General features: G+C 42.7%; 2 protein-coding genes and 73 non-coding genes across 76 annotated transcripts; 42 read left to right on the top strand and 33 right to left on the bottom strand.

Moving 5' to 3' along the window:
* Positions 1-4954: 4954 nt before the first annotated feature.
* LOC116352977 (NLR family CARD domain-containing protein 3-like) lies at positions 4955-10174 on the top strand. The gene is made up of 5 exons (XM_031797870.1): positions 4955-5074; positions 7392-7507; positions 7737-7821; positions 7951-8179; positions 8560-10174. Exons 2-5 carry the CDS (start codon positions 7440-7442, stop codon positions 9987-9989), a joined length of 1812 nt encoding a protein of 603 aa, XP_031653730.1. The 5' UTR covers positions 4955-5074; positions 7392-7439; the 3' UTR covers positions 9990-10174.
* A 25227-nt stretch (positions 10175-35401) lies between these two features.
* On the top strand, positions 35402-35473 carry trnap-ugg (transfer RNA proline (anticodon UGG)). The gene has a single exon. It is a non-coding gene; the product is annotated as a tRNA-Pro (tRNA).
* An 862-nt stretch (positions 35474-36335) lies between these two features.
* On the top strand, positions 36336-36407 carry trnap-ugg (transfer RNA proline (anticodon UGG)). Its single transcript has one exon. It is a non-coding gene; the product is annotated as a tRNA-Pro (tRNA).
* An 862-nt stretch (positions 36408-37269) lies between these two features.
* On the top strand, positions 37270-37341 carry trnap-ugg (transfer RNA proline (anticodon UGG)). The gene has a single exon. It is a non-coding gene; the product is annotated as a tRNA-Pro (tRNA).
* Positions 37342-38203: 862 nt separating this feature from the next.
* trnap-ugg (transfer RNA proline (anticodon UGG)) lies at positions 38204-38275 on the top strand. The gene has a single exon. It is a non-coding gene; the product is annotated as a tRNA-Pro (tRNA).
* An 862-nt stretch (positions 38276-39137) lies between these two features.
* Positions 39138-39209, top strand: trnap-ugg (transfer RNA proline (anticodon UGG)). The gene has a single exon. It is a non-coding gene; the product is annotated as a tRNA-Pro (tRNA).
* An 863-nt stretch (positions 39210-40072) lies between these two features.
* On the top strand, positions 40073-40144 carry trnap-ugg (transfer RNA proline (anticodon UGG)). Its single transcript has one exon. It is a non-coding gene; the product is annotated as a tRNA-Pro (tRNA).
* Positions 40145-41006: 862 nt separating this feature from the next.
* Positions 41007-41078, top strand: trnap-ugg (transfer RNA proline (anticodon UGG)). Its single transcript has one exon. It is a non-coding gene; the product is annotated as a tRNA-Pro (tRNA).
* An 862-nt stretch (positions 41079-41940) lies between these two features.
* On the top strand, positions 41941-42012 carry trnap-ugg (transfer RNA proline (anticodon UGG)). Its single transcript has one exon. It is a non-coding gene; the product is annotated as a tRNA-Pro (tRNA).
* Positions 42013-42874: 862 nt separating this feature from the next.
* Positions 42875-42946, top strand: trnap-ugg (transfer RNA proline (anticodon UGG)). Its single transcript has one exon. It is a non-coding gene; the product is annotated as a tRNA-Pro (tRNA).
* Positions 42947-43808: 862 nt separating this feature from the next.
* Positions 43809-43880, top strand: trnap-ugg (transfer RNA proline (anticodon UGG)). Its single transcript has one exon. It is a non-coding gene; the product is annotated as a tRNA-Pro (tRNA).
* Positions 43881-44742: 862 nt separating this feature from the next.
* trnap-ugg (transfer RNA proline (anticodon UGG)) lies at positions 44743-44814 on the top strand. Its single transcript has one exon. It is a non-coding gene; the product is annotated as a tRNA-Pro (tRNA).
* An 862-nt stretch (positions 44815-45676) lies between these two features.
* Positions 45677-45748, top strand: trnap-ugg (transfer RNA proline (anticodon UGG)). Its single transcript has one exon. It is a non-coding gene; the product is annotated as a tRNA-Pro (tRNA).
* An 862-nt stretch (positions 45749-46610) lies between these two features.
* Positions 46611-46682, top strand: trnap-ugg (transfer RNA proline (anticodon UGG)). Its single transcript has one exon. It is a non-coding gene; the product is annotated as a tRNA-Pro (tRNA).
* Positions 46683-47544: 862 nt separating this feature from the next.
* trnap-ugg (transfer RNA proline (anticodon UGG)) lies at positions 47545-47616 on the top strand. Its single transcript has one exon. It is a non-coding gene; the product is annotated as a tRNA-Pro (tRNA).
* Positions 47617-48478: 862 nt separating this feature from the next.
* On the top strand, positions 48479-48550 carry trnap-ugg (transfer RNA proline (anticodon UGG)). The gene has a single exon. It is a non-coding gene; the product is annotated as a tRNA-Pro (tRNA).
* An 861-nt stretch (positions 48551-49411) lies between these two features.
* Positions 49412-49483, top strand: trnap-ugg (transfer RNA proline (anticodon UGG)). Its single transcript has one exon. It is a non-coding gene; the product is annotated as a tRNA-Pro (tRNA).
* Positions 49484-50345: 862 nt separating this feature from the next.
* On the top strand, positions 50346-50417 carry trnap-ugg (transfer RNA proline (anticodon UGG)). Its single transcript has one exon. It is a non-coding gene; the product is annotated as a tRNA-Pro (tRNA).
* Positions 50418-51279: 862 nt separating this feature from the next.
* On the top strand, positions 51280-51351 carry trnap-ugg (transfer RNA proline (anticodon UGG)). The gene has a single exon. It is a non-coding gene; the product is annotated as a tRNA-Pro (tRNA).
* An 861-nt stretch (positions 51352-52212) lies between these two features.
* Positions 52213-52284, top strand: trnap-ugg (transfer RNA proline (anticodon UGG)). The gene has a single exon. It is a non-coding gene; the product is annotated as a tRNA-Pro (tRNA).
* An 861-nt stretch (positions 52285-53145) lies between these two features.
* Positions 53146-53217, top strand: trnap-cgg (transfer RNA proline (anticodon CGG)). Its single transcript has one exon. It is a non-coding gene; the product is annotated as a tRNA-Pro (tRNA).
* Positions 53218-54143: 926 nt separating this feature from the next.
* Positions 54144-54215, bottom strand: trnap-ugg (transfer RNA proline (anticodon UGG)). The gene has a single exon. It is a non-coding gene; the product is annotated as a tRNA-Pro (tRNA).
* An 862-nt stretch (positions 54216-55077) lies between these two features.
* On the bottom strand, positions 55078-55149 carry trnap-ugg (transfer RNA proline (anticodon UGG)). The gene has a single exon. It is a non-coding gene; the product is annotated as a tRNA-Pro (tRNA).
* An 862-nt stretch (positions 55150-56011) lies between these two features.
* Positions 56012-56083, bottom strand: trnap-ugg (transfer RNA proline (anticodon UGG)). The gene has a single exon. It is a non-coding gene; the product is annotated as a tRNA-Pro (tRNA).
* An 862-nt stretch (positions 56084-56945) lies between these two features.
* trnap-ugg (transfer RNA proline (anticodon UGG)) lies at positions 56946-57017 on the bottom strand. Its single transcript has one exon. It is a non-coding gene; the product is annotated as a tRNA-Pro (tRNA).
* Positions 57018-57879: 862 nt separating this feature from the next.
* On the bottom strand, positions 57880-57951 carry trnap-ugg (transfer RNA proline (anticodon UGG)). The gene has a single exon. It is a non-coding gene; the product is annotated as a tRNA-Pro (tRNA).
* Positions 57952-58813: 862 nt separating this feature from the next.
* Positions 58814-58885, bottom strand: trnap-ugg (transfer RNA proline (anticodon UGG)). The gene has a single exon. It is a non-coding gene; the product is annotated as a tRNA-Pro (tRNA).
* Positions 58886-59748: 863 nt separating this feature from the next.
* On the bottom strand, positions 59749-59820 carry trnap-ugg (transfer RNA proline (anticodon UGG)). Its single transcript has one exon. It is a non-coding gene; the product is annotated as a tRNA-Pro (tRNA).
* An 863-nt stretch (positions 59821-60683) lies between these two features.
* Positions 60684-60755, bottom strand: trnap-ugg (transfer RNA proline (anticodon UGG)). The gene has a single exon. It is a non-coding gene; the product is annotated as a tRNA-Pro (tRNA).
* An 863-nt stretch (positions 60756-61618) lies between these two features.
* Positions 61619-61690, bottom strand: trnap-ugg (transfer RNA proline (anticodon UGG)). Its single transcript has one exon. It is a non-coding gene; the product is annotated as a tRNA-Pro (tRNA).
* An 862-nt stretch (positions 61691-62552) lies between these two features.
* On the bottom strand, positions 62553-62624 carry trnap-cgg (transfer RNA proline (anticodon CGG)). The gene has a single exon. It is a non-coding gene; the product is annotated as a tRNA-Pro (tRNA).
* An 863-nt stretch (positions 62625-63487) lies between these two features.
* Positions 63488-63559, bottom strand: trnap-cgg (transfer RNA proline (anticodon CGG)). The gene has a single exon. It is a non-coding gene; the product is annotated as a tRNA-Pro (tRNA).
* An 862-nt stretch (positions 63560-64421) lies between these two features.
* On the bottom strand, positions 64422-64493 carry trnap-cgg (transfer RNA proline (anticodon CGG)). Its single transcript has one exon. It is a non-coding gene; the product is annotated as a tRNA-Pro (tRNA).
* Positions 64494-65354: 861 nt separating this feature from the next.
* trnap-cgg (transfer RNA proline (anticodon CGG)) lies at positions 65355-65426 on the bottom strand. The gene has a single exon. It is a non-coding gene; the product is annotated as a tRNA-Pro (tRNA).
* Positions 65427-66289: 863 nt separating this feature from the next.
* trnap-cgg (transfer RNA proline (anticodon CGG)) lies at positions 66290-66361 on the bottom strand. The gene has a single exon. It is a non-coding gene; the product is annotated as a tRNA-Pro (tRNA).
* An 863-nt stretch (positions 66362-67224) lies between these two features.
* trnap-cgg (transfer RNA proline (anticodon CGG)) lies at positions 67225-67296 on the bottom strand. Its single transcript has one exon. It is a non-coding gene; the product is annotated as a tRNA-Pro (tRNA).
* Positions 67297-68158: 862 nt separating this feature from the next.
* Positions 68159-68230, bottom strand: trnap-cgg (transfer RNA proline (anticodon CGG)). Its single transcript has one exon. It is a non-coding gene; the product is annotated as a tRNA-Pro (tRNA).
* An 862-nt stretch (positions 68231-69092) lies between these two features.
* trnap-cgg (transfer RNA proline (anticodon CGG)) lies at positions 69093-69164 on the bottom strand. Its single transcript has one exon. It is a non-coding gene; the product is annotated as a tRNA-Pro (tRNA).
* Positions 69165-70028: 864 nt separating this feature from the next.
* Positions 70029-70100, bottom strand: trnap-cgg (transfer RNA proline (anticodon CGG)). Its single transcript has one exon. It is a non-coding gene; the product is annotated as a tRNA-Pro (tRNA).
* An 862-nt stretch (positions 70101-70962) lies between these two features.
* On the bottom strand, positions 70963-71034 carry trnap-cgg (transfer RNA proline (anticodon CGG)). The gene has a single exon. It is a non-coding gene; the product is annotated as a tRNA-Pro (tRNA).
* An 863-nt stretch (positions 71035-71897) lies between these two features.
* On the bottom strand, positions 71898-71969 carry trnap-cgg (transfer RNA proline (anticodon CGG)). Its single transcript has one exon. It is a non-coding gene; the product is annotated as a tRNA-Pro (tRNA).
* Positions 71970-72831: 862 nt separating this feature from the next.
* Positions 72832-72903, bottom strand: trnap-cgg (transfer RNA proline (anticodon CGG)). Its single transcript has one exon. It is a non-coding gene; the product is annotated as a tRNA-Pro (tRNA).
* Positions 72904-73764: 861 nt separating this feature from the next.
* On the bottom strand, positions 73765-73836 carry trnap-cgg (transfer RNA proline (anticodon CGG)). Its single transcript has one exon. It is a non-coding gene; the product is annotated as a tRNA-Pro (tRNA).
* An 862-nt stretch (positions 73837-74698) lies between these two features.
* Positions 74699-74770, bottom strand: trnap-cgg (transfer RNA proline (anticodon CGG)). Its single transcript has one exon. It is a non-coding gene; the product is annotated as a tRNA-Pro (tRNA).
* An 861-nt stretch (positions 74771-75631) lies between these two features.
* On the bottom strand, positions 75632-75703 carry trnap-cgg (transfer RNA proline (anticodon CGG)). Its single transcript has one exon. It is a non-coding gene; the product is annotated as a tRNA-Pro (tRNA).
* An 861-nt stretch (positions 75704-76564) lies between these two features.
* trnap-cgg (transfer RNA proline (anticodon CGG)) lies at positions 76565-76636 on the bottom strand. The gene has a single exon. It is a non-coding gene; the product is annotated as a tRNA-Pro (tRNA).
* Positions 76637-77498: 862 nt separating this feature from the next.
* trnap-cgg (transfer RNA proline (anticodon CGG)) lies at positions 77499-77570 on the bottom strand. The gene has a single exon. It is a non-coding gene; the product is annotated as a tRNA-Pro (tRNA).
* An 862-nt stretch (positions 77571-78432) lies between these two features.
* Positions 78433-78504, bottom strand: trnap-cgg (transfer RNA proline (anticodon CGG)). Its single transcript has one exon. It is a non-coding gene; the product is annotated as a tRNA-Pro (tRNA).
* Positions 78505-79365: 861 nt separating this feature from the next.
* On the bottom strand, positions 79366-79437 carry trnap-cgg (transfer RNA proline (anticodon CGG)). Its single transcript has one exon. It is a non-coding gene; the product is annotated as a tRNA-Pro (tRNA).
* An 861-nt stretch (positions 79438-80298) lies between these two features.
* Positions 80299-80370, bottom strand: trnap-cgg (transfer RNA proline (anticodon CGG)). The gene has a single exon. It is a non-coding gene; the product is annotated as a tRNA-Pro (tRNA).
* An 860-nt stretch (positions 80371-81230) lies between these two features.
* On the bottom strand, positions 81231-81302 carry trnap-cgg (transfer RNA proline (anticodon CGG)). Its single transcript has one exon. It is a non-coding gene; the product is annotated as a tRNA-Pro (tRNA).
* An 862-nt stretch (positions 81303-82164) lies between these two features.
* trnap-cgg (transfer RNA proline (anticodon CGG)) lies at positions 82165-82236 on the bottom strand. Its single transcript has one exon. It is a non-coding gene; the product is annotated as a tRNA-Pro (tRNA).
* An 859-nt stretch (positions 82237-83095) lies between these two features.
* On the bottom strand, positions 83096-83167 carry trnap-cgg (transfer RNA proline (anticodon CGG)). The gene has a single exon. It is a non-coding gene; the product is annotated as a tRNA-Pro (tRNA).
* Positions 83168-84028: 861 nt separating this feature from the next.
* On the bottom strand, positions 84029-84100 carry trnap-cgg (transfer RNA proline (anticodon CGG)). The gene has a single exon. It is a non-coding gene; the product is annotated as a tRNA-Pro (tRNA).
* Positions 84101-84810: 710 nt separating this feature from the next.
* Positions 84811-84882, top strand: trnap-cgg (transfer RNA proline (anticodon CGG)). The gene has a single exon. It is a non-coding gene; the product is annotated as a tRNA-Pro (tRNA).
* Positions 84883-85744: 862 nt separating this feature from the next.
* Positions 85745-85816, top strand: trnap-cgg (transfer RNA proline (anticodon CGG)). Its single transcript has one exon. It is a non-coding gene; the product is annotated as a tRNA-Pro (tRNA).
* An 861-nt stretch (positions 85817-86677) lies between these two features.
* trnap-cgg (transfer RNA proline (anticodon CGG)) lies at positions 86678-86749 on the top strand. Its single transcript has one exon. It is a non-coding gene; the product is annotated as a tRNA-Pro (tRNA).
* An 861-nt stretch (positions 86750-87610) lies between these two features.
* On the top strand, positions 87611-87682 carry trnap-cgg (transfer RNA proline (anticodon CGG)). Its single transcript has one exon. It is a non-coding gene; the product is annotated as a tRNA-Pro (tRNA).
* Positions 87683-88543: 861 nt separating this feature from the next.
* trnap-cgg (transfer RNA proline (anticodon CGG)) lies at positions 88544-88615 on the top strand. The gene has a single exon. It is a non-coding gene; the product is annotated as a tRNA-Pro (tRNA).
* Positions 88616-89476: 861 nt separating this feature from the next.
* Positions 89477-89548, top strand: trnap-cgg (transfer RNA proline (anticodon CGG)). Its single transcript has one exon. It is a non-coding gene; the product is annotated as a tRNA-Pro (tRNA).
* Positions 89549-90409: 861 nt separating this feature from the next.
* Positions 90410-90481, top strand: trnap-cgg (transfer RNA proline (anticodon CGG)). Its single transcript has one exon. It is a non-coding gene; the product is annotated as a tRNA-Pro (tRNA).
* An 862-nt stretch (positions 90482-91343) lies between these two features.
* On the top strand, positions 91344-91415 carry trnap-cgg (transfer RNA proline (anticodon CGG)). Its single transcript has one exon. It is a non-coding gene; the product is annotated as a tRNA-Pro (tRNA).
* An 862-nt stretch (positions 91416-92277) lies between these two features.
* Positions 92278-92349, top strand: trnap-cgg (transfer RNA proline (anticodon CGG)). The gene has a single exon. It is a non-coding gene; the product is annotated as a tRNA-Pro (tRNA).
* Positions 92350-93210: 861 nt separating this feature from the next.
* trnap-cgg (transfer RNA proline (anticodon CGG)) lies at positions 93211-93282 on the top strand. Its single transcript has one exon. It is a non-coding gene; the product is annotated as a tRNA-Pro (tRNA).
* An 862-nt stretch (positions 93283-94144) lies between these two features.
* On the top strand, positions 94145-94216 carry trnap-cgg (transfer RNA proline (anticodon CGG)). Its single transcript has one exon. It is a non-coding gene; the product is annotated as a tRNA-Pro (tRNA).
* Positions 94217-95077: 861 nt separating this feature from the next.
* Positions 95078-95149, top strand: trnap-cgg (transfer RNA proline (anticodon CGG)). Its single transcript has one exon. It is a non-coding gene; the product is annotated as a tRNA-Pro (tRNA).
* An 861-nt stretch (positions 95150-96010) lies between these two features.
* Positions 96011-96083, top strand: trnap-cgg (transfer RNA proline (anticodon CGG)). The gene has a single exon. It is a non-coding gene; the product is annotated as a tRNA-Pro (tRNA).
* Positions 96084-96933: 850 nt separating this feature from the next.
* Positions 96934-97005, top strand: trnap-cgg (transfer RNA proline (anticodon CGG)). Its single transcript has one exon. It is a non-coding gene; the product is annotated as a tRNA-Pro (tRNA).
* An 861-nt stretch (positions 97006-97866) lies between these two features.
* trnap-cgg (transfer RNA proline (anticodon CGG)) lies at positions 97867-97938 on the top strand. The gene has a single exon. It is a non-coding gene; the product is annotated as a tRNA-Pro (tRNA).
* An 862-nt stretch (positions 97939-98800) lies between these two features.
* On the top strand, positions 98801-98872 carry trnap-cgg (transfer RNA proline (anticodon CGG)). Its single transcript has one exon. It is a non-coding gene; the product is annotated as a tRNA-Pro (tRNA).
* An 862-nt stretch (positions 98873-99734) lies between these two features.
* Positions 99735-99806, top strand: trnap-cgg (transfer RNA proline (anticodon CGG)). The gene has a single exon. It is a non-coding gene; the product is annotated as a tRNA-Pro (tRNA).
* Positions 99807-100667: 861 nt separating this feature from the next.
* On the top strand, positions 100668-100739 carry trnap-cgg (transfer RNA proline (anticodon CGG)). The gene has a single exon. It is a non-coding gene; the product is annotated as a tRNA-Pro (tRNA).
* Positions 100740-101600: 861 nt separating this feature from the next.
* On the top strand, positions 101601-101672 carry trnap-cgg (transfer RNA proline (anticodon CGG)). Its single transcript has one exon. It is a non-coding gene; the product is annotated as a tRNA-Pro (tRNA).
* Positions 101673-102533: 861 nt separating this feature from the next.
* Positions 102534-102605, top strand: trnap-cgg (transfer RNA proline (anticodon CGG)). Its single transcript has one exon. It is a non-coding gene; the product is annotated as a tRNA-Pro (tRNA).
* A 23435-nt stretch (positions 102606-126040) lies between these two features.
* On the top strand, positions 126041-134819 carry clrn1 (clarin 1). 2 transcript variants are annotated; one of them, XM_020470740.2, is made up of 3 exons: positions 126041-126672; positions 132203-132286; positions 133692-134819. In XM_020470740.2, the coding sequence occupies exons 1-3, from the start codon at positions 126420-126422 to the stop codon at positions 133955-133957; spliced, it is 603 nt and encodes a 200-aa protein (XP_020326329.1). In that variant the 5' UTR covers positions 126041-126419; the 3' UTR covers positions 133958-134819. The 2 variants fall into 2 exon arrangements, with proteins under 2 accessions (XP_020326329.1, XP_020326328.1); XM_020470739.2 differs by having other exon boundaries at positions 126064-126672; positions 132107-132286.
* The last annotated feature ends 3376 nt before the right edge of the window (positions 134820-138195 follow it).

Below are 138195 nucleotides of genomic sequence, written 5' to 3'. Positions count from 1 at the left end.
ACAGGCTTAAAACACAACAAGCAACAAACAAACATTTTCTCTTTATAATCTACTGTTTATGCTTTTCACTCAGTTGTGTGAAAGAGAGACAAATAAATATTGTGGAAAGCCTAACAACTTACACTTCCTCAAAACAGGTTGCGTGTATTCATTAGTGACGACCGTAGGAAAACGTTTGGCAAAGGAAACCATTTAGATCACGTTGATCAGTGTTTGGAGTTAATTGTTTATGCAACATTTTTTAAATGTTGCCTGCGGTGTAAACAAATGAATACAACCCAGGTTGTAGCCTACGACAGCTGCTGATGCCTGATTCTGAAACCTGAACGTAGCATGAATGGTATACTATGATGCAAGCAAGATATACTGGTTCTCTAAAGTTAGCCAGCTTCAGTTAGCTTCACATTCCAGCTCAGGCCTCATCCATCAGAAAATACAGAGCTCTAGTCTCAGCAGAATTGAAAATATCTTAATGACTTGACATGTTCTGGTTTTGAGCCTTTTTAAACCTGAAATACACAACACGTTTTAAATGTCCTGCATTGCAGTGGGGTGTTATCAAATTAAGATCCTACATGTGTACATAAGATTTTACATGGTGATATGGTGCTGCTAGTGATAGACAACATTTAGAGACAGAATAAAGACAGAAGAGTTTACACAAAGTTTCCATACAACATTATACACAACTAGATAGAGTGAGCATAGAGCTATAAGAGAATGAACAGAGGATACACAGATATAGAGTACAGTGGATATACAGTTGATAAACTGTACAGTGTTTATACAGTTGATATACAGTACAGTAGCTATACAGTTGATATACAGTACAGTAGCTATACAGTTGATATACAGTACAGTTGATATACAGTATAGTGGGTTGGCAGGGTAGCCTAGTGGTTAGAGCGGTGCACTAGCAACCAGAATGTTGCAAGTTCAAATCCCCGAGCTGACAAGGTACAAATCTGTCATTCTGCCCCTGAACAGGCAGTTAACCCACTGTTCCTAGGCTGTCATTGAAAATAAGAATTTGTTCTTAACTGACTTGCCTATAAAGGTAAAATAAAAATACAGTTGATATACAGTGGCTGATTTGGACATATAAATATACATGAACTCCATGTATATTTGTGTAAATATATTAAATATACATGATGAATGATGAAATATTGATGAATATGGTACATGATGAAATATTAGGTACGTACCTGATTGAGATATATTATTTTGTTGTTAGTGTAATTCAGTCTATGTGCCAGTTGGTGAGGGCCACAGCATAGTCCTTAGTCTCTATGGGCCAAATGGCCAGTTGGTGAGGGCCACAGCATAGTCCTTTAGTCTCTATGGACCAGTTGGACAGTTGGTGAGGGCCACAGCATAGTCATTTAGTCTCTATGGGCCAGATGGGCCAGTTGGTGAGGGCCGCATCATAGTTCTTTAGTCTCTATGGGCCAGATGGCCAGTTGGTGAGGGCCACAGTATAGTCCTTTAGAGTCTATGGGCCAGGTAGCCAGTTGGTGACGGCCACAGCATGGAGAAAGAAAAATATGATCACCCTGTTGCAGGAAAACTAAAATGTGTCGTGTATTTGAGAGTATTTAAGCTTTTAAAAAGGTTTCTGAAGATGATAAATTCCACTTTTCCATTAAAAAAATGTTAATTAATTATAAATCACATAATAATTCAAATGTACTGTTTCTGCAGGATTATTTTCCTGCTGTAGCAAACTTGCTCAAATTTAGATCCAACATCTGTAGCAATATACCTCTAATGTATATGGCTTTATCAGGATATATATACCTCTCTCAATGTATATGGCTCTATAAGGATTCACTTTTGACCGTTTGACATCTTTTATTTTCTGTTGTTTAGGCTGGTTGAATGAGTTGCCTATGAAAGCTACTTCATCTGCAATAAAACAGACGGCTGCACCAGTGACTGTAAGTTATGTGATTTCCTCATATTAAATTAAAAGTATGTTTGTAGCCTACGCAGTTACCAATTGGCTGTTGAAACTGTGGCACATATTTCTCGGTAACATTAGTAGGCGGATAAAAGTGCTGATACGTAGGAAAGATGGGCAAACTCTTGTTGGTCTTGGCTTTCTACAAACGATTATAAGGTTAGGTTGACGTCAGACATTCATTATTCAGAGTAGGTTTGAGCTATGATCACTTATCATGGTGATAAACCTGATGGTCTCTGTGAACTGATCTGAACAGGTTAAGACTGGTCATCTATGATATGTAGGCTATAGCTGAGGCTTTGACCTTGATCTGCATATCACTAACAAACCACGTAATAACCTAGTCTACTTTACATAATATATCTATATATCACTAACAACCCACTACTATACATTATAACCTAGTCTACTTTACATAATATAACATCTACATATCACTAACAAGCCACTACTATACATTATAACCTAGCCTACTTTACATAATATACAATCTCTTACTTTTTGCAAATAAACTTTGAATAGATTAATGATTTCCCCCTCACATCAATCATGTCTGTTTTAGCCCTTCTGTCTATATTCTCAGATATATTTAGAAAATAACAGATTGAAAGACAATAAATAGCCTACTTTTAATTAATACAAATAATTGTGAGACATGGCCTTGTGTTGCTGTACTGTCTATAACTACCTTAACAAACAGTAACTTACTATTATTATTGACAGTTACCATGGAGATGAAATGTCACAACTACATGTTCATGTGATTGCATTAAATCACCTGACTGGTTAGATATGTCTGTGTCACGCCCTGACCTGAGATATCTCTGTTTTCTTTATTATTTTGGTTAGGTCAGGGTGTGACTAGGGTGGGCATGTTAGTTTTGTATTGTCTAGGTTTTTTGTATGCCTAGGGTTATTGTAGATCTAGATGATTTGTATGTCTATGGTGGCCGAATATGGATCCCAATCAAAGGCAGCTGTTTATCGCTGTCTCTGATTGGGGAACAACCAACATGCTGGATCTCTGTTTAGTTGTCACTGTGTTAACCACAACCAACATGTTGGATCTCTGTTTAGTTGTCACTGTGTTAACCACAACCAACATGTTGGATCTCTGTTTAGTTGTCACTTTTTTAACCACAACCAACATGTTGGATCTCTGTTTAGTTGTCACTGTGTTAACCACAACCAACATGTTGGATCTCTGTTTAGTTGTCACTGTGTTAACCACAAACAACATGTTGGATCTCTGTTTAGTTGTCACTGTGTTAACCACAACCAACATGTTGGATCTCTGTTTAGTTGTCACTGTGTTAACCACAAACAACATGTTGGATCTCTGTTTAGTTGTCACTGTGTTAACCACAACCAACATGTTGGATCTCTGTTTAGTTGTCACTGTGTTAACCACAACCAACATGTTGGATCTCTGTTTAGTTGTCACTGTGTTAACCACAACCAACATGCTGGATCTCTGTTTAGTTGTCACTGTTGTCACCACAACCAACATGTTGGATCTCTGTTTAGTTGTCACTGTTTTAACCACAACCAACATGTTGGATCTCTGTTTAGTTGTCACTGTGTTAACCACAACCAACATGTTGGATCTCTCTTTAGTTGTCACTGTGTTAACCACAACCAACATGTTCAATCTCTGTTTAGTTGTCACTGTGTTAACCACAACCAACATGTTCAATCTCTGTTTAGTTGTCACTGTGTTAACCACAACCAACATGTTGGATCTCTGTTTAGTTGTCACTGTGTTTAACCACAACCAACATGTTGGATCTCTGTTTAGTTGTCACTGTGTTAACCACAAACAACATGTTGGATCTCTGTTTAGTTGTCACTGTGTTAACCACAACCAACATGCTGGATCTCTGTTTAGTTGTCACTGTTTTAACCACAACCAACATGTTGGATCTCTGTTTAGTTGTCACTGTGTTAACCACAACCAACATGCTGGATCTCTGTTTAGTTGTCACTGTGTTTAACCACAACCAACATGTTGGATCTCTGTTTAGTTGTCACTGTGTTAACCACAAACAACATGTTGGATCTCTGTTTAGTTGTCACTGTGTTAACCACAACCAACATGCTGGATCTCTGTTTAGTTGTCACTGTTTTAACCACAACCAACATGTTGGATCTCTGTTTAGTTGTCACTGTGTTAACCACAACCAACATGCTGGATCTCTGTTTAGTTGTCACTGTTTTAACCACAACCAACATGTTGGATCTCTGTTTAGTTGTCACTGTGTTAACCACAACCAACATGTTCAATCTCTGTTTAGTTGTCACTGTGTTAACCACAACCAACATGTTGGATCTCTGTTTAGTTGTCACTGTGTTTAACCACAACCAACATGTTGGATCTCTGTTTAGTTGTCACTGTGTTAACCACAACCAACATGCTGGATCTCTGTTTAGTTGTCACTGTTTTAACCACAACAAACATGTTGGATCTCTGTTTAGTTGTCACTGTGTTAACCACAACCAACATGCTGGATCTCTGTTTAGTTGTCACTGTTTTAACCACAACAAACATGTTGGATCTCTGTTTAGTTGTCACTGTTTTAACCACAACCAACATGCTGGATCTTTGTTTAGTTGTCACTGTTTTAACCACAACAAACATGTTGGATCTCTGTTTAGTTGTCACTGTTTCAACCACAACCAACATGTTGCATCTCTGTTTAGTTGTCACTGTGTTATCCACAACCAACATGTTGGATCTCTGTTTAGTTGTCACTGTGTTAACCACAACCAACATGCTGGATCTCTGTTTAGTTGTCACTGTGTTAACCACAACCAACATGTTGGATCTCTGTTTAGTTGTCACTGTGTTAACCACAACCAACATGTTGGATCTCTGTTTCGTTGTCACTGTGTTAACCACAACCAACATGCTGGATCTCTGTTTAGTTGTCACTGTGTTAACCACAACCAACATGTTGGATCTCTGTTTAGGGGTTAGTTCACCAAAATGAGTCTCTCTGGGGAGAGAGAAGGGGGACCTGCCTCTAAAATGAGTCTCTCTGAGGAGAGAGAGGAAGGACCTGCCTCTAAAATGAGTCTCTCTGGGGAACATGACACCAAATCTAAGTGGTGAGATGACACTTTTTGATATTATTATTATGAGTGTAACGGCTGATTTCTTCCTCTTCCTCTGAAGAGGTGTAGCAAGGATCGGACCAAGATGCGGCGTCGTAAGTGTCCATGTTTAAATAAGAAAAACTCAACATGAACACAAAAATAATAAATGTGAACAAACCGAAACAGTCACGTGTAGCACAAACACTGACACAGGAAACAATCACCCACAAACCAACAGTGAAAAACAGGCTACCAATGTATGATTCTCAATCAGAGACAACTAACTGCCTCTGATCGAGAACCATACTAGGCCGAACACAGAAATAGAAAGACATAGAAACACAAAACATAGACTGCCCACCTCAACTCACGCTCCGACCATACTAAAATAAAGACAAAACAAAGGAAATAAAGGTCAGAACGTGACAATGAGTTTATTTCCAAAATGTATCACCGTTGTTTTTTAATCAGAAATGGTTGCTATGGGTACCTTCAATATTACTGTTCTCAGACTTTTAACTAATAGATTTTAGATGGGTATATATTTTTTATTATTTAATTGCAAAACGCTTTTAATCCAATGTTTAGCTGGAATGGAATGTTAGTATCCTGTATATTTGACTGTGATATGTGGTTTTCTCACAGAGCTATTTTAAGATGAATGTAATTACTGCCTACTCTTAATTATTGCCAAAAAAATTCATATTTTTTTAACCATTTCTGATCGTTGTTACAAGCAGTATTTTGACAATATTACCGTTATATCAACACACTCTTCACACCCATTTAACAACTCTAAATAGCTTTGGCATAGTAGGCATCAAGTCCCTTCCCAATAATGTTACCTACAACGTTGCATACAATGTTCATTTTCATCAAACACATGTTACGCCCTCGATACCTTCAATTGTCCAATTCATAGCCATGCGCAATTTAGGATTATTTTTTAACAATGTGATGTAGGTAATTAAATAATCAAAAGAAAACGTGTTTATTATTGTCACGACTCCTACCGAGGGTGGCTCCCCTTCCTGTTCGGGTGGCGCTCGGCGGTCGTCGTCACCGGCCTACTAGCTGCCACTGATCCTTTCCCCCCCTTGTCTGTTGATTAGTTACACCTGTGTTTAGTTAGGTTAGTTGGTTGGGTTTTATTATCCAGTCGGCCCGCCTGCTGGTTGTGCGTGGATTATTTTCAGTGTACGATTGTACACGACTGTAAGTCACAGTTGTCCGTGTGTGTGTGTGTGTGTTTTGCTGAACTGTTTAGTTCCCCGTGTTTGGGGCATTTGTCTGGGTTGGCGTCGTTTTCACCGGTGTGGTGTATCGCTACCCTGAACTCTCTGCGCCTGACTTCTTCCTCCACCACACCCCGGGCATTACAATTATACACTCTTAGAAAAGAAGGTTCCTCATAGAACTAAAAAGGCTTCTATCACTTCCTTAATAATTGGAATCACAAAAAGTTTTATTGTGGGGTTCAGTGAAGAAGAACCTCTAGAGTTCTGATCAACGAAAGGTTAATGTTTTGAGGATGTGAAGCCAACAGCCTTCCAGTGGTCAGATCAATTCCACCTGTTTTTTTCCAGCTCCTGGCCCAGGATTCGATCCAGCCACCTTTTCAGCCACAGGTCCAACTCCTGCCACAGGTCCAACTCCTTAGCCCCTGGGCAAAAACCTGATTTAATCTTCAGAAAGGAGCATGAGTTAATCTGCCAAAATGAAGACGAAATACTATGCAGACTTACAAGTTAATTATATATAAAAACAATTTATTAAGATGAGTGACATTCTGACAAAGTAACAGCCCTGTAGACAAAGATGAGCTCTCCAGTAGGTACCAAAACTTTCAAAGGACATTTTCTCAAAAGTGAGGTTATAAATTCATCAATGTTCAAAGCAGAATAACTTTCCTATTGTTCCTCAACTGTATTGTATTATATACAATTTTCTAGCTCTGAGTATCTACCTTTTTCCAATGTAAAAAACACCATTTCACATTTTGCTACATAAGACTGAATTGAGTCGGCCGGTCACATTTGACTGTGTAAAACCTAGCAGCACTACTGATTGCTCTGAGAGTGAGGCAGATATATAGCATCAAGTGAAAGATTTTTAAACAAATATATGTCTGTCATTGAACAATCGCATGCCATGATTAGACAGTGAAAAAACACTGATCACTTTCATAATTTCTTTCAACAAAAAAAGCTAATTTACGAACATTTCTGATAAGTGATATATATCGTTTTGGAATAAAAGTCTTCTTATGTTTCCCCATCTTAGCTCAGAGTAGATGAGAGATGTAATGTTTGTCTCTGTTGTGTTGAAGCCCAATCAAGTGGGAGAGACCAGCTCCCCTGTACCCAGCTGTGTGTCCATGAAGAGTGACCAGTCTATGGGTAAACCTATAAACTTTCGAGAGGGAGACCTTTCTACTGAACAAAGGTAAGAAGAACTCATGGGTCATGGTCAGTGAGTTAAACAACACTGTCTCTTGTTATTTCTCCTCTCCCATTTTCCCATTTCTTTTTGTTGTTTTCATAATCCATAGGCTAAACCTTTTGTCCATTTTCATAGTCCTAAAACAATATTAAACAAACACAACATTCCCTCCGTGTGTGTGTGTGTGTGTACTCCCTGGATGAGGAGATGTAATCTCATGTTTTGTCCACAGAAACCAACAGGAGAGATCAGAGTCAGAGATTCTCGGTGGTCAGTCTTCCCAGAGTCATCAAACAGACCTGGCCTCCATATTGAGTGTATGTGGTCGTGTTATGTACATTTATTTTTGTTTACCTCAAGTAAAGATGATCTGTCAATCATTCTTTAATGTGTTGATGAGAAAGCATTTCTTCTATTGCTTAACTTATTGACTTGATTTATTTCAGTTGCTTGAAGAGAATATTATTACATTTGTGAAGAATGAGCTGAAGATGTTCAAGAGGATTCTTAGTCCAGAACTCCCAGAAGGCTTTGAGAGTCAGAAGCAGGAAAAGGAAGTGGTGGATGCTGAAGATGAGAAACAGGAGAGCAGTGCCAGAGAGGGGGCTCTGAAGATTACACTGCACGTCCTGAGGAAAATGAACCAGAAGGAGCTTGCTGACACTCTGGAGAACTGTAAGAGCTGTCTGACTCATGTTGAATGCTGTTTTATAACATGTAAAAGATGTAGCTAAAGTACAGCTAAAGTAGCTGTGGAACTCAATGATATTGTAGCAGCCTTAACACAACACCTAGTGACCTCATCAAGTAGCAGCAGGGATGTGTTGTGTTGATTAATTTAGAGGGAGAGAGAGAGACAACATTAATAACACCATCAATAATACCAATAATAATATAATCAGTCACACCAGTCTATAATGCATTATGACAACATTTACACATTTATACAGTCAGTTAAGAGAAGAAATGATTATCATTTAAAACTTTATAACAGTCCTACAATACTGTAGGCATTAAAACAGACGTAATATTAATATCCTCTGTGTTATTTCTAGATTCGGATGATCCTGCTGTGATTTGCCAACGTGAACTCAAATCTAATCTAAAGAAGAAGTTTCAATGTGTATTTGAGGGGATCACTAAACAAGGAAACCCAACACTTCTCAATGAGATCTACACAGAGCTCTACATCACAGAGGGTGGAACAGGAGAGGTCAATAATGAACATGAGCTGAGACAGATTGAGACAACAACCAGGAAACAAGCAAGACCAGAGACTGCAATCAAATGTAACGACATCTTCACACCCTTAACTGGACAAGACAAACGTATCAGAACTGTGCTGACAAAGGGAGTTGCTGGCATTGGAAAAACAGTCTCTGTGCAGAAGTTCATTCTGGACTGGGCTGAAGGAAAAGCAAATCAGGATGTCCAATTTGTATTTTCATTCCCTTTAAGGGAGCTGAATTTGATGAAAGGGGACAAACACAGTTTCATTGAGCTTCTCAATCACTTCTCAATGGAAACCAAACAATCAAGAATCTCCAACTACGAAAAGTACAAAGTTATTTTCATCTTTGATGGTCTGGATGAGTGCCGACTGCCCCTAGACTTCCAGAAGAACAAGATATGTTGTGACGTCACAGAGTCAACCTCAGTGGATGTTCTGCTGACAAATCTCATCAAGGGAAATCTGCTTCCCTCTGCTCTCATCTGGATAACTACCCGACCTGCAGCAACCAATAAGATCCCTTCAGGGTGTGTTCACCAGGTGACAGAGGTTCGAGGTTTCAGTGACCCACAGAAGGAGGAGTACTTCAGGAAAAGATTCAGTGATGAGGACCTGGCCAGAAGAATCATCTCCCACATAAAGACATCACGGAGCCTCCACATCATGTGCCACATTCCCGTCTTCTGTTGGATTTCTGCAACAGTCCTTGAACACATGCTGAAACACAAGAGAGAAGAGATGCCCAAGACTCTGACAGAGATGTACACACACCTTGTGGAGTTTCATACCAAACAGAAGAATGAAAAGTATATTGGGAAAGAAGAGACAGGTCCACACTGGAATAAAGAGAGCATTCTGTCACTGGGAAAACTGGCTTTTCAACAGCTTGTGAATGGAAATCTGATTTTCTATGAAGAAGACCTGAAAGAGGCTGGCATTGATGTCAATGAAGCCTCAGTGTACTCAGGATTGTGCACACAGATCTTTAAAGAGGAATGTGGGCTGTACCAGGACATGGTGCACTGCTTTGTTCATCTGAGCATTCAGGAGTTTCTGGCTGCTGTATATGTGTTCCTCTCATTCATCAACAACAATGAGAATCTAATGGACAAACTGCAAACAAAAGACGAGCATGAAGTCACTGTCTACAAGAGTGCTGTGGATAAAGCCTTACAAAGTGAGACAGGAAACCTGGACCTGTTCCTCCGCTTCCTTCTGGGCCTCTCACTGGAGTCCAATCAGAAGCACTTGTGAGGTCTACTGACAGAGACAAGAAGCAGCTCACAGAGCCATGAAGAAACAGTCAAGTACATCAAGAAGATGATCAGGAAGAATCTCTCTCCAGAGAGGAGCATCAATCTGTTCCACTGTCTGAATGAACTGAATGACCATTCTCTAGTGGAGGAGATCCAAAGCTACCTGAGCTCAGGAAGTCTCTCTAGAGCCAACCTGCCACCCGCACAGTGGTCAGCTATGGTCTTTGTGTTGCTGACTTCAGAAAAGGAGCTGGCTGTGTTTGACCTGAAGAAATACTCCAGATCAGAGGAAGGTCTTCTGAGGCTGCTGCCAGTGGTCAAAGCCTCCAAGGCTGTTCTGTAAGTAAATAAAATTACATCTAAGAACTAATCATCAGGAAGAAATATTCAGTTTCTAGAAAAATATGTATTATAATATGTATATCATATTATATTGAAAAACATATTGAATAATACATGCATTGATGTATAACATTATGACCATACAATTCTAGGAGACGGAAGATGAATTTACAGTGCCTTGCGAAAGTATTCGGCCCCCTTGAACTTTGCGACATTTTGCCACATTTCAGGCTTCAAACATAAAGATATAAAACTGTATTTTTTTGTGAAGAATCAACAACAAGTGGGACACAATCATGAAGTGGAACGACATGTATTGAATATTTCAAACTTTTTTAACAAATCAAAAACTGAAAAATTGGGCGTGCAAAATTATTCAGCCCCCTTAAGTTAATACTTTGTAGCGCCACCTTTTGCTGCGATTACAGCTGTAAGTCGCTTGGGGTATGTCTCTATCAGTTTTGCACATCGAGAGACTGAAATGTTTTCCCATTCCTCCTTGCAAAACAGCTCGAGCTCAGTGAGGTTGGATGGAGAGCATTTGTGAACAGCAGTTTTCAGTTCTTTCCACAGATTCTCGATTGGATTCAGGTCTGGACTTTTACTTGGCCATTCTAACACCTGGATATGTTTATTTTTGAAACATTTCATTGTAGATTTTGCTTTATGTTTTGGATCATTGTCTTGTTGGAAGACAAATCTCCGTCCCAGTCTCAGGTCTTTTGCAGACTCCATCAGGTTTTCTTCCAGAATGGTCCTGTATTTGGCTCCATCCATCTTCCCATCAATTTTAACCATCTTCCCTGTCCCTGCTGAAGAAAAGCAGGCCCACACTATGATGCTGCCACCACCATGTTTGACAGTGGGGATGGTGTGTTCAGGGTGATGAGCTGTGTTGCTTTTACGCCAAACATAACGTTTTGCATTGTTGCCAAAAAGTTCAATTTTGGTTTCATCTGACCAGAGCACCTTCTTCCACATGTTTGGTGTGTCTCCCAGGTGGCTTGTGGCAAACTTTAAACGACACTTTTTATGGATATCTTTAAGAAATGGCTTTCTTCTTGCCACTCTTCCATAAAGGCCAGATTTGTGCAATATACGCCTGATTGTTGTCCTATGGACAGAGTCTCCCACCTCAGCTGTAGATCTCTGCAGTTCATCCAGAGTGATCATGGGCCTCTTGGCTGCATCTCTGATCAGTCTTCTCCTTGTATGAGCTGAAAGTTTAGAGGGACGGCCAGGTCTTGGTAGATTTGCAGTGGTCTGATACTCCTTCCATTTCAATATTATCGCTTGCACAGTGCTCCTTGGGATGTTTAAAGCTTGGGAAATCTTTTAGTATCCAAATCCGGCTTTAAACTTCTTCACAACAGTATCTCGGACCTGCCTGGTGTGTTCCTTGTTCTTCATGATGCTCTCTGCGCTTTTAACGGACCTCTGAGACTATCACAGTGCAGGTGCATTTATACGGAGACTTGATTACACACAGGTGGATTGTATTTATCATCATTAGTCATTTAGGTCAACATTGGATCATTCAGAGATCCTCACTGAACTTCTGGAGAGAGTTTGCTGCACTGAAAGTAAAGGGGCTGAATAATTTTGCATGCCCAATTTTTCAGTTTTTGATTTGTTAAAAAAGTTTGAAATATCCAATAAATGTCGTTCCACTTCATGATTGTGTCCCACTTGTTGTTGATTCTTCACAAAAAAATACAGTTTTATATCTTTATGTTTGAAGCCTGAAATGTGGCAAAAGGTTGCAAAGTTCAAGGGGGCCGAATACTTTCGCAAGGCACTGTATATGTTGTTTTAGAGAATAATCCAAATGCATCTGCCATTGTCCTTCTACACTACTCGTTAAATTAACCGTGTGTTTGTGAAGTCATGATGATCTCTTCGTCAGGCTGTCAGGCTGTGGAGTCACCGAGGAAGGCTGTGCTTCTCTGGTCTCAGCTCTAGAGTCAAACCCCTCACACCTGAGAGAGCTGGACCTGAGTAACAATGACCTGAAGGATTCAGGAGTGGAGCTACTCATTATGTGGGGAATCCCCACTGTAAACTGGAGACTCTGAGGTCAGTATTCCTGTAGTTGGTCAACAAGTGATAACTGTTCACCAGATCCACATATGTTTACCAGACACACATAGTCCTCACCATTTGTGTTTGGACAGTGAAGCTTACAGTTTTACATTTGGTGCTATGCTGCAGCATTTTGAACTGTGTGTTTGTGTCCTGTGTGTGTGTGTCCAGTGTTTGTGTGTGTCCCCAGTGTTTGTGTGTGTGTGTCCAGTGTGTCTGTGTGTGTCCAGTCCACTCAATGAACACACACACACACTAGGGATGGGCGATTTTGCCAAAATATTATATCACAGTATTTAAAAGAAATTGGACAATATTACTGTATTTTTGGTTTTTGACTAATAAAAGTAATACAATGAGTAGTGAGTGATCCCAGGGTGCTTTATGAGTAGTGAGTAGTGATCCCAGGGTGCTTTATGACTAGTGAGTAGTGATCCCAGGGTGCTTTATGAGTACTGAGTAGTGATCCCAGGGTGCTTTATGAGTAGTGAGTGATCCCAGGGTGCTTTATGGGTAGTGAGTGATCCCAGGGTGGCAACACATACATTATAAGTGATTGCAATGAGTCTTTCTCCATTCTGATTGGTTTATACTGTTCAATTCATCTTCAACCAAAACAAATGTCAGCACTTTCATCATTTCTGCATTTCCCCTCAATTTGCAGTGGTGGAAATAGTACCCAGTTGTCATACTTGAGTAAAAGTGAAGATATGTTAATAGAACATTTCTCAAGTAAAAGTGAAAGTCACCCAGTAAAATACTACTTGAATAAAAGTCTAAAAGTATTTGGTTTTAAATATACTTAAGTATCAAAAGTGCAGCGGCAGATAGTCTAGTGGTTAGAGCGTTGGGCCAGTAACTGAAATCAGTGAATTGGTGTTCACATTAGTATGACATTATGACCATACAGGTCTAGGAGACGGAAGATGAATCTATATGTTGTTTGAGAGAATAAACCAAATGCATCTGACATTGTCCTTCTACACTACTCGTTAAATTAACAGTGTGTTTATGAAATCATGATGATCTCTTTGTCAGGCTGTCAGGCTGTGGAGTCACAGAGGAAGGCTGTGCTTCTTTGGTCTCTGCTCTGAGGTCAAACCCCTCACACCTGAGAGAGCTGGATCTGAGTAACAATGACCTGAATGATTCAGGAGTGAAGCTGCTCTCTGCTGGACTGGGGAATCTCCACTGTAAACTGGAGTCTCTGAGGTCAGTATTCCTGTAGTTGGTCAACAAGTGATAACTGTTCACCAGATCCACATATGTTTACCAGGCACACATAGTCCACACCATATGTGTTTGGACAGTGAAGCTTACAGTTTTACATTTGGTGCTATGCTGCAGCATTTTGAACAGTGTGTTTGTGTCCTGTGTGTGTGTGTCCAGTGTTTGTGTGTGTGTGTCCAGTGTGTCTGTGTGTGTCCAGTCCACTCAATGAACACACACACACACACACTAGGGATGGGAGATTTGGCCAAAATATTATATCACAGTATTTAAAAATAATTGGACAATATTACTGTATTTTTGTTTTTTGACTAATAAAAGCTTTACATTTGGCGCTATGCTGCAGCATTTTGAACTATGTGTGTGTTCAGTGAGTGTGTGTGTTTGTGTCCAGTGTGTATGTGTGTCAAATCAAATCAAATGTATTTATATAGCCCTTCGTACATCAGCTGATATCTCAAAGTGCTGTACGGAAACCCAGCCTAAAACCCAAAACAGCAAGCAATGCAGGTGTAAAAGCACGGTGGCTAGGAAAAACTCCCTAGAAAGGCCAAACCTAGGAAGAAACCTAGAGAGGAACCAGGCTATGTGGGGTGGCCAGTCCTCTTCTGGCTGTGCCGGGTGGAGATTATAACAGAACATGGCGAAGATGTTCAAATGTTCATAAATGACCAGCATGGTCCAATAATAATAAGGCAGAACAGTTGAAACTGGAGCAGCAGCACGGCCAGGTGGACTGGGGACAGCAAGGAGTCATCATGTCAGGTAGTCCTGAGGCATAGTCCTAGGGCTCAGGTCCTCCGAGAGAGAGAAAGAAAGAGAGAAAGAGAGAATTAGAGAGAGCACACTTAAATTCACACAGGACACCGAATAGGACAGGAGAAGTACTCCAGATATAACAAACTGACCCTAGCCCCCCAACACATAAACTGCTGCAGCATAAATACTGGAGGCTGAGACAGGAGGGGTCAGGAGACACTGTGGCCCCATCCGAGGACACCCCCGGACAGGGCCAAACAGGAAGGATATAACCCCAATGTCCAATGTGTGTGTCCAGTGTGTGTGTCGTGTGGGTATGCCCTGTGTTTGTGCGTGTGTTCTCTGTGTGTGTGTGTGTGTGTCGAGTGTATGTCCAGTGTGTGTGCAAGTGTATCACTCAATGAACACACACACGCACACTAGGGTTGGGCGATATGGCCAAAATACTATATCACAGTATTTTTTAAAAAATGACATAATGGTATTTTTAGTTTTTGAATAGTTAAAGTTATATATTTGCTTGATGAGTAGTGAGTGATCCCAGGGTGGCAACACATACAGTTGAAGTTGGAAGTTTACAAACACTTAGGTTGGAGTCATTAAAAATCGTTTTTCAACCACTCCACAAATTTCTTGTTAACAAACTATAGTTTTGGCAAGTCAGTTAGGACATCTACTTTGAGCATGACACAAGTCATTTATCCAACAATTGTTTACAGACAGATTATTTCATTTTTAATTCCCTGTGTCAAAATTCCAGTGGGTCAGAAGTTTACATACAGTAAGTTGACTGTGCCTTTAAACAGCTTGGAAAATTCCAGAAATGATGTCATGGCTTTAGAAGCTTCTGATAGGCTAATTGACATAATTTGAGTCAATTGGAGGTGTACCTATGGATGCATTTCAAGGCCTACCTTCAAACTCAGTGCCTATTTGCTTTACATTATGGGAAAATAAAAATAAATCAACCAAGACCTCAGAATTTTTTTTTAGACTTCCACAAGTCTGTTTCATCCTTGGGAGCAATTTCCAAACACCTGAAGGTACCACGTTCATCTGTACAAACAATATTACAGAAGTATGAACACCATGGGATCACGCAGTCGTCATACCGCTCAGGAACAAGATGCAATCTGTCTCCTAGAGATGAACGTACTTTGGTGCGAAAAGTGCAAATCAATTACAGAGCAAAAGCAAAGGACCTTGTGAAGATGCTGGAAGAAACAGGTACAAAAGTATCTATATCCACAGAAAAACGAGTCCTATATCGACATAACCTGAAAGGCCGCTCAGCAATGAAGAAGCCACTGCTCCACAACTGCCATAAAAACTCCAGATTATGGTTTGCACTGAACATGGGGACAAAGATCGTACTTTTTGGAGAAATATCCTCTGGTCTGATAGAACTGTTTGGCCATAATGCCCATAGTTAAATGGACAATGACCCAAAGCATACTTCCAAAGTTGTGGCAAAATGGCTTAAGGACAACAAAGTCAAGGTATTGGAGTGGCCATCACAAAGCCCTGTCCTCAATCCTATAGAAAAATTGTGGGCAGAACTGAAAAAGCGTGTGCGAGCAAGGACACCTACAAACCTGACTCAGTTACACCAGCTCTGTCCGGAGGAATGGGCCAAAATTCACAACTGCCATAAAAACGCCAGATTACGGTTTGCACTGCACATGGGGACAAAGATCATACTTTTTGGAGAAATATCCTCTGGTCTGAAAGAACTGTTTGACCATAATGCCCATAGTTATGTTTGGAAGAGAAAGTGGGAGGCTTGCAAGCCGAAGAACAGCATCTAAACCATGAAGCACAGGGGTGACAGCGTCATGTTTTGGGGGTGCTTTGCTGCAAGAGGGACTGGTGCACTTCACAATATAGATGGCATGATGAGGCAGGAAAATTATTGGGATATATTGAAGCAACATCTCAAGACATCAGTCAGGAAGGTAAAACTAAGTCGCAAATGGGTCTTCCAAATGGACAATGACCCAAAGCATACTTCCAAAGTTGTGGCAAAATGGCTTAAGGACAACAAAGTCAAGGTATTGGAGTGGCCGTCACAAAGCCCTGTCCTCCATCCTATAGAAAAATTGTGGGCAGAACTGAAAAAGCGTGTGCGAGCAAGGACACCTACAAACCTGACTCAGTTACACCAGCTCTGTCCGGAGGAAGGGGCCAAAATTCACCCTTATTGTGGGAAGCTTGTGGAAGGCTACTTGAGATGTTTGACCCAAGTTAAACAATTTAAAGGCAATGCTACCAAAAACTAATTGAGTGTATGTAAACTTCTGACCCACTGGGAATTAAATAAAAGCTGATATACATCTTTCTCTCTAGTATTAATCATTACATTTCACATTCTTAAATTAAAGTGCTGATCCTAACTGACCTAAGACAGGGAATGTTTACTCTGATTAAATGTCAACAATTGTGAAAAACATATAAATGTATTTGGCTAAGGTGCAAGTAAACTTCTGACTTCAACTCTACATTCTAATTGATTTCAATGACTCTTTCTCTATTCTGATTGGTTCATACTTTTCAATTCAACTTCAACCAATACAAATGTCAGCACTTTTATCATTTCTGTGGAAAAAGTACCCAGTTGTCATACTTGAGTAAAAGTAAAGATACGTTAATAGAAAATTACTCAAGTAAAAGTGGAAATCACCCAGTAAAATACTACTTGAGTAAAAGTATTTGGTTTTAAATATACTTAAGTATAAAAAGTGTGGCGGTAGATAGTCTGGTGGTTAGACCCTTGGGCCAGTCACTGAAAGGTTGCTGGATCGAATCCCCTAGCTAAGAAGGTAGAAATCTGTAGTTCTGCCCCTGAACAAGGCAGTCAACCCACTGTTCCCAGTAGGATGTCATTGTAAATAAGAATTTGTTCCTGACTTGCCAAGTTAAATAACATTTACATTTTTAAAAAAGTAATTGAAAAAATGTACTTAATTAAGTATCAAAAGTAAAAGTATAAATAATGTCTAATTCCTTATATTAAGCAAACCAGATGGCCAGGGGCACACTCCAACACTCCAACACTCAGACATAATTTACAAACAAAGCATTTGTGTTTAGTGAGTCCTCCTGGTCAGAGGTAGTAGAGATGACCAGGGATGTTCTCTTGGTAAGTGTGAATTGGACCATTTTCCTGTCATGCTAAGCATTCAAATGAGTACTTTATGGATGAGTAATTCATGGAGCAAAAAGTATAGTATTTTCTTTCGGAATGTACTTAAAGTAAATTTTGTCAAAAATAAAAACAGTAAAGTAAAGTAATCAGTACTTGAAAGTATTTTTACTTAAGTACTTTACACCACTGCTCAATTGAAATCATTTCCACACTGCCACATAGGGCTGCAATATATGGGCAAATAATCAAGCACTTATTTTTAACCAAATGTTGCAATTGTGATTTGACTTCCCGAATTAGAGCAAAACTGTTGGAATCATGGAAATAGAATGACTCTTCTAATTCTCTAGTTAGAATATAATAGTGGGCACTTTGAATACAGTCTTTGAGATGATAATGAATTAAAATGCCAGGGAAGAGTTATTGTGACAGGGTAGGAACTAAAGTGTTGATAAGTGTTTCCTATAGGACCCTATAAGCTTTGGCTACATTGCATGTTTTCTCTTAGCTACTTCATGTAGCTAACATGTTCTTGCTCTGCATATTCCTCTTTGGTTAAGAAGATACTGTTGCACAAACAACATGCTGATTTAGGTCTACACCATCACTGGTATTATCAGGCTGTATTAGCTAGCTATGTTTGCTCTTACTCAGTACATTTATTAGCTAGCTTGCTAGATATTAGCATTAGTGGTGACCAATTAGCTTCTCACAACATTTAGGGCAACTTGCTAAGAAAAGACAAACTAGTTGTTTTGCTGATGTAAGAAACACAAACTAATAGTGTCATTATAGAACGCTAGTGGATTTATATTAAGAAGCAAAGTGAAAACAGCATCGTTGTCATCAACATTGTTGCATGTGCTGCATTGACCAGGCAGAGTGAACGCAAGTGTCTCGTGGTTGATGAGCATCTAATGTGCTCCTTGAATGACAGGGGGCGTGGCTAGGTCACTGTGGAAAGTGGCACGGAGAAAGATGACTCAGGAAGAGTAGTAAATTAGAAATATTGATATTACACATGGCATGTCACATTTAACAAACCAAACATTCAAATACTGGTATAGAAGGTAAAGTAAAAACCCAAACCGGTGTCTGCATCAATACCGGTATATCATAAGGTATGGTATACCACCCAGCCATAAAACACACACATACACACACACACACTGGAAACACACACACTGCACACACAAACACACTGGACACAGACACTGGACACACACACACACACACAATATCCTCAAATAATGTCACCTCGTATAAAACATTTGATCTCAAATACAAAATGTTGGTGAATAAAGCCACATTTAAAATATTTGCTTCAATGTCAAAATAGATATGGTGTGGATTGTATACAATCTAAATCTGATACCTCACTGTCTGTCTTTTGACTGATGAAGAATTTTAAACTGGTCTGGTCAGTATACTCAAATATTTGTACTATACATTTCTCTCAACAAGCAATACTTTGATAATTTGTCATTTATAATTATGCAACATTAATTGATGAATAGATAAGGTAGGTTTCAGAACACTGATGTATCTTAATACGTTGAAAAGATATACTGCCACTATTTTCACCACCAAAGAATAACAGTGTGATGATTTTACTCTTTGCAGGCTGTCACACTGTCAAGTGACAGAGGAAGGCTTTGCTTCGCTGGCCTCAGCTCTGAGGTCAAACCCCTCACACCTGAGAGAGCTGGACCTGAGCTACAATGACTCAGGAGTCAGACTGCTCTCTGCTGGACTGGAGGATCCACACTGCAGAAGCTCAAGTATGGAGAGAGAGAGAGTGAGTGAGTGAGTGTGAGTGTGAGTGTGAGTGTGAGTGTGAGTGTGAGTGTGAGTGTGTGTGTGTGTGTGTGTGTGAGAGAGAGAGTTCATGTGTATCCTTCAATTACTGTCTGTTTTTCTGCTTACCGCTACAGTGTGGAACATGGTGGAGTGAACACTATGAAACCTGGGCTTAGAAAATGTGAGTGTTGACTGCTATGAAGAATATGGCTAAGAATAAGTCTTAATTCAAGTTAAGTCAAAGTCAAAGACCACCATCATTACTTACTTGGTCATATTAAATATCAGCTGTAGTTCTACAGAAGCATAAATCAGGGTCACCAAAGTTTACAAAGAGTTGCTTTGTGTGTGTGTGTGTGTGTGTGTGTGTGTGTGTGTGTGTGTGTGTGTGTGTGTGTGTGTGTGTGTGTGTGTGTGTGTGTGTGTGTGTGTGTGTGTGTGTGTGTGTGTGTGTGATTAATGGGATTAAGTGTGTTAAATATTACCATACAGTATAACATGATCATTCAACAAGTCTCAAGTTACCTTAACTTCTCCTTTTGATACCTTGAAACATCTACATTAAATGAATTAGTGAAAAGTGAGTTAACATTCTGATGTGAATGATGATGATTTCTAATATTGTGTCTGGTTTCATCCATCAGATGTCTGTGATCTCACACTGGACCCAAACACAGTACACAGACTCCTCTCTCTGTCTGAGGAGAACAGAAAGGTGACATGTAGGACAGAGAAGCAGCCGTATCCTGATCACCCAGAGAGATTTGAGGCCTGGGGACAGGTGCTGTGTAGAGAGGGTCTGACTGGACGCTGTTACTGGGAGGCAGAGTGGAGTGGAGAAGGGGTTGTTATAGGATTGACATATAAAGGAATCAACAGGAGAATAAGGGATGATAACTGTTGTCTTGGATTTAATGACATGTCCTGGAGTCTGTTCTGTTCAGACTACGGTTACAGAGCCTGTCACATTAATATGTTAACTCCCATAGACGTCCCCTCATCCAGGTCCCACAGAGTAGGAGTCTATCTGGACTGGCCAGCCGGCACTCTATCCTTCTATAGAGCCTCCTCTGACACACTGACGCACCTGTACACGTTCACCTCCACATTCACTGAGCCCCTCTATCCAGGGTTTTGGGTTTGGGGTAAAGAAGCCTCAGTGTCACTGTAAATAATAACCATGGTTACCACACACAGACACACACACACACACACACACACACACACACACACACACACACACACACACACACACACACACACACACACACACACACACACACACACACACACATAGGAAACACACAGACACAGGACACATGCAGTACACACACACAGTGGACAAACACACACACAGCGGACAAACACACACACAGAACACACACACAGGACACACACACACTGGTCACACGCAGGACACACACACACACACACACACGCGCAGGACACACATGCACGCACACGCAGGACACACATGCACGCACACACACACACACACACACACACTGAACACACACACACACACACACACACACACACTGAACACACACACACACACACACACACACACACACACACTGAACACACACACACACACACACACACACACACACACACACACACACACACACACAGGACACACACACACTGGACACACACACAAGGGATACACACACAGAGACAGACACTGGACACACACACTGGACACACACAGACTAACAGAACACACACACTGGACACAGGCACACAGGACACATACTGGACACACACACACATTGGAGACACACACACACACACTGGACAAACACACTGGACACAGACACACAGGACAAACCTACCTGGTTAGCTGGGTCCCTGTGTTTAATTTTTTATTTATTTCACCTTTATTTAACCAGGTAGGCAAGTTGAGAACAAGTTCTCATTTACAGCCGCGATCTGGCCAAGATAAAGCAAAGCAGTGCGACAAAAACAATCGAGTTACACATGGGATAAACAAACATACAGTCAATAACACAATAGACACATCTATATACAGTATGTGCAAATGGAGTGAGGAGGTAAAGCAATAAATAGGCCAATAGTAGCAAAGTAATTACAATTTAGCAAATTTACACTGGAGTGATAGATGTGCAGATGATGATTGCAAGTAGAAATACTGGTGTGCAAAAGAGCAATAAAAAAAAACAATATGGGGATGAGGTAGGTAGATTGGGTGGGCTATTTACAGATGGACTATGTTCAGCTGCAGCGGTCGGTTAGCTGCTCGGATAGCTGATGCTTAAAGTTAGTGAGGGGAATATAAGTCTCCAACTTCAGCGATTTATGCAATTCGTTCCACTCATTGGCAGCAGAGAACTGGAAGGAAAGGCAGCCAAAGGAGGTGTTGGCTTTGGGGATGACCAGTGAGATATACCTGCTGGAGCGCGTGCTACTGGTGGGTGTTGTTATGGTGACCAGTGAGCTGAGATCAGGCAGAGCTTAACCTAGCAAAGACTTATAGATGACCTGGAGCCAGTGGGTCTGGCGAGGAATATGTAGCGAGGGCCAGCCTATTTCAGCATACAGGTCGCAGTGGTGGGTGATATATGGGACATTGTTGACAAAACGGATGGCACTGTGATAGACTGTCAGGTGGTCCCTGTGTCAGGTGGTCCCAGTGTCAGGTGGTCACTGTGTCAGGTGGTCCCTGTGTCAGGTGGCCAGGTGGTCCCTGTGTCAGGAGGTCAAACACTACATTTCCTAATAAACCAAAACCCACTTATAGCCTGGTTCCTCTCTAGGTTTCTTACTAGGTTCTGGCCTTTCTAGGGAGTTTTTCTCTAGCCACCGTGCTTCTACACCTGCATTGCTTGCTGTTTGGGGTTTTAGGCTGGGTTTCTGTACAGCACTTTGTGACATCAGCTAATGTAAGAAGGGCTATATAAATACATTTGATTGATTGATTTTCTATTTGCCATATCTTTCAAACTGTGCTCTTTTAAAAAGTTATTAATATGAACCTATATGCGTTTTACAGACACAGTATGTTTTACATTAGTTATCTTGTTATTAGTTGTTATTATAAGGACACAGTATGTTTTACATTAGGTATCTTGTTGTTATTAGTTGTTATTAGTCCCAACCTTCAGCTCCATTCAACCCCTCTGTCACGCCCTGACCTTCGTTATTTCTGCTTTCTTTATGATTTTGGTCAGGTCAGGGCGTGACTAGGGTGGGTATGCTTGTTTTGTATTGTCTAGGGTTTTTTGTATGTCTAGGGTGTTGGTATGTCTAGGCATATGTATGTCTATGGTGGCCTGAATTGGTTCCCAATCAGATGCAGCTGTTTATCGTGGTCTCTGATTGGGGATCATATTTAGGTTGCCATTTTCCCTTTTGGTTTTGTGGGTTCTTGATCTATGTTTAGTTGCCTGTCTGCACTATCCATATTAGCTTCACGGTTCATTTTGTTAGTTTTGTTCAGTGTTCGTTCTTTTAAATAAAGAAGAATGTACGCTTACCATGCTGCACCTTGGTCTCCTCTTTACGACGGCCGTGACACCCTCCCATCTATCTCTTAACAATGTCCATATTGAATTTCTATTTGCCATAGTTTCTATGGATTGTCATAGTTTCTATGGATTGTAAATTGAAAATACATTTTTTTCTGAAAGTATTATTATATTATTGATCGATTGACTATGACTTTTCTGATCACCCAGTATTACTATCTGCAGGGTTAGCTCCAGGAAAATATTTAAATTCTTAAGCCATTCCTGGGCCTGTGACCAAAAACAAACTACATATGGACAGTAACAAAACAAATTATCGAATGCTTCTGCCTCTTCACAGAGCTGAGAAGGTTGTATCCCCCATGTAAATAACATTCTATTGGTTGCAAGAATTATGTAGAGCAATTTAAATTGAAAGATTTTAAGTTCTATGGCTTGTTTTAAAAATAGCGATATTTGGGAGATAATTTAATTTGAAAGGTGAGACATTTAAAGTGAGAGGTTGTAATCTGAGGGGTGGGGAGAATGGGGTGAGACATTCTTACTAATCTGCTAGAAAACAAGTTGGATTTAATTATAACTTTTGTATGACTGAAGCCTTTAGTGAGAGGTCTAATGCTTTAATATTGAATAATTTCTGCCCTCCGAATTCATTTTCATTATATAAATAGACCCGTTTAATTTTGTCTGGCTTGCCATTTCAAATAAAATAGAATTTTCTCATATCATTTTCAAAAAACTGATCACTAGGTGTAGCTAAGACCCTAAGCAAATAGGTAATCTGGGATATGACTAAAGAGTTAATCAGGGTAAACTGGGATATGACTAAAGAGTTAATCAGGGTGATTTTTAAAAACCATATTGTAACAGATTCTCCAGATTTTAAATGTTCCAGGCATTTATATATAAACTCCAGTCGTACATTATCAAAAGCCTTTTTTTCAAAGACAGCTATGAAAACCAGGCCTTCTTTCCCAGATGTTTCATAGTGTTCTATTGTTTTTATTGTTTCCAGTACTTATATTATTGCCAATGTAAAAAACCTGTCTGATAAGAATGAATAATGCCGACAATACCTTTTTAATTCTGTGCGCTATGCATTTTGCTAGAATTTTTGCATCACAACACTGAAGTGTAAGGGGCCTCCAATTGTTTAAATGGACTGGCTCTTTATATTCCCCACTTGTATCCTGTTTCAGTAATAATGAAATCAGACCTTCTAGTTGAGTGTCTGATAAACTACCATTTACATAGGAGTGGTTATAACATGCTAATAATGGTCCTCTGAGTGTATATATATATATATATATATATATATATATATATATATATATATATATATATATATATATAAGAAGAAAATGTTTGGTATACCTCAACTGCTATGCCATCCAGCCCAGGAGTTTTCCCAGACTTAAAGGCTTTAATTGTATCAAGAAGTTTCACCTTCACATGAGTCTTTCTGTACGGCTGTTAATTTTACATTAATAATAGAGAAAAAATCAACACTTAGCTTTGGTTAGAGGAGATGGAAGAGACTGAAACAAAAACATATTCTTAAAGTACTTTACTTCATCTTTTAAAATATAATTTGGTGAATCGTGGGTGACTCCGTCATTTGTAAACAGTTTCAGTAAATTATTTTTGGTATAATTTCTATGTTGTAGATAAAAAAATAATAATTTGGTGCATTTTCCCCCATATTCCATCCAGTTTGCTTTATTATTATAATATATTACACTTGATCTTCGAATAAGTTCATCCATTTTTTTTCCCACTAACTTATTCTGAGCCTCTATGGTACAGTTTTAATTTATCTGTTCTGTTAGACCTTTTCCTTTGTTAATATGGACTCTTTTGAACTAAATTGCTTTGTTTTAGAGATGAATACTGAGTTGCTTGGCCTCTTTAAAAGAAAAGTGTCCCATACAATAAGTGGACCTACAATATGTTATGTCGGAAAAATTATGTTATCCTATTTCCTATTTAAAAAAACATCCAATAGGCTTTGATTAAATTTCCAATATCTTCGCCCACGTGGAAATTCAGTAAGAGAAATCTTTATGCCAATTATCAGATGGTCCGACCGCATTCTATCCCCTATCAACACTTTGTAAACTGTTGGTGCCAATGAGAATGACATAAGAAATAAGTCAAGATGACTAGCTTGATTAAACCTCCGCCATGTAAATCTCACTAGGTAAGAATGTTAAACCTCCATGTATATCTCACTAGGTAAGAATATTAAACCTCCATATATATCTCACTAGGTCAGGATATTAAACCTCCATGTATATCTCACTAGGTAAGAATATTAAACCTCCATGTATATCTCACTAGGTAAGAATATTAAACCTCCTCCATGTATATCTCACTAGGTCAGGATATTCAACCTACGCCATGTATATCTCACTAGGTAAGAATATTAAAACTTCTTGTGACTCCCCATCCCGGGTCCGGGAGCGTAATCATCGTCTGACACTAATTAGCATAACGCAACGGACATACATATCCCTAGAAAATATACCTATTCATGAAAATCACAAATGAAATATATTGAGACACAGCTTAGCCTTTTGTTAATCACCCTGTCATCTCAGATTTTCTAAATATGCTTTACAGCTAAAGCTAGACAACCATTTGTGTAAGTTTATCGATAGCCTAGCATAGCATTATGCCCTGCTAGCAGCAGGCAACCTTGTCACGAAAATCAGAAAAGCAATCAAATTTAATCGTTTACCTTTGATGAACTTCGGATGTTTTCACTCACGAGACTCCCAGGTAGATAGCCAAAGTAAATTTTTTCCCCAAATATTAATTTTGTAGGCGAAATAGCTCCGTTTGTTCTTCACGTTTGGCTGAGAAATCGCCCGGAAATTGCGGTCACGACAACACCGAAAAATATTCCAAATTAGCTCCATAATATCGACAGAAACATGGCAAACGTTGTTTATAATCAATCCTCAAGGTGTTTTTCAAATATCTATTCGATAATATATCCGTCGGGACAATTAGTTTTTCAGTAGGACTGATTGGAGTAATGTCTACCTCTGTATTTTACGCGAGAGTCACCCTGGGAGCCATCAGGTGACCACTTACGCAATGTAGCCGCCTACGGCTATTCTTCAACAGAAATGCGTAAAACTACGTCACAATGCTGTAGACACCTTGGGGAATACGTAGAAAGCGTAAGCTGGTTGATACGGCATTCACAGCTCAATAGGGACTCATTGGAATGCAGCACTTTCAAAACATGGGGCACTTCCGGATTGGATTTTTCTCAGGCTTTCGCCTGCAACATCAGTTCTGTTATACTCACAGACAATATCTTTACAGTTTTGGAAACGTTAGAGTGTTTTCTATCCTAAGCTGTCAATTATATGCATATTCTAGCATCTTGTCCTGACAAAATATCCCATTTAAAACGGGAACGTTTTTTTTCAAAAAATTAAAAAACTGCCCCTAGAGTCGCAACCTCCATGTATATCTCACCAGGTAAGAATTGTCACGCCCTGGTCTTAGTATTTTGTGTTTTCTTTATTATTTTGGTCAGGCCAGGGTGTGACATGGGTTAATTATGTGGTGTGTTTTGTCTTGGGGTTTTTGTAGGTATTGAGATTGTGGTATAGTGGGGTTGTCTAGAAAAGTCTATGGTTGCCTGAAGTGGTTCTCAATCAGAGGCAGGTGTTTATCGTTGTCTCTGATTGGGAACCATATTTAGGCAGCCATATTCTTTGAGGGTTTCGTGGGTGATTGTTCCTGTCTCAGTGTTTGTTTGCACCAGATAAGGCTGTTTAGGTTTTTATGTTTGTTTGTATTGTTCGTGTTTATCTTTTTATTAAACATGAATTGAAATAACCACGCTGCATTTTGGTCCTCATCTCCTTCACATGAAGAAAAACTTAAGACTATTAAACCTCCTCCATGTATATCTCACTAGGTCAGGATATTAAACCTCCGCCATGTATATCTCACTAGGTAAGAATATTAAACCTCCATGTATATCTCACTAGGTCAGGATGTTAAACCTCCGCCATGTATATCTCACTAGAGCCTCTTGAGGCTAAGCGAGACGTTAACGTCTCATCTAGCCTCTAGCCCAGGGAAATGCGTAGCGCCAAAATCATATAGTACTCGTTAAAACTTAAACTTTCATTAAATCACACATGCAGGGTACTCAATTAAAGCTACACTCGTTGTGAATCGAGCCAACATGTCAGATTTAAAAAATGCTTTTCGGTGAAAGGATGAGAAGCTATTATCTGATAGCATGCAACCCCCCGAAATACCTGAAGGGGACGTAAACAAAATAATTAGCGTAGCCGGCGCTACACAAAACGCAGAAATAAAATATAAAACATTCATTACCTTTGACGAGCTTCTTTGTTGGCACTCCTATATGTCCCATAAACATCACAATTGGGTCTTTTCTTCGATTAAATCCGTCCATGTATACCCAAAATGTCCATTTATGAAGCCCGTCTGATCCAGGAAAAAACTGCTTTCCAAAACGCAACGTCATTTTTTAAATAAAAAATATTGCCTATAAACTTTGACAAAACACTTCAAACTACTTTTGTAAACCAACTTTAGGTATTAGTAAACGTTAATAATCGATCAAATTGATCACGGGGCGATCTGTATTCAATAGCAGCAGGTCTTGAAATCTTGGTCGATATTCTCTCTTTCAAAACTTCCTCCTGTGTACTCGTTGACAGGAAGTGCCTATTTCTCATTTCACCAAGGATTAACTTCAACCCAATTGCCAAGACTGGCGACATCGTGTGGAAGCTGTAGGCATTGTAAACTGGACGCTATCTATTTTCCCTTGCCATAGACAAAACAGAGACTGGCGGAGGGATACTTTTTTTTGTGAACAGGTTTTTCTTGGGGTTTTGCCTGCAAAACACGTTCTGTTATAGTCACAGACATGATTTAACCCGTTTTAGAAACTTCAGTGTTTTCTATCCACACATACTAATCATATGCATATACTATATTCCTGGCATGAGTAGCAGGACGTTGAAATTTTGCGCGATTTTTAACAAAATGTTGAAAAAATTCACCTGATCTTTAAGAGGTTTTAAGTAAGAATATATCTCACTAGGTCAGGATATTAAACCTCCGCCATGTATATCTCACTAGGTAAGAATATTAAACCTCCATGTATATCTCACTAGGTCAGGATATTAACCTCCTCCATGTAGATCTCACTAGGTCAGGGTAGCCTTGTGGTTAGAGCATTGGAGGTTGCAAGTTCAAACCCCCAAAAGGTTGCAAGTTCAAACCCCCGAGCTGATAAGGTACAAATCTGTTGTTCTGCCCCTGAATAGGCAGTTAACCCACTGTTCCTAGGCTGTCATTGAAAATAAGAATTTGTTCTTATTAACTGATTTGCCTATTTAAATGAAGGTAAAATAAATTTAAAAAACTAGGTCAGGGTATTAAACCTCCATGTATATCGCACTAGGTCAGTGTATTAAAGCTCCTCCATGTATATCTCACTAGGTCAGGGAATTAAACCTCCTCCATGTATATCTCACTAGGTCAGGGTATTAAACCTCCTCCATGTATATCTCTGTTACGAATCCCTTTTGGCCCGACAGTCTAGGGGAGATGGTAACGAGACCCGTAACATAACTCATGCAAATTATAATAGTGAAAAAGTGAGAACGAAATAACCACAGACAACTAAATTACCGTCAAACACATGATTTATTAGAAAACACACGGTAAAGGGGGGGAGCAGGAAAAGGGGCTGAGCTGGACCCAAGGAAAGAAACAATAAGCATCCTAAACACCCCTAAGCTAGACTAGCCTATTTCAACAACAGCTAACTAACTAACCAAAAATACAGTGGGTGGTCCGCCCAGTTCTAACTAGTGTTTTTAACTAAGTTTACCTACGGGTAGTGTATGACCATGGGAGACTTGTCTTGGTTCCCCCTTTTCCCACCAGCAAACAAACAAACACCATAACCAAAAACAATACTCACAGGTTAGGACAAAGTGATATGGAGGAGCTCAATACATAAAGGGAGATAGAGACATAGTAGGAGAGGGTGAAAAAGAGCGCTCTACAGACATATGGTATTTACAGAGAGACTGAGCTCTAGAGCAAACAACTGACAGGGTTTTTAAACCAAGGGAAAGGAACTGTGATTGGGTAGGAAAAAGGAGGAGGTGTGTCTTCTGATTGATGATTGATTGGTGACAGATTTTCACCTGTGAGGGAAGAAGGAGAGAAAAGAACACAGGATACATACACACACACACACACACAGGATACCTGTATCCGTAACAATCTCACTAGGTCAGGATATTAAACCTCATCCATGTGTATCTCACTAGGTCAGGATATTAAACCTTCACCATGTATATGTCACGGTCGTCAAATGGAGGAGACCAAGGCGCTGCGTGGTAAGCGTACATACTTCTTCATTAAAGAAAGAACACTGAACAAAACAACAAAACGAACCGTGAAGCTAATATGGCTAGTGCCGACAGGCAACTAACCATAGAATAAGAACCCACAAAATACCCAAGGACTATGGCTACCTAAATATGGTCCACAATCAGAGACAATGATAAACAGCTCCCTCTGATTGAGAACCAATTCAGGCAACCATAGACATATAAACACCTAGACTTACAAAAACTCCTAGACAATACAAAAACTAACAAACCACCCTCGTCACACCCTGACCTAACCAAAATAATAAAGAAAACAAAGATAACTAAGGTCAGGGCGTGACAGTATATCTCACTAGGTCAGGATATTAAACTTCCTCTGTGTATATCTCACTAGGTCAGGATATTACATCCTCCGTGTATATATCACTAGGTCAGGACACTTAAGCCTCCATATATACACTAGTTCCAATATATCCATGACATTCATGATTTCCTTTAACACCTTGAGGATCTGTTTGGATGATTTGCACATTTGGATCAAAATTACTGTTAATTGATATCATCACCCCTTTTGAGTGTCTTTGCCCATGGGAGAAGTATATTTCACCCTTCACCTTCCCCCCAATCCATTTCCCACACAACTTCATCTAAAATTGTTGAATGAGTTTCCAATAAACAATAGATATTATATTTGTTCTCTTTGAGCCAAGTAAATATGGTTATTTTCTTATTATCTGCTAAGCCATTACAATTATAACTGATCATTCTTATTGAACCATTTACCATAATGAGACACAAGTTTCAAATCTATTCATCATTATATATGTTGGTAAACTCACCATTAAAAAGTACCATAGTGATTGAGAGTCCAATTATAAGTGAAATAATCTGTCTGTAAACAATTGTTGGAAAAATGACTTGTGTCTTGCACAAAGTACATGTCCTAACCGACTTGCCAAAACTATGGGTTGTTAACAAGAAAGGTATGGAGTGGTTGTAAAACGAGTCTTAATGGGTCCCCCGAGAGACCGGGACCCATCCTTGGAGAAGAGCACACAGTGCCACCTACAGAACAGAAGCAGATGAGCCGCCAAAGCATTTCCATCACCTCACCTCCATTTGTATTATATATCGCTATCAAAAATTATATATTTAAAGAATCCTGCATTTCTTCATTTCCATAATTAACAATTCATATTTGTAATAATGTAGGTAGTTCATGCAAAGGATTGTTACTTCTTACCAGTATTTCCATTACAAAAATTACATTTAGGCAAGCAATTATTATTTTAGCAAACAATTATTATGAGTCATCCTATATATGTCCCTAACATCTTTACTCCCTAGCAACTGTTGTGGGACACACACACACACACTCAACCACTTTCCCCCACAAACAACCATAAACTCAGATGCTAAACAGTTGCTCCATATGGACTGATATGATTAGCTGAGATTTATAATGTTATATGTAGATTCTGTGAAGAGATGAAAACATGATAAATTGTATGTGCTATTCAGTACTATAACGGTGAGTCTGTATAATGGATTTGATGAAGTAATAAAAATATAAAACTATAGCTGTGTTTGAATACTGACACTAACCATACTAACCACACTAACCGCACTAACCCCACTAACCACGCTAACCACACTAACCGTACTAACCACACTAACCGCACTAACCGTACTAACCGCTCTAACCGCACTAACCACACTAACCCCACTAACCGCACTAACCGCACTAACCGCACTAAACGCACAGACCGCACAAACCGTACTAACTGTACTAACCTCTCTAACCGCACTAACCACACTAACCCCACTAACCGCACTAACCGTACTAACCGCACTAGCCGCACTAGCCGCACTAACCAAACTAACCGCCCTAACAGCACCTAGCGCACTAACCACATTAACCGCACTAACCATACTAACCAAACTAACCGCACTAACCGTACTAACCACACTAACAGCACTAACCATACTAACCGCACTAACCGCACTAACCAAACTAACCGCACTAACCACTCTAACCGCACTAACCGCACTAACCATACTAACCAAACTAACCGTATTAACCACCCCCAACTGCACTAACCGCACTAACTGCACTAACCAATCTAACCAATCTAACCGCCCTAACTGCACTAACCGCACTAGCCCCACTAGCCGCACTAACCAAACGAACCGCCCTAACAGCACTAACCGCACTAACCGCTCTAACCGCACTAACCGCACAAACCGTACTGACCTCACTGACCCCATACTGACCTCACTGACCGCACTAACCGTACTACCGCACTAACCGCACTAACCGTACTAACCACACTAACCACAATAACTGGAGCAGAGGTATAAACAGCTGAATGGGATGTAATGTCATCTATAACGATAATCTGTTTCCATTATGTGGAACTGTGTTTAAAATCAAAGTAGGTCCAAGTAGTGTTTTATTATTGAATATTAAGCTGAGAAGACAACACAACTTGTTGAAGGTTCTAATAGATGTGTTAAACAACAGGGTTTATATTTAGGCTAAATCAATGATAAGACAACAGGGTTTATATTTAGACTAAATCAATGATAAGACAGAACCAACTTGTTGAAGGTTCTAATAGATGTGTTAAACAACAGGGTTTATATTTAGACTAAATCAATGACAAGACAGCACCAACTTGTTGAAGGATCTAATAGATGTGTTAAACAACAGGGTTTATATTTAGACTAAATCAATGCAAAATGTTGAAAATGGGGCTCTGCGATTGTTTTATTTTCAGAAGTGTTTATTTTCTGAGTTTTAAATGATCACGTGAATTATTTTGAAAAGAAATGTACTGAAAAAAAATATGTAAACATGCTTTCCAAAATGTATGAATTGTTTGAAATGTGTTTAAATAATTAGTCTGAGGTCAGGGGAAAGGGAAAGAAACAGTAATTTAAAGGGGTTGAATGACCTTTGACCTGACTATATAGTGTAGTTTGATTCAATTATTGTTATTAAAGGTAATAATTCTAATTCAGTTTCATTCTATTTGTATTTTTTTACACATTAATCACGATGTAAGTAAGGAGTCAAATTGATTTTGTTCACATGCCTGCTTGTAAAAGGATGAAGGGTACCAAACAGTGGCAACCCGTCATTCAGGGCAGGTATGAGCCCCACATTTTTTGCCAAAAAATTTATGTTTTTTTGGGGTGGCTTGCCTGTTTTGCATGTTTTTTTGGCATTAATATGTGTCATATCAGTTGGCAAACAATGTAATATATATATATATATCATTAAGCTAATCAAGCCAGATACAAACATTGTCTCCTTTTTGTTTTCTTGAGTAAGGCAGCTCCAAAATGCAGATGTTTCAGCCAGCTAAGTGCTTTCTGTGGTGGTGGGGCAAGCCAGCAGAAAATACAGAGCGTTGTGCCGTGATTGGCTCAGTGTTCTGTCACTCATGGGGAAACTACATCACCTCCAAGTCTAAGGGGAGACCTCGAGAATTTGAGCCCTTTGGGTGCTGCCATAGAGATACATTAGAGGTGCCCATCCAAGAAGGCTCAAGGTCATTGGCCACAGACAAAATTACGTCAAATCACGTTATATGTGCAGTAGCTTTGATTGGACTGATCATATCAACATCATAAAATCTTAGCTAGCAAGCTAGACAGTCATCATCATAAATCAAGGCAACAATCTACTGGCAAATCATATGAAGAGAAGTAATAGATAAAACATATCGGTGCTCAGCGACCATTGGACATAAACATTACGCAACAAGTTGGAAATGGCAAATTCTACAAATCAAATCAAATCAAATCAAATTGATTTATATAGCCCTTCGTACATCAGCTGATATCTCAAAGTGCTGTACAGAAACCCAGCCTAAAACCCCAAACAGCAAGCAATGCAGGTGTAGAAGCACGGTGGCTAGGAAAAACTCCCTAGAAAGGCCAATACCTAGGAAGAAACCTAGAGAGGAACCAGGCTATGTGGGGTGGCCAGTCCTCTTCTGGCTGTGCCGGGTGGAGATTATAACAGAACATGGCCAAGATGTTCAAATGTTCATAAATGACCAGCATGGTCGAATAATAATAAGGCAGAACAGTTGAAACTGGAGCAGCAGCACAGTCAGGTGGAAGTTGAAACTGGAGCAGCAGCATGGCCAGGTGGACTGGGGACAGCAAGGAGTCATCATGTCAGGTAGTCCTGGGGCATGGTCCTAGGGCTCAGGTCAGTTGAAACTGGAACAGCAGCATGGCCAGGTGGACTGGGGACAGCAAGGAGTCATCATGTCAGGTAGTCCTGGGGCATGGTCCTAGGGCTCAGGTCCTCCGAGAGAGAGAAAGAAAGAGAGAAGGAGAGAATTAGAGAACGCACACTTAGATTCACACAGGACACCGAATAGGACAGGAGAAGTACTCCAGATATAACAAACTGACCCCAGCCCCCCGACACAGAAACTACTGCAGCATAAATACTGGAGGCTGAGACAGGAGGGGTCAGGAGACACAATGAGTGGTTTGGAAGGAATCAGTGACAGTGGCTAACTACACACATTGCAAAACAACCACTAGCCTGCTATTCATTGAAGTGGCTGTGTGGTCCCAAATCTGGGATTAAGGGTCTCTTTTCCAAGTTTAAAATGATAAACATTCAACATTGGCCATGCTGTCAATGAAGCATGATTTGTGGCGCACTGAACCGCACTGCGAAAACTTGACTTCAGTGAGTTCATGACAACTGGGAATAAACAAACTCTGACTGGAAAATTAGGTTTTGAACAGTCTTCCAACTCGGAATTGTAAATCCGGCATCTTTCTAGGAGCACGACCTGAAGCTCAATGACGTCGTCATGATTTAACCTTGTTTTTTTCAGAGTTCCCAGTTGTTTTGAAAGTACCATAAATCCAGAGAATGACAGACTTTGATGAAAATTTACCCACGAAGGACCACCATGCCACCTTCCTGTTCAAGTGAGCACAGCACAGCACAGCACAACAAGGTGAGTCCAAAAATGTCTTCTATGGTGCTGTATAAATTATGTAATATGCCAGGGAGATATGTTTACTGTAGCTAAGAAAGTAATACTAGTGTATGTTGTGTAGTAAGATGTTAGTAGCCCATGTGCCTCACCCTAAGAATTTGGTCTATTTACCCCTCTTTTTATTTCACCTACTGTTCAGACTTGGTGGTGCACATGTAGCCTATAACCTGTTTTAGAGAAATGTAATCATTGAATATTGTAAGAGCTTTCATTGTTTGCTTATATGCCCCCTTTATTCATCCTACAGTTCTGAGTTGGTGTACAGGGAGAACGCTGTAAGAACGTCCCACGTTATGAATTCTGTTGCTGTACATTTCAAAAGTGCTGAACAAATAGTTATATTGACTACGTCCGTCCTAGCTCGCTCATTAATGTCTTAATCGAAATTGCAGATTGCCTCTTATCCGCTTGTCGTCCCCTTATACCATAGTTTGTCAAATCTGTCATTTTACCGGGACATAGGTTACCTTCAGACGAGTCCCGTGACACTTGTGGGGGTCGTAGAGCAAAACTGAGAACATCATTGTGTTTGTGAGAGTCTCCCCTTCCCGAACGGTTTGACCTATGTTGTAGGTCAAACCGTTCGGAGCTACAGACATTTGTATGAGAAGACCGATTTTAGGGATGTGTCATGTTTTGACAAATATTGCTCTCGCTCTGCCACATTTCACCAAAGATGCAGAGGTGTGACATCAGCAGTTATGGTAGGATTGAGAAGCATCCAGTGCAAAATACGTGACATTTCTAGTTTAAAACTGACAGATTCCAATGGTTTTTTATTTTTTATTCACATACCGATGCGTCAATCGGATCAAATGAAATGAGATCCAATTGATTTTGATGTCTACTTTTCATTGTTAAAATCTACATTTAGCTCTTTCTTAATTTGTTTCTTGCTGTTACAGCTAATGACGATTGAATCTGAAAGACTCAGCAGATGAATTACAGAGTATTTGAACTGAAACCTGGTCAACTGCTTGGAAGATAGCTATGCTCACAAGTATACCACCAACACTCACGTGATTCACTGTGGCCTGGCAACATCGACCCGTCAATCCATGTCCTCACCGTCATTTCTGGTGACTGCAAAACAATGTGTTGAAATAAATGGCTCGTTGGTCTAGGGGTATGATTCTCGCTTTGGGTGCGAGAGGTCCCGGGTTCAAATCCCGGACGAGCCCTTTTAAAGAGCCGTTAACAATCTGAGACAGGCGGAGCTTGGGCAAATGTTTGGAGGGGCGACTGCCACCACTGGAGTGCAGGACCAGGTGGATGAGTGATTAAGGCATTGGACTGCTAATCCATTGTGCTCTGCACTAGTGGCTTCAGCATCGCACAACATTTATTAATTTCTTCCTTGGTTAAAAAATCCATCATTTTACCGGGACATAGGTTACCTTCAGACGAGTCCCGTGACACTTGTAGGGGTCGTAGAGCAAAACTGAGAACAGCATTGTGTTTGTGAGAGTCTCCCCTTTCCATAGAATGGTCAAACCATGTTGTAGGTCAAACCGTTCAGAAGCTAGAGACATTTGTATGTGAAGACAGATTTTAGGGATGTGTCATGTTTTGACAAATATTGCTCTCGCTCTGCCACATTTCACCAAAGATGCAGAGGTGTGACATCAGCAGTTATGGTAGGATTGAGAAGCATCCAGTGCAAAATACGTGACATTTCTAGTTTAAAACTGACAGATTCCAATGGTTTTTTATTTTTTATTCACATACCGATGCGTCAATCGGATCAAATGAAATGAGATCCAATTGATTTTGATGTCTACCTTTTCATTGTTAAAATCTACATTTAGCTCTTTCTTAATTTGTTTCTTGCTGTTACAGCTAATGACGATTGAATCTGAAAGACTCAGCAGATGAATTACAGAGTATTTGAACTGAAACCTGGTCAACTGCTTGGAAGATAGCTATGCTCACAAGTATACCACCAACACTCACGTGATTCACTGTGGCCTGGCAACATCGACCCGTCAATCCATGTCCTCACCGTCATTTCTGGTGACTGCAAAACAATGTGTTGAAATAAATGGCTCGTTGGTCTAGGGGTATGATTCTCGCTTTGGGTGCGAGAGGTCCCGGGTTCAAATCCCGGACGAGCCCTTTTAAAGAGCCGTTAACAATCTGAGACAGGCGGAGCTTGGGCAAATGTTTGGAGGGGCGACTGCCACCACTGCAGTGCAGGACCAGGTGGATGAGTGATTAAGGCATTGGACTGCTAATCCATTGTGCTCTGCACTAGTGGCTTCAGCATCGCACAACATTTATTAATTTCTTCCTTGGTTAAAAAATCCATCATTTTACCGGGACATAGGTTACCTTCAGACGAGTCCCGTGACACTTGTAGGGGTCGTAGAGCAAAACTGAGAACAGCATTGTGTTTGTGAGAGTCTCCCCTTTCCATAGAATGGTCAAACCATGTTGTAGGTCAAACCGTTCAGAAGCTAGAGACATTTGTATGTGAAGACAGATTTTAGGGATGTGTCATGTTTTGACAAATATTGCTCTCGCTCTGCCACATTTCACCAAAGATGCAGAGGTGTGACATCAGCAGTTATGGTAGGATTGAGAAGCATCCAGTGCAAAATACGTGACATTTCTAGTTTAAAACTGACAGATTCCAATGGTTTTTTATTTTTTATTCACATACCGATGCGTCAATCGGATCAAATGAAATGAGATCCAATTGATTTTGATGTCTACCTTTTCATTGTTAAAATCTACATTTAGCTCTTTCTTAATTTGTTTCTTGCTGTTACAGCTAATGACGATTGAATCTGAAAGACTCAGCAGATGAATTACAGAGTATTTGAACTGAAACCTGGTCAACTGCTTGGAAGATAGCTATGCTCACAAGTATACCACCAACACTCACGTGATTCACTGTGGCCTGGCAACATCGACCCGTCAATCCATGTCCTCACCGTCATTTCTGGTGACTGCAAAACAATGTGTTGAAATAAATGGCTCGTTGGTCTAGGGGTATGATTCTCGCTTTGGGTGCGAGAGGTCCCGGGTTCAAATCCCGGACGAGCCCTTTTAAAGAGCCGTTAACAATCTGAGACAGGCGGAGCTTGGGCAAATGTTTGGAGGGGCGACTGCCACCACTGCAGTGCAGGACCAGGTGGATGAGTGATTAAGGCATTGGACTGCTAATCCATTGTGCTCTGCACTAGTGGCTTCAGCATCGCACAACATTTATTAATTTCTTCCTTGGTTAAAAAATCCATCATTTTACCGGGACATAGGTTACCTTCAGACGAGTCCCGTGACACTTGTAGGGGTCGTAGAGCAAAACTGAGAACAGCATTGTGTTTGTGAGAGTCTCCCCTTTCCATAGAATGGTCAAACCATGTTGTAGGTCAAACCGTTCAGAAGCTAGAGACATTTGTATGTGAAGACAGATTTTAGGGATGTGTCATGTTTTGACAAATATTGCTCTCGCTCTGCCACATTTCACCAAAGATGCAGAGGTGTGACATCAGCAGTTATGGTAGGATTGAGAAGCATCCAGTGCAAAATACGTGACATTTCTAGTTTAAAACTGACAGATTCCAATGGTTTTTTATTTTTTATTCACATACCGATGCGTCAATCGGATCAAATGAAATGAGATCCAATTGATTTTGATGTCTACCTTTTCATTGTTAAAATCTACATTTAGCTCTTTCTTAATTTGTTTCTTGCTGTTACAGCTAATGACGATTGAATCTGAAAGACTCAGCAGATGAATTACAGAGTATTTGAACTGAAACCTGGTCAACTGCTTGGAAGATAGCTATGCTCACAAGTATACCACCAACACTCACGTGATTCACTGTGGCCTGGCAACATCGACCCGTCAATCCATGTCCTCACCGTCATTTCTGGTGACTGCAAAACAATGTGTTGAAATAAATGGCTCGTTGGTCTAGGGGTATGATTCTCGCTTTGGGTGCGAGAGGTCCCGGGTTCAAATCCCGGACGAGCCCTTTTAAAGAGCCGTTAACAATCTGAGACAGGCGGAGCTTGGGCAAATGTTTGGAGGGGCGACTGCCACCACTGCAGTGCAGGACCAGGTGGATGAGTGATTAAGGCATTGGACTGCTAATCCATTGTGCTCTGCACTAGTGGCTTCAGCATCGCACAACATTTATTAATTTCTTCCTTGGTTAAAAAATCCATCATTTTACCGGGACATAGGTTACCTTCAGACGAGTCCCGTGACACTTGTAGGGGTCGTAGAGCAAAACTGAGAACAGCATTGTGTTTGTGAGAGTCTCCCCTTTCCATAGAATGGTCAAACCATGTTGTAGGTCAAACCGTTCAGAAGCTAGAGACATTTGTATGTGAAGACAGATTTTAGGGATGTGTCATGTTTTGACAAATATTGCTCTCGCTCTGCCACATTTCACCAAAGATGCAGAGGTGTGACATCAGCAGTTATGGTAGGATTGAGAAGCATCCAGTGCAAAATACGTGACATTTCTAGTTTAAAACTGACAGATTCCAATGGTTTTTTATTTTTTATTCACATACCGATGCGTCAATCGGATCAAATGAAATGAGATCCAATTGATTTTGATGTCTACCTTTTCATTGTTAAAATCTACATTTAGCTCTTTCTTAATTTGTTTCTTGCTGTTACAGCTAATGACGATTGAATCTGAAAGACTCAGCAGATGAATTACAGAGTATTTGAACTGAAACCTGGTCAACTGCTTGGAAGATAGCTATGCTCACAAGTATACCACCAACACTCACGTGATTCACTGTGGCCTGGCAACATCGACCCGTCAATCCATGTCCTCACCGTCATTTCTGGTGACTGCAAAACAATGTGTTGAAATAAATGGCTCGTTGGTCTAGGGGTATGATTCTCGCTTTGGGTGCGAGAGGTCCCGGGTTCAAATCCCGGACGAGCCCTTTTAAAGAGCCGTTAACAATCTGAGACAGGCGGAGCTTGGGCAAATGTTTGGAGGGGCGACTGCCACCACTGCAGTGCAGGACCAGGTGGATGAGTGATTAAGGCATTGGACTGCTAATCCATTGTGCTCTGCACTAGTGGCTTCAGCATCGCACAACATTTATTAATTTCTTCCTTGGTTAAAAAATCCATCATTTTACCGGGACATAGGTTACCTTCAGACGAGTCCCGTGACACTTGTAGGGAGTCGTAGAGCAAAACTGAGAACAGCATTGTGTTTGTGAGAGTCTCCCCTTTCCATAGAATGGTCAAACCATGTTGTAGGTCAAACCGTTCAGAAGCTAGAGACATTTGTATGTGAAGACAGATTTTAGGGATGTGTCATGTTTTGACAAATATTGCTCTCGCTCTGCCACATTTCACCAAAGATGCAGAGGTGTGACATCAGCAGTTATGGTAGGATTGAGAAGCATCCAGTGCAAAATACGTGACATTTCTAGTTTAAAACTGACAGATTCCAATGGTTTTTTATTTTTTATTCACATACCGATGCGTCAATCGGATCAAATGAAATGAGATCCAATTGATTTTGATGTCTACCTTTTCATTGTTAAAATCTACATTTAGCTCTTTCTTAATTTGTTTCTTGCTGTTACAGCTAATGACGATTGAATCTGAAAGACTCAGCAGATGAATTACAGAGTATTTGAACTGAAACCTGGTCAACTGCTTGGAAGATAGCTATGCTCACAAGTATACCACCAACACTCACGTGATTCACTGTGGCCTGGCAACATCGACCCGTCAATCCATGTCCTCACCGTCATTTCTGGTGACTGCAAAACAATGTGTTGAAATAAATGGCTCGTTGGTCTAGGGGTATGATTCTCGCTTTGGGTGCGAGAGGTCCCGGGTTCAAATCCCGGACGAGCCCTTTTAAAGAGCCGTTAACAATCTGAGACAGGCGGAGCTTGGGCAAATGTTTGGAGGGGCGACTGCCACCACTGCAGTGCAGGACCAGGTGGATGAGTGATTAAGGCATTGGACTGCTAATCCATTGTGCTCTGCACTAGTGGCTTCAGCATCGCACAACATTTATTAATTTCTTCCTTGGTTAAAAAATCCATCATTTTACCGGGACATAGGTTACCTTCAGACGAGTCCCGTGACACTTGTAGGGGTCGTAGAGCAAAACTGAGAACAGCATTGTGTTTGTGAGAGTCTCCCCTTTCCATAGAATGGTCAAACCATGTTGTAGGTCAAACCGTTCAGAAGCTAGAGACATTTGTATGTGAAGACAGATTTTAGGGATGTGTCATGTTTTGACAAATATTGCTCTCGCTCTGCCACATTTCACCAAAGATGCAGAGGTGTGACATCAGCAGTTATGGTAGGATTGAGAAGCATCCAGTGCAAAATACGTGACATTTCTAGTTTAAAACTGACAGATTCCAATGGTTTTTTATTTTTTATTCACATACCGATGCGTCAATCGGATCAAATGAAATGAGATCCAATTGATTTTGATGTCTACCTTTTCATTGTTAAAATCTACATTTAGCTCTTTCTTAATTTGTTTCTTGCTGTTACAGCTAATGACGATTGAATCTGAAAGACTCAGCAGATGAATTACAGAGTATTTGAACTGAAACCTGGTCAACTGCTTGGAAGATAGCTATGCTCACAAGTATACCACCAACACTCACGTGATTCACTGTGGCCTGGCAACATCGACCCGTCAATCCATGTCCTCACCGTCATTTCTGGTGACTGCAAAACAATGTGTTGAAATAAATGGCTCGTTGGTCTAGGGGTATGATTCTCGCTTTGGGTGCGAGAGGTCCCGGGTTCAAATCCCGGACGAGCCCTTTTAAAGAGCCGTTAACAATCTGAGACAGGCGGAGCTTGGGCAAATGTTTGGAGGGGCGACTGCCACCACTGCAGTGCAGGACCAGGTGGATGAGTGATTAAGGCATTGGACTGCTAATCCATTGTGCTCTGCACTAGTGGCTTCAGCATCGCACAACATTTATTAATTTCTTCCTTGGTTAAAAAATCCATCATTTTACCGGGACATAGGTTACCTTCAGACGAGTCCCGTGACACTTGTAGGGGTCGTAGAGCAAAACTGAGAACAGCATTGTGTTTGTGAGAGTCTCCCCTTTCCATAGAATGGTCAAACCATGTTGTAGGTCAAACCGTTCAGAAGCTAGAGACATTTGTATGTGAAGACAGATTTTAGGGATGTGTCATGTTTTGACAAATATTGCTCTCGCTCTGCCACATTTCACCAAAGATGCAGAGGTGTGACATCAGCAGTTATGGTAGGATTGAGAAGCATCCAGTGCAAAATACGTGACATTTCTAGTTTAAAACTGACAGATTCCAATGGTTTTTTATTTTTTATTCACATACCGATGCGTCAATCGGATCAAATGAAATGAGATCCAATTGATTTTGATGTCTACCTTTTCATTGTTAAAATCTACATTTAGCTCTTTCTTAATTTGTTTCTTGCTGTTACAGCTAATGACGATTGAATCTGAAAGACTCAGCAGATGAATTACAGAGTATTTGAACTGAAACCTGGTCAACTGCTTGGAAGATAGCTATGCTCACAAGTATACCACCAACACTCACGTGATTCACTGTGGCCTGGCAACATCGACCCGTCAATCCATGTCCTCACCGTCATTTCTGGTGACTGCAAAACAATGTGTTGAAATAAATGGCTCGTTGGTCTAGGGGTATGATTCTCGCTTTGGGTGCGAGAGGTCCCGGGTTCAAATCCCGGACGAGCCCTTTTAAAGAGCCGTTAACAATCTGAGACAGGCGGAGCTTGGGCAAATGTTTGGAGGGGCGACTGCCACCACTGCAGTGCAGGACCAGGTGGATGAGTGATTAAGGCATTGGACTGCTAATCCATTGTGCTCTGCACTAGTGGCTTCAGCATCGCACAACATTTATTAATTTCTTCCTTGGTTAAAAAATCCATCATTTTACCGGGACATAGGTTACCTTCAGACGAGTCCCGTGACACTTGTAGGGGTCGTAGAGCAAAACTGAGAACAGCATTGTGTTTGTGAGAGTCTCCCCTTTCCATAGAATGGTCAAACCATGTTGTAGGTCAAACCGTTCAGAAGCTAGAGACATTTGTATGTGAAGACAGATTTTAGGGATGTGTCATGTTTTGACAAATATTGCTCTCGCTCTGCCACATTTCACCAAAGATGCAGAGGTGTGACATCAGCAGTTATGGTAGGATTGAGAAGCATCCAGTGCAAAATACGTGACATTTCTAGTTTAAAACTGACAGATTCCAATGGTTTTTTATTTTTTATTCACATACCGATGCGTCAATCGGATCAAATGAAATGAGATCCAATTGATTTTGATGTCTACCTTTTCATTGTTAAAATCTACATTTAGCTCTTTCTTAATTTGTTTCTTGCTGTTACAGCTAATGACGATTGAATCTGAAAGACTCAGCAGATGAATTACAGAGTATTTGAACTGAAACCTGGTCAACTGCTTGGAAGATAGCTATGCTCACAAGTATACCACCAACACTCACGTGATTCACTGTGGCCTGGCAACATCGACCCGTCAATCCATGTCCTCACCGTCATTTCTGGTGACTGCAAAACAATGTGTTGAAATAAATGGCTCGTTGGTCTAGGGGTATGATTCTCGCTTTGGGTGCGAGAGGTCCCGGGTTCAAATCCCGGACGAGCCCTTTTAAAGAGCCGTTAACAATCTGAGACAGGCGGAGCTTGGGCAAATGTTTGGAGGGGCGACTGCCACCACTGCAGTGCAGGACCAGGTGGATGAGTGATTAAGGCATTGGACTGCTAATCCATTGTGCTCTGCACTAGTGGCTTCAGCATCGCACAACATTTATTAATTTCTTCCTTGGTTAAAAAATCCATCATTTTACCGGGACATAGGTTACCTTCAGACGAGTCCCGTGACACTTGTAGGGGTCGTAGAGCAAAACTGAGAACAGCATTGTGTTTGTGAGAGTCTCCCCTTTCCATAGAATGGTCAAACCATGTTGTAGGTCAAACCGTTCAGAAGCTAGAGACATTTGTATGTGAAGACAGATTTTAGGGATGTGTCATGTTTTGACAAATATTGCTCTCGCTCTGCCACATTTCACCAAAGATGCAGAGGTGTGACATCAGCAGTTATGGTAGGATTGAGAAGCATCCAGTGCAAAATACGTGACATTTCTAGTTTAAAACTGACAGATTCCAATGGTTTTTTATTTTTTATTCACATACCGATGCGTCAATCGGATCAAATGAAATGAGATCCAATTGATTTTGATGTCTACCTTTTCATTGTTAAAATCTACATTTAGCTCTTTCTTAATTTGTTTCTTGCTGTTACAGCTAATGACGATTGAATCTGAAAGACTCAGCAGATGAATTACAGAGTATTTGAACTGAAACCTGGTCAACTGCTTGGAAGATAGCTATGCTCACAAGTATACCACCAACACTCACGTGATTCACTGTGGCCTGGCAACATCGACCCGTCAATCCATGTCCTCACCGTCATTTCTGGTGACTGCAAAACAATGTGTTGAAATAAATGGCTCGTTGGTCTAGGGGTATGATTCTCGCTTTGGGTGCGAGAGGTCCCGGGTTCAAATCCCGGACGAGCCCTTTTAAAGAGCCGTTAACAATCTGAGACAGGCGGAGCTTGGGCAAATGTTTGGAGGGGCGACTGCCACCACTGCAGTGCAGGACCAGGTGGATGAGTGATTAAGGCATTGGACTGCTAATCCATTGTGCTCTGCACTAGTGGCTTCAGCATCGCACAACATTTATTAATTTCTTCCTTGGTTAAAAAATCCATCATTTTACCGGGACATAGGTTACCTTCAGACGAGTCCCGTGACACTTGTAGGGGTCGTAGAGCAAAACTGAGAACAGCATTGTGTTTGTGAGAGTCTCCCCTTTCCATAGAATGGTCAAACCATGTTGTAGGTCAAACCGTTCAGAAGCTAGAGACATTTGTATGTGAAGACAGATTTTAGGGATGTGTCATGTTTTGACAAATATTGCTCTCGCTCTGCCACATTTCACCAAAGATGCAGAGGTGTGACATCAGCAGTTATGGTAGGATTGAGAAGCATCCAGTGCAAAATACGTGACATTTCTAGTTTAAAACTGACAGATTCCAATGGTTTTTTATTTTTTATTCACATACCGATGCGTCAATCGGATCAAATGAAATGAGATCCAATTGATTTTGATGTCTACCTTTTCATTGTTAAAATCTACATTTAGCTCTTTCTTAATTTGTTTCTTGCTGTTACAGCTAATGACGATTGAATCTGAAAGACTCAGCAGATGAATTACAGAGTATTTGAACTGAAACCTGGTCAACTGCTTGGAAGATAGCTATGCTCACAAGTATACCACCAACACTCACGTGATTCACTGTGGCCTGGCAACATCGACCCGTCAATCCATGTCCTCACCGTCATTTCTGGTGACTGCAAAACAATGTGTTGAAATAAATGGCTCGTTGGTCTAGGGGTATGATTCTCGCTTTGGGTGCGAGAGGTCCCGGGTTCAAATCCCGGACGAGCCCTTTTAAAGAGCCGTTAACAATCTGAGACAGGCGGAGCTTGGGCAAATGTTTGGAGGGGCGACTGCCACCACTGCAGTGCAGGACCAGGTGGATGAGTGATTAAGGCATTGGACTGCTAATCCATTGTGCTCTGCACTAGTGGCTTCAGCATCGCACAACATTTATTAATTTCTTCCTTGGTTAAAAAATCCATCATTTTACCGGGACATAGGTTACCTTCAGACGAGTCCCGTGACACTTGTAGGGGTCGTAGAGCAAAACTGAGAACAGCATTGTGTTTGTGAGAGTCTCCCCTTTCCATAGAATGGTCAAACCATGTTGTAGGTCAAACCGTTCAGAAGCTAGAGACATTTGTATGTGAAGACAGATTTTAGGGATGTGTCATGTTTTGACAAATATTGCTCTCGCTCTGCCACATTTCACCAAAGATGCAGAGGTGTGACATCAGCAGTTATGGTAGGATTGAGAAGCATCCAGTGCAAAATACGTGACATTTCTAGTTTAAAACTGACAGATTCCAATGGTTTTTTATTTTTTATTCACATACCGATGCGTCAATCGGATCAAATGAAATGAGATCCAATTGATTTTGATGTCTACCTTTTCATTGTTAAAATCTACATTTAGCTCTTTCTTAATTTGTTTCTTGCTGTTACAGCTAATGACGATTGAATCTGAAAGACTCAGCAGATGAATTACAGAGTATTTGAACTGAAACCTGGTCAACTGCTTGGAAGATAGCTATGCTCACAAGTATACCACCAACACTCACGTGATTCACTGTGGCCTGGCAACATCGACCCGTCAATCCATGTCCTCACCGTCATTTCTGGTGACTGCAAAACAATGTGTTGAAATAAATGGCTCGTTGGTCTAGGGGTATGATTCTCGCTTTGGGTGCGAGAGGTCCCGGGTTCAAATCCCGGACGAGCCCTTTTAAAGAGCCGTTAACAATCTGAGACAGGCGGAGCTTGGGCAAATGTTTGGAGGGGCGACTGCCACCACTGCAGTGCAGGACCAGGTGGATGAGTGATTAAGGCATTGGACTGCTAATCCATTGTGCTCTGCACTAGTGGCTTCAGCATCGCACAACATTTATTAATTTCTTCCTTGGTTAAAAAATCCATCATTTTACCGGGACATAGGTTACCTTCAGACGAGTCCCGTGACACTTGTAGGGGTCGTAGAGCAAAACTGAGAACAGCATTGTGTTTGTGAGAGTCTCCCCTTTCCATAGAATGGTCAAACCATGTTGTAGGTCAAACCGTTCAGAAGCTAGAGACATTTGTATGTGAAGACAGATTTTAGGGATGTGTCATGTTTTGACAAATATTGCTCTCGCTCTGCCACATTTCACCAAAGATGCAGAGGTGTGACATCAGCAGTTATGGTAGGATTGAGAAGCATCCAGTGCAAAATACGTGACATTTCTAGTTTAAAACTGACAGATTCCAATGGTTTTTTATTTTTTATTCACATACCGATGCGTCAATCGGATCAAATGAAATGAGATCCAATTGATTTTGATGTCTACCTTTTCATTGTTAAAATCTACATTTAGCTCTTTCTTAATTTGTTTCTTGCTGTTACAGCTAATGACGATTGAATCTGAAAGACTCAGCAGATGAATTACAGAGTATTTGAACTGAAACCTGGTCAACTGCTTGGAAGATAGCTATGCTCACAAGTATACCACCAACACTCACGTGATTCACTGTGGCCTGGCAACATCGACCCGTCAATCCATGTCCTCACCGTCATTTCTGGTGACTGCAAAACAATGTGTTGAAATAAATGGCTCGTTGGTCTAGGGGTATGATTCTCGCTTTGGGTGCGAGAGGTCCCGGGTTCAAATCCCGGACGAGCCCTTTTAAAGAGCCGTTAACAATCTGAGACAGGCGGAGCTTGGGCAAATGTTTGGAGGGGCGACTGCCACCACTGCAGTGCAGGACCAGGTGGATGAGTGATTAAGGCATTGGACTGCTAATCCATTGTGCTCTGCACTAGTGGCTTCAGCATCGCACAACATTTATTAATTTCTTCCTTGGTTAAAAAATCCATCATTTTACCGGGACATAGGTTACCTTCAGACGAGTCCCGTGACACTTGTAGGGGTCGTAGAGCAAAACTGAGAACAGCATTGTGTTTGTGAGAGTCTCCCCTTTCCATAGAATGGTCAAACCATGTTGTAGGTCAAACCGTTCAGAAGCTAGAGACATTTGTATGTGAAGACAGATTTTAGGGATGTGTCATGTTTTGACAAATATTGCTCTCGCTCTGCCACATTTCACCAAAGATGCAGAGGTGTGACATCAGCAGTTATGGTAGGATTGAGAAGCATCCAGTGCAAAATACGTGACATTTCTAGTTTAAAACTGACAGATTCCAATGGTTTTTTATTTTTTATTCACATACCGATGCGTCAATCGGATCAAATGAAATGAGATCCAATTGATTTTGATGTCTACCTTTTCATTGTTAAAATCTACATTTAGCTCTTTCTTAATTTGTTTCTTGCTGTTACAGCTAATGACGATTGAATCTGAAAGACTCAGCAGATGAATTACAGAGTATTTGAACTGAAACCTGGTCAACTGCTTGGAAGATAGCTATGCTCACAAGTATACCACCAACACTCACGTGATTCACTGTGGCCTGGCAACATCGACCCGTCAATCCATGTCCTCACCGTCATTTCTGGTGACTGCAAAACAATGTGTTGAAATAAATGGCTCGTTGGTCTAGGGGTATGATTCTCGCTTTGGGTGCGAGAGGTCCCGGGTTCAAATCCCGGACGAGCCCTTTTAAAGAGCCGTTAACAATCTGAGACAGGCGGAGCTTGGGCAAATGTTTGGAGGGGCGACTGCCACCACTGGAGTGCAGGACCAGGTGGATGAGTGATTAAGGCATTGGACTGCTAATCCATTGTGCTCTGCACTAGTGGCTTCAGCATCGCACAACATTTATTAATTTCTTCCTTGGTTAAAAAATCCATCATTTTACCGGGACATAGGTTACCTTCAGACGAGTCCCGTGACACTTGTAGGGGTCGTAGAGCAAAACTGAGAACAGCATTGTGTTTGTGAGAGTCTCCCCTTTCCATAGAATGGTCAAACCATGTTGTAGGTCAAACCGTTCAGAAGCTAGAGACATTTGTATGTGAAGACAGATTTTAGGGATGTGTCATGTTTTGACAAATATTGCTCTCGCTCTGCCACATTTCACCAAAGATGCAGAGGTGTGACATCAGCAGTTATGGTAGGATTGAGAAGCATCCAGTGCAAAATACGTGACATTTCTAGTTTAAAACTGACAGATTCCAATGGTTTTTTATTTTTTATTCACATACCGATGCGTCAATCGGATCAAATGAAATGAGATCCAATTGATTTTGATGTCTACCTTTTCATTGTTAAAATCTACATTTAGCTCTTTCTTAATTTGTTTCTTGCTGTTACAGCTAATGACGATTGAATCTGAAAGACTCAGCAGATGAATTACAGAGTATTTGAACTGAAACCTGGTCAACTGCTTGGAAGATAGCTATGCTCACAAGTATACCACCAACACTCACGTGATTCACTGTGGCCTGGCAACATCGACCCGTCAATCCATGTCCTCACCGTCATTTCTGGTGACTGCAAAACAATGTGTTGAAATAAATGGCTCGTTGGTCTAGGGGTATGATTCTCGCTTTGGGTGCGAGAGGTCCCGGGTTCAAATCCCGGACGAGCCCTTTTAAAGAGCCGTTAACAATCTGAGACAGGCGGAGCTTGGGCAAATGTTTGGAGGGGCGACTGCCACCACTGGAGTGCAGGACCAGGTGGATGAGTGATTAAGGCATTGGACTGCTAATCCATTGTGCTCTGCACTAGTGGCTTCAGCATCGCACAACATTTATTAATTTCTTCCTTGGTTAAAAAATCCATCATTTTACCGGGACATAGGTTACCTTCAGACGAGTCCCGTGACACTTGTAGGGGTCGTAGAGCAAAACTGAGAACAGCATTGTGTTTGTGAGAGTCTCCCCTTTCCATAGAATGGTCAAACCATGTTGTAGGTCAAACCGTTCAGAAGCTAGAGACATTTGTATGTGAAGACAGATTTTAGGGATGTGTCATGTTTTGACAAATATTGCTCTCGCTCTGCCACATTTCACCAAAGATGCAGAGGTGTGACATCAGCAGTTATGGTAGGATTGAGAAGCATCCAGTGCAAAATACGTGACATTTCTAGTTTAAAACTGACAGATTCCAATGGTTTTTTATTTTTTATTCACATACCGATGCGTCAATCGGATCAAATGAAATGAGATCCAATTGATTTTGATGTCTACTTTTCATTGTTAAAATCTACATTTAGCTCTTTCTTAATTTGTTTCTTGCTGTTACAGCTAATGACGATTGAATCTGAAAGACTCAGCAGATGAATTACAGAGTATTTGAACTGAAACCTGGTCAACTGCTTGGAAGATAGCTATGCTCACAAGTATACCACCAACACTCACGTGATTCACTGTGGCCTGGCAACATCGACCCGTCAATCCATGTCCTCACCGTCATTTCTGGTGACTGCAAAACAATGTGTTGAAATAAATGGCTCGTTGGTCTAGGGGTATGATTCTCGCTTTGGGTGCGAGAGGTCCCGGGTTCAAATCCCGGACGAGCCCTTTTAAAGAGCCGTTAACAATCTGAGACAGGCGGAGCTTGGGCAAATGTTTGGAGGGGCGACTGCCACCACTGGAGTGCAGGACCAGGTGGATGAGTGATTAAGGCATTGGACTGCTAATCCATTGTGCTCTGCACTAGTGGCTTCAGCATCGCACAACATTTATTAATTTCTTCCTTGGTTAAAAAATCCATCATTTTACCGGGACATAGGTTACCTTCAGACGAGTCCCGTGACACTTGTAGGGGTCGTAGAGCAAAACTGAGAACAGCATTGTGTTTGTGAGAGTCTCCCCTTTCCATAGAATGGTCAAACCATGTTGTAGGTCAAACCGTTCAGAAGCTAGAGACATTTGTATGTGAAGACAGATTTTAGGGATGTGTCATGTTTTGACAAATATTGCTCTCGCTCTGCCACATTTCACCAAAGATGCAGAGGTGTGACATCAGCAGTTATGGTAGGATTGAGAAGCATCCAGTGCAAAATACGTGACATTTCTAGTTTAAAACTGACAGATTCCAATGGTTTTTTATTTTTTATTCACATACCGATGCGTCAATCGGATCAAATGAAATGAGATCCAATTGATTTTGATGTCTACCTTTTCATTGTTAAAATCTACATTTAGCTCTTTCTTAATTTGTTTCTTGCTGTTACAGCTAATGACGATTGAATCTGAAAGACTCAGCAGATGAATTACAGAGTATTTGAACTGAAACCTGGTCAACTGCTTGGAAGATAGCTATGCTCACAAGTATACCACCAACACTCACGTGATTCACTGTGGCCTGGCAACATCGACCCGTCAATCCATGTCCTCACCGTCATTTCTGGTGACTGCAAAACAATGTGTTGAAATAAATGGCTCGTTGGTCTAGGGGTATGATTCTCGCTTTGGGTGCGAGAGGTCCCGGGTTCAAATCCCGGACGAGCCCTTTTAAAGAGCCGTTAACAATCTGAGACAGGCGGAGCTTGGGCAAATGTTTGGAGGGGCGACTGCCACCACTGGAGTGCAGGACCAGGTGGATGAGTGATTAAGGCATTGGACTGCTAATCCATTGTGCTCTGCACTAGTGGCTTCAGCATCGCACAACATTTATTAATTTCTTCCTTGGTTAAAAAATCCATCATTTTACCGGGACATAGGTTACCTTCAGACGAGTCCCGTGACACTTGTAGGGGTCGTAGAGCAAAACTGAGAACAGCATTGTGTTTGTGAGAGTCTCCCCTTTCCATAGAATGGTCAAACCATGTTGTAGGTCAAACCGTTCAGAAGCTAGAGACATTTGTATGTGAAGACAGATTTTAGGGATGTGTCATGTTTTGACAAATATTGCTCTCGCTCTGCCACATTTCACCAAAGATGCAGAGGTGTGACATCAGCAGTTATGGTAGGATTGAGAAGCATCCAGTGCAAAATACGTGACATTTCTAGTTTAAAACTGACAGATTCCAATGGTTTTTTATTTTTTATTCACATACCGATGCGTCAATCGGATCAAATGAAATGAGATCCAATTGATTTTGATGTCTACCTTTTCATTGTTAAAATCTACATTTAGCTCTTTCTTAATTTGTTTCTTGCTGTTACAGCTAATGACGATTGAATCTGAAAGACTCAGCAGATGAATTACAGAGTATTTGAACTGAAACCTGGTCAACTGCTTGGAAGATAGCTATGCTCACAAGTATACCACCAACACTCACGTGATTCACTGTGGCCTGGCAACATCGACCCGTCAATCCATGTCCTCACCGTCATTTCTGGTGACTGCAAAACAATGTGTTGAAATAAATGGCTCGTTGGTCTAGGGGTATGATTCTCGCTTTGGGTGCGAGAGGTCCCGGGTTCAAATCCCGGACGAGCCCTTTTAAAGAGCCGTTAACAATCTGAGACAGGCGGAGCTTGGGCAAATGTTTGGAGGGGCGACTGCCACCACTGGAGTGCAGGACCAGGTGGATGAGTGATTAAGGCATTGGACTGCTAATCCATTGTGCTCTGCACTAGTGGCTTCAGCATCGCACAACATTTATTAATTTCTTCCTTGGTTAAAAAATCCATCATTTTACCGGGACATAGGTTACCTTCAGACGAGTCCGTGACACTTGTAGGGGTCGTAGAGCAAAACTGAGAACAGCATTGTGTTTGTGAGAGTCTCCCCTTTCCATAGAATGGTCAAACCATGTTGTAGGTCAAACCGTTCAGAAGCTAGAGACATTTGTATGTGAAGACAGATTTTAGGGATGTGTCATGTTTTGACAAATATTGCTCTCGCTCTGCCACATTTCACCAAAGATGCAGAGGTGTGACATCAGCAGTTATGGTAGGATTGAGAAGCATCCAGTGCAAAATACGTGACATTTCTAGTTTAAAACTGACAGATTCCAATGGTTTTTTATTTTTTATTCACATACCGATGCGTCAATCGGATCAAATGAAATGAGATCCAATTGATTTTGATGTCTACCTTTTCATTGTTAAAATCTACATTTAGCTCTTTCTTAATTTGTTTCTTGCTGTTACAGCTAATGACGATTGAATCTGAAAGACTCAGCAGATGAATTACAGAGTATTTGAACTGAAACCTGGTCAACTGCTTGGAAGATAGCTATGCTCACAAGTATACCACCAACACTCACGTGATTCACTGTGGCCTGGCAACATCGACCCGTCAATCCATGTCCTCACCGTCATTTCTGGTGACTGCAAAACAATGTGTTGAAATAAATGGCTCGTTGGTCTAGGGGTATGATTCTCGCTTTGGGTGCGAGAGGTCCCGGGTTCAAATCCCGGACGAGCCCTTTTAAAGAGCCGTTAACAATCTGAGACAGGCGGATCTTGGGCAAATGTTTGGAGGGGCGACTGCCACCACTGGAGTGCAGGACCAGGTGGATGAGTGATTAAGGCATTGGACTGCTAATCCATTGTGCTCTGCACTAGTGGCTTCAGCATCGCACAACATTTATTAATTTCTTCCTTGGTTAAAAAATCCATCATTTTACCGGGACATAGGTTACCTTCAGACGAGTCCCGTGACACTTGTAGGGGTCGTAGAGCAAAACTGAGAACAGCATTGTGTTTGTGAGAGTCTCCCCTTTCCATAGAATGGTCAAACCATGTTGTAGGTCAAACCGTTCAGAAGCTACAGACATTTGTATGTGAAGACAGATTTTAGGGATGTGTCATGTTTTGACAAATATTGCTCTCGCTCTGCCACATTTCACCAAAGATGCAGAGGTGTGACATCAGCAGTTATGGTAGGATTGAGAAGCATCCAGTGCAAAATACGTGACATTTCTAGTTTAATACTGACAGATTCCAATGTTTTTTATTTTTTATTCACATACCGATGCGTCAATCGGATCAAATGAAATGAGATCCAATAGATTTTGATGTCTACTTTTTCATTGTTAAAATCTACATTTAGCTCTTTCTTAATTTGTTTCTTGCTGTTACAGCTAATGAAGATTGAATCTGAAAGACTCAGCAGATGAATTACAGAGTATTTGAACTGAAACCTGGTCAACTGCTTGGAAGATAGCTATGCTCACAAGTATACCACCAACACTCACGTGATTCACTGTGGCCTGGCAACATCGACCCGTCAATCCATGTCCTCACCGTCATTGCTGGCGACTGCAAAACAATGTCTTGAAATAAATGGCTCGTTGGTCTAGGGGTATGATTCTCGCTTCGGGTGCGAGAGGTCCCGGGTTCAAATCCCGGATGAGCCCTTTTAAAGAGCCTTTAACAATCTGAGACAGGCGGATCTTGGGCAAATGGTTGGAGGGGCGACTGCCACCACTGCAGTGCAGGACCAGGTGGATGAGTGATTAAGGCATTGGACTGCTAATCCATTGTGCTCTGCACTAGTGGCTTCAGCATCGCACAACATTTATTAATTTCTTCCTTGGTTAAAAAATCCATCATTTTACCGGGACATAGGTTACCTTCAGACGAGTCCCGTGACACTTGTAGGGGTCGTAGAGCAAAACTGAGAACAGCATTGTGTTTGTGAGAGTCTCCCCTTTCCATAGAATGGTCAAACCATGTTGTAGGTCAAACCGTTCAGAAGCTAGAGACATTTGTATGTGAAGACAGATTTTAGGGATGTGTCATTTTTTGAATTGCTCTCGCTCTGTGATTGGAATCAGCAGTTTTAAATTAGAAATGTCACGTATTTTGCACTGATGATTCCAATGGTTTTTAACTTTTTATTCACATACCGATGCGTCAATCGGATCAAATGAGAATGAGAGCAATATTTGTGTCTACATGACACATCCCTAAAATCTGTCTTCACATACAAATGTCTCTAGCTTCTGAACGGTTTGACCTACAACATGGTTTGACCATTCTATGGAAAGGGGAGACTCTCACAAACACAATGCTGTTCTCAGTTTTGCTCTACGACCCCTACAAGTGTCACGGGACTCGTCTGAAGGTAACCTATGTCCCGGTAAAATGATAGATTTTTTAACCAAGGAAGAAATTAATAAATGTTGTGCGATGCTGAAGCCACTAGTGCAGAGCACAATGGATTAGCAGTCCAATGCCTTAATCACTCATCCACCTGGTCCTGCACTCCAGTGGTGGCAGTCGCCCCTCCAAACATTTGCCCAAGCTCCGCCTGTCTCAGATTGTTAACGGCTCTTTAAAAGGGCTCGTCCGGGATTTGAACCCGGGACCTCTCGCACCCAAAGCGAGAATCATACCCCTAGACCAACGAGCCATTTATTTCAACACATTGTTTTGCAGTCACCAGAAATGACGGTGAGGACATGGATTGACGGGTCGATGTTGCCAGGCCACAGTGAATCACGTGAGTGTTGGTGGTATACTTGTGAGCATAGCTATCTTCCAAGCAGTTGACCAGGTTTCAGTTCAAATACTCTGTAATTCATCTGCTGAGTCTTTCAGATTCAATCGTCATTAGCTGTAACAGCAAGAAACAAATTAAGAAAGAGCTAAATGTAGATTTTAACAATGAAAAAGTAGACATCAAAATCAATTGGATCTCATTTCATTTGATCCGATTGACGCATCGGTATGTGAATAAAAAATAAAAAACCATTGGAATCTGTCAGTTTTAAACTAGAAATGTCACGTATTTTGCACTGGATGCTTCTCAATCCTACCATAACTGCTGATGTCACACCTCTGCATCTTTGGTGAAATGTGGCAGAGCGAGAGCAATATTTGTCAAAACATGACACATCCCTAAAATCTGTCTTCACATACAAATGTCTCTAGCTTCTGAACGGTTTGACCTACAACATGGTTTGACCATTCTATGGAAAGGGGAGACTCTCACAAACACAATGCTGTTCTCAGTTTTGCTCTACGACCCCTACAAGTGTCACGGGACTCGTCTGAAGGTAACCTATGTCCCGGTAAAATGATGGATTTTTTAACCAAGGAAGAAATTAATAAATGTTGTGCGATGCTGAAGCCACTAGTGCAGAGCACAATGGATTAGCAGTCCAATGCCTTAATCACTCATCCACCTGGTCCTGCACTCCAGTGGTGGCAGTCGCCCCTCCAAACATTTGCCCAAGCTCCGCCTGTCTCAGATTGTTAACGGCTCTTTAAAAGGGCTCGTCCGGGATTTGAACCCGGGACCTCTCGCACCCAAAGCGAGAATCATACCCCTAGACCAACGAGCCATTTATTTCAACACATTGTTTTGCAGTCACCAGAAATGACGGTGAGGACATGGATTGACGGGTCGATGTTGCCAGGCCACAGTGAATCACGTGAGTGTTGGTGGTATACTTGTGAGCATAGCTATCTTCCAAGCAGTTGACCAGGTTTCAGTTCAAATACTCTGTAATTCATCTGCTGAGTCTTTCAGATTCAATCGTCATTAGCTGTAACAGCAAGAAACAAATTAAGAAAGAGCTAAATGTAGATTTTAACAATGAAAAGGTAGACATCAAAATCAATTGGATCTCATTTCATTTGATCCGATTGACGCATCGGTATGTGAATAAAAAATAAAAAACCATTGGAATCTGTCAGTTTTAAACTAGAAATGTCACGTATTTTGCACTGGATGCTTCTCAATCCTACCATAACTGCTGATGTCACACCTCTGCATCTTTGGTGAAATGTGGCAGAGCGAGAGCAATATTTGTCAAAACATGACACATCCCTAAAATCTGTCTTCACATACAAATGTCTCTAGCTTCTGAACGGTTTGACCTACAACATGGTTTGACCATTCTATGGAAAGGGGAGACTCTCACAAACACAATGCTGTTCTCAGTTTTGCTCTACGACCCCTACAAGTGTCACGGGACTCGTCTGAAGGTAACCTATGTCCCGGTAAAATGATGGATTTTTTAACCAAGGAAGAAATTAATAAATGTTGTGCGATGCTGAAGCCACTAGTGCAGAGCACAATGGATTAGCAGTCCAATGCCTTAATCACTCATCCACCTGGTCCTGCACTCCAGTGGTGGCAGTCGCCCCTCCAAACATTTGCCCAAGCTCCGCCTGTCTCAGATTGTTAACGGCTCTTTAAAAGGGCTCGTCCGGGATTTGAACCCGGGACCTCTCGCACCCAAAGCGAGAATCATACCCCTAGACCAACGAGCCATTTATTTCAACACATTGTTTTGCAGTCACCAGAAATGACGGTGAGGACATGGATTGACGGGTCGATGTTGCCAGGCCACAGTGAATCACGTGAGTGTTGGTGGTATACTTGTGAGCATAGCTATCTTCCAAGCAGTTGACCAGGTTTCAGTTCAAATACTCTGTAATTCATCTGCTGAGTCTTTCAGATTCAATCGTCATTAGCTGTAACAGCAAGAAACAAATTAAGAAAGAGCTAAATGTAGATTTTAACAATGAAAAGGTAGACATCAAAATCAATTGGATCTCATTTCATTTGATCCGATTGACGCATCGGTATGTGAATAAAAAATAAAAAACCATTGGAATCTGTCAGTTTTAAACTAGAAATGTCACGTATTTTGCACTGGATGCTTCTCAATCCTACCATAACTGCTGATGTCACACCTCTGCATCTTTGGTGAAATGTGGCAGAGCGAGAGCAATATTTGTCAAAACATGACACATCCCTAAAATCTGTCTTCACATACAAATGTCTCTAGCTTCTGAACGGTTTGACCTACAACATGGTTTGACCATTCTATGGAAAGGGGAGACTCTCACAAACACAATGCTGTTCTCAGTTTTGCTCTACGACCCCTACAAGTGTCACGGGACTCGTCTGAAGGTAACCTATGTCCCGGTAAAATGATGGATTTTTTAACCAAGGAAGAAATTAATAAATGTTGTGCGATGCTGAAGCCACTAGTGCAGAGCACAATGGATTAGCAGTCCAATGCCTTAATCACTCATCCACCTGGTCCTGCACTCCAGTGGTGGCAGTCGCCCCTCCAAACATTTGCCCAAGCTCCGCCTGTCTCAGATTGTTAACGGCTCTTTAAAAGGGCTCGTCCGGGATTTGAACCCGGGACCTCTCGCACCCAAAGCGAGAATCATACCCCTAGACCAACGAGCCATTTATTTCAACACATTGTTTTGCAGTCACCAGAAATGACGGTGAGGACATGGATTGACGGGTCGATGTTGCCAGGCCACAGTGAATCACGTGAGTGTTGGTGGTATACTTGTGAGCATAGCTATCTTCCAAGCAGTTGACCAGGTTTCAGTTCAAATACTCTGTAATTCATCTGCTGAGTCTTTCAGATTCAATCGTCATTAGCTGTAACAGCAAGAAACAAATTAAGAAAGAGCTAAATGTAGATTTTAACAATGAAAAGGTAGACATCAAAATCAATTGGATCTCATTTCATTTGATCCGATTGACGCATCGGTATGTGAATAAAAAATAAAAAACCATTGGAATCTGTCAGTTTTAAACTAGAAATGTCACGTATTTTGCACTGGATGCTTCTCAATCCTACCATAACTGCTGATGTCACACCTCTGCATCTTTGGTGAAATGTGGCAGAGCGAGAGCAATATTTGTCAAAACATGACACATCCCTAAAATCTGTCTTCACATACAAATGTCTCTAGCTTCTGAACGGTTTGACCTACAACATGGTTTGACCATTCTATGGAAAGGGGAGACTCTCACAAACACAATGCTGTTCTCAGTTTTGCTCTACGACCCCTACAAGTGTCACGGGACTCGTCTGAAGGTAACCTATGTCCCGGTAAAATGATGGATTTTTTAACCAAGGAAGAAATTAATAAATGTTGTGCGATGCTGAAGCCACTAGTGCAGAGCACAATGGATTAGCAGTCCAATGCCTTAATCACTCATCCACCTGGTCCTGCACTCCAGTGGTGGCAGTCGCCCCTCCAAACATTTGCCCAAGCTCCGCCTGTCTCAGATTGTTAACGGCTCTTTAAAAGGGCTCGTCCGGGATTTGAACCCGGGACCTCTCGCACCCAAAGCGAGAATCATACCCCTAGACCAACGAGCCATTTATTTCAACACATTGTTTTGCAGTCACCAGAAATGACGGTGAGGACATGGATTGACGGGTCGATGTTGCCAGGCCACAGTGAATCACGTGAGTGTTGGTGGTATACTTGTGAGCATAGCTATCTTCCAAGCAGTTGACCAGGTTTCAGTTCAAATACTCTGTAATTCATCTGCTGAGTCTTTCAGATTCAATCGTCATTAGCTGTAACAGCAAGAAACAAATTAAGAAAGAGCTAAATGTAGATTTTAACAATGAAAAGGTAGACATCAAAATCAATTGGATCTCATTTCATTTGATCCGATTGACGCATCGGTATGTGAATAAAAAATAAAAAACCATTGGAATCTGTCAGTTTTAAACTAGAAATGTCACGTATTTTGCACTGGATGCTTCTCAATCCTACCATAACTGCTGATGTCACACCTCTGCATCTTTGGTGAAATGTGGCAGAGCGAGAGCAATATTTGTCAAAACATGACACATCCCTAAAATCTGTCTTCACATACAAATGTCTCTAGCTTCTGAACGGTTTGACCTACAACATGGTTTGACCATTCTATGGAAAGGGGAGACTCTCACAAACACAATGCTGTTCTCAGTTTTGCTCTACGACCCCTACAAGTGTCACGGGACTCGTCTGAAGGTAACCTATGTCCCGGTAAAATGATGGATTTTTTAACCAAGGAAGAAATTAATAAATGTTGTGCGATGCTGAAGCCACTAGTGCAGAGCACAATGGATTAGCAGTCCAATGCCTTAATCACTCATCCACCTGGTCCTGCACTCCAGTGGTGGCAGTCGCCCCTCCAAACATTTGCCCAAGATCCGCCTGTCTCAGATTGTTAAAGGCTCTTTAAAAGGGCTCGTCCGGGATTTGAACCCGGGACCTCTCGCACCCAAAGCGAGAATCATACCCCTAGACCAACGAGCCATTTATTTCAACACATTGTTTTGCAGTCAGCCAGAAATGACGGTGAGGACATGGATTGACGGGTCGATGTTGCCAGGCCACAGTGAATCACGTGAGTGTTGGTGGTATACTTGTGAGCATAGCTATCTTCCAAGCAGTTGACCAGGTTTCAGTTCAAATACTCTGTAATTCATCTGCTGAGTCTTTCAGATTCAATCGTCATTAGCTGTAACAGCAAGAAACAAATTAAGAAAGAGCTAAATGTAGATTTTAACAATGAAAAGTAGACATCAAAATCTATTGGATCTCATTTCATTTGATCCGATTGACGCATCGGTATGTGAATAAAAAATAAAAAACCATTGGAATCTGTCAGTATTAAACTAGAAATGTCACGTATTTTGCACTGGATGCTTCTCAATCCTACCATAACTGCTGATGTCACACCTCTGCATCTTTGGTGAAATGTGGCAGAGCGAGAGCAATATTTGTCAAAACATGACACATCCCTAAAATCTGTCTTCACATACAAATGTCTCTAGCTTCTGAACGGTTTGACCTACAACATGGTTTGACCATTCTATGGAAAGGGGAGACTCTCACAAACACAATGCTGTTCTCAGTTTTGCTCTACGACCCCTACAAGTGTCACGGGACTCGTCTGAAGGTAACCTATGTCCCGGTAAAATGATGGATTTTTTAACCAAGGAAGAAATTAATAAATGTTGTGCGATGCTGAAGCCACTAGTGCAGAGCACAATGGATTAGCAGTCCAATGCCTTAATCACTCATCCACCTGGTCCTGCACTGCCAGTGGTGGCAGTCGCCCCTCCAAACATTTGCCCAAGCTCCGCCTGTCTCAGATTGTTAACGGCTCTTTAAAAGGGCTCGTCCGGGATTTGAACCCGGGACCTCTCGCACCCAAAGCGAGAATCATACCCCTAGACCAACGAGCCATTTATTTCAACACATTGTTTTGCAGTCAGCCAGAAATGACGGTGAGGACATGGATTGACGGGTCGATGTTGCCAGGCCACAGTGAATCACGTGAGTGTTGGTGGTATACTTGTGAGCATAGCTATCTTCCAAGCAGTTGACCAGGTTTCAGTTCAAATACTCTGTAATTCATCTGCTGAGTCTTTCAGATTCAATCGTCATTAGCTGTAACAGCAAGAAACAAATTAAGAAAGAGCTAAATGTAGATTTTAACAATGAAAAGGTAGACATCAAAATCAATTGGATCTCATTTCATTTGATCCGATTGACGCATCGGTATGTGAATAAAAAATAAAAAACCATTGGAATCTGTCAGTATTAAACTAGAAATGTCACGTATTTTGCACTGGATGCTTCTCAATCCTACCATAACTGCTGATGTCACACCTCTGCATCTTTGGTGAAATGTGGCAGAGCGAGAGCAATATTTGTCAAAACATGACACATCCCGAAAATCTGTCTTCACATACAAATGTCTGTAGCTTCTGAACGGTTTGACCTACAACATGGTTTGACCATTCTATGGAAAGGGGAGACTCTCACAAACACAATGCTGTTCTCAGTTTTGCTCTACGACCCCTACAAGTGTCACGGGACTCGTCTGAAGGTAACCTATGTCCCGGTAAAATGACAGATTTTTTAACCAAGGAAGAAATTAATAAATGTTGTGCGATGCTGAAGCCACTAGTGCAGAGCACAATGGATTAGCAGTCCAATGCCTTAATCACTCATCCACCTGGTCCTGCACTCCAGTGGTGGCAGTCGCCCCTCCAAACATTTGCCCAAGCTCCGCCTGTCTCAGATTGTTAAAGGCTCTTTAAAAGGGCTCGTCCGGGATTTGAACCCGGGACCTCTCGCACCCAAAGCGAGAATCATACCCCTAGACCAACGAGCCATTTATTTCAACACATTGTTTTGCAGTCACCAGAAATGACGGTGAGGACATGGATTGACGGGTCGATGTTGCCAGGCCACAGTGAATCACGTGAGTGTTGGTGGTATACTTGTGAGCATAGCTATCTTCCAAGCAGTTGACCAGGTTTCAGTTCAAATACTCTGTAATTCATCTGCTGAGTCTTTCAGATTCAATCGTCATTAGCTGTAACAGCAAGAAACAAATTAAGAAAGAGCTAAATGTAGATTTTAACAATGAAAAGTAGACATCAAAATCTAATTGGATCTCATTTCATTTGATCCGATTGACGCATCGGTATGTGAATAAAAATAAAAAACCATTGGAATCTGTCAGTATTTAAACTAGAAATGTCACGTATTTTGCACTGGATGCTTCTCAATCCTACCATAACTGCTGATGTCACACCTCTGCATCTTTGGTGAAATGTGGCAGAGCGAGAGCAATATTTGTCAAAACATGACACATCCCGGAAATCTGTCTTCTACATACAAATGTCTGTAGCTTCTGAACGGTTTGACCTACAACATGGTTTGACCATTCTATGGAAAGGGGAGACTCTCACAAACACAATGCTGTTCTCAGTTTTGCTCTACGACCCCTACAAGTGTCACGGGACTCGTCTGAAGGTAACCTATGTCCCGGTAAAATGACAGATTTTTTAACCAAGGAAGAAATTAATAAATGTTGTGCGATGCTGAAGCCACTAGTGCAGAGCACAATGGATTAGCAGTCCAATGCCTTAATCACTCATCCACCTGGTCCTGCACTCCAGTGGTGGCAGTCGCCCCTCCAAACATTTGCCCAAGATCCGCCTGTCTCAGATTGTTAACGGCTCTTTAAAAGGGCTCGTCCGGGATTTGAACCCGGGACCTCTCGCACCCAAAGCGAGAATCATACCCCTAGACCAACGAGCCATTTATTTCAACACATTGTTTTGCAGTCACCAGAAATGACGGTGAGGACATGGATTGACGGGTCGATGTTGCCAGGCCACAGTGAATCACGTGAGTGTTGGTGGTATACTTGTGAGCATAGCTATCTTCCAAGCAGTTGACCAGGTTTCAGTTCAAATACTCTGTAATTCATCTGCTGAGTCTTTCAGATTCAATCGTCATTAGCTGTAACAGCAAGAAACAAATTAAGAAAGAGCTAAATGTAGATTTTAACAATGAAAAGGTAGACATCAAAATCAATTGGATCTCATTTCATTTGATCCGATTGACGCATCGGTATGTGAATAAAAAATAAAAAACATTGGAATCTGTCAGTATTTAAACTAGAAATGTCACGTATTTTGCACTGGATGCTTCTCAATCCTACCATAACTGCTGATGTCACACCTCTGCATCTTTGGTGAAATGTGGCAGAGCGAGAGCAATATTTGTCAAAACATGACACATCCCGGAAATCTGTCTTCACATACAAATGTCTGTAGCTTCTGAACGGTTTGACCTACAACATGGTTTGACCATTCTATGGAAAGGGGAGACTCTCGCAAACACAATGCTGTTCTCAGTTTTGCTCTACGACCCCCACAAATGTCACGGGACTCGTCTGAAGGTAACCTATGTCCCGGTAAAATTACAGATTTTTTAACCAAGGAAGAAATTAATAAATGTTGTGCGATGCTGAAGCCACTAGTGCAGAGCACAATGGATTAGCAGTCCATTGCCTTATTCACTCATCCACCTGGTCCTGCACTCCAGTGGTGGAAGTCGTCCCTCCAACCAGTTGCCCAAGATCCGCCTGTCTCAGATTGTTAAAGGCTCTTTAAAAGGGCTCATCCGGGATTTGAACCCGGGACCTCTCGCACCCGAAGCGAGAATCATACCCCTAGACCAACGAGCCATTTATTTCAAGACATTGTTTTGCAGTCGCCAGCAATGACGGTGAGGACATGGATTGACGGGTCGATGTTGCCAGGCCACAGTGAATCACGTGAGTGCTGGTGGTATACTTGTGAGCATAGCTATCTTCCAAGCAGTTGACCAGGTTTCAGTTCAAATACTCTGTAATTCATCTGCTGAGTCTTTCAGATTCAATCTTCATTAGCTGTAACAGCAAGAAACAAATTAAGAAAGAGCTAAATGTAGATTTTAACAATGAAAAAGTAGGCATCAAAATCTATTGGATCTCATTTCATTTGATCCGATTGACGCACCGGTATGTGAATAAAAAATAAAAAACATTGGAATCTGTCAGTATTAAACTAGAAATGTCACGTATTTTGCACTGGATGCTTCTCAATGCTACCATAACTGCTGATGTCACACCTCTGCATCTTTGGTGAAATGTGGCAGAGCGAGAGCAATATTTGTACAAAACATGACACATCCCGGGAAATCAGTCTTCTCATACAAATGTCTGTAGCTTCCGAAGGGTTTGACCTACAACATAGTTTGACCATTCTATGGAAAGGGGAGACTCTCGCAAACACAATGCTGTTCTCAGTTTTGCTCTACGACCCCCACAAATGTCACGGGACTCGTCTGAAGGTAACCTATGTCCCGGTAAAATTACAGATTTTTTAACCAAGGAAGAAATTAATAAATGTTGTGCAATGCTGAAGCCTATAGTGCAGAGCACAATGGATTAGCAGTCCATTGCCTTATTCACTCATCCACCTGGTCCTGCACTCCAGTGGTGGAAGTCGTCCCTCCAACCAGTTGCCCAAGATCCGCCTGTCTCAGATTGTTAAAGGCTCTTTAAAAGGGCTCATCCGGGATTTGAACCCGGGACCTCTCGCACCCGAAGCGAGAATCATACCCCTAGACCAACGAGCCATTTATTTCAAGACATTGTTTTGCAGTCGCCAGCAATGACGGTGAGGACATGGATTGACGGGTCGATGTTGCCAGGCCACAGTGAATCACGTGAGTGCTGGTGGTATACTTGTGAGCATAGCTATCTTCCAAGCAGTTGACCAGGTTTCAGTTCAAATACTCTGTAATTCATCTGCTGAGTCTTTCAGATTCAATCTTCATTAGCTGTAACAGCAAGAAACAAATTAAGAAAGAGCTAAATGTAGATTTTAACAATGAAAAAGTAGGCATCAAAATCTATTGGATCTCATTTCATTTGATCCGATTGACGCACCGGTATGTGAATAAAAAATAAAAAACATTGGAATCTGTCAGTATTAAACTAGAAATGTCACGTATTTTGCACTGGATGCTTCTCAATGCTACCATAACTGCTGATGTCACACCTCTGCATCTTTGGTGAAATGTGGCAGAGCGAGAGCAATATTTGACAAAACATGACACATCCCGGGAAATCAGTCTTCTCATACAAATGTCTGTAGCTTCCGAAGGGTTTGACCTACAACATAGTTTGACCATTCTATGGAAAGGGGAGACTCTCGCAAACACAATGCTGTTCTCAGTTTTGCTCTACGACCCCCACAAATGTCACGGGACTCGTCTGAAGGTAACCTATGTCCCGGTAAAATTACAGATTTTTTAACCAAGGAAGAAATTAATAAATGTTGTGCAATGCTGAAGCCTATAGTGCAGAGCACAATGGATTAGCAGTCCATTGCCTTATTCACTCATCCACCTGGTCCTGCACTCCAGTGGTGGAAGTCGTCCCTCCAACCAGTTGCCCAAGATCCGCCTGTCTCAGATTGTTAAAGGCTCTTTAAAAGGGCTCATCCGGGATTTGAACCCGGGACCTCTCGCACCCGAAGCGAGAATCATACCCCTAGACCAACGAGCCATTTATTTCAAGACATTGTTTTGCAGTCGCCAGCAATGACGGTGAGGACATGGATTGACGGGTCGATGTTGCCAGGCCACAGTGAATCACGTGAGTGCTGGTGGTATACTTGTGAGCATAGCTATCTTCCAAGCAGTTGACCAGGTTTCAGTTCAAATACTCTGTAATTCATCTGCTGAGTCTTTCAGATTCAATCTTCATTAGCTGTAACAGCAAGAAACAAATTAAGAAAGAGCTAAATGTAGATTTTAACAATGAAAAAGTAGGCATCAAAATCTATTGGATCTCATTTCATTTGATCCGATTGACGCACCGGTATGTGAATAAAAATAAAAAACATTGGAATCTGTCAGTATTAAACTAGAAATGTCACGTATTTTGCACTGGATGCTTCTCAATGCTACCATAACTGCTGATGTCACACCTCTGCATCTTTGGTGAAATGTGGCAGAGCGAGAGCAATATTTGACAAAACATGACACATCCCGGGAAATCAGTCTTCTCATACAAATGTCTGTAGCTTCCGAAGGGTTTGACCTACAACATAGTTTGACCATTCTATGGAAAGGGGAGACTCTCGCAAACACAATGCTGTTCTCAGTTTTGCTCTACGACCCCCACAAATGTCACGGGACTCGTCTGAAGGTAACCTATGTCCCGGTAAAATTACAGATTTTTTAACCAAGGAAGAAATTAATAAATGTTGTGCAATGCTGAAGCCTATAGTGCAGAGCACAATGGATTAGCAGTCCATTGCCTTATTCACTCATCCACCTGGTCCTGCACTCCAGTGGTGGAAGTCGTCCCTCCAACCAGTTGCCCAAGATCCGCCTGTCTCAGATTGTTAAAGGCTCTTTAAAAGGGCTCATCCGGGATTTGAACCCGGGACCTCTCGCACCCGAAGCGAGAATCATACCCCTAGACCAACGAGCCATTTATTTCAAGACATTGTTTTGCAGTCGCCAGCAATGACGGTGAGGACATGGATTGACGGGTCGATGTTGCCAGGCCACAGTGAATCACGTGAGTGCTGGTGGTATACTTGTGAGCATAGCTATCTTCCAAGCAGTTGACCAGGTTTCAGTTCAAATACTCTGTAATTCATCTGCTGAGTCTTTCAGATTCAATCTTCATTAGCTGTAACAGCAAGAAACAAATTAAGAAAGAGCTAAATGTAGATTTTAACAATGAAAAAGTAGGCATCAAAATCTATTGGATCTCATTTCATTTGATCCGATTGACGCACCGGTATGTGAATAAAAAAAAAAAACATTGGAATCTGTCAGTATTAAACTAGAAATGTCACGTATTTTGCACTGGATGCTTCTCAATGCTACCATAACTGCTGATGTCACACCTCTGCATCTTTGGTGAAATGTGGCAGAGCGAGAGCAATATTTGTACAAAACATGACACATCCCGGGAAATCAGTCTTCTCATACAAATGTCTGTAGCTTCCGAAGGGTTTGACCTACAACATAGTTTGACCATTCTATGGAAAGGGGAGACTCTCGCAAACACAATGCTGTTCTCAGTTTTGCTCTACGACCCCCACAAATGTCACGGGACTCGTCTGAAGGTAACCTATGTCCCGGTAAAATTACAGATTTTTTAACCAAGGAAGAAATTAATAAATGTTGTGCAATGCTGAAGCCTACTAGTGCAGAGCACAATGGATTAGCAGTCCATTGCCTTATTCACTCATCCACCTGGTCCTGCACTCCAGTGGTGGAAGTCGTCCCTCCAACCAGTTGCCCAAGATCCGCCTGTCTCAGATTGTTAAAGGCTCTTTAAAAGGGCTCATCCGGGATTTGAACCCGGGACCTCTCGCACCCGAAGCGAGAATCATACCCCTAGACCAACGAGCCATTTATTTCAAGACATTGTTTTGCAGTCGCCAGCAATGACGGTGAGGACATGGATTGACGGGTCGATGTTGCCAGGCCACAGTGAATCACGTGAGTGCTGGTGGTATACTTGTGAGCATAGCTATCTTCCAAGCAGTTGACCAGGTTTCAGTTCAAATACTCTGTAATTCATCTGCTGAGTCTTTCAGATTCAATCTTCATTAGCTGTAACAGCAAGAAACAAATTAAGAAAGAGCTAAATGTAGATTTTAACAATGAAAAAGTAGGCATCAAAATCTATTGGATCTCATTTCATTTGATCCGATTGACGCACCGGTATGTGAATAAAAAATAAAAAACATTGGAATCTGTCAGTATTAAACTAGAAATGTCACGTATTTTGCACTGGATGCTTCTCAATGCTACCATAACTGCTGATGTCACACCTCTGCATCTTTGGTGAAATGTGGCAGAGCGAGAGCAATATTTGACAAAACATGACACATCCCGGGAAATCAGTCTTCTCATACAAATGTCTGTAGCTTCCGAAGGGTTTGACCTACAACATAGTTTGACCATTCTATGGAAAGGGGAGACTCTCGCAAACACAATGCTGTTCTCAGTTTTGCTCTACGACCCCCACAAATGTCACGGGACTCGTCTGAAGGTAACCTATGTCCCGGTAAAATTACAGATTTTTTAACCAAGGAAGAAATTAATAAATGTTGTGCAATGCTGAAGCCTACTAGTGCAGAGCACAATGGATTAGCAGTCCATTGCCTTATTCACTCATCCACCTGGTCCTGCACTCCAGTGGTGGAAGTCGTCCCTCCAACCAGTTGCCCAAGATCCGCCTGTCTCAGATTGTTAAAGGCTCTTTAAAAGGGCTCATCCGGGATTTGAACCCGGGACCTCTCGCACCCGAAGCGAGAATCATACCCCTAGACCAACGAGCCATTTATTTCAAGACATTGTTTTGCAGTCGCCAGCAATGACGGTGAGGACATGGATTGACGGGTCGATGTTGCCAGGCCACAGTGAATCACGTGAGTGCTGGTGGTATACTTGTGAGCATAGCTATCTTCCAAGCAGTTGACCAGGTTTCAGTTCAAATACTCTGTAATTCATCTGCTGAGTCTTTCAGATTCAATCTTCATTAGCTGTAACAGCAAGAAACAAATTAAGAAAGAGCTAAATGTAGATTTTAACAATGAAAAAGTAGGCATCAAAATCTATTGGATCTCATTTCATTTGATCCGATTGACGCACCGGTATGTGAATAAAAATAAAAAAACATTGGAATCTGTCAGTATTAAACTAGAAATGTCACGTATTTTGCACTGGATGCTTCTCAATGCTACCATAACTGCTGATGTCACACCTCTGCATCTTTGGTGAAATGTGGCAGAGCGAGAGCAATATTTGACAAAACATGACACATCCCGGGAAATCAGTCTTCTCATACAAATGTCTGTAGCTTCCGAAGGGTTTGACCTACAACATAGTTTGACCATTCTATGGAAAGGGGAGACTCTCGCAAACACAATGCTGTTCTCAGTTTTGCTCTACGACCCCCACAAATGTCACGGGACTCGTCTGAAGGTAACCTATGTCCCGGTAAAATTACAGATTTTTTAACCAAGGAAGAAATTAATAAATGTTGTGCAATGCTGAAGCCTATAGTGCAGAGCACAATGGATTAGCAGTCCATTGCCTTATTCACTCATCCACCTGGTCCTGCACTCCAGTGGTGGAAGTCGTCCCTCCAACCAGTTGCCCAAGATCCGCCTGTCTCAGATTGTTAAAGGCTCTTTAAAAGGGCTCATCCGGGATTTGAACCCGGGACCTCTCGCACCCGAAGCGAGAATCATACCCCTAGACCAACGAGCCATTTATTTCAAGACATTGTTTTGCAGTCGCCAGCAATGACGGTGAGGACATGGATTGACGGGTCGATGTTGCCAGGCCACAGTGAATCACGTGAGTGCTGGTGGTATACTTGTGAGCATAGCTATCTTCCAAGCAGTTGACCAGGTTTCAGTTCAAATACTCTGTAATTCATCTGCTGAGTCTTTCAGATTCAATCTTCATTAGCTGTAACAGCAAGAAACAAATTAAGAAAGAGCTAAATGTAGATTTTAACAATGAAAAAGTAGGCATCAAAATCTATTGGATCTCATTTCATTTGATCCGATTGACGCACCGGTATGTGAATAAAAAAAAAAAACATTGGAATCTGTCAGTATTAAACTAGAAATGTCACGTATTTTGCACTGGATGCTTCTCAATGCTACCATAACTGCTGATGTCACACCTCTGCATCTTTGGTGAAATGTGGCAGAGCGAGAGCAATATTTGACAAAACATGACACATCCCGGGAAATCAGTCTTCTCATACAAATGTCTGTAGCTTCCGAAGGGTTTGACCTACAACATAGTTTGACCATTCTATGGAAAGGGGAGACTCTCGCAAACACAATGCTGTTCTCAGTTTTGCTCTACGACCCCCACAAATGTCACGGGACTCGTCTGAAGGTAACCTATGTCCCGGTAAAATTACAGATTTTTTAACCAAGGAAGAAATTAATAAATGTTGTGCAATGCTGAAGCCTACTAGTGCAGAGCACAATGGATTAGCAGTCCATTGCCTTATTCACTCATCCACCTGGTCCTGCACTCCAGTGGTGGAAGTCGTCCCTCCAACCAGTTGCCCAAGATCCGCCTGTCTCAGATTGTTAAAGGCTCTTTAAAAGGGCTCATCCGGGATTTGAACCCGGGACCTCTCGCACCCGAAGCGAGAATCATACCCCTAGACCAACGAGCCATTTATTTCAAGACATTGTTTTGCAGTCGCCAGCAATGACGGTGAGGACATGGATTGACGGGTCGATGTTGCCAGGCCACAGTGAATCACGTGAGTGCTGGTGGTATACTTGTGAGCATAGCTATCTTCCAAGCAGTTGACCAGGTTTCAGTTCAAATACTCTGTAATTCATCTGCTGAGTCTTTCAGATTCAATCTTCATTAGCTGTAACAGCAAGAAACAAATTAAGAAAGAGCTAAATGTAGATTTTAACAATGAAAAAGTAGGCATCAAAATCTATTGGATCTCATTTCATTTGATCCGATTGACGCACCGGTATGTGAATAAAAAATAAAAAACATTGGAATCTGTCAGTATTAAACTAGAAATGTCACGTATTTTGCACTGGATGCTTCTCAATGCTACCATAACTGCTGATGTCACACCTCTGCATCTTTGGTGAAATGTGGCAGAGCGAGAGCAATATTTGTACAAAACATGACACATCCCGGGAAATCAGTCTTCTCATACAAATGTCTGTAGCTTCCGAAGGGTTTGACCTACAACATAGTTTGACCATTCTATGGAAAGGGGAGACTCTCGCAAACACAATGCTGTTCTCAGTTTTGCTCTACGACCCCCACAAATGTCACGGGACTCGTCTGAAGGTAACCTATGTCCCGGTAAAATTACAGATTTTTTAACCAAGGAAGAAATTAATAAATGTTGTGCAATGCTGAAGCCTACTAGTGCAGAGCACAATGGATTAGCAGTCCATTGCCTTATTCACTCATCCACCTGGTCCTGCACTCCAGTGGTGGAAGTCGTCCCTCCAACCAGTTGCCCAAGATCCGCCTGTCTCAGATTGTTAAAGGCTCTTTAAAAGGGCTCATCCGGGATTTGAACCCGGGACCTCTCGCACCCGAAGCGAGAATCATACCCCTAGACCAACGAGCCATTTATTTCAAGACATTGTTTTGCAGTCGCCAGCAATGACGGTGAGGACATGGATTGACGGGTCGATGTTGCCAGGCCACAGTGAATCACGTGAGTGCTGGTGGTATACTTGTGAGCATAGCTATCTTCCAAGCAGTTGACCAGGTTTCAGTTCAAATACTCTGTAATTCATCTGCTGAGTCTTTCAGATTCAATCTTCATTAGCTGTAACAGCAAGAAACAAATTAAGAAAGAGCTAAATGTAGATTTTAACAATGAAAAAGTAGGCATCAAAATCTATTGGATCTCATTTCATTTGATCCGATTGACGCACCGGTATGTGAATAAAAAAAAAAAACATTGGAATCTGTCAGTATTAAACTAGAAATGTCACGTATTTTGCACTGGATGCTTCTCAATGCTACCATAACTGCTGATGTCACACCTCTGCATCTTTGGTGAAATGTGGCAGAGCGAGAGCAATATTTGACAAAACATGACACATCCCGGGAAATCAGTCTTCTCATACAAATGTCTGTAGCTTCCGAAGGGTTTGACCTACAACATAGTTTGACCATTCTATGGAAAGGGGAGACTCTCGCAAACACAATGCTGTTCTCAGTTTTGCTCTACGACCCCCACAAATGTCACGGGACTCGTCTGAAGGTAACCTATGTCCCGGTAAAATTACAGATTTTTTAACCAAGGAAGAAATTAATAAATGTTGTGCGAATGCTGAAGCCACTAGTGCAGAGCACAATGGATTAGCAGTCCATTGCCTTATTCACTCATCCACCTGGTCCTGCACTCCAGTGGTGGAAGTCGTCCCTCCAACCAGTTGCCCAAGATCCGCCTGTCTCAGATTGTTAAAGGCTCTTTAAAAGGGCTCATCCGGGATTTGAACCCGGGACCTCTCGCACCCGAAGCGAGAATCATACCCCTAGACCAACGAGCCATTTATTTCAAGACATTGTTTTGCAGTCGCCAGCAATGACGGTGAGGACATGGATTGACGGGTCGATGTTGCCAGGCCACAGTGAATCACGTGAGTGCTGGTGGTATACTTGTGAGCATAGCTATCTTCCAAGCAGTTGACCAGGTTTCAGTTCAAATACTCTGTAATTCATCTGCTGAGTCTTTCAGATTCAATCTTCATTAGCTGTAACAGCAAGAAACAAATTAAGAAAGAGCTAAATGTAGATTTTAACAATGAAAAAGTAGGCATCAAAATCTATTGGATCTCATTTCATTTGATCCGATTGACGCACCGGTATGTGAATAAAAAATAAAAAACATTGGAATCTGTCAGTATTAAACTAGAAATGTCACGTATTTTGCACTGGATGCTTCTCAATGCTACCATAACTGCTGATGTCACACCTCTGCATCTTTGGTGAAATGTGGCAGAGCGAGAGCAATATTTGTACAAAACATGACACATCCCGGGAAATCAGTCTTCTCATACAAATGTCTGTAGCTTCCGAAGGGTTTGACCTACAACATAGTTTGACCATTCTATGGAAAGGGGAGACTCTCGCAAACACAATGCTGTTCTCAGTTTTGCTCTACGACCCCCACAAATGTCACGGGACTCGTCTGAAGGTAACCTATGTCCCGGTAAAATTACAGATTTTTTAACCAAGGAAGAAATTAATAAATGTTGTGCAATGCTGAAGCCTATAGTGCAGAGCACAATGGATTAGCAGTCCATTGCCTTATTCACTCATCCACCTGGTCCTGCACTCCAGTGGTGGAAGTCGTCCCTCCAACCAGTTGCCCAAGATCCGCCTGTCTCAGATTGTTAAAGGCTCTTTAAAAGGGCTCATCCGGGATTTGAACCCGGGACCTCTCGCACCCGAAGCGAGAATCATACCCCTAGACCAACGAGCCATTTATTTCAAGACATTGTTTTGCAGTCGCCAGCAATGACGGTGAGGACATGGATTGACGGGTCGATGTTGCCAGGCCACAGTGAATCACGTGAGTGCTGGTGGTATACTTGTGAGCATAGCTATCTTCCAAGCAGTTGACCAGGTTTCAGTTCAAATACTCTGTAATTCATCTGCTGAGTCTTTCAGATTCAATCTTCATTAGCTGTAACAGCAAGAAACAAATTAAGAAAGAGCTAAATGTAGATTTTAACAATGAAAAAGTAGGCATCAAAATCTATTGGATCTCATTTCATTTGATCCGATTGACGCACCGGTATGTGAATAAAAAAAAAAAACATTGGAATCTGTCAGTATTAAACTAGAAATGTCACGTATTTTGCACTGGATGCTTCTCAATGCTACCATAACTGCTGATGTCACACCTCTGCATCTTTGGTGAAATGTGGCAGAGCGAGAGCAATATTTGACAAAACATGACACATCCCGGGAAATCAGTCTTCTCATACAAATGTCTGTAGCTTCCGAAGGGTTTGACCTACAACATAGTTTGACCATTCTATGGAAAGGGGAGACTCTCGCAAACACAATGCTGTTCTCAGTTTTGCTCTACGACCCCCACAAATGTCACGGGACTCGTCTGAAGGTAACCTATGTCCCGGTAAAATTACAGATTTTTTAACCAAGGAAGAAATTAATAAATGTTGTGCAATGCTGAAGCCTACTAGTGCAGAGCACAATGGATTAGCAGTCCATTGCCTTATTCACTCATCCACCTGGTCCTGCACTCCAGTGGTGGAAGTCGTCCCTCCAACCAGTTGCCCAAGATCCGCCTGTCTCAGATTGTTAAAGGCTCTTTAAAAGGGCTCATCCGGGATTTGAACCCGGGACCTCTCGCACCCGAAGCGAGAATCATACCCCTAGACCAACGAGCCATTTATTTCAAGACATTGTTTTGCAGTCGCCAGCAATGACGGTGAGGACATGGATTGACGGGTCGATGTTGCCAGGCCACAGTGAATCACGTGAGTGCTGGTGGTATACTTGTGAGCATAGCTATCTTCCAAGCAGTTGACCAGGTTTCAGTTCAAATACTCTGTAATTCATCTGCTGAGTCTTTCAGATTCAATCTTCATTAGCTGTAACAGCAAGAAACAAATTAAGAAAGAGCTAAATGTAGATTTTAACAATGAAAAAGTAGGCATCAAAATCTATTGGATCTCATTTCATTTGATCCGATTGACGCACCGGTATGTGAATAAAAAAAAAAAACATTGGAATCTGTCAGTATTAAACTAGAAATGTCACGTATTTTGCACTGGATGCTTCTCAATGCTACCATAACTGCTGATGTCACACCTCTGCATCTTTGGTGAAATGTGGCAGAGCGAGAGCAATATTTGTCAAAACATGACACATCCCGGGAAATCAGTCTTCTCATACAAATGTCTGTAGCTTCCGAAGGGTTTGACCTACAACATAGTTTGACCATTCTATGGAAAGGGGAGACTCTCGCAAACACAATGCTGTTCTCAGTTTTGCTCTACGACCCCCACAAATGTCACGGGACTCGTCTGAAGGTAACCTATGTCCCGGTAAAATTACAGATTTTTTAACCAAGGAAGAAATTAATAAATGTTGTGCAATGCTGAAGCCTATAGTGCAGAGCACAATGGATTAGCAGTCCATTGCCTTATTCACTCATCCACCTGGTCCTGCACTCCAGTGGTGGAAGTCGTCCCTCCAACCAGTTGCCCAAGATCCGCCTGTCTCAGATTGTTAAAGGCTCTTTAAAAGGGCTCATCCGGGATTTGAACCCGGGACCTCTCGCACCCGAAGCGAGAATCATACCCCTAGACCAACGAGCCATTTATTTCAAGACATTGTTTTGCAGTCGCCAGCAATGACGGTGAGGACATGGATTGACGGGTCGATGTTGCCAGGCCACAGTGAATCACGTGAGTGCTGGTGGTATACTTGTGAGCATAGCTATCTTCCAAGCAGTTGACCAGGTTTCAGTTCAAATACTCTGTAATTCATCTGCTGAGTCTTTCAGATTCAATCTTCATTAGCTGTAACAGCAAGAAACAAATTAAGAAAGAGCTAAATGTAGATTTTAACAATGAAAAAGTAGGCATCAAAATCTATTGGATCTCATTTCATTTGATCCGATTGACGCACCGGTATGTGAATAAAAAAAAAAAACATTGGAATCTGTCAGTATTAAACTAGAAATGTCACGTATTTTGCACTGGATGCTTCTCAATGCTACCATAACTGCTGATGTCACACCTCTGCATCTTTGGTGAAATGTGGCAGAGCGAGAGCAATATTTGTCAAAACATGACACATCCCGGGAAATCAGTCTTCTCATACAAATGTCTGTAGCTTCCGAAGGGTTTGACCTACAACATAGTTTGACCATTCTATGGAAAGGGGAGACTCTCGCAAACACAATGCTGTTCTCAGTTTTGCTCTACGACCCCCACAAATGTCACGGGACTCGTCTGAAGGTAACCTATGTCCCGGTAAAATTACAGATTTTTTAACCAAGGAAGAAATTAATAAATGTTGTGCAATGCTGAAGCCTACTAGTGCAGAGCACAATGGATTAGCAGTCCATTGCCTTATTCACTCATCCACCTGGTCCTGCACTCCAGTGGTGGAAGTCGTCCCTCCAACCAGTTGCCCAAGATCCGCCTGTCTCAGATTGTTAAAGGCTCTTTAAAAGGGCTCATCCGGGATTTGAACCCGGGACCTCTCGCACCCGAAGCGAGAATCATACCCCTAGACCAACGAGCCATTTATTTCAAGACATTGTTTTGCAGTCGCCAGCAATGACGGTGAGGACATGGATTGACGGGTCGATGTTGCCAGGCCACAGTGAATCACGTGAGTGCTGGTGGTATACTTGTGAGCATAGCTATCTTCCAAGCAGTTGACCAGGTTTCAGTTCAAATACTCTGTAATTCATCTGCTGAGTCTTTCAGATTCAATCTTCATTAGCTGTAACAGCAAGAAACAAATTAAGAAAGAGCTAAATGTAGATTTTAACAATGAAAAAGTAGGCATCAAAATCTATTGGATCTCATTTCATTTGATCCGATTGACGCACCGGTATGTGAATAAAAATAAAAAACATTGGAATCTGTCAGTATTAAACTAGAAATGTCACGTATTTTGCACTGGATGCTTCTCAATGCTACCATAACTGCTGATGTCACACCTCTGCATCTTTGGTGAAATGTGGCAGAGCGAGAGCAATATTTGTCAAAACATGACACATCCCGGGAAATCAGTCTTCTCATACAAATGTCTGTAGCTTCCGAAGGGTTTGACCTACAACATAGTTTGACCATTCTATGGAAAGGGGAGACTCTCGCAAACACAATGCTGTTCTCAGTTTTGCTCTACGACCCCCACAAATGTCACGGGACTCGTCTGAAGGTAACCTATGTCCCGGTAAAATTACAGATTTTTTAACCAAGGAAGAAATTAATAAATGTTGTGCGATGCTGAAGCCACTAGTGCAGAGCACAATGGATTAGCAGTCCATTGCCTTATTCACTCATCCACCTGGTCCTGCACTCCAGTGGTGGAAGTCGTCCCTCCAACCAGTTGCCCAAGATCCGCCTGTCTCAGATTGTTAAAGGCTCTTTAAAAGGGCTCATCCGGGATTTGAACCCGGGACCTCTCGCACCCGAAGCGAGAATCATACCCCTAGACCAACGAGCCATTTATTTCAAGACATTGTTTTGCAGTCGCCAGCAATGACGGTGAGGACATGGATTGACGGGTCGATGTTGCCAGGCCACAGTGAATCACGTGAGTGCTGGTGGTATACTTGTGAGCATAGCTATCTTCCAAGCAGTTGACCAGGTTTCAGTTCAAATACTCTGTAATTCATCTGCTGAGTCTTTCAGATTCAATCTTCATTAGCTGTAACAGCAAGAAACAAATTAAGAAAGAGCTAAATGTAGATTTTAACAATGAAAAGTAGGCATCAAAATCTATTGGATCTCATTTCATTTGATCCGATTGACGCACCGGTATGTGAATAAAAAAAAAAAACATTGGAATCTGTCAGTATTAAACTAGAAATGTCACGTATTTTGCACTGGATGCTTCTCAATGCTACCATAACTGCTGATGTCACACCTCTGCATCTTTGGTGAAATGTGGCAGAGCGAGAGCAATATTTGTCAAAACATGACACATCCCGGGAAATCAGTCTTCTCATACAAATGTCTGTAGCTTCCGAAGGGTTTGACCTACAACATAGTTTGACCATTCTATGGAAAGGGGAGACTCTCGCAAACACAATGCTGTTCTCAGTTTTGCTCTACGACCCCCACAAATGTCACGGGACTCGTCTGAAGGTAACCTATGTCCCGGTAAAATTACAGATTTTTTAACCAAGGAAGAAATTAATAAATGTTGTGCAATGCTGAAGCCTACTAGTGCAGAGCACAATGGATTAGCAGTCCATTGCCTTATTCACTCATCCACCTGGTCCTGCACTCCAGTGGTGGAAGTCGTCCCTCCAACCAGTTGCCCAAGATCCGCCTGTCTCAGATTGTTAAAGGCTCTTTAAAAGGGCTCATCCGGGATTTGAACCCGGGACCTCTCGCACCCGAAGCGAGAATCATACCCCTAGACCAACGAGCCATTTATTTCAAGACATTGTTTTGCAGTCGCCAGCAATGACGGTGAGGACATGGATTGACGGGTCGATGTTGCCAGGCCACAGTGAATCACGTGAGTGCTGGTGGTATACTTGTGAGCATAGCTATCTTCCAAGCAGTTGACCAGGTTTCAGTTCAAATACTCTGTAATTCATCTGCTGAGTCTTTCAGATTCAATCTTCATTAGCTGTAACAGCAAGAAACAAATTAAGAAAGAGCTAAATGTAGATTTTAACAATGAAAAAGTAGGCATCAAAATCTATTGGATCTCATTTCATTTGATCCGATTGACGCACCGGTATGTGAATAAAAAATAAAAAACATTGGAATCTGTCAGTATTAAACTAGAAATGTCACGTATTTTGCACTGGATGCTTCTCAATGCTACCATAACTGCTGATGTCACACCTCTGCATCTTTGGTGAAATGTGGCAGAGCGAGAGCAATATTTGTCAAAACATGACACATCCCGGGAAATCAGTCTTCTCATACAAATGTCTGTAGCTTCCGAAGGGTTTGACCTACAACATAGTTTGACCATTCTATGGAAAGGGGAGACTCTCGCAAACACAATGCTGTTCTCAGTTTTGCTCTACGACCCCCACAAATGTCACGGGACTCGTCTGAAGGTAACCTATGTCCCGGTAAAATTACAGATTTTTTAACCAAGGAAGAAATTAATAAATGTTGTGCGATGCTGAAGCCACTAGTGCAGAGCACAATGGATTAGCAGTCCATTGCCTTATTCACTCATCCACCTGGTCCTGCACTCCAGTGGTGGAAGTCGTCCCTCCAACCAGTTGCCCAAGATCCGCCTGTCTCAGATTGTTAAAGGCTCTTTAAAAGGGCTCATCCGGGATTTGAACCCGGGACCTCTCGCACCCGAAGCGAGAATCATACCCCTAGACCAACGAGCCATTTATTTCAAGACATTGTTTTGCAGTCGCCAGCAATGACGGTGAGGACATGGATTGACGGGTCGATGTTGCCAGGCCACAGTGAATCACGTGAGTGCTGGTGGTATACTTGTGAGCATAGCTATCTTCCAAGCAGTTGACCAGGTTTCAGTTCAAATACTCTGTAATTCATCTGCTGAGTCTTTCAGATTCAATCTTCATTAGCTGTAACAGCAAGAAACAAATTAAGAAAGAGCTAAATGTAGATTTTAACAATGAAAAAGTAGGCATCAAAATCTATTGGATCTCATTTCATTTGATCCGATTGACGCACCGGTATGTGAATAAAAAATAAAAAACATTGGAATCTGTCAGTATTAAACTAGAAATGTCACGTATTTTGCACTGGATGCTTCTCAATGCTACCATAACTGCTGATGTCACACCTCTGCATCTTTGGTGAAATGTGGCAGAGCGAGAGCAATATTTGTCAAAACATGACACATCCCGGGAAATCAGTCTTCTCATACAAATGTCTGTAGCTTCCGAAGGGTTTGACCTACAACATAGTTTGACCATTCTATGGAAAGGGGAGACTCTCGCAAACACAATGCTGTTCTCAGTTTTGCTCTACGACCCCCACAAATGTCACGGGACTCGTCTGAAGGTAACCTATGTCCCGGTAAAATTACAGATTTTTTAACCAAGGAAGAAATTAATAAATGTTGTGCAATGCTGAAGCCTATAGTGCAGAGCACAATGGATTAGCAGTCCATTGCCTTATTCACTCATCCACCTGGTCCTGCACTCCAGTGGTGGAAGTCGTCCCTCCAACCAGTTGCCCAAGATCCGCCTGTCTCAGATTGTTAAAGGCTCTTTAAAAGGGCTCATCCGGGATTTGAACCCGGGACCTCTCGCACCCGAAGCGAGAATCATACCCCTAGACCAACGAGCCATTTATTTCAAGACATTGTTTTGCAGTCGCCAGCAATGACGGTGAGGACATGGATTGACGGGTCGATGTTGCCAGGCCACAGTGAATCACGTGAGTGCTGGTGGTATACTTGTGAGCATAGCTATCTTCCAAGCAGTTGACCAGGTTTCAGTTCAAATACTCTGTAATTCATCTGCTGAGTCTTTCAGATTCAATCTTCATTAGCTGTAACAGCAAGAAACAAATTAAGAAAGAGCTAAATGTAGATTTTAACAATGAAAAAGTAGGCATCAAAATCTATTGGATCTCATTTCATTTGATCCGATTGACGCACCGGTATGTGAATAAAAATAAAAAACATTGGAATCTGTCAGTATTAAACTAGAAATGTCACGTATTTTGCACTGGATGCTTCTCAATGCTACCATAACTGCTGATGTCACACCTCTGCATCTTTGGTGAAATGTGGCAGAGCGAGAGCAATATTTGTCAAAACATGACACATCCCGGGAAATCAGTCTTCTCATACAAATGTCTGTAGCTTCCGAAGGGTTTGACCTACAACATAGTTTGACCATTCTATGGAAAGGGGAGACTCTCGCAAACACAATGCTGTTCTCAGTTTTGCTCTACGACCCCCACAAATGTCACGGGACTCGTCTGAAGGTAACCTATGTCCCGGTAAAATTACAGATTTTTTAACCAAGGAAGAAATTAATAAATGTTGTGCGATGCTGAAGCCACTAGTGCAGAGCACAATGGATTAGCAGTCCATTGCCTTATTCACTCATCCACCTGGTCCTGCACTCCAGTGGTGGAAGTCGTCCCTCCAACCAGTTGCCCAAGATCCGCCTGTCTCAGATTGTTAAAGGCTCTTTAAAAGGGCTCATCCGGGATTTGAACCCGGGACCTCTCGCACCCGAAGCGAGAATCATACCCCTAGACCAACGAGCCATTTATTTCAAGACATTGTTTTGCAGTCGCCAGCAATGACGGTGAGGACATGGATTGACGGGTCGATGTTGCCAGGCCACAGTGAATCACGTGAGTGCTGGTGGTATACTTGTGAGCATAGCTATCTTCCAAGCAGTTGACCAGGTTTCAGTTCAAATACTCTGTAATTCATCTGCTGAGTCTTTCAGATTCAATCTTCATTAGCTGTAACAGCAAGAAACAAATTAAGAAAGAGCTAAATGTAGATTTTAACAATGAAAAGTAGGCATCAAAATCTATTGGATCTCATTTCATTTGATCCGATTGACGCACCGGTATGTGAATAAAAAATAAAAAACATTGGAATCTGTCAGTATTAAACTAGAAATGTCACGTATTTTGCACTGGATGCTTCTCAATGCTACCATAACTGCTGATGTCACACCTCTGCATCTTTGGTGAAATGTGGCAGAGCGAGAGCAATATTTGACAAAACATGACACATCCCGGGAAATCAGTCTTCTCATACAAATGTCTGTAGCTTCCGAAGGGTTTGACCTACAACATAGTTTGACCATTCTATGGAAAGGGGAGACTCTCGCAAACACAATGCTGTTCTCAGTTTTGCTCTACGACCCCCACAAATGTCACGGGACTCGTCTGAAGGTAACCTATGTCCCGGTAAAATTACAGATTTTTTAACCAAGGAAGAAATTAATAAATGTTGTGCAATGCTGAAGCCTATAGTGCAGAGCACAATGGATTAGCAGTCCATTGCCTTATTCACTCATCCACCTGGTCCTGCACTCCAGTGGTGGAAGTCGTCCCTCCAACCAGTTGCCCAAGATCCGCCTGTCTCAGATTGTTAAAGGCTCTTTAAAAGGGCTCATCCGGGATTTGAACCCGGGACCTCTCGCACCCGAAGCGAGAATCATACCCCTAGACCAACGAGCCATTTATTTCAAGACATTGTTTTGCAGTCGCCAGCAATGACGGTGAGGACATGGATTGACGGGTCGATGTTGCCAGGCCACAGTGAATCACGTGAGTGCTGGTGGTATACTTGTGAGCATAGCTATCTTCCAAGCAGTTGACCAGGTTTCAGTTCAAATACTCTGTAATTCATCTGCTGAGTCTTTCAGATTCAATCTTCATTAGCTGTAACAGCAAGAAACAAATTAAGAAAGAGCTAAATGTAGATTTTAACAATGAAAAAGTAGGCATCAAAATCTATTGGATCTCATTTCATTTGATCCGATTGACGCACCGGTATGTGAATAAAAAAAAAAAACATTGGAATCTGTCAGTATTAAACTAGAAATGTCACGTATTTTGCACTGGATGCTTCTCAATGCTACCATAACTGCTGATGTCACACCTCTGCATCTTTGGTGAAATGTGGCAGAGCGAGAGCAATATTTGACAAAACATGACACATCCCGGGAAATCAGTCTTCTCATACAAATGTCTGTAGCTTCCGAAGGGTTTGACCTACAACATAGTTTGACCATTCTATGGAAAGGGGAGACTCTCGCAAACACAATGCTGTTCTCAGTTTTGCTCTACGACCCCACAAATGTCACGGGACTCGTCTGAAGGTAACCTATGTCCCGGTAAAATTACAGATTTTTTAACCAAGGAAGAAATTAATAAATGTTGTGCAATGCTGAAGCCTATAGTGCAGAGCACAATGGATTAGCAGTCCATTGCCTTATTCACTCATCCACCTGGTCCTGCACTCCAGTGGTGGAAGTCGTCCCTCCAACCAGTTGCCCAAGATCCGCCTGTCTCAGATTGTTAAAGGCTCTTTAAAAGGGCTCATCCGGGATTTGAACCCGGGACCTCTCGCACCCGAAGCGAGAATCATACCCCTAGACCAACGAGCCATTTATTTCAAGACATTGTTTTGCAGTCGCCAGCAATGACGGTGAGGACATGGATTGACGGGTCGATGTTGCCAGGCCACAGTGAATCACGTGAGTGCTGGTGGTATACTTGTGAGCATAGCTATCTTCCAAGCAGTTGACCAGGTTTCAGTTCAAATACTCTGTAATTCATCTGCTGAGTCTTTCAGATTCAATCTTCATTAGCTGTAACAGCAAGAAACAAATTAAGAAAGAGCTAAATGTAGATTTTAACAATGAAAAAGTAGGCATCAAAATCTATTGGATCTCATTTCATTTGATCCGATTGACGCACCGGTATGTGAATAAAAAATAAAAAACATTGGAATCTGTCAGTATTAAACTAGAAATGTCACGTATTTTGCACTGGATGCTTCTCAATGCTACCATAACTGCTGATGTCACACCTCTGCATCTTTGGTGAAATGTGGCAGAGCGAGAGCAATATTTGACAAAACATGACACATCCCGGGAAATCAGTCTTCTCATACAAATGTCTGTAGCTTCCGAAGGGTTTGACCTACAACATAGTTTGACCATTCTATGGAAAGGGGAGACTCTCGCAAACACAATGCTGTTCTCAGTTTTGCTCTACGACCCCCACAAATGTCACGGGACTCGTCTGAAGGTAACCTATGTCCCGGTAAAATTACAGATTTTTTAACCAAGGAAGAAATTAATAAATGTTGTGCAATGCTGAAGCCTATAGTGCAGAGCACAATGGATTAGCAGTCCATTGCCTTATTCACTCATCCACCTGGTCCTGCACTCCAGTGGTGGAAGTCGTCCCTCCAACCAGTTGCCCAAGATCCGCCTGTCTCAGATTGTTAAAGGCTCTTTAAAAGGGCTCATCCGGGATTTGAACCCGGGACCTCTCGCACCCGAAGCGAGAATCATACCCCTAGACCAACGAGCCATTTATTTCAAGACATTGTTTTGCAGTCGCCAGCAATGACGGTGAGGACATGGATTGACGGGTCGATGTTGCCAGGCCACAGTGAATCACGTGAGTGCTGGTGGTATACTTGTGAGCATAGCTATCTTCCAAGCAGTTGACCAGGTTTCAGTTCAAATACTCTGTAATTCATCTGCTGAGTCTTTCAGATTCAATCTTCATTAGCTGTAACAGCAAGAAACAAATTAAGAAAGAGCTAAATGTAGATTTTAACAATGAAAAAGTAGGCATCAAAATCTATTGGATCTCATTTCATTTGATCCGATTGACGCACCGGTATGTGAATAAAAATAAAAAACATTGGAATCTGTCAGTATTAAACTAGAAATGTCACGTATTTTGCACTGGATGCTTCTCAATGCTACCATAACTGCTGATGTCACACCTCTGCATCTTTGGTGAAATGTGGCAGAGCGAGAGCAATATTTGTCAAAACATGACACATCCCGGAAATCAGTCTTCTCATACAAATGTCTGTAGCTTCCGAAGGGTTTGACCTACAACATAGTTTGACCATTCTATGGAAAGGGGAGACTCTCGCAAACACAATGCTGTTCTCAGTTTTGCTCTACGACCCCACAAATGTCACGGGACTCGTCTGAAGGTAACCTATGTCCCGGTAAAATTACAGATTTTTTAACCAAGGAAGAAATTAATAAATGTTGTGCAATGCTGAAGCCACTAGTGCAGAGCACAATGGATTAGCAGTCCATTGCCTTATTCACTCATCCACCTGGTCCTGCACTCCAGTGGTGGAAGTCGTCCCTCCAACCAGTTGCCCAAGATCCGCCTGTCTCAGATTGTTAAAGGCTCTTTAAAAGGGCTCATCCGGGATTTGAACCCGGGACCTCTCGCACCCGAAGCGAGAATCATACCCCTAGACCAACGAGCCATTTATTTCAAGACATTGTTTTGCAGTCGCCAGCAATGACGGTGAGGACATGGATTGACGGGTCGATGTTGCCAGGCCACAGTGAATCACGTGAGTGCTGGTGGTATACTTGTGAGCATAGCTATCTTCCAAGCAGTTGACCAGGTTTCAGTTCAAATACTCTGTAATTCATCTGCTGAGTCTTTCAGATTCAATCTTCATTAGCTGTAACAGCAAGAAACAAATTAAGAAAGAGCTAAATGTAGATTTTAACAATGAAAAAGTAGGCATCAAAATCTATTGGATCTCATTTCATTTGATCCGATTGACGCACCGGTATGTGAATAAAAAATAAAAAACATTGGAATCTGTCAGTATTAAACTAGAAATGTCACGTATTTTGCACTGGATGCTTCTCAATGCTACCATAACTGCTGATGTCACACCTCTGCATCTTTGGTGAAATGTGGCAGAGCGAGAGCAATATTTGTCAAAACATGACACATCCCGGGAAATCAGTCTTCTCATACAAATGTCTGTAGCTTCCGAAGGGTTTGACCTACAACATAGTTTGACCATTCTATGGAAAGGGGAGACTCTCGCAAACACAATGCTGTTCTCAGTTTTGCTCTACGACCCCCACAATGTCACGGGACTCGTCTGAAGGTAACCTATGTCCCGGTAAAATTACAGATTTTTTAACCAAGGAAGAAATTAATAAATGTTGTGCGATGCTGAAGCCACTAGTGCAGAGCACAATGGATTAGCAGTCCATTGCCTTATTCACTCATCCACCTGGTCCTGCACTCCAGTGGTGGAAGTCGTCCCTCCAACCAGTTGCCCAAGATCCGCCTGTCTCAGATTGTTAAAGGCTCTTTAAAAGGGCTCATCCGGGATTTGAACCCGGGACCTCTCGCACCCGAAGCGAGAATCATACCCCTAGACCAACGAGCCATTTATTTCAAGACATTGTTTTGCAGTCGCCAGCAATGACGGTGAGGACATGGATTGACGGGTCGATGTTGCCAGGCCACAGTGAATCACGTGAGTGCTGGTGGTATACTTGTGAGCATAGCTATCTTCCAAGCAGTTGACCAGGTTTCAGTTCAAATACTCTGTAATTCATCTGCTGAGTCTTTCAGATTCAATCTTCATTAGCTGTAACAGCAAGAAACAAATTAAGAAAGAGCTAAATGTAGATTTTAACAATGAAAAGTAGGCATCAAAATCTATTGGATCTCATTTCATTTGATCCGATTGACGCACCGGTATGTGAATAAAAAAAAAAAACATTGGAATCTGTCAGTATTAAACTAGAAATGTCACGTATTTTGCACTGGATGCTTCTCAATGCTACCATAACTGCTGATGTCACACCTCTGCATCTTTGGTGAAATGTGGCAGAGCGAGAGCAATATTTGTCAAAACATGACACATCCCGGGAAATCAGTCTTCTCATACAAATGTCTGTAGCTTCCGAAGGGTTTGACCTACAACATAGTTTGACCATTCTATGGAAAGGGGAGACTCTCGCAAACACAATGCTGTTCTCAGTTTTGCTCTACGACCCCCACAAATGTCACGGGACTCGTCTGAAGGTAACCTATGTCCCGGTAAAATCACCGTCATTGCTGGTGACTGCAAAACAATGTCTTGAAATAAATGGCTCGTTGGTCTAGGGGTATGATTCTCGCTTCGGGTGCGAGAGGTCCCGGGTTCAAATCCCGGATGAGCCCTTTTAAAGAGCCTTTAACAATCTGAGACAGGCGGATCTTGGGCAACTGGTTGGAGGGACGACTTCCACCACTGGAGTGCAGGACCAGGTGGATGAGTGAATAAGGCAATGGACTGCTAATCCATTGTGCTCTGCACTATAGGCTTCAGCATTGCACAACATTTATTAATTTCTTCCTTGGTTAAAAAATCTGTAATTTTACCGGGACATAGGTTACCTTCAGACGAGTCCCGTGACATTTGTGGGGGTCGTAGAGCAAAACCTGAGAACAGCATTGTGTTTGCGAGAGTCTCCCCTTTCCATAGAATGGTCAAACTATGTTGTAGGTCAAACCCTTCGGAAGCTACAGACATTTGTATGAGAAGACTGATTTCCCGGGATGTGTCATGTTTTGACAAATATTGCTCTCGCTCTGCCACATTTCACCAAAGATGCAGAGGTGTGACATCAGCAGTTATGGTAGCATTGAGAAGCATCCAGTGCAAAATACGTGACATTTCTAGTTTAATACTGACAGATTCCAATGTTTTTTATTTTTATTCACATACCGGTGCGTCAATCGGATCAAATGAAATGAGATCCAATAGATTTTGATGCCTACTTTTTCATTGTTAAAATCTACATTTAGCTCTTTCTTAATTTGTTTCTTGCTGTTACAGCTAATGAAGATTGAATCTGAAAGACTCAGCAGATGAATTACAGAGTATTTGAACTGAAACCTGGTCAACTGCTTGGAAGATAGCTATGCTCACAAGTATACCACCAGCACTCACGTGATTCACTGTGGCCTGGCAACATCGACCCGTCAATCCATGTCCTCACCGTCATTGCTGGCGACTGCAAAACAATGTCTTGAAATAAATGGCTCGTTGGTCTAGGGGTATGATTCTCGCTTCGGGTGCGAGAGGTCCCGGGTTCAAATCCCGGATGAGCCCTTTTAAAGAGCCTTTAACAATCTGAGACAGGCGGATCTTGGGCAACTGGTTGGAGGGACGACTTCCACCACTGGAGTGCAGGACCAGGTGGATGAGTGAATAAGGCAATGGACTGCTAATCCATTGTGCTCTGCACTAGTGGCTTCAGCATCGCACAACATTTATTAATTTCTTCCTTGGTTAAAAAATCTGTAATTTTACCGGGACATAGGTTACCTTCAGACGAGTCCCGTGACATTTGTGGGGTCGTAGAGCAAAACTGAGAACAGCATTGTGTTTGCGAGAGTCTCCCCTTTCCATAGAATGGTCAAACTATGTTGTAGGTCAAACCCTTCGGAAGCTACAGACATTTGTATGAGAAGACTGATTTCCCGGGATGTGTCATGTTTTGACAAATATTGCTCTCGCTCTGCCACATTTCACCAAAGATGCAGAGGTGTGACATCAGCAGTTATGGTAGCATTGAGAAGCATCCAGTGCAAAATACGTGACATTTCTAGTTTAATACTGACAGATTCCAATGTTTTTTATTTTTTATTCACATACCGGTGCGTCAATCGGATCAAATGAAATGAGATCCAATAGATTTTGATGCCTACTTTTTCATTGTTAAAATCTACATTTAGCTCTTTCTTAATTTGTTTCTTGCTGTTACAGCTAATGAAGATTGAATCTGAAAGACTCAGCAGATGAATTACAGAGTATTTGAACTGAAACCTGGTCAACTGCTTGGAAGATAGCTATGCTCACAAGTATACCACCAGCACTCACGTGATTCACTGTGGCCTGGCAACATCGACCCGTCAATCCATGTCCTCACCGTCATTGCTGGCGACTGCAAAACAATGTCTTGAAATAAATGGCTCGTTGGTCTAGGGGTATGATTCTCGCTTCGGGTGCGAGAGGTCCCGGGTTCAAATCCCGGATGAGCCCTTTTAAAGAGCCTTTAACAATCTGAGACAGGCGGATCTTGGGCAACTGGTTGGAGGGACGACTTCCACCACTGGAGTGCAGGACCAGGTGGATGAGTGAATAAGGCAATGGACTGCTAATCCATTGTGCTCTGCACTAGTGGCTTCAGCATCGCACAACATTTATTAATTTCTTCCTTGGTTAAAAAATCTGTAATTTTACCGGGACATAGGTTACCTTCAGACGAGTCCCGTGACATTTGTGGGGGTCGTAGAGCAAAACTGAGAACAGCATTGTGTTTGCGAGAGTCTCCCCTTTCCATAGAATGGTCAAACTATGTTGTAGGTCAAACCCTTCGGAAGCTACAGACATTTGTATGAGAAGACTGATTTCCCGGGATGTGTCATGTTTTGACAAATATTGCTCTCGCTCTGCCACATTTCACCAAAGATGCAGAGGTGTGACATCAGCAGTTATGGTAGCATTGAGAAGCATCCAGTGCAAAATACGTGACATTTCTAGTTTAATACTGACAGATTCCAATGTTTTTTATTTTTTATTCACATACCGGTGCGTCAATCGGATCAAATGAAATGAGATCCAATAGATTTTGATGCCTACTTTTCATTGTTAAAATCTACATTTAGCTCTTTCTTAATTTGTTTCTTGCTGTTACAGCTAATGAAGATTGAATCTGAAAGACTCAGCAGATGAATTACAGAGTATTTGAACTGAAACCTGGTCAACTGCTTGGAAGATAGCTATGCTCACAAGTATACCACCAGCACTCACGTGATTCACTGTGGCCTGGCAACATCGACCCGTCAATCCATGTCCTCACCGTCATTGCTGGCGACTGCAAAACAATGTCTTGAAATAAATGGCTCGTTGGTCTAGGGGTATGATTCTCGCTTCGGGTGCGAGAGGTCCCGGGTTCAAATCCCGGATGAGCCCTTTTAAAGAGCCTTTAACAATCTGAGACAGGCGGATCTTGGGCAACTGGTTGGAGGGACGACTTCCACCACTGGAGTGCAGGACCAGGTGGATGAGTGAATAAGGCAATGGACTGCTAATCCATTGTGCTCTGCACTAGTGGCTTCAGCATCGCACAACATTTATTAATTTCTTCCTTGGTTAAAAAATCTGTAATTTTACCGGGACATAGGTTACCTTCAGACGAGTCCCGTGACATTTGTGGGGGTCGTAGAGCAAAACTGAGAACAGCATTGTGTTTGCGAGAGTCTCCCCTTTCCATAGAATGGTCAAACTATGTTGTAGGTCAAACCCTTCGGAAGCTACAGACATTTGTATGAGAAGACTGATTTCCCGGGATGTGTCATGTTTTGACAAATATTGCTCTCGCTCTGCCACATTTCACCAAAGATGCAGAGGTGTGACATCAGCAGTTATGGTAGCATTGAGAAGCATCCAGTGCAAAATACGTGACATTTCTAGTTTAATACTGACAGATTCCAATGTTTTTTATTTTTTATTCACATACCGGTGCGTCAATCGGATCAAATGAAATGAGATCCAATAGATTTTGATGCCTACTTTTCATTGTTAAAATCTACATTTAGCTCTTTCTTAATTTGTTTCTTGCTGTTACAGCTAATGAAGATTGAATCTGAAAGACTCAGCAGATGAATTACAGAGTATTTGAACTGAAACCTGGTCAACTGCTTGGAAGATAGCTATGCTCACAAGTATACCACCAGCACTCACGTGATTCACTGTGGCCTGGCAACATCGACCCGTCAATCCATGTCCTCACCGTCATTGCTGGCGACTGCAAAACAATGTCTTGAAATAAATGGCTCGTTGGTCTAGGGGTATGATTCTCGCTTCGGGTGCGAGAGGTCCCGGGTTCAAATCCCGGATGAGCCCTTTTAAAGAGCCTTTAACAATCTGAGACAGGCGGATCTTGGGCAACTGGTTGGAGGGACGACTTCCACCACTGGAGTGCAGGACCAGGTGGATGAGTGAATAAGGCAATGGACTGCTAATCCATTGTGCTCTGCACTAGTGGCTTCAGCATCGCACAACATTTATTAATTTCTTCCTTGGTTAAAAAATCTGTAATTTTACCGGGACATAGGTTACCTTCAGACGAGTCCCGTGACATTTGTGGGGGTCGTAGAGCAAAACTGAGAACAGCATTGTGTTTGCGAGAGTCTCCCCTTTCCATAGAATGGTCAAACTATGTTGTAGGTCAAACCCTTCGGAAGCTACAGACATTTGTATGAGAAGACTGATTTCCCGGGATGTGTCATGTTTTGACAAATATTGCTCTCGCTCTGCCACATTTCACCAAAGATGCAGAGGTGTGACATCAGCAGTTATGGTAGCATTGAGAAGCATCCAGTGCAAAATACGTGACATTTCTAGTTTAATACTGACAGATTCCAATGTTTTTTATTTTTTATTCACATACCGGTGCGTCAATCGGATCAAATGAAATGAGATCCAATAGATTTTGATGCCTACTTTTCATTGTTAAAATCTACATTTAGCTCTTTCTTAATTTGTTTCTTGCTGTTACAGCTAATGAAGATTGAATCTGAAAGACTCAGCAGATGAATTACAGAGTATTTGAACTGAAACCTGGTCAACTGCTTGGAAGATAGCTATGCTCACAAGTATACCACCAGCACTCACGTGATTCACTGTGGCCTGGCAACATCGACCCGTCAATCCATGTCCTCACCGTCATTGCTGGCGACTGCAAAACAATGTCTTGAAATAAATGGCTCGTTGGTCTAGGGGTATGATTCTCGCTTCGGGTGCGAGAGGTCCCGGGTTCAAATCCCGGATGAGCCCTTTTAAAGAGCCTTTAACAATCTGAGACAGGCGGATCTTGGGCAACTGGTTGGAGGGACGACTTCCACCACTGGAGTGCAGGACCAGGTGGATGAGTGAATAAGGCAATGGACTGCTAATCCATTGTGCTCTGCACTAGTGGCTTCAGCATCGCACAACATTTATTAATTTCTTCCTTGGTTAAAAAATCTGTAATTTTACCGGGACATAGGTTACCTTCAGACGAGTCCCGTGACATTTGTGGGGGTCGTAGAGCAAAACTGAGAACAGCATTGTGTTTGCGAGAGTCTCCCCTTTCCATAGAATGGTCAAACTATGTTGTAGGTCAAACCCTTCGGAAGCTACAGACATTTGTATGAGAAGACTGATTTCCCGGGATGTGTCATGTTTTGACAAATATTGCTCTCGCTCTGCCACATTTCACCAAAGATGCAGAGGTGTGACATCAGCAGTTATGGTAGCATTGAGAAGCATCCAGTGCAAAATACGTGACATTTCTAGTTTAATACTGACAGATTCCAATGTTTTTTTTTTTTATTCACATACCGGTGCGTCAATCGGATCAAATGAAATGAGATCCAATAGATTTTGATGCCTACTTTTTCATTGTTAAAATCTACATTTAGCTCTTTCTTAATTTGTTTCTTGCTGTTACAGCTAATGAAGATTGAATCTGAAAGACTCAGCAGATGAATTACAGAGTATTTGAACTGAAACCTGGTCAACTGCTTGGAAGATAGCTATGCTCACAAGTATACCACCAGCACTCACGTGATTCACTGTGGCCTGGCAACATCGACCCGTCAATCCATGTCCTCACCGTCATTGCTGGCGACTGCAAAACAATGTCTTGAAATAAATGGCTCGTTGGTCTAGGGGTATGATTCTCGCTTCGGGTGCGAGAGGTCCCGGGTTCAAATCCCGGATGAGCCCTTTTAAAGAGCCTTTAACAATCTGAGACAGGCGGATCTTGGGCAACTGGTTGGAGGGACGACTTCCACCACTGGAGTGCAGGACCAGGTGGATGAGTGAATAAGGCAATGGACTGCTAATCCATTGTGCTCTGCACTAGTGGCTTCAGCATCGCACAACATTTATTAATTTCTTCCTTGGTTAAAAAATCTGTAATTTTACCGGGACATAGGTTACCTTCAGACGAGTCCCGTGACATTTGTGGGGGTCGTAGAGCAAAACTGAGAACAGCATTGTGTTTGCGAGAGTCTCCCCTTTCCATAGAATGGTCAAACTATGTTGTAGGTCAAACCCTTCGGAAGCTACAGACATTTGTATGAGAAGACTGATTTCCCGGGATGTGTCATGTTTTGACAAATATTGCTCTCGCTCTGCCACATTTCACCAAAGATGCAGAGGTGTGACATCAGCAGTTATGGTAGCATTGAGAAGCATCCAGTGCAAAATACGTGACATTTCTAGTTTAATACTGACAGATTCCAATGTTTTTTTATTTTTATTCACATACCGGTGCGTCAATCGGATCAAATGAAATGAGATCCAATAGATTTTGATGCCTACTTTTTCATTGTTAAAATCTACATTTAGCTCTTTCTTAATTTGTTTCTTGCTGTTACAGCTAATGAAGATTGAATCTGAAAGACTCAGCAGATGAATTACAGAGTATTTGAACTGAAACCTGGTCAACTGCTTGGAAGATAGCTATGCTCACAAGTATACCACCAGCACTCACGTGATTCACTGTGGCCTGGCAACATCGACCCGTCAATCCATGTCCTCACCGTCATTGCTGGCGACTGCAAAACAATGTCTTGAAATAAATGGCTCGTTGGTCTAGGGGTATGATTCTCGCTTCGGGTGCGAGAGGTCCCGGGTTCAAATCCCGGATGAGCCCTTTTAAAGAGCCTTTAACAATCTGAGACAGGCGGATCTTGGGCAACTGGTTGGAGGGACGACTTCCACCACTGGAGTGCAGGACCAGGTGGATGAGTGAATAAGGCAATGGACTGCTAATCCATTGTGCTCTGCACTAGTGGCTTCAGCATCGCACAACATTTATTAATTTCTTCCTTGGTTAAAAAATCTGTAATTTTACCGGGACATAGGTTACCTTCAGACGAGTCCCGTGACATTTGTGGGGGTCGTAGAGCAAAACTGAGAACAGCATTGTGTTTGCGAGAGTCTCCCCTTTCCATAGAATGGTCAAACTATGTTGTAGGTCAAACCCTTCGGAAGCTACAGACATTTGTATGAGAAGACTGATTTCCCGGGATGTGTCATGTTTTGACAAATATTGCTCTCGCTCTGCCACATTTCACCAAAGATGCAGAGGTGTGACATCAGCAGTTATGGTAGCATTGAGAAGCATCCAGTGCAAAATACGTGACATTTCTAGTTTAATACTGACAGATTCCAATGTTTTTTTATTTTTATTCACATACCGGTGCGTCAATCGGATCAAATGAAATGAGATCCAATAGATTTTGATGCCTACTTTTTCATTGTTAAAATCTACATTTAGCTCTTTCTTAATTTGTTTCTTGCTGTTACAGCTAATGAAGATTGAATCTGAAAGACTCAGCAGATGAATTACAGAGTATTTGAACTGAAACCTGGTCAACTGCTTGGAAGATAGCTATGCTCACAAGTATACCACCAGCACTCACGTGATTCACTGTGGCCTGGCAACATCGACCCGTCAATCCATGTCCTCACCGTCATTGCTGGCGACTGCAAAACAATGTCTTGAAATAAATGGCTCGTTGGTCTAGGGGTATGATTCTCGCTTCGGGTGCGAGAGGTCCCGGGTTCAAATCCCGGATGAGCCCTTTTAAAGAGCCTTTAACAATCTGAGACAGGCGGATCTTGGGCAACTGGTTGGAGGGACGACTTCCACCACTGGAGTGCAGGACCAGGTGGATGAGTGAATAAGGCAATGGACTGCTAATCCATTGTGCTCTGCACTATAGGCTTCAGCATTGCACAACATTTATTAATTTCTTCCTTGGTTAAAAAATCTGTAATTTTACCGGGACATAGGTTACCTTCAGACGAGTCCCGTGACATTTGTGGGGGTCGTAGAGCAAAACTGAGAACAGCATTGTGTTTGCGAGAGTCTCCCCTTTCCATAGAATGGTCAAACTATGTTGTAGGTCAAACCCTTCGGAAGCTACAGACATTTGTATGAGAAGACTGATTTCCCGGGATGTGTCATGTTTTGTCAAATATTGCTCTCGCTCTGCCACATTTCACCAAAGATGCAGAGGTGTGACATCAGCAGTTATGGTAGCATTGAGAAGCATCCAGTGCAAAATACGTGACATTTCTAGTTTAATACTGACAGATTCCAATGTTTTTTTATTTTTATTCACATACCGGTGCGTCAATCGGATCAAATGAAATGAGATCCAATAGATTTTGATGCCTACTTTTCATTGTTAAAATCTACATTTAGCTCTTTCTTAATTTGTTTCTTGCTGTTACAGCTAATGAAGATTGAATCTGAAAGACTCAGCAGATGAATTACAGAGTATTTGAACTGAAACCTGGTCAACTGCTTGGAAGATAGCTATGCTCACAAGTATACCACCAGCACTCACGTGATTCACTGTGGCCTGGCAACATCGACCCGTCAATCCATGTCCTCACCGTCATTGCTGGCGACTGCAAAACAATGTCTTGAAATAAATGGCTCGTTGGTCTAGGGGTATGATTCTCGCTTCGGGTGCGAGAGGTCCCGGGTTCAAATCCCGGATGAGCCCTTTTAAAGAGCCTTTAACAATCTGAGACAGGCGGATCTTGGGCAACTGGTTGGAGGGACGACTTCCACCACTGGAGTGCAGGACCAGGTGGATGAGTGAATAAGGCAATGGACTGCTAATCCATTGTGCTCTGCACTATAGGCTTCAGCATTGCACAACATTTATTAATTTCTTCCTTGGTTAAAAAATCTGTAATTTTACCGGGACATAGGTTACCTTCAGACGAGTCCCGTGACATTTGTGGGGGTCGTAGAGCAAAACTGAGAACAGCATTGTGTTTGCGAGAGTCTCCCCTTTCCATAGAATGGTCAAACTATGTTGTAGGTCAAACCCTTCGGAAGCTACAGACATTTGTATGAGAAGACTGATTTCCCGGGATGTGTCATGTTTTGACAAATATTGCTCTCGCTCTGCCACATTTCACCAAAGATGCAGAGGTGTGACATCAGCAGTTATGGTAGCATTGAGAAGCATCCAGTGCAAAATACGTGACATTTCTAGTTTAATACTGACAGATTCCAATGTTTTTTTATTTTTATTCACATACCGGTGCGTCAATCGGATCAAATGAAATGAGATCCAATAGATTTTGATGCCTACTTTTTCATTGTTAAAATCTACATTTAGCTCTTTCTTAATTTGTTTCTTGCTGTTACAGCTAATGAAGATTGAATCTGAAAGACTCAGCAGATGAATTACAGAGTATTTGAACTGAAACCTGGTCAACTGCTTGGAAGATAGCTATGCTCACAAGTATACCACCAGCACTCACGTGATTCACTGTGGCCTGGCAACATCGACCCGTCAATCCATGTCCTCACCGTCATTGCTGGCGACTGCAAAACAATGTCTTGAAATAAATGGCTCGTTGGTCTAGGGGTATGATTCTCGCTTCGGGTGCGAGAGGTCCCGGGTTCAAATCCCGGATGAGCCCTTTTAAAGAGCCTTTAACAATCTGAGACAGGCGGATCTTGGGCAACTGGTTGGAGGGACGACTTCCACCACTGGAGTGCAGGACCAGGTGGATGAGTGAATAAGGCAATGGACTGCTAATCCATTGTGCTCTGCACTATAGGCTTCAGCATTGCACAACATTTATTAATTTCTTCCTTGGTTAAAAAATCTGTAATTTTACCGGGACATAGGTTACCTTCAGACGAGTCCCGTGACATTTGTGGGGGTCGTAGAGCAAAACTGAGAACAGCATTGTGTTTGCGAGAGTCTCCCCTTTCCATAGAATGGTCAAACTATGTTGTAGGTCAAACCCTTCGGAAGCTACAGACATTTGTATGAGAAGACTGATTTCCCGGGATGTGTCATGTTTTGTCAAATATTGCTCTCGCTCTGCCACATTTCACCAAAGATGCAGAGGTGTGACATCAGCAGTTATGGTAGCATTGAGAAGCATCCAGTGCAAAATACGTGACATTTCTAGTTTAATACTGACAGATTCCAATGTTTTTTTTTTTTATTCACATACCGGTGCGTCAATCGGATCAAATGAAATGAGATCCAATAGATTTTGATGCCTACTTTTTCATTGTTAAAATCTACATTTAGCTCTTTCTTAATTTGTTTCTTGCTGTTACAGCTAATGAAGATTGAATCTGAAAGACTCAGCAGATGAATTACAGAGTATTTGAACTGAAACCTGGTCAACTGCTTGGAAGATAGCTATGCTCACAAGTATACCACCAGCACTCACGTGATTCACTGTGGCCTGGCAACATCGACCCGTCAATCCATGTCCTCACCGTCATTGCTGGCGACTGCAAAACAATGTCTTGAAATAAATGGCTCGTTGGTCTAGGGGTATGATTCTCGCTTCGGGTGCGAGAGGTCCCGGGTTCAAATCCCGGATGAGCCCTTTTAAAGAGCCTTTAACAATCTGAGACAGGCGGATCTTGGGCAACTGGTTGGAGGGACGACTTCCACCACTGGAGTGCAGGACCAGGTGGATGAGTGAATAAGGCAATGGACTGCTAATCCATTGTGCTCTGCACTATAGGCTTCAGCATTGCACAACATTTATTAATTTCTTCCTTGGTTAAAAAATCTGTAATTTTACCGGGACATAGGTTACCTTCAGACGAGTCCCGTGACATTTGTGGGGGTCGTAGAGCAAAACTGAGAACAGCATTGTGTTTGCGAGAGTCTCCCCTTTCCATAGAATGGTCAAACTATGTTGTAGGTCAAACCCTTCGGAAGCTACAGACATTTGTATGAGAAGACTGATTTCCCGGGATGTGTCATGTTTTGTCAAATATTGCTCTCGCTCTGCCACATTTCACCAAAGATGCAGAGGTGTGACATCAGCAGTTATGGTAGCATTGAGAAGCATCCAGTGCAAAATACGTGACATTTCTAGTTTAATACTGACAGATTCCAATGTTTTTTTTTTTTATTCACATACCGGTGCGTCAATCGGATCAAATGAAATGAGATCCAATAGATTTTGATGCCTACTTTTTCATTGTTAAAATCTACATTTAGCTCTTTCTTAATTTGTTTCTTGCTGTTACAGCTAATGAAGATTGAATCTGAAAGACTCAGCAGATGAATTACAGAGTATTTGAACTGAAACCTGGTCAACTGCTTGGAAGATAGCTATGCTCACAAGTATACCACCAGCACTCACGTGATTCACTGTGGCCTGGCAACATCGACCCGTCAATCCATGTCCTCACCGTCATTGCTGGCGACTGCAAAACAATGTCTTGAAATAAATGGCTCGTTGGTCTAGGGGTATGATTCTCGCTTCGGGTGCGAGAGGTCCCGGGTTCAAATCCCTGGATGAGCCCTTTTAAAGAGCCTTTAACAATCTGAGACAGGCGGATCTTGGGCAACTGGTTGGAGGGACGACTTCCACCACTGGAGTGCAGGACCAGGTGGATGAGTGAATAAGGCAATGGACTGCTAATCCATTGTGCTCTGCACTATAGGCTTCAGCATTGCACAACATTTATTAATTTCTTCCTTGGTTAAAAAATCTGTAATTTTACCAGGACATAGGTTACCTTCAGACGAGTCCCGTGACATTTGTGTGGGTCGTAGAGCAAAACTGAGAACAGCATTGTGTTTGCGAGAGTCTCCCCTTTCCATAGAATGGTCAAACTATGTTGTAGGTCAAACCCTTCGGAAGCTACAGACATTTGTATGAGAAGACTGATTTCCCGGGATGTGTCATGTTTTGTCAAATATTGCTCTCGCTCTGCCACATTTCACCAAAGATGCAGAGGTGTGACATCAGCAGTTATGGTAGCATTGAGAAGCATCCAGTGCAAAATACGTGACATTTCTAGATTAATACTGACAGATTCCAATGTTTTTTTTTTTTATTCACATACCGGTGCGTCAATCGGATCAAATGAAATGAGATCCAATAGATTTTGATGCCTACTTTTTCATTGTTAAAATCTACATTTAGCTCTTTCTTAATTTGTTTCTTGCTGTTACAGCTAATGAAGATTGAATCTGAAAGACTCAGCAGAGTATTTGAACTGAAACCTGGTCAACTGCTTGGAAGATAGCTATGCTCACAAGTATACCACCAGCACTCACGTGATTCACTGTGGCCTGGCAACATCGACCCGTCAATCCATGTCCTCACCGTCATTGCTGGCGACTGCAAAACAATGTCTTGAAATAAATGGCTCGTTGGTCTAGGGGTATGATTCTCGCTTCGGGTGCGAGAGGTCCCGGGTTCAAATCCTGGATGAGCCCTTTTAAAGAGCCTTTAACAATCTGAGACAGGCGGATCTTGGGCAACTGGTTGGAGGGACGACTTCCACCACTGGAGTGCAGGACCAGGTGGATGAGTGAATAAGGCAATGGACTGCTAATCCATTGTGCTCTGCACTATAGGCTTCAGCATTGCACAACATTTATTAATTTCTTCCTTGGTTAAAAAATCTGTAATTTTACCGGGACATAGGTTACCTTCAGACGAGTCCCGTGACATTTGTGTGGGTCGTAGAGCAAAACTGAGAACAGCATTGTGTTTGCGAGAGTCTCCCCTTTCCATAGAATGGTCAAACTATGTTGTAGGTCAAACCCTTCGGAAGCTACAGACATTTGTATGAGAAGACTGATTTCCCGGGATGTGTCATGTTTTGTCAAATATTGCTCTCGCTCTGCCACATTTCACCAAAGATGCAGAGGTGTGACATCAGCAGTTATGGTAGCATTGAGAAGCATCCAGTGCAAAATACGTGACATTTCTAGTTTAATACTGACAGATTCCAATGTTTTTTTATTTTATTCACATACCGGTGCGTCAATCGGATCAAATGAAATGAGATCCAATAGATTTTGATGCCTACTTTTTCATTGTTAAAATCTACATTTAGCTCTTTCTTAATTTGTTTCTTGCTGTTACAGCTAATGAATATTGAATCTGAAAGACTCAGCAGATGAATTACAGAGTATTTGAACTGAAACCTGGTCAACTGCTTGGAAGATAGCTATGCTCACAAGTATACCACCAGCACTCACGTGATTCACTGTGGCCTGGCAACATCGACCCGTCAATCCATGTCCTCACCGTCATTGCTGGCGACTGCAAAACAATGTCTTGAAATAAATGGCTTGTTGGTCTAGGGGTATGATTCTCGCTTCGGGTGCGAGAGGTCCCGGGTTCAAATCCTGGATGAGCCCTTTTAAAGAGCCTTTAACAATCTGAGACAGGCGGATCTTGGGCAACTGGTTGGAGGGACGACTTCCACCACTGGAGTGCAGGACCAGGTGGATGAGTGAATAAGGCAATGGACTGCTAATCCATTGTGCTCTGCACTATAGGCTTCAGCATTGCACAACATTTATTAATTTCTTCCTTGGTTAAAAAATCTGTAATTTTACCGGGACATAGGTTACCTTCAGACGAGTCCCGTGACATTTGTGTGGGTCGTAGAGCAAAACTGAGAACAGCATTGTGTTTGCGAGAGTCTCCCCTTTCCATAGAATGGTCAAACTATGTTGTAGGTCAAACCCTTCGGAAGCTACAGACATTTGTATGAGAAGACTGATTTCCCGGGATGTGTCATGTTTTGTCAAATATTGCTCTCGCTCTGCCACATTTCACCAAAGATGCAGAGGTGTGACATCAGCAGTTATGGTAGCATTGAGAAGCATCCAGTGCAAAATACGTGACATTTCTAGTTTAATACTGACAGATTCCAATGTTTTTTTTATTTTATTCACATACCGGTGCGTCAATCGGATCAAATGAAATGAGATCCAATAGATTTTGATGCCTACTTTTTCATTGTTAAAATCTACATTTAGCTCTTTCTTAATTTGTTTCTTGCTGTTACAGCTAATGAATATTGAATCTGAAAGACTCAGCAGATGAATTACAGAGTATTTGAACTGAAACCTGGTCAACTGCTTGGAAGATAGCTATGCTCACAAGTATACCACCAGCACTCACGTGATTCACTGTGGCCTGGCAACATCGACCCGTCAATCCATGTCCTCACCGTCATTGCTGGCGACTGCAAAACAATGTCTTGAAATAAATGGCTCGTTGGTCTAGGGGTATGATTCTCGCTTCGGGTGCGAGAGGTCCCGGGTTCAAATCCTGGATGAGCCCTTTTAAAGAGCCTTTAACAATCTGAGACAGGCGGATCTTGGGCAACTGGTTGGAGGGACGACTTCCACCACTGGAGTGCAGGACCAGGTGGATGAGTGAATAAGGCAATGGACTGCTAATCCATTGTGCTCTGCACTATAGGCTTCAGCATTGCACAACATTTATTAATTTCTTCCTTGGTTAAAAAATCTGTAATTTTACCAGGACATAGGTTACCTTCAGACGAGTCCCGTGACATTTGTGGGGGTCGTAGAGCAAAACTGAGAACAGCATTGTGTTTGCGAGAGTCTCCCCTTTCCATAGAATGGTCAAACTATGTTGTAGGTCAAACCCTTCGGAAGCTACAGACATTTGTATGAGAAGACTGATTTCCCGGGATGTGTCATGTTTTGTCAAATATTGCTCTCGCTCTGCCACATTTCACCAAAGATGCAGAGGTGTGACATCAGCAGTTATGGTAGCATTGAGAAGCATCCAGTGCAAAATACGTGACATTTCTAGTTTAATACTGACAGATTCCAATGTTTTTTTTATTTTATTCACATACCGGTGCGTCAATCGGATCAAATGAAATGAGATCCAATAGATTTTGATGCCTACTTTTTCATTGTTAAAATCTACATTTAGCTCTTTCTTAATTTGTTTCTTGCTGTTACAGCTAATGAATATTGAATCTGAAAGACTCAGCAGATGAATTACAGAGTATTTGAACTGAAACCTGGTCAACTGCTTGGAAGATAGCTATGCTCACAAGTATACCACCAGCACTCACGTGATTCACTGTGGCCTGGCAACATCGACCCGTCAATCCATGTCCTCACCGTCATTGCTGGCGACTGCAAAACAATGTCTTGAAATAAATGGCTCGTTGGTCTAGGGGTATGATTCTCGCTTCGGGTGCGAGAGGTCCCGGGTTCAAATCCTGGATGAGCCCTTTTAAAGAGCCTTTAACAATCTGAGACAGGCGGATCTTGGGCAACTGGTTGGAGGGACGACTTCCACCACTGGAGTGCAGGACCAGGTGGATGAGTGAATAAGGCAATGGACTGCTAATCCATTGTGCTCTGCACTATAGGCTTCAGCATTGCACAACATTTATTAATTTCTTCCTTGGTTAAAAAATCTGTAATTTTACCAGGACATAGGTTACCTTCAGACGAGTCCCGTGACATTTGTGGGGGTCGTAGAGCAAAACTGAGAACAGCATTGTGTTTGCGAGAGTCTCCCCTTTCCATAGAATGGTCAAACTATGTTGTAGGTCAAACCCTTCGGAAGCTACAGACATTTGTATGAGAAGACTGATTTCCCGGGATGTGTCATGTTTTGTCAAATATTGCTCTCGCTCTGCCACATTTCACCAAAGATGCAGAGGTGTGACATCAGCAGTTATGGTAGCATTGAGAAGCATCCAGTGCAAAATACGTGACATTTCTAGTTTAATACTGACAGAATCCAAAGTTGTTGTTTTTTATTCACATACCGGTGCGTCAATCGGATCAAATGAAATGAGATCCAATAGATTTTGATGCCTACTTTTTCATTGTTAAAATCTACATTTAGCTCTTTCTTAATTTGTTTCTTGCTGTTACAGCTAATGAAGATTGAATCTGAAAGACTCAGCAGATGAATTACAGAGTATTTGAACTGAAACCTGGTCAACTGCTTGGAAGATAGCTATGCTCACAAGTATACCACCAGCACTCACGTGATTCACTGTGGCCTGGCAACATCGACCCGTCAATCCATGTCCTCACCGTCATTGCTGGCGACTGCAAAACCATGTCTTGAAATAAATGGCTCGTTGGTCTAGGTGTATGATTCTCGCTTCGGGTGCGAGAGGTCCCGGGTTCAAATCCCGGATGAGCCCTTTTAAAGAGCCTTTAACAATCTGAGACAGGCGGATCTTGGGCAACTGGTTGGAGGGACGACTTCCACCACTGGAGTGCAGGACCAGGTGGATGAGTGAATAAGGCAATGGACTGCTAATCCATTGTGCTCTGCACTATAGGCTTCAGCATTGCACAACATTTATTAATTTCTTCCTTGGTTAAAAAATCTGTAATTTTACCGGGACATAGGTTACCTTCAGACGAGTCCCGTGACATTTGTGGGGGTCGTAGAGCAAAACTGAGAACAGCATTGTGTTTGCGAGAGTCTCCCCTTTCCATAGAATGGTCAAACTATGTTGTAGGTCAAACCCTTCGGAAGCTACAGACATTTGTATGAGAAGACTGATTTCCCGGGATGTGTCATGTTTTGTCAAATATTGCTCTCGCTCTGCCACATTTCACCAAAGATGCAGAGGTGTGACATCAGCAGTTATGGTAGCATTGAGAAGCATCCAGTGCAAAATACGTGACATTTCTAGATTAATACTGACAGATTCCAATGTTTTTTTTTTTTATTCACATACCGGTGCGTCAATCGGATCAAATGAAATGAGATCCAATAGATTTTGATGCCTACTTTTTCATTGTTAAAATCTACATTTAGCTCTTTCTTAATTTGTTTCTTGCTGTTACAGCTAATGAAGATTGAATCTGAAAGACTCAGCAGATGAATTACAGAGTATTTGAACTGAAACCTGGTCAACTGCTTGGAAGATAGCTATGCTCACAAGTATACCACCAGCACTCACGTGATTCACTGTGGCCTGGCAACATCGACCCGTCAATCCATGTCCTCACCGTCATTGCTGGCGACTGCAAAACAATGTCTTGAAATAAATGGCTCGTTGGTCTAGGGGTATGATTCTCGCTTCGGGTGCGAGAGGTCCCGGGTTCAAATCCTGGATGAGCCCTTTTAAAGAGCCTTTAACAATCTGAGACAGGCGGATCTTGGGCAACTGGTTGGAGGGACGACTTCCACCACTGGAGTGCAGGACCAGGTGGATGAGTGAATAAGGCAATGGACTGCTAATCCATTGTGCTCTGCACTATAGGCTTCAGCATTGCACAACATTTATTAATTTCTTCCTTGGTTAAAAAATCTGTAATTTTACCAGGACATAGGTTACCTTCAGACGAGTCCCGTGACATTTGTGTGGGTCGTAGAGCAAAACTGAGAACAGCATTGTGTTTGCGAGAGTCTCCCCTTTCCATAGAATGGTCAAACTATGTTGTAGGTCAAACCCTTCGGAAGCTACAGACATTTGTATGAGAAGACTGATTTCCCGGGATGTGTCATGTTTTGTCAAATATTGCTCTCGCTCTGCCACATTTCACCAAAGATGCAGAGGTGTGACATCAGCAGTTATGGTAGCATTGAGAAGCATCCAGTGCAAAATACGTGACATTTCTAGTTTAATACTGACAGAATCCAAAGTTGTTGTTTTTTATTCACATACCGGTGCGTCAATCGGATCAAATGAAATGAGATCCAATAGATTTTGATGCCTACTTTTTCATTGTTAAAATCTACATTTAGCTCTTTCTTAATTTGTTTCTTGCTGTTACAGCTAATGAAGATTGAATCTGAAAGACTCAGCAGATGAATTACAGAGTATTTGAACTGAAACCTGGTCAACTGCTTGGAAGATAGCTATGCTCACAAGTATACCACCAGCACTCACGTGATTCACTGTGGCCTGGCAACATCGACCCGTCAATCCATGTCCTCACCGTCATTGCTGGCGACTGCAAAACAATGTCTTGAAATAAATGGCTCGTTGGTCTAGGTGTATGATTCTCGCTTCGGGTGCGAGAGGTCCCGGGTTCAAATCCCGGATGAGCACTTTTAAAGAGCCTTTAACAATCTGAGACAGGCGGATCTTGGGCAACTGGTTGGAGGGACGACTTCCACCACTGGAGTGCAGGACCAGGTGGATGAGTGAATAAGGCAATGGACTGCTAATCCATTGTGCTCTGCACTATAGGCTTCAGCATTGCACAACATTTATTAATTTCTTCCTTGGTTAAAAAATCTGTAATTTTACCAGGACATAGGTTACCTTCAGACGAGTCCCGTGACATTTGTGTGGGTCGTAGAGCAAAACTGAGAACAGCATTGTGTTTGCGAGAGTCTCCCCTTTCCATAGAATGGTCAAACTATGTTGTAGGTCAAACCCTTCGGAAGCTACAGACATTTGTATGAGAAGACTGATTTCCCGGGATGTGTCATGTTTTGTCAAATATTGCTCTCGCTCTGCCACATTTCACCAAAGATGCAGAGGTGTGACATCAGCAGTTATGGTAGCATTGAGAAGCATCCAGTGCAAAATACGTGACATTTCTAGTTTAATACTGACAGATTCCAATGTTTTTTTTTTTATTCACATACCGGTGCGTCAATCGGATCAAATGAAATGAGATCTAATAGATTTTGATGCCTACTTTTTCATTGTTAAAATCTACATTTAGCTCTTTCTTAATTTGTTTCTTGCTGTTACAGCTAATGAAGATTGAATCTGAAAGACTCAGCAGATGAATTACAGAGTATTTTAACTGAAACCTGGTCAACTGCTTGGAAGATAGCTATGTTCACAAGTATACCACCAACACTCACTTCAGAAGCAAGAGGTCCTGTGTTCAAACCCCGGACGACCCTGTTTGTAGAGCCTTTAACAATCCAAGACAGGTGGTTCTTGGGCAACTGGTTGGCACACAGGACGAGGTCGATGAGTGATTGAGGCAATGGACTGCTAATCCATTGTGTACTAGTGGGTATGACATCAGTGCATTTTACAGAGAAACACGTGGCGTCCAGCACATCTCTAAATAGCCCATCCACCCAACTACCTACCATATCCCCATTTTTGTTTTTTTGTTTTTTTTCTGCTCTTCTGCACACCAATATTTCTACTTGCACATCCTCAACTGTACATCTATCACTACAGAATTGTTAAATTGTAATTACTGCTCCACTGTGGACTATTTATTGCCTTATCTCCTTACTTCATTTGCAAACACTGTTTACAGATGTTCTAATGTTTTATTGACTCTACGTTTGTTTATCCCATGTGTTGTTGTTTTTTTCAAACTTCTTCATTAACTTGGCCAGGTTACAGTTGTAATCTAAAACTTTTTCTCAACTGGCCTACCTGGTTAATTAAATAAAGGTGAAATAAAACATTAAAAAAAATATTTGTAAATCGAGACTTTCTGATATTTTTTAGTTCATGGACCTCACTCTGGTATTTAGTGTCATGGCAGGAATCTGTGAGTGGGAGGTATGGGAGGAGTCGACAGTAGGGAGTAATCATTACCCTATAGTATGCACAGTAGACCGGAGGGAGGAGGACATGTCAGTGGATGAGTAGGCAGGTGGATGTTCGGAAGGGCAAAGTGGGACCAGCTTCAGGAGGTGATGGAATGAGAGAGGAAGTGGATAGTGTGAATAACTGTTTGAGAACATCTTTAGTCGGGGCAGCTACTGAGGCTATACCTAAGACTTCAGGCATTGGGAGGAGGAAAGCAGCCCCATGGTGGACGGAGGAGTGAGGGGCAATGGTGAGGAGTAGGAACATGGCATTTAGAGTACTGAAAAGGACACATAACTTCCAACATCTGATTCAGTATAAGCAGGCCCAGGCCCTGGCGAGGACAACTATCCGTCACACAAAGAGGTCATGTTGGCGTTGGTTCTGTGACACCACTGGAAGGGTGACACCAATGGGAAAAGTGTGGGGGATGATTAGGAGGATGAAAGGGGTGAGAAAGGAGTGGTATTATCCATTGTTGACGAGTGGGGAGGATATGGCAGTAACAGATGAAAAGGAAAAGGCAGAGATGATGACCAAAGCCTTTGTCCAAGTGCATAGCTAGGCAAATTTGTCAGAGGAGGGGCAGAGGAGGAGAGAGAATGAGAGGGGAGCACTGACGAATGCTGGATAGGAGGAAAGATGTACAGTACTAGTCAAAAGTTTGGACACACCTACTCATTCCAGGGATTGTCTTTATTTGTACTATTTCATACTTTCTAGAATAATAGTGAAGATATCAAAACTTTGAAATAACACATGGAATCATGTACTAACCAAAAAAGTGTTAAACAAATATTTTAGATATTAGATTCTTCAAAATAGCCACCCTTTGCCTTGATGACAGCTTTGCACACTCTTGGCATTCTCTCAACCAGTTTCACCTGGAATGCTTTTCCAACGGTCTTGAAGGAGTTCCCACATATGCTGAGCACTTATTGGTTGTTTTTCCTTCACTCTGCAGTCCAAATCATCCCAAACCATCTCAATTGGGTTGAGGTCGGGTGATTGTGGAGGCCAGGTCACTGAGGCAGCACTCCATCACTCTCCTTCTTGGTCAAATAGTCCTTACACAGCCTGGAGGTGTGTTGGGTCATTGTCCTGTTGAAAAACAAATGATAGTCCCACTAAGCGCAAACCAGATGGGATGGCGTATCACTGCAGAATGCTTTGGTATACATGCTGGTTAAGTGTGCCTAGAATTCTAAATAAATCACTGACCGTGTCACCAGCAAAGCACCCCCACACCATCACATCTCCTCCTCCATGCTTCATGGTGGGAACCACACACGTGGAGATCTGTTCACCTAGAATTCTTCTCAAAAAGACAATGTTTGAAACCACAAATCTCAAATTTGCACTCATCAGACCAAAGAACAGATTTCCACCGGTCTAATGCCCATTGCTCATGTTTCTTGGATTGGGGGAGACGAAGCAATGAAGAGCCGTCTCCAGGTCTGGGGGTGAAAACCAGAGGACAGGCTGGCCGATGACCCAATAAGGGTGCAGAATGCCTTCCAGAACCGGGATGAGAACTGAGGACCACAATCGGAGACCATGTCGACTGGAAGTCCATGGATCCGGAAGACGTGCTGCACCATGACATGAGCTGTCTCCTTGGCTGAGGGTAACTTGGGAAGGGTAATTAAACGGGTGGCTTTAGAAAACCTATCCAACACCGTCATTATCGTGGTGCTGCCATCTGATGGAGGGAGATCAGTAACAAAGTCCAGGGATATATGTAACCAGGGGCGATGAGGAACAGGGAGTGGTTGAAGAAGGTCAGCCGGAGCTTGACGCAGAGTCTTATTTTATGCACACACAGTGCAGGCGGTGATTAATGCGGAGACATCAGGAACCACGGAAGGCCAACAAAAGCGTTGTCGAATGAAAGACATGGTACGACGGGAGCCTGGATGGCAGGTCAGTCTCGAGGAATGTGACCATTCCAGGACCTGGGAACGGGCAGAGTCCTGGACAAACATCCGGTAAGCCGGACCCCCCCCCCCCCCCCCCCCCCCGGGAACGCTGCGACTTAGGCACCAGGCTCTCTATACCCCAGACAAGTGCAGCTGCTAGACAGGAGGTGGGGAGGATGGTCTCGGGGTCAGACGGAGTAACAGCGTGAGAGTACGTCAGGCTTCACATTCTTGGACCCCGGGCGGTAGGAGAGAGGGAAATTGAAATGGGTGAATAACAGGGCCGAACGAGCCTTCCTAGAATTGAGGAGCTTGGCGGTACAGAGATATTACAGGGTCTTACAGTCCACACTAAGATTGGATGTTCTGCCCCCTCCAACCAGTACCTCCACCCCTCCAATGCCAGGAGTTCTCGATTTCCCACATCTTAATTCCTCTCAGCAGGGGTAAGACAATGGGAGAGAAAAGCGCAGGGGTGCAGCTTTTGGTCCTGGTCAGAGCGCTGAGACAGGGTGGCCCCCACTCTGACATCTGAGGCGTCGACCTCCACCACAAACTGGTCCGTATGGATTAAGATGGGGGCTGTAGTGAATCAATGTTTGAGGTCCAAGAATGCCCAGTCAGCTGCTGGAGAACACATGAATAGAACCTTGGGAGAGGTGAGTGCTGAGAGGGGGGAAGCCAGGGTGCTGTAACCCCGGGTGAAGCGGCGGTAGAAGTTAGCAAATCCCAGGAAATTTTGCAGCTGCACTATGGATGTGGCTTGAGGCCAATCCACTACCACTCTCACCTTGTCTAGATCCATCTGTATATGTCCTGCAGCAATGACGTATCATAGGAAGGAGATGGTGGAGCGATGTAATTCACACTTGTCTGCTTTAATAAAAATCTGGTTATCCAGGAGACGCTGAAGGATCTGTTGGACATGCTCTTGAGCTGAACAGAAAAACACAAGGACGTCGTTGAGGTAGACAAACACAAACCGGTTCAGCATGTCCCAGAGCACATTGTTGACCAGTGCCTGGAGCGTTGGTCAGTCCAAATGACATGACAAAGTACTCATAGTGCCCACTAGCCATGTTAAAGGCTGTCTTCCCGTATCCGAACCAGATGGTAGGCGTTCCGAAGATCCAATTTTGAGAAGATGGTCGCTCCCTGAAGAGGTTCGACAGCCAAGGAGATTTTTAACCGTGATGTAATTAAGGCCCCAATAGTCGATACACAGGCATACACGCGGAAGAGGCAGATGGACGAACACTCCCTGCAGTGAGAGAGTCTTGGTTTCTGGACCGACAGGGAGAGATCCGAGGCTTCTCCCAAGCCTGCAGGAAGAAGTCCCGGGTCAGGCTGTGCCGACTTAAGACACTGGACATGGCGGAATGGGCTCCAACCCACGATAGAACCAGTAGCCCAGTTGATCAGGAGATTGTGCTCCTGGAGCCATGAATACCCCAAAACCACAGGTACATTAGGAGATTCTATGAGATGGAACTGCATAGACTCACTGTGATTTGCTGATACTCGCAGGTTGATGGGAACCGTATTGCAGGTGACTCTGCCAATAGAGCGCCCATCCAGCGCTCTGATGTCCATGGGAATGGAGAGGGGTTGAGTGGAGATTCCCAGCTCCGACACCAAGGTAGCGTTGTTAATTAAAGCTCTCGTTGGCCCCAGAGTCAATGAGCACACAGAAAGAAATATAATGTCCTGTAGTCCCACAATACCGACAGCTCCTGGTGCTCAACCTGCGTAAATGTTCATCCAGAGACAATCTAGCCCTTCCCAGTAGCTTGGGCTCTGTAGGAGGCGAGTCGACTGCCCTCTGTGATTCCCGTGAGCACTCGGGTGACCTCGGATTCTCTCGGTAAGGTGGACGTTGGGAACTTCCGGGATTCCTCTGAGGCAAGGTGGGAGCAGCGGACAAGCGAGTGTGACTTGGAACAGACCTCCTGTCCCTTCTATGTTCCAGTAGCCGCCCATCGATCCTTAAGGTCAATGCGATGAGGGAGTCGAAATCCATGGGAAGCTCCCGGGCTGCGAGCTCGTCTTTAACCTCCTCTGATAATCAGTGAAGGAACATGTCGAAAAGGGATTATGGATTCCAGGCACTCTCGGCTGCCAACGTGTGAAAATCCACTGCATAGCCTGCCACACTATGGGAGTCTTGATGTAGTTGGAGCAGCTGACGAGCAGCCTCGCTCCCAGACAACGGATAATCTAACACTTTCGTACCTCCGCCACAAACTCCTCCAGACTGAGGCAATCAGTGGACTGTTGCTCTCACACTGCCGCAGCCCAGGCGAATGCCCTCCCGGACATCAGCTTTATGAGGTACGCTATCTTCAAGCTTTCCGAGGAGAATGAAGAAGGCTGCAGCTCGAAGATGAGGGAGCACTGGGAGAGAAAATCCTGGCAGGTTCCAGAATCTCTAACATAGCGCTCCAGAGGAGGTAAGCGAGGTTCTAGGCTGGGAAGAAGCACCGCTGGTGGCAGGGTTGCAGAGAGTCTGGAGGATTACTGTTATGGCTTGCTGCCTAGTAGGGAATCCGCGGAATTGCTCCAGCAATGTACTGAATGCATGGTCATGGCGTTCTGCCAGGGTATGGAGTTCCTCCATAAGGCTTTGCAGTAACTCATTGTGTCTTCCAATGGTGGCTCCTTGGGAGGAGACAGCGTTGCGGAACAGGTCCGAGTCTGCTGGGTCAGTTATGGCTAGTTCCTACTATCAAGGCTCAGGCTAAGACCCAGATGTAGACACAGGAGGCGGATAATACGCGTCTCAGAATTTATTATAGTCGGGGCAGGTAAAAGGTAAGTCAAGGCAGGCAAAAAGTCGTAATCCAAATCAGAATCAGGCAGGTACAGGACGGCAGGCAGGATCAGGGTCAGGACAGGCAGAAAGGTCAGAATTGGGAAAAACAAAAACTAGAGCACAGGAAACACGGGAACACACCGATAGGACTTGACTTGGCGGGACAAGACGAACTGGCAACAGCCAAACAGAAAACGCAGGTATAAATACAAAGGGAATAATGAGGGGAGGTGGAAGACACCTTGTGGGGGGTGGAGACAAGCACAAAGACAGGTGAAACATATCAGGGTGTGACAGGACTGTCGTTTCTCTTTGCTTATTTGATCTGTTCTTGCCATAATATGGACTTGGTCTCTTACCAAATAGGGCTATCTTCTGTATACCACCTCTACCATGTCATAACACAACTGATTGTCTCAAATGCATTAAGAAGGAAAGAAATCCCACATATTAACTTTTAACAAGGCACACTGTTAATTGAAATGCATTCCATGTGACTATTTAATGAAGCTGGTAGAGAGAATGCCAAGAGTGTGCAAAGCTGTCATCAAGGCAAAGGGTGGCTGCTTTGTAGAATCTCAAATACAAAATATGTTTTGATTTGTTTAACACTTTTTTGGTTACTACATAATTCAACACATAATGTGTTATTTCATAGTTTTGATGTCTTCATTATTATTCTACAATTTTGAAAATAGTGCAAATAAAGAAAAATCCTTGAATGAGTAGGTGTGTCCAAACTTTTGACTGGTACTGTAAATTATGCGTTGAATGCACCATTTACCTTGGCAGATATGAAAAGGGCAATAGGTAAGGCTGGGTTAACTTCCCCTGAGAAAGATGAGGTGTGCTATGTTATATTGGCCCATCTAGTGATGAAGCACTGGATAAGGAATTGGTGTTGTACAACTGGGTGTGGGAGGAGGGGAAACTACCAGGCTGCTGGAAGGAGGAAGTAGTGGTACCAATCTGGAAGCCAGGGGAGGACCAAACGAGGCCAACAAGCTATCAGCCAATAGCTTTAACATGTATGTAGGATTACGGAATGAATGAGAGGCTAACTTACTTCCTGGAGAGCAGGGGGCTAGTATCGCCACATCAGAGTGGGTGGGAGGAAGGTGGGAGATGAGGTACGCTTGAGGTTATATGGGAGAAACTTGGAGGTGGGGGCCTTCAGATTCCTTGGGGTGTACTTTGACACTAGGCTGACCTGGGCAGAACACATTGAGAGAGTGGTGGGAAAGTGTAAGAAGGTGCTAAATGTGGGGGGCTGGGAGTTCCTCATTGAGGGCCATCTATGTTGCATTGATCTGATCTGTAATAAACTATGGCAGTATAGCGTATGGTTCGGCAGCCCGGACCTCACTGGAAAGGCTAGATTCAATCCAAGATGGGGTAGCAGTGCAGACGTGGTTTGTTGTCCCTCTCGTTTACTTTTTAAATTTTTCATATTTTTTGTATATATTCCAATTTATTTTTCAATCTCTTTTTCCATTTTTAAATAAATATACCTTCCGGTAACCCGCCTCACTCAATGTGACACGGATCCACAATTTCTTTAGACCCTATAGCCAAAACTTTCATCAGAAGGTAGCCAGCTAATTAGCTAAGATACTAGCTATTTAGCCATTGTTAGCCACTGCTAGCGGTCTTTACCCTCTGCTCAGGAACCAGCCGTTTTTTAAGCCTGGATAATACCTGCTAGCCTCGGTCTACAATTCCAGATTCCTGCCGTAAACCATTGACCATTGATCATCACAGCTAGCTAGCTGCCACTGAGTGACCCAGCCCCAAAGCTAGCCCTGAGCCAGGCGCATCTCCTGGCTAGCAAATAAAATTAACACCACTACAATACCTCTTTCGCCCTTTGTCATGGTCCCTTCGTCGACATGGCGCCGTACCACCACGACTGGTCCACAGACGTAGCTGTGCCATCAACCGGCCTTTGCCGGACGACGGAGCAGACGATTCTACTTACCCCGGACTGCTAACTTTAAACGCTGTTTCTCCCGCGTGCTAGCGTGACACTGGACCCTATGATCACTTGGCTACATAGCTGATGCCTGCTGGACTGTTCATTTATCACGGTACTCCACTTTGTTTACCTCTGTTCATCTGTCGGCCCTAGCCCCGAACTCAGGCCCAGTGTGTAGTTAACCGACCCTCTCTGCCCATTCATCGCCATTATACCTGTTGTTGTTGTCTTAGCTGATTAGCTGTTGTTGTCTTACCCATTGTTGACTTAGCTAGCTCTCCCAATCAACACTTGTGATTGCTTTATGCCTCACTTTATGTCTCTCTCAAATGTCAATATGCCTTGTATACTGTTGTTTAGGATAATTATCATTGTCTTGGTTTACTGCGGGGCCCCTAGTCCCACTGTACATGCCTTAGATACCTCCTTTGTCCCACCTCCCACACATGCGGTGACCTCACCCAGTATAACCAGCGTGTCCAGAGATGCAATTTCTGTTATCATCACTCAGTGCCTGGGCTTACCTCCACTGTACCCGCACCCCACCATACCCCTGTCTGCACATTATGCCCTGAATCTATTCTACCACGCCCAGAAATCTGCACCTTTTATTCTCTGACCCCAACGCACTAGACGACCAGTTTTGCTAGCCTTTAGCCGTACCCTCATCCTACTCCTCCTCTGTTCCTCGGGTGATGTGGAGGCTAACCCAGTCCCTGCGTGTCCCCAGGCACTCTCATTTGTTGACTTCTGACTTCGAAAAAGCCTTGGTTTCATGCAATGTTAACATCAGAAGCCTCCTCCCTAAGTTTGTTTTACTCACTGCTATAGCACACTCCGCCAACCCTGATGTCCTTGCCGTGTCTAAATCCTTTCTTAGGAAGGCCACCAAAAATTCTGAGACTTCCATACCCAACTACAACATTTTCCGTAAAGATAGAACTGCCAAATGGGGAGGAGTTGCAATCTACTGCAGAGATAGCTTGCAAAGTTATGTCATACTTTCCAGGTCTATGCCCAAACAGTTCGAGCTTCTAATTTTAAAAATGAATCTGTCCAGAAATTAGTCTCTCACTGTTGCCGCTTGTAATAGACCCCCCTCAGCTCCCAGCTGTGCCCTTTACACTATATATGAATTGATTGCCCCCCATCTATCTTCAGAGTTTGTTCTGTTAGGTGACCTAAACTGGGATATGCTTAACACCCTATCAGTCCTACAATCTAAGCTAGATGACCTCAATCTCACACATATTTTCAAGGAAACCACCAGGTACAACCCTAAATCCGTAAACATGGGCACCCTCATCGATATTATCCTGACCAACTTGCCCTCCAAAAACACCTCTGATGTTTTCAATCAGGATCTCAGCGATCACTGCCTCATTGCCTGCATCCGCTACGGGTCCGTGGTCAAACGTCCACCCCTCATCACTGTCAAACGCTCTCTAAAACACTTCTGCGAGCAGGCCTTTCTAATCGACCTGGCCCAGGTATCCTGGAAGGATATTGACCTCATCCCATCAGTCGAGGATGCCTGGTGGTTCTTTAAAAGTTATTTCCTCACCGTCTTAAATAAGCATGCCCCTTTCAAAAAATGTAGAACTAAGAACAGATATAGCCTTTGGTTCACTACAGACCTGACTGCCCTTGACCAGCACAAAAACATCATGTCGCGGACTGCAATACCATCAAAGAGTCTCCGTGAAATGCAACTTTCAGAGACGTCAGGAACCAATACACGCAATCAGTCAGGAAAGCAAAGGCTAGCTTTTTCAAACAGAAATTTGCATCCTGTAGCTCTAACTCCAAAAAGTTTTGGGACACTGTAAAGTGTAGATTTTGATGCCTACTTTTTCATTGTTAAAATCTACATTTAGCTCTTTCTTAATTTGTTTCTTGCTGTTACAGCTAATGAAGATTGAATCTGAAAGACTCAGCAGATGAATTACAGAGTATTTTAACTGAAACCTGGTCAACTGCTTGGAAGATAGCTATGTTCACAAGTATACCACCAACACTCACTTCAGAAGCAAGAGGTCCTGTGTTCAAACCCCGGACGACCCTGTTTGTAGAGCCTTTAACAATCCAAGACAGGTGGTTCTTGGGCAACTGGTTGGCACACAGGACGAGGTCGATGAGTGATTGAGGCAATGGACTGCTAATCCATTGTGTACTAGTGGGTATGACATCAGTGCATTTTACAGAGAAACACGTGGCGTCCAGCACATCTCTAAATAGCCCATCCACCCAACTACCTACCATATCCCCATTTTTGTTTTTTTGTTTTTTTTCTGCTCTTCTGCACACCAATATTTCTACTTGCACATCCTCAACTGTACATCTATCACTACAGAATTGTTAAATTGTAATTACTGCTCCACTGTGGACTATTTATTGCCTTATCTCCTTACTTCATTTGCAAACACTGTTTACAGATGTTCTAATGTTTTATTGACTCTACGTTTGTTTATCCCATGTGTTGTTGTTTTTTTCAAACTTCTTCATTAACTTGGCCAGGTTACAGTTGTAATCTAAAACTTTTTCTCAACTGGCCTACCTGGTTAATTAAATAAAGGTGAAATAAAACATTAAAAAAAATATTTGTAAATCGAGACTTTCTGATATTTTTTAGTTCATGGACCTCACTCTGGTATTTAGTGTCATGGCAGGAATCTGTGAGTGGGAGGTATGGGAGGAGTCGACAGTAGGGAGTAATCATTACCCTATAGTATGCACAGTAGACCGGAGGGAGGAGGACATGTCAGTGGATGAGTAGGCAGGTGGATGTTCGGAAGGGCAAAGTGGGACCAGCTTCAGGAGGTGATGGAATGAGAGAGGAAGTGGATAGTGTGAATAACTGTTTGAGAACATCTTTAGTCGGGGCAGCTACTGAGGCTATACCTAAGACTTCAGGCATTGGGAGGAGGAAAGCAGCCCCATGGTGGACGGAGGAGTGAGGGGCAATGGTGAGGAGTAGGAACATGGCATTTAGAGTACTGAAAAGGACACATAACTTCCAACATCTGATTCAGTATAAGCAGGCCCAGGCCCTGGCGAGGACAACTATCCGTCACACAAAGAGGTCATGTTGGCGTTGGTTCTGTGACACCACTGGAAGGGTGACACCAATGGGAAAAGTGTGGGGGATGATTAGGAGGATGAAAGGGGTGAGAAAGGAGTGGTATTATCCATTGTTGACGAGTGGGGAGGATATGGCAGTAACAGATGAAAAGGAAAAGGCAGAGATGATGACCAAAGCCTTTGTCCAAGTGCATAGCTAGGCAAATTTGTCAGAGGAGGGGCAGAGGAGGAGAGAGAATGAGAGGGGAGCACTGACGAATGCTGGATAGGAGGAAAGATGTACAGTACTAGTCAAAAGTTTGGACACACCTACTCATTCCAGGGATTGTCTTTATTTGTACTATTTCATACTTTCTAGAATAATAGTGAAGATATCAAAACTTTGAAATAACACATGGAATCATGTACTAACCAAAAAAGTGTTAAACAAATATTTTAGATATTAGATTCTTCAAAATAGCCACCCTTTGCCTTGATGACAGCTTTGCACACTCTTGGCATTCTCTCAACCAGTTTCACCTGGAATGCTTTTCCAACGGTCTTGAAGGAGTTCCCACATATGCTGAGCACTTATTGGTTGTTTTTCCTTCACTCTGCAGTCCAAATCATCCCAAACCATCTCAATTGGGTTGAGGTCGGGTGATTGTGGAGGCCAGGTCACTGAGGCAGCACTCCATCACTCTCCTTCTTGGTCAAATAGTCCTTACACAGCCTGGAGGTGTGTTGGGTCATTGTCCTGTTGAAAAACAAATGATAGTCCCACTAAGCGCAAACCAGATGGGATGGCGTATCACTGCAGAATGCTTTGGTATACATGCTGGTTAAGTGTGCCTAGAATTCTAAATAAATCACTGACCGTGTCACCAGCAAAGCACCCCCACACCATCACATCTCCTCCTCCATGCTTCATGGTGGGAACCACACACGTGGAGATCTGTTCACCTAGAATTCTTCTCAAAAAGACAATGTTTGAAACCACAAATCTCAAATTTGCACTCATCAGACCAAAGAACAGATTTCCACCGGTCTAATGCCCATTGCTCATGTTTCTTGGATTGGGGGAGACGAAGCAATGAAGAGCCGTCTCCAGGTCTGGGGGTGAAAACCAGAGGACAGGCTGGCCGATGACCCAATAAGGGTGCAGAATGCCTTCCAGAACCGGGATGAGAACTGAGGACCACAATCGGAGACCATGTCGACTGGAAGTCCATGGATCCGGAAGACGTGCTGCACCATGACATGAGCTGTCTCCTTGGCTGAGGGTAACTTGGGAAGGGTAATTAAACGGGTGGCTTTAGAAAACCTATCCAACACCGTCATTATCGTGGTGCTGCCATCTGATGGAGGGAGATCAGTAACAAAGTCCAGGGATATATGTAACCAGGGGCGATGAGGAACAGGGAGTGGTTGAAGAAGGTCAGCCGGAGCTTGACGCAGAGTCTTATTTTATGCACACACAGTGCAGGCGGTGATTAATGCGGAGACATCAGGAACCACGGAAGGCCAACAAAAGCGTTGTCGAATGAAAGACATGGTACGACGGGAGCCTGGATGGCAGGTCAGTCTCGAGGAATGTGACCATTCCAGGACCTGGGAACGGGCAGAGTCCTGGACAAACATCCGGTAAGCCGGACCCCCCCCCCCCCCCCCCCCCCGGGAACGCTGCGACTTAGGCACCAGGCTCTCTATACCCCAGACAAGTGCAGCTGCTAGACAGGAGGTGGGGAGGATGGTCTCGGGGTCAGACGGAGTAACAGCGTGAGAGTACGTCAGGCTTCACATTCTTGGACCCCGGGCGGTAGGAGAGAGGGAAATTGAAATGGGTGAATAACAGGGCCGAACGAGCCTTCCTAGAATTGAGGAGCTTGGCGGTACAGAGATATTACAGGGTCTTACAGTCCACACTAAGATTGGATGTTCTGCCCCCTCCAACCAGTACCTCCACCCCTCCAATGCCAGGAGTTCTCGATTTCCCACATCTTAATTCCTCTCAGCAGGGGTAAGACAATGGGAGAGAAAAGCGCAGGGGTGCAGCTTTTGGTCCTGGTCAGAGCGCTGAGACAGGGTGGCCCCCACTCTGACATCTGAGGCGTCGACCTCCACCACAAACTGGTCCGTATGGATTAAGATGGGGGCTGTAGTGAATCAATGTTTGAGGTCCAAGAATGCCCAGTCAGCTGCTGGAGAACACATGAATAGAACCTTGGGAGAGGTGAGTGCTGAGAGGGGGGAAGCCAGGGTGCTGTAACCCCGGGTGAAGCGGCGGTAGAAGTTAGCAAATCCCAGGAAATTTTGCAGCTGCACTATGGATGTGGCTTGAGGCCAATCCACTACCACTCTCACCTTGTCTAGATCCATCTGTATATGTCCTGCAGCAATGACGTATCATAGGAAGGAGATGGTGGAGCGATGTAATTCACACTTGTCTGCTTTAATAAAAATCTGGTTATCCAGGAGACGCTGAAGGATCTGTTGGACATGCTCTTGAGCTGAACAGAAAAACACAAGGACGTCGTTGAGGTAGACAAACACAAACCGGTTCAGCATGTCCCAGAGCACATTGTTGACCAGTGCCTGGAGCGTTGGTCAGTCCAAATGACATGACAAAGTACTCATAGTGCCCACTAGCCATGTTAAAGGCTGTCTTCCCGTATCCGAACCAGATGGTAGGCGTTCCGAAGATCCAATTTTGAGAAGATGGTCGCTCCCTGAAGAGGTTCGACAGCCAAGGAGATTTTTAACCGTGATGTAATTAAGGCCCCAATAGTCGATACACAGGCATACACGCGGAAGAGGCAGATGGACGAACACTCCCTGCAGTGAGAGAGTCTTGGTTTCTGGACCGACAGGGAGAGATCCGAGGCTTCTCCCAAGCCTGCAGGAAGAAGTCCCGGGTCAGGCTGTGCCGACTTAAGACACTGGACATGGCGGAATGGGCTCCAACCCACGATAGAACCAGTAGCCCAGTTGATCAGGAGATTGTGCTCCTGGAGCCATGAATACCCCAAAACCACAGGTACATTAGGAGATTCTATGAGATGGAACTGCATAGACTCACTGTGATTTGCTGATACTCGCAGGTTGATGGGAACCGTATTGCAGGTGACTCTGCCAATAGAGCGCCCATCCAGCGCTCTGATGTCCATGGGAATGGAGAGGGGTTGAGTGGAGATTCCCAGCTCCGACACCAAGGTAGCGTTGTTAATTAAAGCTCTCGTTGGCCCCAGAGTCAATGAGCACACAGAAAGAAATATAATGTCCTGTAGTCCCACAATACCGACAGCTCCTGGTGCTCAACCTGCGTAAATGTTCATCCAGAGACAATCTAGCCCTTCCCAGTAGCTTGGGCTCTGTAGGAGGCGAGTCGACTGCCCTCTGTGATTCCCGTGAGCACTCGGGTGACCTCGGATTCTCTCGGTAAGGTGGACGTTGGGAACTTCCGGGATTCCTCTGAGGCAAGGTGGGAGCAGCGGACAAGCGAGTGTGACTTGGAACAGACCTCCTGTCCCTTCTATGTTCCAGTAGCCGCCCATCGATCCTTAAGGTCAATGCGATGAGGGAGTCGAAATCCATGGGAAGCTCCCGGGCTGCGAGCTCGTCTTTAACCTCCTCTGATAATCAGTGAAGGAACATGTCGAAAAGGGATTATGGATTCCAGGCACTCTCGGCTGCCAACGTGTGAAAATCCACTGCATAGCCTGCCACACTATGGGAGTCTTGATGTAGTTGGAGCAGCTGACGAGCAGCCTCGCTCCCAGACAACGGATAATCTAACACTTTCGTACCTCCGCCACAAACTCCTCCAGACTGAGGCAATCAGTGGACTGTTGCTCTCACACTGCCGCAGCCCAGGCGAATGCCCTCCCGGACATCAGCTTTATGAGGTACGCTATCTTCAAGCTTTCCGAGGAGAATGAAGAAGGCTGCAGCTCGAAGATGAGGGAGCACTGGGAGAGAAAATCCTGGCAGGTTCCAGAATCTCTAACATAGCGCTCCAGAGGAGGTAAGCGAGGTTCTAGGCTGGGAAGAAGCACCGCTGGTGGCAGGGTTGCAGAGAGTCTGGAGGATTACTGTTATGGCTTGCTGCCTAGTAGGGAATCCGCGGAATTGCTCCAGCAATGTACTGAATGCATGGTCATGGCGTTCTGCCAGGGTATGGAGTTCCTCCATAAGGCTTTGCAGTAACTCATTGTGTCTTCCAATGGTGGCTCCTTGGGAGGAGACAGCGTTGCGGAACAGGTCCGAGTCTGCTGGGTCAGTTATGGCTAGTTCCTACTATCAAGGCTCAGGCTAAGACCCAGATGTAGACACAGGAGGCGGATAATACGCGTCTCAGAATTTATTATAGTCGGGGCAGGTAAAAGGTAAGTCAAGGCAGGCAAAAAGTCGTAATCCAAATCAGAATCAGGCAGGTACAGGACGGCAGGCAGGATCAGGGTCAGGACAGGCAGAAAGGTCAGAATTGGGAAAAACAAAAACTAGAGCACAGGAAACACGGGAACACACCGATAGGACTTGACTTGGCGGGACAAGACGAACTGGCAACAGCCAAACAGAAAACGCAGGTATAAATACAAAGGGAATAATGAGGGGAGGTGGAAGACACCTTGTGGGGGGTGGAGACAAGCACAAAGACAGGTGAAACATATCAGGGTGTGACAGGACTGTCGTTTCTCTTTGCTTATTTGATCTGTTCTTGCCATAATATGGACTTGGTCTCTTACCAAATAGGGCTATCTTCTGTATACCACCTCTACCATGTCATAACACAACTGATTGTCTCAAATGCATTAAGAAGGAAAGAAATCCCACATATTAACTTTTAACAAGGCACACTGTTAATTGAAATGCATTCCATGTGACTATTTAATGAAGCTGGTAGAGAGAATGCCAAGAGTGTGCAAAGCTGTCATCAAGGCAAAGGGTGGCTGCTTTGTAGAATCTCAAATACAAAATATGTTTTGATTTGTTTAACACTTTTTTGGTTACTACATAATTCAACACATAATGTGTTATTTCATAGTTTTGATGTCTTCATTATTATTCTACAATTTTGAAAATAGTGCAAATAAAGAAAAATCCTTGAATGAGTAGGTGTGTCCAAACTTTTGACTGGTACTGTAAATTATGCGTTGAATGCACCATTTACCTTGGCAGATATGAAAAGGGCAATAGGTAAGGCTGGGTTAACTTCCCCTGAGAAAGATGAGGTGTGCTATGTTATATTGGCCCATCTAGTGATGAAGCACTGGATAAGGAATTGGTGTTGTACAACTGGGTGTGGGAGGAGGGGAAACTACCAGGCTGCTGGAAGGAGGAAGTAGTGGTACCAATCTGGAAGCCAGGGGAGGACCAAACGAGGCCAACAAGCTATCAGCCAATAGCTTTAACATGTATGTAGGATTACGGAATGAATGAGAGGCTAACTTACTTCCTGGAGAGCAGGGGGCTAGTATCGCCACATCAGAGTGGGTGGGAGGAAGGTGGGAGATGAGGTACGCTTGAGGTTATATGGGAGAAACTTGGAGGTGGGGGCCTTCAGATTCCTTGGGGTGTACTTTGACACTAGGCTGACCTGGGCAGAACACATTGAGAGAGTGGTGGGAAAGTGTAAGAAGGTGCTAAATGTGGGGGGCTGGGAGTTCCTCATTGAGGGCCATCTATGTTGCATTGATCTGATCTGTAATAAACTATGGCAGTATAGCGTATGGTTCGGCAGCCCGGACCTCACTGGAAAGGCTAGATTCAATCCAAGATGGGGTAGCAGTGCAGACGTGGTTTGTTGTCCCTCTCGTTTACTTTTTAAATTTTTCATATTTTTTGTATATATTCCAATTTATTTTTCAATCTCTTTTTCCATTTTTAAATAAATATACCTTCCGGTAACCCGCCTCACTCAATGTGACACGGATCCACAATTTCTTTAGACCCTATAGCCAAAACTTTCATCAGAAGGTAGCCAGCTAATTAGCTAAGATACTAGCTATTTAGCCATTGTTAGCCACTGCTAGCGGTCTTTACCCTCTGCTCAGGAACCAGCCGTTTTTTAAGCCTGGATAATACCTGCTAGCCTCGGTCTACAATTCCAGATTCCTGCCGTAAACCATTGACCATTGATCATCACAGCTAGCTAGCTGCCACTGAGTGACCCAGCCCCAAAGCTAGCCCTGAGCCAGGCGCATCTCCTGGCTAGCAAATAAAATTAACACCACTACAATACCTCTTTCGCCCTTTGTCATGGTCCCTTCGTCGACATGGCGCCGTACCACCACGACTGGTCCACAGACGTAGCTGTGCCATCAACCGGCCTTTGCCGGACGACGGAGCAGACGATTCTACTTACCCCGGACTGCTAACTTTAAACGCTGTTTCTCCCGCGTGCTAGCGTGACACTGGACCCTATGATCACTTGGCTACATAGCTGATGCCTGCTGGACTGTTCATTTATCACGGTACTCCACTTTGTTTACCTCTGTTCATCTGTCGGCCCTAGCCCCGAACTCAGGCCCAGTGTGTAGTTAACCGACCCTCTCTGCCCATTCATCGCCATTATACCTGTTGTTGTTGTCTTAGCTGATTAGCTGTTGTTGTCTTACCCATTGTTGACTTAGCTAGCTCTCCCAATCAACACTTGTGATTGCTTTATGCCTCACTTTATGTCTCTCTCAAATGTCAATATGCCTTGTATACTGTTGTTTAGGATAATTATCATTGTCTTGGTTTACTGCGGGGCCCCTAGTCCCACTGTACATGCCTTAGATACCTCCTTTGTCCCACCTCCCACACATGCGGTGACCTCACCCAGTATAACCAGCGTGTCCAGAGATGCAATTTCTGTTATCATCACTCAGTGCCTGGGCTTACCTCCACTGTACCCGCACCCCACCATACCCCTGTCTGCACATTATGCCCTGAATCTATTCTACCACGCCCAGAAATCTGCACCTTTTATTCTCTGACCCCAACGCACTAGACGACCAGTTTTGCTAGCCTTTAGCCGTACCCTCATCCTACTCCTCCTCTGTTCCTCGGGTGATGTGGAGGCTAACCCAGTCCCTGCGTGTCCCCAGGCACTCTCATTTGTTGACTTCTGACTTCGAAAAAGCCTTGGTTTCATGCAATGTTAACATCAGAAGCCTCCTCCCTAAGTTTGTTTTACTCACTGCTATAGCACACTCCGCCAACCCTGATGTCCTTGCCGTGTCTAAATCCTTTCTTAGGAAGGCCACCAAAAATTCTGAGACTTCCATACCCAACTACAACATTTTCCGTAAAGATAGAACTGCCAAATGGGGAGGAGTTGCAATCTACTGCAGAGATAGCTTGCAAAGTTATGTCATACTTTCCAGGTCTATGCCCAAACAGTTCGAGCTTCTAATTTTAAAAATGAATCTGTCCAGAAATTAGTCTCTCACTGTTGCCGCTTGTAATAGACCCCCCTCAGCTCCCAGCTGTGCCCTTTACACTATATATGAATTGATTGCCCCCCATCTATCTTCAGAGTTTGTTCTGTTAGGTGACCTAAACTGGGATATGCTTAACACCCTATCAGTCCTACAATCTAAGCTAGATGACCTCAATCTCACACATATTTTCAAGGAAACCACCAGGTACAACCCTAAATCCGTAAACATGGGCACCCTCATCGATATTATCCTGACCAACTTGCCCTCCAAAAACACCTCTGATGTTTTCAATCAGGATCTCAGCGATCACTGCCTCATTGCCTGCATCCGCTACGGGTCCGTGGTCAAACGTCCACCCCTCATCACTGTCAAACGCTCTCTAAAACACTTCTGCGAGCAGGCCTTTCTAATCGACCTGGCCCAGGTATCCTGGAAGGATATTGACCTCATCCCATCAGTCGAGGATGCCTGGTGGTTCTTTAAAAGTTATTTCCTCACCGTCTTAAATAAGCATGCCCCTTTCAAAAAATGTAGAACTAAGAACAGATATAGCCCTTGGTTCACTACAGACCTGACTGCCCTTGACCAGCACAAAAACATCATGTCGCGGACTGCAATACCATCAAAGAGTCTCCGTGAAATGCAACTTTCAGAGACGTCAGGAACCAATACACGCAATCAGTCAGGAAAGCAAAGGCTAGCTTTTTCAAACAGAAATTTGCATCCTGTAGCTCTAACTCCAAAAAGTTTTGGGACACTGTAAAGTCCATGGAGAACAAGAGCACCTCCTCCCAGCTGCCCACTGCACTGAGGCTAGGCGACACGGTCACCACCGATAAATCCATGATAATCCAAAATGTAAATAAGCATTTCTCCACGGCTGGTCATGCTTTCCTCCTGGCTACTCCAACCCCAGCCAACACCCCTCGCAGCTACTTGCCCGAGCCTCCCCAGCTTCTCCTTCACCCAAATTCAGATAGCAGATGTTCTGAAAGAGCTGCAAAACCTGGACCCGTACACATCAGCTGGGCTAGACAATCTGGACCCTCTCTTTCTAAAATGATCTGCCTTCGTTGTTGCAACCCCTATTACCAGTCTGTTCAACCTCTCTTCCGTTTCGTCCGAGATCCCTAAAGATTGGAAAGCTGCCGCGGTCATCCCCCTCTTCAAAGGTGGTGACACTCTAGACCCAAACTGTTACAGACCTATATCCATCCTGCCCTGCCTTTCTAAAGTCTTTGAAAGCCAAGTTAATAAACAGATCACTGACCATTTCGAATTCCACAGTACCTTCTCCGCTGTGCAATCCGGTTTCCGAGCTGGTCATTGGGTGCACCTCAGCCACGCTCAAGGTACTAAACGATATCATAACCGCCATCGATAAAAGACAGTACAGTGTAGCCATCTTCATCGACCTGGCCAAGGCTTTCGACTCTGTCAATCACTGTATTCTTATCAGCAGACTCAATAGCCTTGATTTCTCAAATGACTGCCTCGCCTGGTTCACCAACTACTTCGCAGACAGAGTTCAATGTGTAAAATCGGAGGGCCTGTTGTCCGGACCTCTGGCAGTCTCTATGGGGGTACCACAGGGTTCAATTCTCGGGCCGACTCTTTTCTCTGTATATATCAACGATGTCGCTCTTGCTGCGGGTGATTCCCTGAACCACCTCTATGCTGACGACACCATTCTGTATACATCTGGCCCTTCTTTGGACACTGTGTTAACTAACCTCCAAACGAGCTTCAATGCCATACAACACTCCTTCTGTGGCCTCCAACTGCTCTTAAACGCTAGCAAAACCAAATGCATGCTATTCAACCGTTCGCTGCCCGCACCCACCCGCCCGACTAGCATCACTACTCTGGACGATTCTGACCTAGAACTAAAAATACCTAGGTGTCTGGCTAGACTGTAAACTCTCCTTCCAGACTCATATCAAACATCTCCAATACAAAGTTAAATCTAGAATCGGCTTTCTATTTTGCAACAAATTCTCCTTCACTCACGCCGCCAAACTTACCCTAGTAAAACTGACTGTCCTACCGATCCTCGACTTCGGCAATGTCATCTACAAAATAGCTTCCAATACTCTACTCAGCAAACTGGATGCAGTTTATCACAGTGCCATCCGTTTTGTTTCTAAAGCACCTTATACCACCCACCACTGCGACCTGTATGCTCTAGTCGGCTGGCCCTCGCTACATATTCGTCGCCAGACCCACTGGCTCCAGGTCATCTACAAGTGTATGCTAGGTAAAGCTACGCCTTATCTCAGCTCACTGGTCACGATAACAATACCCATTTATTTACTTTGCTGCTCTTTTGCACACCAGTATCACTACTTACACACCATCATTACTTTATTACTATGGCCTATTTATGGCCTTACCTCCTCATGCCATTTGCACACACTGTATATAGACTTTCTTTTTTTCTAGTGTGTTATTGACTGTACGCTTGTTTATTCCATGTGTAATTCTGTGTTGTTGTTTCTGTCGCACTGCTTTGCTTTATCTTGGCCAGGTCACAGTTGTAAATATTCTCAACTAGCTTACCTGGTTAATAAATAAAGGTGAAATAAAAAAATAAAAATACAGGGGCAAGGACTCAGAATATGTAGTGGGGCGTTTCAGGCCTTCCCAGTGTCTGCGCTACAAGTGGAGATGGGGGATATGGCATTGCCGATTTCTAGACAACAGCTGGCAATTAATTATTGGGTCAACCTACAGGAACATGGGGTGTCTCATCCTGGAAAGGGATTTTACTGGTGTGCTGGGAACATGAGAGAGGACAGAACACAAGCTTTGGGTGGGTGGGTAATACCCAGGCGAAGAAGATGGGATTGTATGGAAGGGAGTTAAGTCCAATGGTAGCTATTCCTGTGAATCCACCATGGCTGCTCTCGCCTCCAGTAGTTGATCTAAAAGTGTTGGAGAGACAACGGAAATATGGGAAGGGTGTTGATCCATCTTATTTGTTTAAAATAAATATGGATACTGTATATCAGGATGCTGTAGCCATTTACACAGATGGTTCAAAAGATCCAAGTACAGGATGTACTGGGTCAGCATTTGTAGTGCAGGAATGTGGTCAGGAATGTATATGGCTGTAAATACGGCGGAACTGTTGGTCATACTGTTGGCCTTGCAGTGGGTGGAGGAGGTGAAGCCAGAGAGAGCAGGTTTTTGCTCTAATTCATGTGCAGTGTAATTCACTGGCAAGTGTCTTCACTGACATTTTCAATCTGTCCCAGACTGAGTCTGTAATACTAGCATGTTTCAAGCAGACCACCATAGTCCCTGTGCCCAAGAACACTAAGGTAACCTACCTAAATGACTACCGACCTATAGCACTCACTTCTGTAGCCATGAAGTGCTTTGAAAGGCTAGACATGGCTCACTTCAACACCATTATCCCAGAAACTCTAGACCCACTCCAACTTGTATACCGCCTCAACAGATCCACTGATTTGGCATGGGTCCTGAGATCCTCAAAAGGTTCTACAGCTGCAACATCGAGAGCATCCTGACCGGTTGCATCACTGCCTGGTACGGCAATTGGTCGGCCTCGGACCGCAAGGCACTTCAGAGGGTAGTGCGTACGGCCCAGTACATCACTGGGGCAAAGCTGCCTGCCATCTAGGACCTCTACACCAGGTGGTGTCAGAGGAAGGCCCTAAAAATGGTCAAAGACCCCAGCCACCCCAGTCATAGACTGTTCTCTCTACTACCACAGTACCGGAGTGCCAAGTCTAGAACAAAAAGGCTTCTCAACAGTTTTTACCCCCAAGCCATAAGACTCCTGAACAGGTAACCAAATGGTTACCCGGACTATTTGCATTGTGTCCCCCCAACCTCTCTTTTACGCTGCGGCTACTCTCTGTTTATCTTATATGCATAGTCACTTTAACTATACATTCATGTACATACTACCTAAATTGACCCGAACAACCAATGCTCCCGCACATTGGCTAACCAGGCTATCTGCATTGTGTCCCACCACCCACCAACCCCTCTTTTTACGCTTCTGCTACTCTCTGTTCATCATATATGCATAGTCACTTTAATGATACCTACATGTACATATTACCTCAATTATCTTGACTAACCGGTGCCCCCGCACATTGACTCTGTACCAGTCGACACCCTGTATATAGACCCGCTGCTGTTATTTTACTGCTGCTTTTGAATTATTTGTTACTTTTATTTTCTATTTTTTACCTTAACACTTTTTTTTCTTAAAACTTCTTAAAGCATTGTTGGTTAAGGGCTTGTAAGAATTTCACTGTAAGGTCTACATCTGTTGTGTAGACCTTACAGTGAAGGGCAGGCATTCATTTCAAGTACAGAAGAAAGTCGGGAGGGGAGGACCACAGGAAGAGACAGAAGAGAGGAGGCTATTTTACATGATTAAGGGTGGGCCACAGACAGTTGAATAAGACTTTAAACATGATAGGAAAGCATCCAACAGGAAAGTGTGATTATTGTTAGCCAGGGAATAGACAGTGGAGCATGTACTGATACAGTGTGGATGGTATGAGAAGGAAAGAGAGAGGATGAGATCCAGGATGATGGAGAAGGGGATACAGGAAATGAGTTTAAAGAGTATACTGACTAGAACGTCATTAGATTAAAAATATATATATATATTTGAGACTAAGGGAAACGTGCTGCCACGTAGGATTTATTTTCTCCCCGTCTCTGGCCCTCACTCCAGTACAGTAGGTGGTAGTAATGCACCATGACAATAAATGCCAACCGCCGATAAACTCCACGGAAGAAGAAGAAAACTCACGTGTTCAGTGCAGCAGATGAGCTTCGTACCCAATCAGACAACAGGTCACCGAGGGTAAAGTCGTCCCTCTCGCTGTCTTTGAGAAGCGTCTCCCGAATTTAAAACCTTGGTTACTTGGAAACAATGAGCAAGGGGGAAAACTATCAATGTAACGTAATACACAACGGCCACGTTAGAACAGCATCAATACGGTATAAACATTTAGCTTTTTCAATGAGGCATGTCATAATAGTTTAACACAGATATTTAGCGTCTTCGTTTTGGATTATTTGCCTCAGGAAGAATTTGCTACCAACTGGAGAGGAATTGAACATCATGGACTGGTCAGACTAATTATTTTCCCACACTCTTCTGACACCATGCCAAATCGTCAAAAGAAAATTATATTCTCTGTCGCCGGTGTGTTGAGTTTCGGTTGCGTCCTTATTGTTGCGGCCGCGATGGGGTCGCAATTTTGGGTCCAGGGGACTATGCTGTGTACAACCGGGGCGCAGCTTGTAAATGCCACAGGACAAGAGCTTGATAAATTTGTCGGTAGGGTTAACTATGGTCTCTTTCACGGACAGACAGTGAAGCAATGTGGACTTGGTGGAAGACCCTTCAGATTTTCATGTGAGTAGAAGTCCATGTGAATTGCATGAGAAGTTTGTGAAACACTGGTTTTAAAGATTACTGCTGGGTTGAAACATCATGTTCTCATTTGAGCATCTATTATGAAAAGTGAATAACAATGAGTCAAGAGGTTACCCACTCCATTAATAATTCAAATGACTATAGATAGACTACACCCTGTTTTAATTGAGTCCTATCCCTGTGACTTAAGGATCTATTTGATTAAATCAAATGTGATGTTTAGCATTAATTCGCTTGGCAGGATTGGCACAATATAAAGCCTACTTATAGACTGTAAAAAAAATCACCTTTACAATAAAGTATACTGAACAAAAATCTAAATACAACAGTCAACAATTAACGATTTTACTGAGTTACAGTTCATATAAGGAACTCAGTCCATTGAAATTAATTCATTATGCCCTAATCTATGGATTTCACATGACTGGGCAGGGGCGCAGCCGCGGGTGGGCCTGGGAGGGCATAGGCCCACCCACTGGTACCGAGTAAATGTGCGGGGGTACAAGTTAGTCAAGGTAATTTGTACATGTAGGTAGGGTTAAAGTTACTTATGCATAGATAATAAACAGCAAGTAGCAGCAGTGTAAAAAACAGAGGGGGGGGGGGGGGGGGCGTGTGTCAATGTAAATAGTCCAGGTGGCCATTTGATTAATTGTTCAGGAGTCTTATGGCTTGGGGTAGAAGCTGTTAAGGAGCGCTTTGGACCTAGACTTGGTGCTCCGGTACCGCTTGCCGTGCAGTAGCAGAGAGAAGTCTATGACTAGGGTGGCTGGAGTCTTTGAACATTTCTTGGGCCTTCCTCTGACACGGCCTGGAATATACAGTACCAGTCAAAAGTTTGGACACACCTACTCATTCAAGGTTTTTATTTTATTTTAACTATTGTTCTACTAAATAATTTTGCACGCCCAATTTTTCAGTTTTTGATTTGTTAAAAAAGTTTGAAATATCCGATAAATGTCGTTCCACTTCATGATTGTGTCCCACTTGTTGTTGATTCTTCACAAAAAAATACAGTTTTATATCTTTATGTTTGAAGCCTGAAATGTGGCAAAAGGTCGCAAAGTTCAAGGGGGCCGAATACTTTCGCAAGGCACTTTACATACATACATACACACACACACACACACAGTGGGCTCCAAAATTACTTTTGTTTCTGGTAATGCAGAAACAAAATACTTAAAAAATATATAAACAATATAATTATAGAGAAACTCAAAATACCAACATGTGAGAAATACTGTACTTTGTTCATGTTTAAATGGAACCAACCAAAATCATACATTTATTTAATACATTTTACCAAAATTAAGGTTTCATAATTATTGGCACTCCTCATTTAGTACTTAATGCAAATCACCTCTGGCAAGGATAACAGCATGGAGTATTTTCCTGTAATGCTTGACAAGGTTAAGGAACACATTTGGAGGGATTTTGAACCCTTTCAAGATCCTTCACATTCTTGGGTTTGCGCTCATCAACTGCCCTCTTCAACTCAGCCCACAGGTTTTCGATTGGATTGAGGTCCTGCGACTGAGATGGCCATGGTAGAACATTGATTTTGTTGTCACTGAACCTTTTCTGTGTGGCTCTTGAGGTATGTTTTTTGTCATTGTCTTGTTGGAAAGTCCACCTATGGCCAGGTCCCAGCCTTCTGGCAGAGGCAACCAGATTGTCAGCCAAAATTGCCTGATACTTGGTGGAATTCATTATGTCATCCATCGTAACCAGTGCCCCTGGACCTTTGGAATGAAAACCTCCCCAAAACATCACCGACCCACCACCATATTTCACCATGTGTATGAGGTGCCTCTCCTTGTATGCATCTCTGTTTCGACGCCAAACATGCCGATGCCGTATCTGACCAAAGCACCTACTCCCAGTCATAATTTAAATTATGTTAAATTACGCTTGCATCTGTGTCTTGGGGTCAGAAAGGGCTTTCTTCTGGCAACCCTTCCGAAGAGCCTGTGGTTGTGGAGGTGGCGTCTGATGGTGCTTTTTGAAACCTGGTGACCCCAAGACACCACCAAGGCCTGCAATTCTTTCACAGTGATTCTTGGGGATTTTTTTGCTTCTCTCAACATCCTCCCTATCCTGGGGGGGGGCAAAATGCATTTGCGTCCTCTACCCGTGAGGTTTTCAACTGTTCCATATCTTTTGATTTTTTAAATATTTTACCTGACAGTGCTCAATTGTTTGGATCTTCTTGTAGCCATTACCAGATTTATGAAGGTCTACGACCATCTGTCTCTTTTGAACTGCCAGTTCTTTTGTTTTCTTCATAGAGTTGGATAAAAAGGAATATTGCATGCGTGTTACCTCATTTTTATATCCTAGTGAAACAGGAAGTGATGTAATGGCTCAATGTAGTTCCTTAAGACTTAGATAAACTTAAATACGTAGAATTTAATTCCTGGTTTAAGTTTGGTAGATTTTATTTACAATCTTTAAGGGTGCCATTAACTGTGACGCCTTGATTTGGAGGACATGGATTTTTAATTAAATCAGTAAATGATTTTGGTGGCTTCCATTGAAACATTAATAAAGTACAGTATTCCTCACATGTTGGTATTTTCAGTTTATCTCTAATTATATTGTTTATATTTTTTACGGAACTCGGTATTGAGTGTTGCTACCGAAGACAGACAATTTTTTTATGCACTTCAGTACCTCGACGGTCCCGTTCTTTGAGCTTGTGTGACCTACCACTTTCCGGTTGAGCCGTTGTTGCTCCAAGACATTTCCACTTCACAATAACAGCACTTACAGTTGACCGGGGCAGCTCTAGCAGGGCAGAAATTTGACAACTGACGTGTTGGAAAGGTGGCATCCGATGATGGTGCCATGTTGAAAGTCACTAAGCTCTTCAGTAAGAATATTCTACTGCCAATGTTTATCTATAGAGTTTGTATGTTTGACTTTATACACCTGTCAGCAACGGGTGAGGCTAAACTAGCCGAATCCACTAATTTGAAGGGGTGTCCACATACCTTTGTATATATAGTTTATTTGGCTATATCCATTATAATGATCCTGATAAATTAATTTACCTAGCTCAGAGAAGCTGTCCGTCTAGTCACGTTTATATGCATGGCACGGTGGAAATCGCAAAAAAAAAAACTGTTCCACAGGTCGGAGAGGCAGACAGAAAAGTTTAGACAAACCCAAACATGTCTTTTTTTTACTCCCCAACGGGATCAGGAGGGGCGAAGTTGGAGTCATGCGTCTTCCGAAACATGACCCACCTAACTGCGCTCCTTAACACCCTCCAGCTTAACCCAGAAGCACCAATGTGTCGAAGGAAACACTTTTCAACACAAGAAGTCACTAGGGCGCAATTAGCAAAGTAAAGCACCTACAGCAAAACCCGGACGACGCTGGGCCAACTGTGCCATCACGGCCGGTTGTGGCATAGCCCGGGAATGAACCCGGGTCTGTAGTAATGCCTCTAGCACTGCGATGCAATTCCTTAGACTGCTGTGCCACTCGGGAGGCCCCCCCCAAACCAAACATTTTATAAAAGTACAGAATTCAAAATGGTAGTTGGGGGAAACATTGTAAAGTTATACGTCTTTGAAATGTGATCAACTTGTTAACCCACTTCAGAGACAAGTAGGAGAAAATGCACTTTAATAATTTCCACACTGGAGAGCTCAACTTTGTTTATGCCCGTTCGGCATTGTCCACATCCGCTTAAGCCTTAGCCCCACCTATCTCTTTAAGAATTCCCGTGTTATTGCATGAGTCCGCATGGCATTGCCCTCCAGAAAGTAGTCTCTCTATTATCCGATTGTCACTAGTTAAGTCATCAATTGTAGAAAGGGACAGGGTTTTATGTTCTTTAAATACGATTTTAAACCTAGCCACACTGCTAACCTTATGCCTAAACTTAAACTAATACCAAAAAGCAATTATTTTCCAATTTTTAAGATTATAGACCATTTTGACTTTGTCACTGTGCTGTCTAGTGGAAACCCTATTATCCCCCTCCATTATTTCAGCCGATCATGGATCCTGCATTTCTTTTTCTCTAAAAAGCTCAGTGCTCTCTTCTTGGCTAAACTAGACTAGTAATTTAAATGTTTTATTCATATTTACAGATCCCATATAAGTTTGTAATTAAGTCATGTGAAAGTTGACATGTTCAAGAAGGCATTTCTGGGAAAAATAAATACAAAATCTAATGGTCCTACTGTGTAGGAAATGGCATCAAATGCCTACGATCCTGAATCTGGTCACAAATGCTAGCCTAGTGGCATGAGGAAATATTGTCTAAACACTTTTTTTCCAGGGGAGATTAAGTTTATAGATTGACTGGCTGGGCTGTGGGATAAATCTAATGGAACTGTTAACAGGCATTACCTGGAGGATGTGGCATTGTTGTGCTATAACTCCCTACTATCAACCAATCAGAATCCTAGATCCAAGCAACCTGTTTTATGATAATAGATTTACAGGCTGCGAAGATGTATAACGCTGCTGTAAAATTGACCTCTGTTCAAGGTATTGGGAAATTGATTGAACAGTCACATCTCTAATGAGACTAGACTAGGCTACACATACAGTCATGGAGCCCTGATGACCACGTGTAAATGCGCACGTAGCCTACCCTCGGTGGTAGAAATACCTTAAACTTCATATTTATCATCTACAGCACTACCCCCACCATTAATGTATGTGAAAACTGCATATTTCTATGTTTTTTTAGTAAAACAGATAGTGGAAATGTGTTTGACATTACTTTACTTTGCCAACTCATAGTTGGTTCAAATCAGAAATGTTTTATTTTTATCTGGCGTTCATCTTTTTGACTATAAATCCACCGTTTTCACATGCTGGAGATGATTCATTTGAAGTTGACACATTTTGGAATGTCAGCAGAACATTATTTAGTGCTAACAACAAACTCAAATCAAACAAAGCGATAGGAGAAATGTAAATGGAGTAAAGAAAACCCTTTATCAAAATCATGTAGGCTAGCCTTACAGGGGAAACCCAACTGCCTTCAACTAGGTTAATTGGCCATTCATAAGAGGGCATCTCTTATAACTCAGCAGTACATGTTTTGAGGTTGCAGTAACAAGAATCCTACACAAGCACAGTGGACTGAATCTTTATTGGACCATGACACATGCATCATCAGCAACTGTTCACTAATGAGATTTGGCACACACACACATTATCTTTTCGCTTGACCCGGCAGGCTTACTAACCATTATGATGGCTTTTTATATGAACAAAAAAGTATTTGTTCTCTGATGGTTTGCGCCATCTGCCTTTATACAAATAGAACACAGAGACTCATGCATGTGTTTCATCATGTGAAAGTTGTGGGGGGGGGAAATACTATTTACTGTTTAATAACTGTAGAACATTCCCACACCTCTCCATATTGTCTCTCTCCTTGTAGTTTTTCCGAACTTGGTGGACGTCATCCCAGCCAGTCTTCATGTCACTGTGATCTTCTTCTGCGGAGTTCTCATCCTCTTCTCCTCTGTGGCCACAGGCTTCTTTGTGTACAACGCCTTTGGTAGTCCCTACGAGACTCTGCACGGAGCCCTGGGACTCTACCTCTGGAACTTCGTCTGTTGTAAGCACACACAAAAATAGCATCTTAACCTTTTTCTTTCTAGAGTGGTATCCTTCACAGGGTAGCCGAATAACCTTCTAAGTTGTGAACAAGCAGCCTACCATATGAACATTGGCTAAGCACAAGCCCCCATACTTTGCAACATAAGCACAAAACACACTGCTCACATCACAGGTAAACAGCTCTATTACACACATGCATTCCAACTTCAGATATAAATAGCTCGCTGTAGGCTAAACAGGAGCCATGTTTATTGGTTCTAACGTGGCATTTTTCCTGATGTTGGACACATTTTTAGACAGGTGTACACAATTAAAAGACTCCTTGTGATCTGATTGTATCAGCTCTTCCTGACCACCTCTGAAGGTAGTCAGGCACACATTGTGTCTGGATATATTACAATTGTAGACGGATCTAGTGAGACAATTTAAATAATCATTATCCCGCCCTCTAAAATCATTGAAAGGTGGGTCCATTGTGTCTTTAAATAAATTAAGAAATATTATTTGGAAAGAAAATCTCAAATAATGTGCATACAGCAAGGGACCAATAATTCTGAAAATGTGGGCCCAATCTGAATGTGGACAAGATCAGAATGCATGTTAGCCCTATGTATAAACGGGGCGATAGAGCAGTGGTTCTCAACCAGGAGTACTAGTACCCTTGGGGGTACTTGGCCTATACACTGGGTACTTGAGAAGACTCATGCTGGTACAGTAACCAAAAAAGGTTGAGAACCACTGCTATAGAGAACATGATTGGGGTCCAACAAAGGTGTCCTTCAACACTTAGTTATAAGTGCATATCAGAGTCATTCAAACACAACAGCCAAGTCATGAGTGGTTGGCTGTACGTTATTGAGAAAAGGATCCACTTCCCTATTGCCTTTTTCAGCTTTAAAACCAGTATCCAGTAGCCTACCATCTCATCAGGAGACAGTGGGCTACTTGACCTCCCATCCAAATAATGGCACAAATTAAGAAAAACTGCACCAGAGTTAAAGGATATTTCTCAGTTATCTGGAACCGATGCCCTACCTTAGGGGGCCTATTCAATCAAAACTGCTTGCCAGGTTTACACTAGAATGCAAGTTTGGATTCATCTAATCAATGAACCTATTTTTACGATTATGTGAAAGATGTCACCATGTTAATTAAAATCTCTCGCTGCAGTGAATGACCTATGCTTAATTGTTTTGGTAACCTTTTAGTGATTGCAACTACTGTAGCATTAACATATTTCCTTTTAATGTGGTGATGGAGGGAAAAGGTATTCTGCCTTATAGGAACGTGTTTACAGTAACTGATCATTTGGATGCCTTTGACTTCTTATTTGAACTCCCAGTGTTGTCAACTGTAATAGTATAACATTGTGTGCCTGTCTGTCTGCCTGACCTTCTGAACAGGCCTCTGCAGCTGCCTGGTGATGATTCTGTTTGCCTCCGAGGTGAAGCTCCACCGGCTGTCTGACCAGATCGCCAACTTCAACGAGGGCACGTTTATGTACAAGACGCACACAGAACAATTCGACCACTCCTTCTGGCTCATCTTCCTCACCTTCCTCGTCCATGGCCTTAACATCCTACTGATCCGTGTGGCCGGGATCCAGTTCCCCTTCCAGGAGGCCAAAGAGTCGAATGTCAACACTGGGGCATCAGATCTCATGTACTGACCAGGGCTTTTGTTTGTTTTTGTGGCCGCTGACTGCCCCTCCCCCACTCTAGTGACACTGAGCCTCGGCTATTGGCATGTCTCAATGGGAGACTTGGGGCCATAGCTCCTTGGTGCCCATGTGCTGTTGTAAGGTCCAAGAAAATGTGACCGTCCTAAGCCACTTCTTTTCTCCTTCCCATGACGAGCTGTCAGTCCTTCAGACGACAACCGGAGAAGTCTCCCTGGCCACCTCTGTTAGGGACGCTGTTTTGAATCTTGGAGGGGAGGGGTCTTGTTTTTCTTTCCATCGTGTCATTAATTGGTGATATCTCGTTAGGCGGTGGGCCAATTAAAGGCCAGGATTTTACTCTGCTATAGAAAAGCAGAGACTTGTTTGGTTCCACTCCTTTTATCAGGTTTTTCCAAGAATTGGCAGTCCCTCCCTTGGCAGTCCGAAGTTTTATCAATGAAGGGGGACTGTTAAACAGTATGTGATGATTGATTGACCAGAATAGGTACCATGTGTGTTTAGCCTTTCATTAGTGCCCCCAAAATGTATTGAAAGACCACAACTGTACAACTTAAACAGAGCCGTTTCTCTATCCCTTGTGCTTCATATTGGTTTTTACTTACATATTTAGAAATCCTAGAGGTCGCTTCATTGTTTAGTTAGATTATGTATTCAGAATCATGTGATTTGCCAATTTGAATGATTTTAATGATGATCATTCCTAATACAACATTTTATTTTATGTGTAGAGCTTTTTAGATTTGCTCTAGATTTATATTCTGTTGGTGTAAGTCTGACATTCTGACCACACTGACCTCGCATGCGCGAGCGTTGCAAAATAAATTTCAACATACGTTATTCAATTATTGCACCCACTGCTCACGCATGCCTGCATTGCCAAGGGATAAAATAGAAGTCAGTTCTATTTGTGACACCGATCGCAGTGCAAGTCCTGCATCTCCCATCTCCTCATTGGTTTATAGAAGCAGATACCCACGTGCCATCTCCTCATTGGTTATACCCACGTGGGTGATTGAAAGATGAGCTGAGTTCGGTCTTTCGTCGTGGTAACTGAGATGCCAATCAGCATATAAAGTCCAAAGAAGAAAAGGCCTGGAAGGAGGAAAGATGACTAGAAACGATTCGGTTGACCGTTTTGTGTGTGGATTAATTGTCGGAGTAAGAGGACCTTGTCCATTTCAGGTAAAATAACAACTCAACGTTTATATCCCAGGTCAAATTAGCTAGCAACCGCAAGCTAGCTAAAAATGATAAAATAGCAAGCTAAATTGCCATAAATGTTTAATGCTTTTCGACCTGTCCCCAAAATAATATAATTGGTTGAGTTTGTTTTGATATTTTAACCTGCAGAGTTCCTCTTTAACCAGCAGAGTTCCTAGGTCCAGTGTCTGTTATTTTTCCCATCTTAATCTTTTCTTTTTATTGGCCAGTCTGAGATATGGCTTTTTCTTTGCAACTCTGCCTAGAAGCCAGCATCCCAGAGTCGCCTCTTCACTGTTGACGTTGAGACTGGTGTTTTGCTGGTACAATTGAATGAAGCTGCCAGTTGAGGACTTTTGAGGCTTCTGTTTCTCAAACTAGACACGAATGTACTTGTCCTCTTGCACAGTTGTCCATCGAGGCCTCCCTCTCTTTCTATTCTGGTTAGGGCCAGTTTGTGCTGTTCTGTGAAGGGAGTAGTACACAGCGTTGTACGAGATCTTCAGTTTCTTGGCAATTTCTCTCATTTCTCACCTTCATTTCTCAGAACAAGAATAGACTGCGTTTCAGAAGAAAGGTCTTTGTTTCTGGCTATTTTGAGCCTGTAATCGAACCTACAAATGCTGATGCTCAACTAGTCTAAATTAGGCCAGTTTTATTGCTTCTTTAATCAGGACAACAGTTTTAATCTGTGCAAAAATAATTGCAAAAGGATTTTCTAATGATCAGTTAGCTAATCCAAGTTTATCATTTTAAAAGGCTAACACAACGTGCCATTGGAACACAGGAGTGATGGTTGCTGATAATGGGCCTCTGTACGCCTATGTAGATATTCCATTAAATCAGCCGTTTCCATCTACAATAGTAATTTACAACATTAACAATGTCTGCACTGTATTTCTGATCAATTTGATGTTATTTTAATGGACAATTAAAAAAAAAAATTAAACAAGGACATTTCAAAGTGACCCCAAACATTTGAACGGTAGTGTAGTTATTACCTCGAAAAACCTGTACCCCCGCACATTGACAATTCTTTACTTAACACTTTTTCTTAACTGCATTGTTGGTTAAGGGCCTGTAAGTAAGCATTTCACTGTAAGGTGGTAAATTAAATTGATTGGACATGATTTGGAAAGGCACACACCTGTCCATATAAGGTCCCACAGTTAACAGTGCATGTCAGAGCAAAAAACAAGCCATGAGGTCGAAGGAATTGTCCGTACAGCTCCGAGACAGAAGAAGTTTGGAACCACCAAGACTCTTCCTAGAGCTGGCTGCTGGGCCTAACTGAGCAATCAGGGGAGAAGGACATTGGTCAGGGAGGTGACCAAGATGCTGATGGTCACTCTGACAGAGCTCCTCTGTGGAGATGGGAGAAACTTCCAGAAGGACAACCATCTCTGCAGCACTCCAACAATCCAGTATTTTTGGTAGAGTGGCCAGACGGAAGAAACTCCTAGGTACTGCGGTTGAAAATTAGCCGGTTGGCTAAAACCGGCACTTTTACTGAAATGTTGATTAATGTGCACTGTCCCTGTAAAAATAAACTCAAACTCAAAGGCAAAGGCAAATGACAGAAATCTGGTGGTACACTTGGAGTTTGCCAAAGGTCTGATGAACCCAAGATTGAACTATTTGGCCTGAATACCAAGCGTCACGTCTGGAGGAAACCTGGCACCATCCCTACGGTGAAGCATAGTGGTGGCAGCATCATGCTGTGGGGATATTTTTCAGCGGGAGGGATTGGGAGACTAGTCAGGATTGAGAGGAAACATGAACGGAACAAAGTACTGAGAGATCCTTCATGAAAACCTGCTCAGGACCGCAGACTGGGGCAAAGGTTCCTCTTTCAACAGGACAACGACCCTAAGCACACAGCCAAGAGAACGCAGGAGTGGCTTCGGGAAAAGTCTCTGATTGTCCTTGAGTGGCACAGCCAGAGCCTGGACTTGAACCCGAGCAAACATCTCTGGAGAGACCTGAAAATAGTTGTGAAGTGACGCTCCCCATCCAACCTGATAAAGCTTGAGAGTATTTGTAGAGAAGAATGGAAGAAACTCCCCAAATACAGGTGTGCCAGGCTTGTAGCATCAGACCAAAGAAGACTTGAGGCTGTAATCACTGCCAAAGGTGCTTCAACAAAGTACTGAGTAAAGGGTCTTAAATACATGTGATATTTCCTTTTTATTTTTTATAAATTTGCAAAAATTTCTATACCTGTATTTTCTTTGTCATTATGGGTTATTGTGTGTAGATTGATGAAGAAAAAACACAATCCATTTTAGAATAAGGCTGTAACATAACAAAACGTGGAAAGAGTCAAGGGGTCTGAATTAGAGGTCGACCGATTTTATGATTTTTCAACACCAATACCGATTATTGGTGGACAGATTTATATTTGTAATAATGACAATTACAACAATACTGAATTAACCCTTTTATTTTAACTTAATACATAAATCAAATCTATTTAGTCTCACATAAATAATGAAACATGTTGAATTTAGTTTAAATAATGCAAAAACAGTGTTGGAGAAGAAAGTAAAAGTGTAAAAAAAGCTAATGTTTTAAGTTTCTTGCTCAGAACATGAGAACATATGACATCTGGTGGTTCAATATTCCCAGTTAAGAAGTTTTAGGTTGTAGTTATTATAGGAATTAATAGATTCTCTCTCTATATACCATTTGCATTTCATATATCTTTGACTATTTGATGTTCTTATAGGCACTTTAGTATTGCCAGGCTAATCTCGGGAGTTGATAGGCTTGAAGTCATAAACAGCACTGTGCTTCAAGCATTGCAAAGAGCTGCTGGCAAACGCAGTAAAGTGCTGTTTGAATTCATGCTTATGAGCCTGCTGCTGCCTACCACCGCTCAGACTGCTCTATCAAATGTCAAATCATAGACTTAATAATAATATAATAAACACAGAAATAACGGCCTTTGGTCATTAATATGGTAAAATCCGGAAACTTTCATTTCGAAAATAAAACGTTTATTCTTTCAGTGAAATACGGAACCA

Source organism: Oncorhynchus kisutch, linkage group LG19, assembly GCF_002021735.2.
Source record: "Oncorhynchus kisutch isolate 150728-3 linkage group LG19, Okis_V2, whole genome shotgun sequence".
Lineage (NCBI taxonomy): Eukaryota > Metazoa > Chordata > Actinopteri > Salmoniformes > Salmonidae > Oncorhynchus > Oncorhynchus kisutch.
The sequence above is the reverse complement of the archived record's forward strand: the minus strand, read 5'-3'. Positions and strand labels throughout refer to the sequence as shown.

What these genes read in the sequence shown, in the direction of transcription:
- clrn1 (XM_020470739.2), top strand. Translation starts at nt 126,420, where the DNA reads ATGCCAAATCGTCAAAAGAAAATTATATTCTCTGTCGCCGGTGTGTTG. An exon ending in AAGACCCTTCAGATTTTCAT is followed by an intron (nt 126,673 to 132,106) that starts GTGAGTAGAAGT and finishes CTCTCCTTGTAG; the next exon opens with TTTTTCCGAACTTGGTGGAC. An exon ending in CCTCTGGAACTTCGTCTGTT is followed by an intron (nt 132,287 to 133,691) that starts GTAAGCACACAC and finishes CCTTCTGAACAG; the next exon opens with GCCTCTGCAGCTGCCTGGTG.
- LOC116352977 (XM_031797870.1), top strand. Translation starts at nt 7,440, where the DNA reads ATGAAGAGTGACCAGTCTATGGGTAAACCTATAAACTTTCGAGAGGGA. An exon ending in GACCTTTCTACTGAACAAAG is followed by an intron (nt 7,508 to 7,736) that starts GTAAGAAGAACT and finishes TTTTGTCCACAG; the next exon opens with AAACCAACAGGAGAGATCAG. An exon ending in ACCTGGCCTCCATATTGAGT is followed by an intron (nt 7,822 to 7,950) that starts GTATGTGGTCGT and finishes GATTTATTTCAG; the next exon opens with TTGCTTGAAGAGAATATTAT.